General features: G+C 41.5%; 2 protein-coding genes and 1 long non-coding RNA gene across 13 annotated transcripts; all 3 read right to left on the reverse strand.

Annotated features, from left to right (window-relative positions):
• Nucleotides 1-3,638: 3,638 nt before the first annotated feature.
• igsf21b (immunoglobin superfamily, member 21b) lies at nucleotides 3,639-48,510 on the reverse strand. Of its 9 annotated transcripts, XM_076878235.1 has the most exons (12): nucleotides 48,354-48,449; nucleotides 38,012-38,101; nucleotides 31,216-32,215; nucleotides 11,786-11,910; nucleotides 8,463-8,584; nucleotides 8,245-8,363; nucleotides 7,769-7,884; nucleotides 5,849-6,362; nucleotides 5,641-5,741; nucleotides 5,305-5,497; nucleotides 5,188-5,226; nucleotides 3,639-4,534 (listed from the first exon to the last, which is right to left on the reverse strand). In XM_076878235.1, the coding sequence occupies exons 5-12, from the start codon at nucleotides 8,534-8,536 to the stop codon at nucleotides 4,455-4,457; spliced, it is 1,236 nt and encodes a 411-aa protein (XP_076734350.1). In that variant the 5' UTR covers nucleotides 8,537-8,584; nucleotides 11,786-11,910; nucleotides 31,216-32,215; nucleotides 38,012-38,101; nucleotides 48,354-48,449; the 3' UTR covers nucleotides 3,639-4,454. The 9 variants fall into 9 exon arrangements, with proteins under 9 accessions (XP_076734350.1, XP_076734349.1, XP_012780028.2 ...); XM_076878234.1 differs by lacking the exon at nucleotides 38,012-38,101 and having other exon boundaries at nucleotides 48,354-48,506; XM_012924574.2 differs by lacking the exon at nucleotides 31,216-32,215 and having other exon boundaries at nucleotides 48,354-48,450.
• Nucleotides 48,511-57,189: 8,679 nt separating this feature from the next.
• Nucleotides 57,190-96,526, reverse strand: arhgef10lb (Rho guanine nucleotide exchange factor (GEF) 10-like b). 2 transcript variants are annotated; one of them, XM_014410376.3, is made up of 22 exons: nucleotides 95,578-96,526; nucleotides 94,717-94,830; nucleotides 94,379-94,487; nucleotides 92,799-92,902; nucleotides 90,660-90,737; nucleotides 90,112-90,291; nucleotides 88,410-88,526; nucleotides 83,883-83,975; nucleotides 81,912-82,082; nucleotides 81,047-81,192; nucleotides 80,048-80,214; nucleotides 78,539-78,654; nucleotides 73,014-73,141; nucleotides 72,794-72,894; nucleotides 71,903-72,024; nucleotides 63,073-63,159; nucleotides 62,516-62,739; nucleotides 61,652-61,809; nucleotides 61,373-61,515; nucleotides 60,022-60,193; nucleotides 59,050-59,166; nucleotides 57,190-58,324 (listed from the first exon to the last, which is right to left on the reverse strand). In XM_014410376.3, the coding sequence occupies exons 3-22, from the start codon at nucleotides 94,473-94,475 to the stop codon at nucleotides 57,738-57,740; spliced, it is 3,108 nt and encodes a 1,035-aa protein (XP_014265862.2). In that variant the 5' UTR covers nucleotides 94,476-94,487; nucleotides 94,717-94,830; nucleotides 95,578-96,526; the 3' UTR covers nucleotides 57,190-57,737. The 2 variants fall into 2 exon arrangements, with proteins under 2 accessions (XP_014265862.2, XP_076734537.1); XM_076878422.1 differs by lacking the exons at nucleotides 94,379-94,487; nucleotides 94,717-94,830; nucleotides 95,578-96,526 and adding an exon at nucleotides 93,057-93,277.
• Nucleotides 96,527-104,925: 8,399 nt separating this feature from the next.
• LOC143414320 (uncharacterized) lies at nucleotides 104,926-107,749 on the reverse strand. 2 transcript variants are annotated; one of them, XR_013094849.1, is made up of 4 exons: nucleotides 107,726-107,749; nucleotides 107,406-107,528; nucleotides 106,163-106,255; nucleotides 104,926-106,031 (listed from the first exon to the last, which is right to left on the reverse strand). It is a non-coding gene; the product is annotated as an uncharacterized LOC143414320 (long non-coding RNA). The 2 variants fall into 2 exon arrangements; XR_013094848.1 differs by lacking the exon at nucleotides 107,726-107,749 and having other exon boundaries at nucleotides 107,406-107,612.
• Between the last annotated feature and the right edge of the window lie 15,342 nt (nucleotides 107,750-123,091).

Below are 123,091 nucleotides of genomic sequence, written 5' to 3' on the forward strand. Positions count from 1 at the left end.
GATTTCTATACGTTGTACATCAGATAAAAACTTTGGTTGTAAGATTCAGATAATTATTTAATAAAAGCGAGACATTTTAAATGAGAATAAGAAAGAAAAGTATTTCTTTGTGCCCCCCTCTCCCTGTTAATGCCCTTCCTGGCCCTCTGGCAAAGCTTTGCTAGACCCGCCCCTGCACAGTTACCAGCTGTCAGCTATTTATAAAAGGATCCTGGTGTTATTTGTCTCTCAAAAACAGTTCATAACTTCCCTTCAACTCATTCATATCACCTAAAAAGTAAACCTGTTTCTCCATCACCTGTTCAGCTCTGATGATTCAGTAAGGACATCTCCTGGTTTCATCTTCATGTTTTCCTCTCCCCAGATAACCAAACCGACATAATGACCAGCAGCTTTTACAGCTGTGGCTCCAGCAAACATCAGCTGATCAAGCTTAAACGTGCTGCTGTTTGTTGTTTAGCACGACAACCGCTGGTTTCCTCTTTCTGGCGCAAAGTGGGCGATAAACAAGCAAGAGAGAAAAGCCGATCAGCTGATCATTGATCAGTTTCATGACTGAATGAGAGAAGAAGAAACAGCTGACAGCGTAAAGACAGAGAAAAACTCCAGCTTTGTGTCTTTTTCCATTCTAGCTGAAGTATGGGACAAACTGTGTTCCTTTTCACCTCAATGCAAAACGCGTAACATTTTCTATGAATACGGGACAATTCCGTTTTTTACGGGACCGTTGGCAACTCTACTAACTAACCTTATGAATAAAATAAAGTTCACTATCAGTAACATAGCACCCACCCAGCTGTAGAAACTCCGTCATGCTAGCTAGTACGCAGTACAAGTTATTGTAACTGACGGTAAAAACTCAGCACAACGAAAATAAACTACACCTAAACTTGGTTTATATCTGACCCAGATAGATTGCTGGTCATAACTTCTTACCTGAAGTTCAGTTCACCTGACACATGGACCGGCGGCCGCCTCGGGTCTCTGCTCCTCCTGCCTCCCCTTTCCCTCATCCACCTGGCCTCTTGTGGCAGCTCTGCCATAGCCACCACCAAACAACTGAGTTATTTTTACACATCTGCCAGCATCTGGCCAATCCATCACCTTTCATTGTTTATACTGTTATAAAAAAAAAAAATCATCGGCCCATAAAAACGAAAATTCACCATCGGCCCACCGGGCGAATGCCCGGTATGCCCGATGGCCAGTCCAGCTATGGATGAAATGCAGGTTTGGTAGAGGCTATAAATACACACAGCCGCTCTATCACGTGAGCACACTGCTCCAATGTGCTACGGTTATGAGCCGAGTTACGCCGTGTCGCAAGTTTTGTGAGGTGCTTTTTTGATATATAATGGATCGATTACATTTTTTATTTCTCTCCAACATCAGATCCAGCAATTTACGTCAGTATCGGACCGATACGATACGTAATATCGGATCGGTCCATCTCTACTTATTAGTGGAGCTAATGTGGCTGTAATTAAGGAATTTAATTTAAGACAGCACTACGAGACAAAACGTCAGGATATGCAGAGCAGAAACTACAGAAAGTAGAAGAGCTAAAGAAAAATCTGACATTTCAGCAGATGTTTTTCACCAGAGCAAAATCACAAAGTGAAGCTGTTGTGAAAGCAAGTTTTATTGTAGCAGAGGAGCCAAATCAGCCCGGTACCACTCTGAAGAGCTGCATGATGAAGCTGTGCGACGTCTTGTGTCCAGACAAAATGCAGATTTTGGCAAATGTGAGCCTGAGGAGAAATACGATTGCTGATCGGGTTTGTGAGATGGCCACTGATTTAAGAACACAGTTGTGTGAAAGAAGCAAAAACTTTATTGCATACTCTCTTGCTGTGGATGAAAGTATAGACATGATGGACATTGCACAGCTGACCATCTTCATCCGTGGAGAGGAAATATTGAACATTAAATCGATGCATGGGACAACAACAGGAAAAGACATTTTTGAAAACATATGTCAAAGTGTAACCGACATGAAACTACCATGGGACAAACTTGTTGGACTTACAACAGATGGAGCGCCGGTGTTGTGCGATGAAAAAAGCGGACTAGTCAGCAGGATGCGAGTAAAGATGCAGGAGGAGAACTGTACCGTGAGTTAACAGCATACTGCATCACACACCAGGAAAGGCTGTGTGGTAAAGTCCTAAAAATGGAGCATGTAATGATCTCCGTAACGTAAACCGTAAATTTTATCTGAGCTAAAAGTTTAAATCACCGTCAATTTCAGTCTTTTATGTGGGAAATAGATTCAGAATTTGCCGACATTCCTTATCATACTGACGTCCGTTGGCTGAGTTGGGATAAAAATTCTCAATAGAGTTTTTAAGCTCAGCAAGGAAATCTGTCAGTTCATGGACATGTATGATGTGGTGAAGGCATTTCAAGTGAAGCTGTCACAAACGCACCAGTGCAACCTGCCTTACCTTCCCTGTTGCCAAGCAATGTTGAACCAAGTCAGCGGACTTTGCTGAACTGCACCTGTGCAGATTCAGATGGAGCTGCAGTGTAGTGATAGACTCAAGGGAAAGTATGACACTGAATGGCCCACACAGTTTATTAGTTCCATTCCTGAAGCAATGCCCCAGCTCCATCTACATGCGGCTCGAACCTTGTGTATTTTTTCTGGGGTTTTTGGCCATGTGTTCATATTTCTAACTTGCCTGATTTTGACAGAATATTTAAAGTTAAAGTTTTTTTTTTAAGTTTATTTAATCTGGAATAATATTCCTGTCCATTTTTATTCATATTTATGTTTAAAAAACATTGTTTTAGTTTGTTCAATAAATCTTTATCTTCTATATAATCTATTCATTCACTAGTTTGGTAAACTGCCGTCCAATTTAGAGACTCGAGGAAGTCTGAATCACTGTATCACAGCACAGTATCTTATTTTATTTTTAGTCATTTATTTCAGTTTTTGTTGCACTAACTGAAATAAATTTATGATGTTTTGAATATGAATCTTAACCAAGCAAGTATTGAAAAATAACAGAACCAGGACAATGAGGAACGCGAAAGGTGACCTTCCGCGTTGTTATGGCATGCGCCGGGTTATGGATTAAATCCAGTGGAATTACACTCCCGCAGTAATAGACGTTCCAGCCCTGTATTGCAGCCCTAAACCATAACCTTATCCCTAAGCCTAACCATAACCTTATTTCTAACTGTAACCAGCACTTTAATGACATGAAATAGTGTTTTCCCAAGCGATTTTAAGGAAAAGAGCAAACATGTGTAGATTGAGTCCAAACGGTTCTCACATGTCCTCAGTTTTCCGATGTCATCATGTAGGAATGTGTTGGGTGCCCGAAAACGTAATATGTTGACGATTTGTCACCTAGCGTAGAATGTTACGCTTTGGGAGTGAGAACGTGTTGTAGAAAGGTATAGTAATCATCCACAACTATTTTCAGTTGCGGATGATAAAGGATTCAGAAAGTTTATTCATGCAGGCCCATATGACAGAGAATATGCATGTTCTTTTTGTTTTCATATTTTAATTTATATTTAATTGTGTTGTGGTTTGTAGTGTTTTATGTTGTTTCATTTTAAATTTGTTTAAAAGGAAAAAGCTGAAAATGTAAATAGTTAAAAGTTGAAATGTGACTAGTTGGTTTTTGTATTATATGATTTATTTATTACATTTTATGTGGAGTGAATAAATAAAAGTATATTTACGGTGGCCCCTAGAGACAGAGCACATACAAACTTCAAAACACGTACAAACCCTGAAGCACGTAAATCTCCAAAACACGTACAAAACACAACAGAAGTGCTCCAGAATGCTAGGTGCAGTGTTGAGCTTTTGTTACCTAGTGGCTACACAAGCCAGCAAGTACCAACGACCGCATTTGGTGTGTGGTAGTAACAGGTAAATGAACATTTTTTGTTTAATTATTTGAATATATATGAGTGCTTGTGTATAAATACACAAACCATACACATATGCTTTCAATTGTGTAATTTAAGTGATCTAGGTAGCTCTGTTTTGGAAGTTCAGTTAACTCTAGGAATGTGTTTTGGAATTTGTATGTGCTTTTTGGAGTTTGTACGTGCTTTGTCTCTAGGGGCCACCACATATATTTATATATAAACATATATAAATAAAACCACATTTTTTTTACATTAGTACGGTAACTCCTTTTGTGCATAATTTTATATTATTGTTTAAAATAAATAAATTAAAGCAACAAAACAACAAAACAATCTATCTACTATTATCCCTATGGTAGTGGTAAATCTCAAGTATTCCCAAGATTACATGTAAATTGCCTCTGAAACTTCATTCTGTGTCTAATGCAGAATCAGAATGAGTCCTTCCTCCTAGGTGCTCAAGCAGAAGGACTGGTTGGAGGTTTAACTACTTGATGGTCACTGATGGTGCCTCAGGAAGTTGGGTAGTGTGTTTAGCAGCAGAGCAGAGCTTCGGGTCACGTCAGCTCACAGGTGAATCTCAGCAGTAGAATGGTGGATAATGTGAAGGAGTGCCGACCGACTGCTGTGTTGATGGCTGCACACAAACAAGACAAAATTCAAATGCTGATGTAACAACCTCCTATCCAAGCATGTGGTATTTGTACTGTCAACCAGCCAGTTTGTCCTGTTATCTATCAATCCAGTACGTGTGTGTGTGTGTGTGTGTGTGTGTGTGTGTGTGTGTGTGTGTGTGTGTGTGTGTGTGTGTGCGCGCAAAACTCCAAAGTTTGAAAATGATCACAAATACATCAAAGTGTCACACTGACAAACACACTGTCCTTTCTTCTAACTACACACCTGGTGCATAAATACTATATAAATAAATAAAAACTGCAAACAGTTTCAAAAATAAACCTTGTACTGTAAATACTTTTGACACATTGATTCATCACTTAATTCAATGCCTTTAACTGTTTTCTATCATGAATTTGCAATTTGGGATTCAGTATCTTCACTCAGGGCACTGTGGACTGGAAGAGCCAGCGACTGAGCCACCGACCTTTGAGTAGCAGATGACCTGCCCTACCTCCTGGAGGTAATCAGATTATGTGTAGTTATTAAAATGTGCTGGGAACTCCCAAAAAGCCCACACCTTGAGGTCACTCTCTTTTTATACTTCTTGTTTTTCTTTTAGACTCGTGCAAAGTTGCCACCGTCACAGTTGTAGCTGTACTGAAACTGACGTACCAATGTAATGTTCTTTTCCTCTCTTCAGTCTTGGGTTGTCTGTAAAAACACAAGATTCGCTTTGAAAAGACCGAAAGCATTGACTGATCAGAACTAATCCCTACACAAACAACTCACCAAACACGATCAGGCGGGTGTGGGTATCCGTGGAGCCCAGAGGATTCTGGGCTGTGCAGCGAAACATGGAGCCATTGAGCTCAGCAGGGACTCTCTCCAGGATGAGTTCCCTTCCGTTATGGACTGCTCTGCCATCGAGCAGATCCCCACCAACCTTGGTCCAAGTGAACATTGGCTCAGGGAAGACTTCACTCTGTGGACACACAGGTGTGTGAGCATGAGAAGCATTTTAAATTTTATGCCATTGAAACTGTCACAGCTATCCAACAGAAGTACTACAAGTTCAGATTTTTAAACTTCACAATGATTTTTAGAGTCTCTGTGTTGAATACTCACTGCAGAAGGTCCCAGCTGGAAGCCCTGGACAGTGATCCGCACTGTATCTCCCACTTTGGCTTTACTGGGACTCATGGACAGCTTAGGTCCTCTGGGAGCAGCTAAGAGGAAAAATGTAAAAATAACACACTGGACACTGAACACATGTGACTGGATTTAAAAACAACTCTGTTTGCATGTTAGCTCAGCCAGTTAGTGAATGACTCACCCAATGTGACCTCAGCTTGCATGGGCATGGATAGAGCTGGGTGGTTGACCTCACAGCTGAATAGAGCCTCATTGTCAAGCTGGGGGTTGAGGCTCCAGGTTAGCATGGCTCTAACCTCCATGGTGCCATCGCCTGCTGCCTGCTGCCGGTGATAGAAGTAATAGAGAGGGTCAGTAGTCTGAACCCAGCGGGGAAATTCCCTGCTCACTATTGTCTCAGGGATAATCTCAGTGGTTTCCTCAGGATTCAGTTCGGACTCTTCTTCTTGGCCCTGAGAGTCAACAGGTCCATTATGGTCTAGCCTGGCCTGCTTCTCCTCTTGCTCCAGCAGGGTCCTCTGGAGTTTGGTGTCATCAACATCTCGACTGGTCAACACCTGGGTACTCCAAAGCCCTGCCTGGTTCATAGTCCAGCTCTTTTTGTGACCTGGGCTCTTACTTTGAACTCCTACTGAAGAAAAAGACTGGGCTGTTGGCACAACATCAATAAGCTCACCATCTCTCTTGAAGTATACCTAAACAGCAGAGAGAGAAAAACTTAGCTCACTAGGCATTTTGAAGACATTTAATCATAAGTCAAGTTCAGCTGGAGAACTCCATTGTGTGTGTTAAAGTTAGTAGGATAGTGCAGAAATGTGAGTCTCATCCACAGCTGTAAAATTTTTAAAAATGCTGGCAGCCACCAGTGCTACCCCTCAGGCTCCTCCTCCATAGATCTATGGTTTAAATCTGAAATCTTCCAGGTGATTTTCAGAAAAGTTGACCTTTGACCTTGACCTTGAAGTTGAGGTCACTGAGATTTTTAGTATTTGCACCTGTGCTATTAATTCATTTGGAAGTCCATGCCGCCTGTTTTCCCACCCGCCCAGTAGATAATAATAACTCAGCCTTTTACGGCTAAGCAGCAACCAGGAAAATCAAATAATCGTCAGGTTGTAATTTTTACAAGTCTATGATATAGACACCAACTTGGACATTATCAAGGTTATTGGCAGTTGCACTTGCTCCTGTTGTCTTCACTGATAGCAGACACTTCTCAGGGGTTGGTAGTGCTAAGACAACTTTACATACAGGATTTGTTCCCCGTGTGGCAACATGTTTAGATTTATCTTTGTTTTTAGTCATTTAGGTTTAGGCATCCAAACAGGCTTACAGTGCAGAAGGGGGAAATGAAATAGGAACAGGGTGAATAACAAAATCTAACCATCCTTTCAGTGTACATAAGAGCTTTTGCATTTTGCTATAAGATGGGTCTGCATTGTTCTTGCTCTATTGCTTTTTTATTTTGTAGTGGCATTTTCAGCAAGAATTGTATCCATCTATTTAATTCTGCTTATCTAGTTCAGGGTCACTGCCTGGGATAGGGCTGAAACTATCTCTGCTGAGGGCAAGGGGGGGGGGAGGGAGGGTAGCCAGAATTATGTTTCTAAAATGACATTGCCTCTAATTCTGTTGGCTTCATAAGTGGAAAACACGAAAGCATACTGTAAATAAAGGAGCTGTCACTGCACTGCTGATTGTTGGAGTTTTCCTGCTTACAGCCACATAATATTCTCCAATATTAATTCCCAATGCAATAAATTCCCAATTCCAATGTTCAAAAGAGGTCATCCAGGGTACAGAACACAGTTTTAAATAGCTTTTTTGCTTCCAAATTTCCAACTGCTGTAGGGTGCATCAAGTAGGGGTTATTGCTCTTTTTATGTGAGCACCAACCAAATCCAGCAGTGCACACTAAATTAATTCTGCAGTGAAAGAAAGAACACAGTTTTCAACTCTATCAGGAAAATATTTGAGTTGTTTCCATATTCATAAATAGGCTGATGATCAACAATTAAGTTATCCTTCCTCACATACTTAGCAGTGATGTAAATACCAAATCTTTCAAGAGAGATAAAGACATAAAAATTCTCCATCTCACCATGGGAGCTGGTTTTGCTCCTGTAACAATGCAAACCAGAGTGAAGTTTTGAGCCTCGTAGCGGCTGAATGGAGCTGGGCTGTTGGCCACCACCACAGAGATAGACTTTGGAGGTACTGGAGAGAAAATACAATGACCAAGGCAGTCAAAGAGGAAGGTGCTTTCATTTCATTGAAGGTGTGTTTAATGAAGCTGAGCTGACACTGGAGTGCAAAGACCTTAAAGAGCAAAAATTTCAAAACATTACAATAATGTTTTTTTTTACTATTTTTACAACTTATTACCCCAGTGTAATGAATTCTTCCTGTAAAATATACACCAATGGCAAATTATAACCAAACTATAGCTATAATGAAATACTTTACAATACTTCCATAAATTACTACAGAATTTAGTAAAAGATATACATGGTGCCAAGAGAAAACCACTGATACAGCCAGAGATGTTCATGGGACAACATGAGTATGAATACATACCTATGACAGTGAGGGTGATACTGCTAGAGGCTAGAATAACTTTGTCTTTGGAATTTCTGTCATAAATCCCTACATGGCACTCATACAGGCCATCATCCTCCATGTGAACTTCTGGAAGTCTGTTCATGCAAAGAATGATTTTTATTAACAACTCAGATTTTCTGTGGAAAATTATCATAGAGCATAACAAAAACACTATTTCAGTGTACTAGTCTCACCGAACTGTTGACTGGTATACTAGGTCCTCCCGTTTGCGGTTGTCCTCCATGTTGGAGTAGCTAGTGTTGTACATGGCATTATAGCTGAAAATCTTTTGCTTGGCACTGGCTCCTTCAATAATCTGCCAGGGAGAAGTACATTAGAATTAGAATCAATTGAACTAGAGGAGGCGGACCATATAGATACAGTGGGGCAAAAAAGTATTTAGTCAGCCACCGATTGTGCAAGTTCCCCCACTTAAAATGATGACAGAGGTCAGTAATTTGCACCAGAGGTACACTTCAACTGTGAGAGACAGAATGTGAAAAAAAAAATCCATGAATTCACATGGTAGGATTTGTAAAGAATTTATTCATAAATTAGGGTGGAAAATAAGTATTTGGTCACCTCAAACATGGAAAATCTCTGGCTCTCACAGACCTGTAACGTCTTCTGTAAGAAGCTTTTCTGTCCCCCACTCGTTACCTGTATGAATGGCACCTGTTTGAACTCATCATCTGTATAAAAGACACCTGTCCACAGCCTCAAACAGTCAGACTCCAAACTCCGCCATGGCCAAGACCAAAGAGCTTTCGAAGGACACCAGGAAAAGTATTGTAGACCTGCACCAGACTGGGAAGAGTGAATCTACAATAGGCAAGCAGCTTGGTGTGAAAAAATCAACTGTGGGAGCAATCATCAGAAAATGGAAGACATACAAGACCACTGATAATCTCCCTCGATCTGGGGCTCCACGCAAGATCTCATCCCGTGGGGTCAAAATGATCATGAGAACGGTGAGCAAAGATCCCAGAACCACACGGGGGGACCTGGTGAATGACCTGCAGAGAGCTGGGACCAAAGTAACAAAGGTCACCATCAGTAACACACTACAACGGCAGGGAATCAAATCCCGCAGTGCCAGACGTGTTCCGCTGCTGAAGCCAGTGCATGTCCAGGCCCGTCTGAAGTTTGCCAGAGAGCACATGGATGATACAGCAGAGGATTGGGAGAATGTCATGTGGTCAGATGAAACCAAAGTAGAACTTTTTGGTATAAACTCAACTGGTCGTGTTTGGAGGAAGAAGAATACTGAGTTGCATCCCAAGAACACCATACCTACTGTGAAACATGGGGGTGGAAACATCATGCTATGGGGCTGTTTTTCTGCCAAGGGGACAGGACGACTGACCCGTGTTAAGGACAGAATGAATGGGGCCATGTATCGTGAGATTTTGAGCCAAAACCTCCTTCCATCAGTGAGAACTTTGAAGATGAAACGAGGCTGGGTCTTCCAACATGACAATGATCCAAAACACACCGCCCGGGCAACAAAGGAGTGTAGAAGCAAGAAGCATTTGAAAGTCCTGGAGTGGCCTAGCCAGTCTCCAGACCTCAACCCCATAGAAAATCTGTGGCGGGAGTTGAAAGTCCGTGTTGCTCGGCGACAGCCCCAAAACATCACTGCTCTCGAGAAGATCTGCATGGAGGAATGGGCCAAAATACCAGCTACTGTGTGTGCAAACCTGGTAAAGACCTATAGTAAACGTTTGACCTCTGTTATTGCCAACAAAGGTTATGTTACAAAGTATTGAGTTGTATTTTTGTTATTGACCAAATACTTATTTTCCACCCTGATTTACGAATAAATTCTTTACAAATCCTACCATGTGGATTCATGGATTTTTTTTTTTTCACATTCTGTCTCTCACAGTTGAAGTGTACCTCTGGTGCAAATTACTGACCTCTGTCATCATTTTAAGTGGGGGAACTTGCACAATCGGTGGCTGACTAAATACTTTTTTGCCCCACTGTATGAATTTATGCACGCCTCAGCTTCCAAGCAGATACACCTATGGTATCAGTTTCAAAATCTTATGTGATTTCCGTCTCGAGTTATCGCTTTACAACATTGTGTGAATGTGTGCGTGAATGGGTGGATAACTGGATATGTAAAGCGCTTTGGGGTCCTTAGGGACTAGTAAAGCACTATATAAATACAGGCCATTTACCATTTTACCATTTACCATTTCAGAAAGCTTGACCTCTGACCTCTAACCTTCAAGTTGAGGTCACTGAGATTCAAAATCGCCTGAGAGTTTTAGTAGACACGCCTATGGTATCAATTTGAAAGTCCTATATCAGCCTTGACATGTGCAATTTGCCAACCCCAACATAAAAAAGTAAAAAATGTATTTCCAGTTTTTGTGTTGAGATTAGTTGACTAACGCAGCGGTTGAAGAATATCCCATTTCTTTGCCATGAGAAACTCTTAGGTGTATTTTGCAGCTGGCTTTGGGTCATTGTCCATCAGTAGTTTGAAGTACTGTCCGATCAGTTTTGCATCATTTGACTGAATCTAAGCATTAAATATAGCCCTGTGCACTTCAGAAGTCAGACTGACATAGCAGCCACATCAATAAATCCATCTGTAAAATTAGATAAACACACTGGCACATGCTGGCACATCATGGGCTGTTGCTTTTCCATTATCATATTTTTCTCTTCCCATGATTCTGGTATAAATTTATCTTGTCTATTTCATATCTGCCCAAAAAAAAATTTTCCCCCTTAACTATGCAGGCTCTGTTTTTTGGAAAAGTGTAATCTGGCCCTTCTGCTGAGTGTAACCGGTGTTTGCACTTTGTTGTAAATCAGAATCAGAATCAGAATACTTTATTAATCCCGAAGGAAATTATAGGTTACATCAGGCAGCACGCTAATGGTGCATGCGCACTTACAAAGGAACCTTCTGACCAAACTTTACACAAACATCACATTGGGAAGACATGTCAGAGAGGTAGGCTGATAGGAAAAAACAACGGAAATACAATATACTCAGGCTATAAAGACTTTGCACATCATTTCCTATCTACATTTTGCACTCCCCTCACTCATAATCTTACATATTTGTTAATTTATCATTTGTATTCTATAACTGTAGGTACTAGGTATTATATATTTCTTTTATGTGTATTTATTGTTAATATTTATACAGTGATGTATATATTACATATACTGTAAATACTTTTCACCATAACACCACAGCAAGATCCACGCACAAACTTGGAAATAAAAGTCATTTTGACTCTGATTCAGTCTGAGAGCCAAGTGTTTGGTTGGGGTGATGCGGTACTATTAGGTCTTCAAGATAAGATGGGGCCTTATTATTTAAGACCTTGTAATGTGATGACAAGGATTTTGATTCTGGATTTAACAGGGAGCCAATGAAGAGAAGCCAGTACTGGAGAAATCTGCTCTCTCTTTCTAGTCCCTCTCAGTACTCTTGTTGCAGCATTACACACGCAAGATCATCATTCAGCTCAAAGCTAACTAACTTTACCTGTTCGCTTTCCCGAAACCACACAATCTCTTTCAGGCTGCCATCTGTTTGGAAGTTGCACTTGAGTGTGACTGTATCTCCAATGACGACAGGAGGAAGAGATTCACTAGTAACGGTTAAATAACCTGCCAAGAAGAAAACAGAGGAAGATAAGACTCCTGCAGTGAATAGAAAGGTTCTGCACAGTCAATAGTCCTGTAGTTTCTTATACTATTCACTGCTGCTCTGTTGTACAGGGAGTGCAGAATTATTAGGCAAATGAGTATTTTGTCCACATCATCCTCTTCATGCATGTTGTCGTGCTCCAAGCTGTATAGGCTCGAAAGCCTACTACCAATTAAGCATATTAGGTGATGTGCATCTCTGTAATGAGAAGGGGTGTGGTCTAATGACATCAACACCCTATATCAGGTGCGCATAATTATTAGGCAACGTCCTTTCCTTTGGCAAAATGGGTCAAAAGAAGGACTTGACAGGCTCAGAAAAGTCAAAAATAGTGAGATATCTTGCAGAGGGATGCAGCAGTCTCAAAATTGCAAAGCTTCTGAAGCGTGATCATCGAACAATCAAGCGTTTCATTCAAAATAGTCAACAGGGTCGCAAGAAGCGTGTGGAAAAACCAAGGTGCAAAATAACTGCCCGTGAACTGAGAAAAGTCAAGCGTGCAGCTGCCAAGATGCCACTTGCCACCAGTTTGGCCATATTTCAGAGCTGCAACATCACTGGAGTGCCCAAAAGCACAAGGTGTGCAATACTCAGAGACATGGCCAAGGTAAGAAAGGCTGAAAGACGACCACCACTGAACAAGACACACAAGCTGAAACGTCAAGACTGGGCCAAGAAATATCTCAAGACTGGTTTTTCTAAGGTTTTATGGACTGATGAAATGAGAGTGAGTCTTGATGGGCCAGATGGATGGGCCCGTGGCTGGATTGGTAAAGGGCAGAGAGCTCCAGTCCGACTCAGACGCCAGCAAGGTGGAGGTGGAGTACTGGTTCGGGCTGGTATCATCAAAGATGAGCTTGTGGGGCCTTTTCGGGTTGAGGATGGAGTCAAGCTCAACTCCCAGTCCTACTGCCAGTTTCTGGAAGACACCTTCTTCAAGCAGTGGTACAGGAAGAAGTCTGCATCCTTCAAGTAAAACATGATTTTCATGCAGGACAATGCTCCATCACACGCATCTAAGTACTCCACAGCGTGGCTGGCAAGAAAGGGTATAAAAGAAGAAAAACTAATGACATGGCCACCTTGTTCATCTGATCTGAACCCCATTGAGAACCTGTGGTCCATCATCAAATGTGAGATTTACAAGGAGGGAAAACAGTACACCTCTCTGAACAGTGTCTGGGAGGCTGTGGTTGCTGCTGCACGCAATGTTGATGGTGAACAGATCAAAACACTGACAGAATCCATGGATGGCAGGCTTTTGAGTGTCCTTGCAAAGAAAGGTGGCTATATTGGTCGCTGATTGGTTTTTGTTTTGTTTTTGAATGTCAGAAATGTATATTTGTGAATGTGCAGATGTTATATTGGTTTCACTGGTAAAAATAAATAATTGAAATGGGTATATATTTGTTTTTTGTTAAGTTGCCTAATAATTATGCACAGTAATAGTCACCTGCACACACAGATATCCCCCTAAAATAGCTAAAACTAAAAACTACTTCCAAAAACATTCAGCTTTGATATTAATGAGTTTTTTGGGTTCATTGAGAACATGGTTGTTGTTCAATAATGAAATCATTCCTCAAAAATACAACTTGCCTAATAATTCTGCACTCCCTGTATATACATCAAGGCTGAGGCATGTTGTTGCTGAGGACTTTATTTATTTGAAAGCTGTACTCCCCAAAGTGCTCTACCAGGGGCAACAGGACACTGGACCATGTGCACAGTAACATCAAGCGACACCCCTCCCCCACCTCTGACAATATGACCACTCGTCTCTGCTCTTCATCTGTTTTTAAACCATCCTCAGGAAACAAACCCCTCCAAGCACCCAGGTCACTAAAACATGGCCAGATGGTGCTCTCATCCAGCTACAGGTGTTGATCTGACAGACTGATTCATCTTTGAACAGCAGGACCTGGAGAGCTTCACCTAGTCTGTCCTTTTCTACATTAAGTGCTGTGTTGAGAATATAACAGTTTTTCCTAACTGGAAACCTTGGATCACGAGAGAAGTACAGGCTCTGATCAGAACTGGTAACTCTGCCTTCCAGCTGAGGGAAAGTTTTCTGTACAGCACTGCCAGAGCCAACTCTAGGAGGGGTGTCAAACAAGCTAAGGAGGCTCACAGGAGGAGGATGAGGCCTTCAGTTTCACACTTAGCAGAGCAGCTCAACAACTTCTTTGCTCAGCGTCACCTCACCTCCCCCTCCTTCTCACCCAGCACTCTCCCTTTAGGAGCATGAGGTAAGGAGGCAACTGAGAGTGGTGAACTCCAAGAGAGCTTTGTGGCCATGATGGCATGGGGCTGTGGTCAAAGCCTGTGCGGACCAACTGGGAGGGGATCTTCATCAGGTTGTTTAACCTCTGCCTGACTCATGCCACCATTACCACCTGTCTGAAGGCCTACATAATGATTCCCATTCCCTAAAAGCCTGTAATAGACTTCCTCAATGACTACAGACCTATACCCCCTAAATCTTCAGTCATGAAGTGTTTCGAGTGTCTCAGCATATCAGAGACTGCCTACTGCCCTCTCTGGACCCCTACCACTTTGCTTACAGAGCAAATCAGTCCACAGAGGATACCATCTGATCCTGTATCACTGATCTCCTCACCAACCAGCCCAAATCAGTCAGACTTATGTCACATTCTAAAGATCTGACATGTGGGGTACCGCAGGGTTCAGTTCTGGGTCCTATTCTTTTTCTTTTGTACATGTTACTTCTAGGACTTCTAATTAGGCAGTTCCCTGAGGTGTCTTATCACTTCTATGCTGATGATATTCAGCTCTATTGCTCTTTTAAGCCAATGGAAGTCCATAAACTGTCCTGTTTAATTAAATGTTTAGCTTCCATTGAATAGCGGCTTGGTCACAACTACTTACAGCTGAACTCTGAGAAGTCAGAAACATTAATTATTGCCCCCGACAACCAGATATCAAACAGCATCTTGGTTCTCTCGCTCATCTGTTCACCCTAGCCTCAGGTACCTTGGTGTGATCTTTGATTCTGCCATGTCCCTAGAACAACAGTCTCGTCAGTTAATTAGGAATTGCCTTTTTCAGCTAAGAAACATCTCCAAACTGTGAATTTTGCTGTCTAAATCTGAGTTAGAAATGGTTATTCATGCTTTTGTTTCATCTCGCTTAGATTATTGTAACAGTCTTTTTCTTTGTCTGAGCAAAATGAATCTTGACCATCTCCAGTTAGTCCAGAATGCTGCTGCAAAGCTTTTAACTAAGATACAAAAAAGAGAGCACATTACACCAGTGTTACGTTCATTACACTGGCTTCCAGCCTGAGATCATCTAATCAAAGGCTGTTGGTAGTCCCACAAACTTGTTTTAAGACCAGAGGAGATCGATCTTTTAGAGCGGTGGCCCCCAGGTTGTGGAATGCTCTCCCTCCATCATTGCGTTGCCTTGATTTTATTTATTCTTTTAAAAAGCAGCTTAAGACTCATTTATTTAAATTGGCTTTTAATTTGTGCTGTATGTTTGATCATTGATGTATTTTATGTATTTCTGTTTTATATTATTGTGAAGCACTTTGTGGTTTTTATCCTGTGAAAAGTGCTATATAAATAAATTGATTTGATTTATCTTTTCAATGATCTGTTGTCATGTAGCAGTGAAGGCTTGATATAGGACCCAAAATGCAGACTAATTGGGAAAATTAAACTTAAACACAGCTTTATTGCTGAATGACTATGTACATAAACCAAGAAACCTAAACTGAGATACCAGCCGGAACACACAGCCAGAGGATGAGGGAGATCACCACACTGGACGGAGGGAGACACAGACAGTAAATACATCAGAGGGGGTCAGAGCAGAGATGAAACACCTGGGGAACACAGGTGAACAAAATCAACTGACGAGACAGGGGAAGAACAACCGAGTATGGAACACACAGGACTCTTGTCTAGTTTCAAACAAAAACAGGAAGTACGTGAAACATACACACCAAGATGCAGACTGATGAAACCCAGGGAACAGAGGGAGGGGCGAGAGAGGGAGGGACGAGAAAGGGCATAAGAACAAGGAGAGCAAGGGACAGAAAGGCAAGAGAAACCAGACAGACACACAGACCATGACTGGGGAAACGGGGGACAAACAAAGGACCTGCTGTGGTGGACACTCATGAAAGCAACCAACTAAATGAACACGTTGTCATGGTCCCTGTGCCTGCCCGGCCAGCCCAGTGTGGCCACAAATGTTTTTGTTTTTGTTTGCTCTGCCTTTGCTCTCCCCTCTCTTGCTCGCCTTGCTCTCTCTCTCTCCTGTCTCTCTGCCTGGGCGGAGCTCAGATTGAGCTCCCACCCTTGGCCCACGCACCTGCAGCTGATCACCAGTGATTCTGCATTTGGTTACTGACACTTCTTAAGGCAGGGGCGCTGAGCTACTCGTCGCTGGAATATTGAATAACTCTAGTTCAGGCATGGGCGAACTACGGCCCGGGGGCCACGTGCGGCCCGTTAAACGTTTTGATCCGGCCCGCCAAACTTGAAAAAAATTTAATAAATTAACCTTGTTAATGTTTTATTTCCCCTGCAATTCTGATGTTTCCTCACTAGATGGCGCACTCTAGATATATTGGCTTTGTTGAGGTGAAGCGGCGTAGGCCTATTACTCCACGTTTGCACTTTACCCTGTGACCTACCGCCCCTCTATGAAGATGAGCGGACCCAAGAAAAGGAAAGTGGACAGAGAATGTCGAGTGTTCAAAAAGGAGTGGACAACTAAATATTTTTTCACTGAACACCGATCATCTGCTGTTTGCCTGATATGCCAAGAAACTGTGGCGGTTTTTAAAGAGTATAATATTAGCCGTCACTTTGCCACAAAGCACGCAAATTATGCTAGCAAGCTCTCAACAAAAGAACGGGAATCTGCTGCTGAGAAGTTGGCAGCTAATTTGAAGGCTCAGCAAAGTTTTTTTCACCGTCAAACTGCCATTCAAGAGTCAAGTACCAAGGCCAGTTTTATGCTTTCATTCAAAATAGCAAAGGCCAGCAAACCACTGTCAGAGGGCGAGTTTTTAAAAGAATGTATGGTAGAGACAGCAGGTATTTTGTGCCCGGAGACCAAAGACAAATTTGAGAAAATCAGTTTATCACGGCGGACAGTGACTCGCCGTGTAGAACTAATAGATGAAGATATCACCAGCATGATCCGTGTTAAGGACAGAATGAATGGGGCCATGTATCGTGAGATTTTGAGCCAAAACCTCCTTCCATCAGTGAGAACTTTGAAGATGAAACGAGGCTGGGTCTTCCAACATGACAATGATCCAAAACACACCGCCCGGGCAACAAAGGAGTGGCTCCGTAAGAAGCATTTGAAAGTCCTGGAGTGGCCTAGCCAGTCTCCAGACCTCAACCCCATAGAAAATCTGTGGCGGGAGTTGAAAGTCCGTGTTGCTCGGCGACAGCCCCAAAACATCACTGCTCTCGAGAAGATCTGCATGGAGGAATGGGCCAAAATACCAGCTACTGTGTGTGCAAACCTGGTAAAGACCTATAGTAAACGTTTGGCCTCTGTTATTGCCAACAAAGGTTATGTTACAAAGTATTGAGTTGTATTTTTGTTATTGACCAAATACTTATTTTCCACCCTGATTTACGAATAAATTCTTTACAAATCCTTCCATGTGAATTCATGGATTTTTTTTTTCACATTCTGTCTCTCACAGTTGAAGTGTACCTCTGGTGCAAATTACTGACCTCTGTCATCATTTTAGGTGGGGGAACTTGCACAATCGGTGGCTGACTAAATACTTTTTTGCCCCACTGTATAGTATAGGCCATCCCTATACACAAACCAATACCATTTCAAAGTCTAAAGCTCATCAAAGATCCATAGGGGGAGGTACATCACTGTTTAAGATATTATCATGGAACAAAAAATACATTTCGTAAATGTATATGGCCCCAACGACTCTATGAACAATTTTTCTTTACTTTTGTCACAATCTGAAAGCAGGGACTCAAGCGCAGAACAGGTTGACGTCTCAGAGCACCGTTTATTTACACACCAGTGCGATAATATATACAGTGACGGGGAAAAATCCAGGGTTCCAAGGGATTAGGGGAAGGCTCTCTCTCTCACGTTCGCTCACGTCCTCACATCCAACTCACACACGTTCGTACAGCTGGGAGGTCACAGGTCCGGGAAGGTAAAGTTAGTAGCACAATTATCCAGCGATGAGAAAATCTGTGGCCCAGCCTCAAATAGTAGTCGGGAAATCAGCTGATCGCCAACAGGTGTGTAAGCCAAGGGCAGGAGCCAGCAGTGAGCTCCGCCCAGGCAGAGAGGTAGGGGAGAGAGAGAGAGAAAGCAAAAACACAAGTGTAGCCTTATGAGGCCGGCTGGGCAGGCACGGGGACCGTGACAACTTTACCTAGAGCGTCAAAAATTCCCAGCATGCTTCACCATCAGAGCTTCTGTTGCGAGCACGTCACTACCTGACTGAGGTTCCTCTCATTCCCCTACCAAGGTCTCTCATTGTCCAGAATTTCTTCTGATGTCTTCTCCCACCATTTCTTCCAAATTTTGCCAGCACACTTGCTCCACTCAGTGGATTTCATGATCATGCAGTTGAGGTCACGGATCGCTTCTCATCGCTAGTCTGCCTACCACTTATATTTTTGCCTTATATTTTAGTATCCCCTCACCCTCATCAGTTGCACACCACAAAAGGAAGACAAGACAGGGAAGGAAAAGCCCAGGTATATTACCAGACAAGTTTTTGTGATAAATACTTCAGGTATGCCTCTTCCAGAACAATGCATTCCATTATTGTCACAAGATTTCAAGATTTTGCTTTTTCTCCAACAAACTAAGCAAAAAGTTTTCAAAGAAAAGTGATTTTATGTCAATTTTATAGGCATTTACATCTTAAAGCATGGTATCACCAACATTCTCAAATACCAATTTTGGTTTAAAAATAGATTGGATTATGACACATAGATCATGTGTCATGTTTCCTGTCCAGTCTGTCATGTGTTTCACGTCTGTGTTGTGTCCATGTTGTCAAGCTTGTGTGGCATGTCTATGGCTGTGTCCATTAAGAGACCGCATGCTTGAAGTACGCATTTTGAGACCTATTAGAGGATCATCATTTAGCCTGGAGAAATAGTTTGCTGCTTTATAAGAAAGCCCTCCGCAAAGCCAGAACATCTTACTATTCATCACTGATTGAAGAAAATAAGAACAACCCCAGGTTTCTCTTCAGCACTGTAGCCAGGCTGACAAAAAGTCAGAGCTCTTTTGAGCCAACAATCCCTTTAACGTTAACTAGTAATGACTTCATGAACTTCTTCACAAATAAAATTTTTATCATTAGAGAAAAAATTACCAATAATCATCCCACAGATGTAATATTATCTACAGCTACTCTTAGTACCATTGATGTTAAGTTAGACTCTTTTTCTCTAATTGATCTTTCTGAGTTAACTTCAATAATTACTTCCTCCAAACCATCAACGTGTCTTTTAGACCCCATTCCTACAAAACTGCTCAAAGAAGTCCTGCCATTAATTAATTCTTCGATCTTAAATATGATCAACCTATCTCTAATAATCAGCTATGTACCACAGGCCTTCAAGCTAGCTGTAGTTAAACCTTTACTCAAAAAGCATCTCTAGACCCAGCAGTCTTAGCTAATTATAGGCCAATCTCCAACCTTCCTTTCATATCAAAAATCCTTGAAAGAGTAGTTGTCAAACAGCTAACAGATCATCTGCAGAGGAATGACTTATTTGAAGAGTTTCAGTCAGGTTTCAGAGCTCATCACAGCACAGAAACAGCTTTAGTGAAGGTTACAAATGATCTTCTTATGGCCTCTGACAGTGGACTCATCTCTGTGCTTGTCCTGCTAGACCTTAGTGCAGCATTCGATACTGTCGACCATAATATCCTATTAGAGCGATTAGAACATGCTGTAGGTATTACAGGTACTGCACTGCAGTGGTTTGTATCATATCTATCTAATAGACTCCAATTTGTGCATGTAAATGGAGAGTCCTCTTCACACACTGAGGTTAATTATGGAGTTCCACAGGGTTCAGTGCTAGGACCAATTCTGTTTACATTATACATGCTTCCCTTAGGCAGTATCATTAGAAGACATAGCATACATTTTCACTGCTATGCAGATGACACCCAGCTCTATCTGTCCATGACGCCAGATAACACACACCAATTAGTTAAACTGCAGGAATGTCTTAAAGACATAAAGACCTGGATGGCCGCTAACTTTCTGCTTCTTAATTCAGATAAAACTGAGGTTATTGTACTCGGCCCTGAAAAGCCTAGAAATATGGTATCTAACCAGATTCAAATCAAATCAAATCAAATCACTTTTATTGTCACATCACATGTGCAGGTACACTGGTACAGTACATGTGAGTGAAATTCTTGTGTGCGAGCTTCACAAGCAACAGAGTTGTGCAAAATACAATAACGTAAACAAGCAAAATACAAGAATGGCTACATCTGAAACTAATATGTACAATATGTACAATATATAATAGTATATGCATTTCTGGATTTGTATACTAAATATTTTTCTACGTGTGTGTGTGTGTGTGTGTGTGTGTGTGTGTGTGTGTGTGTGTGTGTGTGTGTATGTGTGTGTGTGTGTGTGTGTGTGTGTGTGTGTGTACACATATTTTACAAATTAAATAGTGTAAACAATAAAATAAAATACATAAATATATAATATAATATATATATTCTTACTCTGGATGGCATTACCTTGGCCTCCAGTAACGCTGTGAGGAACCTTGGAGTCATTTTTGACCAGGACATGTCCTTCAATGCACATATTAAACAAATATGTAAGACTGCGTTCTTCCATTTGCGCAACATCTCTAAAATTAGAAATATCCTGTCTCAGAGTGACGCTGAAAAACTAGTTCATGCATTTATTACTTCCAGGCTGGACTACTGTAATTCATTATTATCAGGATGTCCTAAAAACTCACTGAAAAGCCTTCAGCTAATCCAAAATGCTGCAGCAAGAGTACTGACAGGGACTAGAAAGAGAGAGCATATTTCTCCTGTTTTGGCTTCCCTTCATTGGGTTCCTGTTGAATCCAGAATTGAATTCAAAATCCTGCTCCTCACATACAAGGTCTTAAATAATCAGGCCCCATCTTATCTTAATGACCTTGTAGTACCATATCACCCCATTAGAGCACTTCGCTCTCGCTCTGCAGGCCTACTTGTTGTTCCTAGAGTATTTAAAAGTAGAATGGGAGGGAGTGTCATGGTCCTGGGTCGGTGACCCAGCGCTTTTAGTTTGTTATCATTTTCTAGATGATGATTGTTTAAGTTCTGTGTTATATTCGGTCTGCCTCTGAGTCTGCGTCTGTATCTGTCTGTCTATGGTGTCACCCCATCTGTTTGTGAATCTGTCTGTTTAGTTCAATGTCTTGTCTGGTTCCATGTGTCTGAGTTTCCTGTTTTATTGTGAAGGTCCGTGTCGTATGTGAGTGTGATCAGTTTACGTTTCCCCTGTCCCGTCAGCCCAGATTCCTCCCAGCTGTGTTGCCCTCCTGTCTCTCATCCCCTGATTACTGGTGTGTGTATTTAAGCCCTGTGTGTTCTCCTGCCTGTTGCTGGTTCGTCTGTATTACTCAGTGTCAGTCTATGTATCCACTGCTCGTTTTCATTCAGGTTTGTGCTCTGTAGTTTAGTTGTTTCCCAGTTTAGTTTAGTTCGAGCCCCGTTTTGCTGTTTGTCCACATTCTTTTTGTGTTCAATGAATCACCTTCACTTCTCCACGACTGCCTGCGATTGGATCCTCATTTATTCCACACGGCTTGCCTCGGGAGCCGTGACAGTACGAACCGGCCACTATGGACCCAGCAGCAGTCAACCCGCCCGAGGAGCTCCGGGAGGATATTGTTTACTCTGTGGACAAATTAATTAACTTATGGCTCGAGCATGAGGGGAGAGAATTCCGCCAAGGCATAGCTGTTCGGCTACAGCGCTTAGTTTCTGGTCTCCCCTGGTTGCTCAGCTCACTTCACCCGCTCACACAGAATTTCGTTCTGAACGAGCTTCATCTTATCCCCCCTGCTACCACCCACCTTGCAACTCATGCTTCACTCCCTGACCCGACGGAGAGTGTCCTGCCCGGCCCGTCGGTCCAGCCTTCAAATGGGAAACGGCACTCACGCCGTCGACGCCCCTCGCCACAGTCAGACCCCAGGATATCAGAGCGGCCGACTGTGGTGAGTAAAAAGGATAACAGCTCCAATCTGAACTTTGAGACTTTTTCTTCTGGGGTTGTTCGGGGTGTGTCAGTGGGAGCTAATTCACAAAGCTTACCTACCTTCGTGATAACCGATCTCTCCCAGGTTGGCATTTTTAAGACTTCAGTGAAAGCAAAGGGCTGTTGTTCTTCTGAACCTGTTAAACCCATGTCAGCTAACCCAGGGTCTGCTGAAACTGTGGCATATATCCCAGAGACAATTAACACCAGCTCTGATAATACCAGGACTGTTTATTCTTTTGAACTGCAACCGGAAGCTCAGTTAGCCGCCCGGCCTCAAGCTCAGTTAGCCGCCCGGCCTCAAGCTCAGTTAGCCGCCCGGCCTCAAGCTCAGTTAGCCGCCCGGCCTCAAGCTCAGTTAGCCGCCCGGCCTCAAGCTCAGTTAGCCGCCCGGCCTCAAGCTCAGTCTCCAATTCCACCACCGTCGTCATCCCAACCATTGTTTCAGTCACCCTCAGTTCAGCCTCCTGTTCAGCAGCCACTAGCCCTGCACCCTGTGTCACTTGCTACTCCGGTACAACAAGCTCAGTCAAATCAATCTAAAAGGAACTGTGTTTCATCCGTTTGTTCTAAGCAGAACGTCAAACCTAATGATAATGTAATCATTCCTAAAAAGCTGGCCAGTTCGGAGACTGTGACGCGCTCCAGGGCCTCCCCAGAGGCTGAGTTTCAGCCCTCAGCCCACTCTGGACCCCTGGAGGCTAGGAACCCAGCTGAGGACTGCACCTGGCTGTCACTGCCTGAGCAGAGTCAATGCTCTGGGCGGCTGAAGTCTGCTATGTGTTTGCCAGAGGCCCGTGCGCCTGCTGGTTCTGATCTGTCCCTGCCAGAGGCCCGTGGGCCTGCTGGTTCTGATCTATTCCTGCCAGAGGTCCTCGCACCTGCTGGTTTTGTCCTGTGTGTTCCAGGGTGCCCCTGTGCCCACTGGTCCTGAGACTGTTCTCGCTGGAGGGCCCGAGGAGCCCGTCCAGCCTCCTTCCTCGTCAGCTGGGGGGCCCGAGGAGCCCGTCCAGCCTCCTTCCTCGTCAGCTGGGGGGCCCGAGGAGCCCGTCCAGCCACCAGCTGCTCCACCAGCAGCCTCATCCTCGCTTGCAGCAGCAGTTTCATCCATGCCGCCGCCTGCTGCAGCGCCTCCGTCTCCAGCTTCCACGCCAGCTGCAGCCTCCGTGTCTTCATCCACGCCAGCTGCAGCCTCCGTGTCTTCACCCATGCCGTCGCCTGGCTCCGGCTTCAGCATCACCCACGCCTGGTCCGGCTCCGGCTTCAGCATCACCCACGCCTGGTCCGGCTCCGGCTTCAGCATCACCCACGCCTGGTCCGGCTCCGGCTTCTGCTTCAGCCTCGCCTGGTCCAGCCTCCGCATCCTCATCATCCTCATCAGCATTGCCTGGTCCAACTTCAGCTTCAGCATCAGCATCGTCTGGTCCAGCCTCCGCTTCCGCCTCGTCTGGTCCAGCCTCCGCTTCCGCCTCGTCTGGTCCAGCCTCCGCTTCCGCCTCGTCTGGTCCAGCTTCCGCTTCGCCTGGGGCTGCAGGGGCCACGCAGCCTTCAGGTCCCCTACTACCACCTCCACATCGTCGGTCATCTGCCAGGCCGCTTGTTGGGCATCTCCGCCACCGTGGACGCCCTCCTGAACGCCGCCACTGCCTTCCGCGTGGCCGGCCTCCGGACTTGTTTCCACGCCGCTGTTGCCGTCCGCACGGTCGGCCCCCAGAACTGTTTCCGCGCCACTGCCTACTGCGTGGCCGGCATCCGGACCTGCCCCGCTGCCATTCGCATGGTCGGCCTCCTGAACTTGGCCATCTGGGCCTTTTTGGACTCTGTCCCTCCGTCCTGGGCCCCCTCCGCCCGCCCTGGTCGGGTCCTTTTCTGTTTTGTTTTGGTCGGTTTTTGTGTTTCTGCTGGGCTGTCTGGAGCCAGCCCTTGAGGGGGGGGGGGGTACTGTCATGGTCCTGGGTCGGTGACCCAGCGCTTTTAGTTTGTTATCATTTTCTAGATGATTGTTTAAGTTCTGTGTTATATTCGGTCTGCCTCTGAGTCTGCGTCTGAATCTGTCTGTCTATGGTGTCACCCCATCTGTTTGTGAATCTGTCTGTTTAGTTCAATGTCTTGTCTGGTTCCATGTGTCTGAGTTTCCTGTTTTATTGTGAAGGTCCGTGTCGTATGTGAGTGTGATCAGTTTACGTTTCCCCTGTCCCGTCAGCCCAGATTCCTCCCAGCTGTGTTGCCCTCCTGTCTCTCATCCCCTGATTACTGGTGTGTGTGTATTTAAGCCCTGTGTGTTCTCCTGCCTGTTGCCGGTTCGTCTGTATTACTCAGTGTCAGTCTGTGTATCCACCGTGTCTTCTCCCTGCTGTTCATCGTCATCCTCCTCTGCTCGTTTTCATTCAGGTTTGTGCTCTGTAGTTTAGTTGTTTCCCAGTTTAGTTTAGTTCGAGCCCCGTTTTGCTGTTTGTCCACATTCTTTTTGTGTTCAATAAATCACCTTCACTTCTCCACGACTGCCTGCGATTGGATCCTCATTTATTCCACACGGCTCGCCTCGGGAGCCGTGACAGGGAGAGCCTTCAGTTTTCAGGCCCCTCTTCTGTGGAACCAGCTTCCAGTTTGGATTCAGGAGACAGACACTATCTCTACTTTCAAGATTAGGCTTAAAACTTTCCTTTTTGCTAAAGCATATAGTTAGGGCTGGACCAGGTGACCCTGAATCCTCCCTTAGTTATGCTGCAATAGACATAGGCTGCCGGGGGATTCCCATGATGCATTGAGTTTTTCCTTTCCAGTCACCTTTCTCACTCACTATGTGTTAATAGACCTCTCTGCATTGAATCATATCTGTTATTAACCTCTGTCTCTCTTCCACAGCATGTCTTTTATCCTGTCTTCCTTCTCTCACCCCAACCGGTCACAGCAGATGGCCGCCCCTCCCTGAGCCTGGTTCTGCCGGAGGTTTCTTCCTGTTAAAAGGGAGTTTTTCCTTCCCACTGTTGCCAAAGTGCTTGCTCATAGGGGATCATATGATTGTTGGGTTTTTCTCTGTATCTATGAAGCGCCTTGAGGCGACTTATGTTGTGATTTGGCGCTATATAAATAAAATTGAATTGAATTATTACGTCACCGCGACGCAATGACGGCTGTCCCAATCCGAAGGGTACTTCAAATGCATACTCCAAATATGCTGTCGATTTCCCAAATGTCAAGCGTCGTCCGGTGCACGCTTCGTGGTCCCATATATCCCAGAATTCATAGCGCGGCGGTGGGTGTGGATAATTTTGCCGCAAAATATGGCAGAAGCAGAGCGGCCGAAGAGTGAACTGTCAAAAGTACTGAATATTATGTCACTTATGTGCGAATGTTTAATAATGAAGACATTCCTGTTGGCCACATGTCGGCAGAGTTATGTGACATTAGTGATGTTTGTACTAACTTGGTTTTAGAGCCTTTACTTTAAAATATACGCCGTTCAATAGTTGACCATAATCTTACAGAGAATGTGATGATTTTATGGATAATTAAAGTCAGTCATATATCCACAAACACAACAAGCTGAAACTCAGTGATGCTGCTCGGTTTGTAGTCCTGAATATCACGGCACAAGCAGGATTCACTGCACTGTTAATGTTAGCTATGTTATATTGCTGCCTCTGTTCGGTGGTGTCGAGCCAAACGGATTTTAACGTGTGTTTGAACGAGCTGACGGTTCACTCGTTAAGCTGAAAGAAAGATGCTTTGATCACAGGAGTCACACATGTGTCCACTGTACCATCTGGAAACTCTTCTTGTTTAGCACTCGTAATAACACAAACACTAAATCCTCCTTCTCTTGTGCTGTTTTGTAGCAGTGTATACACCTGAGACTGTCACCTGTCTGTCTGTCCTGCATTCTTTCTCTCTTTCTTTCTCTCTGATTGTGGAATAAAAGTATGAACATGTGTTTATAAGTTACACTTGTGTTTGAATCCTGCAGCTTATCACACATTTGATTTCCATGTGTGACAACTGCAAGTGTCCAGAGTGAGGACAGACTGAGGGACCCACTGCTGCACATCATCTGTGAGGCTTTGCACTTTGATACAGAGTCCGTCTGTATCTGGAAGTCCCACAGGATCTTAGCTCGGTCATTCTCCACCACCCTTGGGGGTGTCTCCCATTTTGACCTCGGAACTTCCAGGCCATATTCGGCACAGATGTTTCTGTATACTATGCCGGCCACTTGGTTATTGCATTCCATGTATGCCCTGCCTGCTAGCATCTTGTGCTGCCATGATTAGTGCCTCTGTGCTGTCTTTCAGTCCAGCTTTGTCCAGCCACTGGTAGGATTTCTGGATATCAGCCACCTCCTCTATCTGCCGGTGGTACATACCATGCAGGGGCCTGTCCTTCCATCATGGTTCCTTGTATCCCTCCTCTTTCTTGGGTTTCTGCTGCCTGAGGTATTCACCGAGCACTCGGTCAGTTGGGGCCATCTTCCAGGAAAGCCAGCTTTCCTAGCTGCCTCTTCATGGTTCCCATTCGCCTGCAGGAACCCCAAGTTCTTGTAACTGTCCTCTATGTCTGCAATGTTGCCTTCTGGTAGCTCGATCCCCTCAGTTCTGACTACCTTCCCTCTCTTTGTTATCATCCGACTACACTTCTCCAGCCCGAATGACATCCCGATGTCATTGCGTAGTGTGGATCAGTGAATCGATGTCTCGTTCACTCTTGGCATACAGCTTGATGTCATCCATGTACAGGAGGTGGCTGACAACTGCTCCGTTCCGTAGTCGGTATCTGTAGCCAGTCTTGTCAATGATCTCACTGAGGGGGTTCAGGCCTATGCAGAACAGCAGTGGGGACAGAGCATCTCCTTGGTAGATCCCACACTTGATGGTGACTTGTGCTATGGGCTTGGAGTTGGCCTCTAGTGTTGTACGTCACATCCCCATTGAATTCCTGATGAAGGCTCTTAGGGTCCTGTTGATCTTGTACAATTCTAGGCATTCCAGTATCCAGCTGTGGGGCATTGAGTCATAGGCCTTCTTGTAATCAATCCAGGCAGTGCACTGGTTGGTCAGCCTGGTCTTGCAGTCTCGGCTGACTGTTCTGTCTACCAGTAGCTGGTGTTTTGCACCTCTGGTATTCTTGCCAATCCCTTTCTGTGCCCCGCTTATGTATTGACCCATGTGCCTTTTCATCTTAGCCGATATGATGCCTGACAGGAGCTTCCATGTAGTACTGAGGCAGGTTACTGGTCGGTAGTTGGATGGGACCGGTCCCTTCTTGGGGTCCTTGGGGATCAGGACCGTCCGACCTTCGGTTAGCCATTCCAGGTGTCTCTCGTCCACTAGCAGCTGGTTCATTTGTGCTGCCAGACGCTCGTGGAGTGCAGTCAGCCAGTAGGCGTGAACCATGTCGGGGCCTGGTGCTGTCCAACTCTTCATACTAGAGACCCTTGCTTGGATGTCTGCCACCATGATGGTTACTGGACCCTGTTCATGGAGGTTGCTATGGTCTGCCCTCAGATCCACTAGTCACTGAGCATTGCCGTTATGGGTTGCGTCCTTCTCCCATATGCTCTTCCAGTATTGCTCCGTCTCCAGCCTTGGTGGTGCTGTTCTCTTATTGTTCCCTTGCCACTGAGAGTACACCTTTGCTGGTTCTGTGGAGAACAGCTGGTTATTTTTCTTTTCTGCTGAAAAGAAAATTGGAAGAAGTGAGAGTTCATTGAAAAGAGTACACAGATAGAAAATTAAGAAGAAGAGAAAGAGAAAGAAGAGAAAACCCCAAAAATCATATAATAATAATAAATTTTATTTATAAAGCGCCTTTCAAGACACCCAAGGACACTGTACAATAGGATAAAACACATAATAGAACAATGACACAATGAAGGACAATAAAACAAAAGCACAAGATAAAATTAATGACAGTGGGAAGAAAAAACTCGCTTTTAACAGGAAGAAATTCCAGGAGAACCAGGCCAAACAGGTGAAACAGGTAGTGGGCAGTATGCAAGGGGTTACCTGTGATGGCCCTGGTTTTCCTGAAACAGGAGGTGCTGGTGATGGCCTCCAGGGATGGCAGAGGGGAGCCAATGATTTTTTGGGCAGTGTTATTTACCCTTTGTGCAGCCTTCCTGTTGTCAGTCGTGGCCTCTGCATTTCAAATACCCAGGCAGTAGGAGAGCTGCTCCACTTCTACCACTCCTCACAGTAGAAGGCCAGCAGCAGCTTATGGTGGTGTCATCGGCATACTTGACATCTGAAGGTGGTCCACTTTGGTGGCAAGGATGTCTGGGATTGTAGTGTTGAATGCTGAGCTGTAGTCCACAAAGAGCATCCTCACATAACTCTTACTGTTCTCCAGATGGCTCAGTGCTCTCTGAAGTGTGATGGTGAAGGTCTCCTCCCAATTCATATCCCCAATACATAATTTCCCCTTGGGATCACAATAAAGTACTTTGATTCTGATTCTGATTCTGATTTGATTTGTAAGCAAAATGGTAGGAGTCAGGACAGGGCCGTATGCAGTCTCTAAGGTGCGAAAACACTATCTGTTCAAAACACTTCATGACTACAGATGTGAGGGTTATAGGTTTGTAGTCATTAAGGCTGTCTATTCCAGGTTTGTGGGGATGGGAATGACACCGTTCCCACCTGGCATAAGTCAGGGAGAGGTTGAACAGCCTGGTGATGATCCCCTACCAGTTGGTCCTCGCAGCCCCTGGGATGCTGTCTGGGCCAGCAGCTCTCCTGGGGTTCACCACTCTCAGTCTCCTCTTAACCTCATGTTCCTGGAGGGACAGGGGTGTGTGCCTGGTGCAGGAGAGAAGGAGGGCAGGGGTGTGGGAGAGGGGTCATCTCAAACTGGGCAAAGAAGGTGTTAAGCTCCTCTCCAAGTGTGAGGCTGCCGTCAGGGGCTGGGTGGCTCTGGCCTTTGATGTTGGAGAGGGCTTGGATGTCTCTCCACACCTGGTGGGGGTAGTCATCTGCCAAGAAGCACACTACCTTCCTTGACATGCTTCCTCATGTTGGCTTTGGCAGTGCTGTACAGAGAACTGTCCATCAGCCTTAAGGCTGAGTTTCAAGTTCTGTTCAGACCTTGATTGCGGTTTGAAAAAAACTCGGATGTTTTTTGTCATGGTCCTGGGTGTTTCCCAGTGTTTTATGTTTGATTTCTATTTCCTGATTATTGGTTATTCATTTGTTGTTTGTTGTCCGCGTATTTGTGAATTGTGTCTTGTTTCCTGTTTTATTTTGATTCTCCCAGTCCTACGTGCAGTGAGTCTAGTTTTGCTTCCCCTTGTCTCGTTATGTATAATTAACCCCAGCTGTGTCTCCCTCCTGTTTCTCATTCCCTGGTTGCTCCTGTGTGTATATAAGCCCTGTGTTTTCTCCTGATTGTTACTGGTCCGTCTGTGTTCCTCCGACAGTTCTCCCTGATTATCCTTCTTCATGTTCTCGCTGTCGCCTCGTGTTCAGGATTGTTGTTTAGTTCTTAGTTTTCCCCAGTTTAGAAACTACAAGAGTAGTTTCCGTATTTAACCTGTGAGTGGAATATTAAAGACTGGCCGTCCTGTGACTAAACAGTTTGAAAGACGGTGAGCCCACTCAACTTCCACTACAACCACCACTACTATTGTCAGCTGCCCGGCCGTCAGCTCAGTCATCTACTCCACTACCCGCTCCACTCCCACCACAACCATCACTTTGGTCACCAGCTCAGTTTCCAGTGTTGTCACCAGCAGTGTTGGTCAAGTTACTTGAAAAAAGTAATCAGTAACTAATTACTGATTACTTCCCCAAAAAAGTAATCCCGTTACTTTACTGATTACTTATTTTCAAAAGTAATTAATTACTTAGTTACTTAGTTACTTAGTTACTTTTTAAAAACACGATTTACAACCTGAAGAGGTGATAAAGCGATAGATCTTTCAGCCCAATTCTACTTTTTCTACATAATCCATCATACAAAATGTAATCAAATGGAAAGGTCCCTTTTTAAAACTTGTTTTATTAGTTTTAATCTTTTAACTTTATGCATCAAGCAAAAAATTTAATTATATGCACCATTCTCTGACTTGAAGAAATTAGTTTAACATTTAAACCTATTTTCTACACATTCCAGCACATAAAATAAAATATTTTTTGTGTTTACACTCACTCTTTCAAATAGATGCAAGTAAAACACAGCAGAAAATAAATAAAGTCAAAGACTCAGCGGTCCTGTTGCTCTATTTTTACCTGTAAAGCAGGACTGCAGTAGGCGGGGGTTTACCCTGGTGCAGGTGTGCCGCGGTCAGTTGAAGAATCCGCGAGTTTCTCTGTGAATTTCCCATTACGTGGTAGCGCACTCGGTGCTTGCTTGGAAGTTTAGGGGGTTTTTTTTGCTGTCAAAAGAAGTTTTCTTCCCACGCACAACGGACACTAATGTTTTTGTCACTTTTTATGGAATCAAACTCAAAGTAAGGTCAGTACTTCCACGCTTTAAACGCTGCACGCTCATACTCTCTCCCACAATCGATATGTGATCCATTGTTGATCTGCACACAGCTGTTGTCACTAACGGCGCACTCGCTTACGTCACTGTTGTGAGACATTCTCGCAAAAAAATCACGGTTTTAGTAACGCAGTAACGCAGCGTTCCTACGGGAAAGTAACGGTAATCTAATTACCGTTTTTGCAATAGTAATCCCTTACTTTACTCGTTACTTGAAAAAAGTAATCAGAACGCGTTACTGCCCATCTCTGGTCACCAGTTCTGTCGCCAGCTCAGGCTCCTCAGCTCTGAGCACAAGGTAAGCGGCGGGGCCAGACGGCATCACCGACCCTCTGCTGCGGTGCTGTGCTAACCAGCTAGCAGGTGTGTTCACTTCAATTTTCAACGTGTCCCTGGCTAAGTCTGTGGTCCCCACATGCTTCAAGAGATCTACCATCATCCCTGTCCCAAAGAACAAGCAGCCCTCATGCCTGAATGACTACCGTCCAGTTGCACTGACCCTATGGGTGTTGGACTTCCTCACTGGCGGTACTCAGGTGGTGAGGGTGGGTAGCTGCATCTCCAACAGCATCAACATCAGCACGTGAGCGCCACAGGAGTGTGTCCTCTCCTCTCTACTCCCTCTACACTTCAGTCTGTGTGGTCACCCAAGGCTGGTGTTGGACGCCATCTCCAACAACGATGAGGCGGCCTACATGGATGAAGTGAAGAATCTGGCATCGTAGTGCCGGGACAACCACCTCCAGCTGAGCGTCGGCAAGACCAAGGAGGGGGTGGTGGACTTCAGAAGGAGTCAGCAAAGAGACTACAAGCCCATTATCATTAATAGAGCTCCAGTGGAGAGTGTGCAGTCCTCAGTATCTCGGTGTCCACATCTCCTCAGACCTGACATGGTCTGCCCACATTCAGGTCCAGACCAAAAAGGCTAGGCAGCGCCTGTATTACCTCCGACAACTGAGGAAGTTCAGGGTCTCTCTTATATACAGACACTGTGGAGAGCATCCTCACACAGAACATCACATCATTGTATGGAAACAGCTGTGTCAAGGATAAAAAAGCTCTTCAGAGAGTGATCTGTATAGCAGAACACTGCTGCAGGACAGCTCTCCCTTCCCTTCAGGACATTTACGTCAGGAGATACTGGACTAGAGCAACTCAGATTTTGAAGGACCTGTCCCATCCCAGCAACGAACTGTTCCAGCTTCTGAAATCAGGCAGAAGGTTCCGCACCATCTGAACAAAAACAGAGAGGCTCAAGAGGAGTTTTTATCCTCAGGCCATTCGTGTGTTGAATCAGCTTACTCTGGACCCCTGGAGACAGCGCAACCTGTTTCACCTCGGAGCTCTACTGGGCCGTCTCAGCAATCACTCTCTGCTGAGAGCATGGGTGAGTTAACTCAGCTGCCTCAGTCCTCTGCTGGAAGCTCGAGTGAGCTCATTCGGCCAGCTGAGGACTGCACCCTGCTGTCACTGCCTGGGCAGAGCCAGTGCCCTGGACTCTGAAAAGAACAAATTACACTTCTGTAAAACCTTTTACTGGTGTATTTTTTAAAATCTAACATTTCATGTACAGTTTTCTCTCACCATGTTACCAGGCTGCTAATTTTTCTGTAGATGGATGTAAAACAGTTTTAATCAGTTTGTTTATATCATGCTTAGGTTTATGCTAAAAGTTTATGCTAAAATCTCAAATGCAACATTTAATTTCTAGATAATTCTGATATTTACAATAAATCTGGACCTCTCCAGATTGTGTGGTTGATCATGCATTGTCTAAAATGAGGAGAACAAAGACTGAGTAGTGAATTATTCAAACTCATGGACTATGAGAGGAACACAGCAACGCAAATAGGGAAAATTGCAGTAGTCCCATCAAGAGGTGATAATAAAATAAATACGAAAATTGAGTGTTAACCAGTCTTTGACAGCAAGAGGCTGCAGTGGGACAGAGACATCCAATTTCAATGGGAAGTAAACTGGGATGTCATCAATACAAAAGTGTAAGAAAATATTATATTTCTTGATAATGAATCCCAAAGGTAGCATGTATAATGAGAACAGAGCAGAACCCAAAACAGGCCCCTGTGGTATACCACACAGGGCAGAACAAGAAGAATATTCACTACTGGCAACAGAAAAAGACCTCTTTCACAAATATTATTTAAATTACCATAAAATGGTGTCTTTCCGACCAACATGTAGTGATGGACCGTGTCAAAGGCAGCGGCTAAATCTATAAGAGCTAAAACAGCAGAACATCCTGAGTCAACAGTTAAAAGATAATTAAAAACTCTCAGTACTGTCATGGGATTTAAAACCAGACCACTTCACAAACACAATCAACATCCAAAATGGTCTGAAGTTGCTTAAACTTTTTCTACATGATTTGACTTTAGTAATACAGTATTTGTCTAAAATGTGATTGTCGCAAAGTGGAACCCAGGTGGAGGAAAACTCACCTAAATGTTCATCTCCTCTACCTAAAGGACCTTTTAGCTTCTTTTAATAATGCTATCAGAGGTGCGAGGGCTGCCTATTTCTTACACTTGGTTGCAAATAGCAGAGGTAATCCTAAGGTGCTATTTAACACCATTAGTGGCTTTGTTACTCCTGCTCTTCCCGCGGCCCCGTTTTCTTTCTTTTATGCTTGCAAAGATGAAGAATGTAAGAATGAACTTTTCTCATTCAGCACCTGTTATGTCTATCTCCACCTCATCACACCCTGTCATTTTGGACACTTTCTCTCCTGTTTCACTACCTGAGCTAGCAAAACTAGTGAATTCAGTGAAAGCATCCTCTTGTCCACTTGGCATTGTACCTGCATCATTATGAAAAAATGTCTTCCAGGTTATTGGTCCATCTGTGCTCACTCTAATCAACCCTGAACTGGTGTCTGGTATAGTTCTGGTTTATTTTAAAAAATTCTACTATTCTCTCACTTTTAAAAAAACCTCAGTTAGACCCCCTCTCTTTGGAGCAGCTACAGACCTATCTCTAAATTACCGTTAATTGCTAAGCTTCTAGAAAAGGTTGTGGCTAAGCAACTTATAGCGGCTCTGGACAAACATAGCATTTGCAATAAGTTTCAGTCCGGCTTTCGCAGAGCTCACTCCACAGAATCAGCCCTTCTTAGGGTCTCAAGTGACATTTTGATGAGTAATGATGCAGGAAAATGTTTGGTCCTACTTATGTTGGACCTAACATCAGCTTTTGACACTGTTGACCACCACATCCTCCTTGAAAGGCTTAAACATTGGGTTGGTGTATCTGGTACTGCCTTGGAGTGGTTCTCCTCATATCTACATTAGAGATGGCACGATACCACTTTTTTATGTCCGATACCGATATCATAAATTTGGATAGCTGCCGATACCGATATGAATCCGATACAGTGTTTTTTTTAAATCAATAACACTGTTTTTTTTTTATATCTTGCTGCATTTTGTATAAGTTCATAGTCAAGTTTAAATAAACAACAACACTAAAGCTATTCTGTTATACCTGTATGTAAAAAATACACTGCACCCAAAATAGTTCATAGTTCAGCAATACTGATCAATCTAATAAACTTAAACCTGCACCATCCTCCCTATTCTGGTATTTTAAAGAGTACTTAGCAGAAATATTAAACAACCTAACTAATAGCAAGCAAAAAAAAAAAATAGGGAACCACCCACCCTCCACCTCATGATTCTTAATCGACGTAATCAACTTTAATTTGATGCAGGTTGGAAAAAAAATGCACAGAAATAAATTATTTTTCAAGAATAATTAAATACATTCAACATCTTTCTTCAACAGAACTGTAGACTGCACAGATGGTATCTTCCCAAAGGAAAAAGTACTATAGTTTACTAGGGTATATTAGACTTAATAGTTACTATATACAGTAATGGACTTCTATATATTTTATGTCAGATTAAAACTTTGGGTGTAAGATTCAGATAATTATTTATTAAAAGCTAGACATTTTAAATGAGAATAAGAAAGAAAAGTATGTCTTTGTGCCCCCCTTTTCCCTGTTAATGCCCTATCCTCCCCCCTGGCTAAACTTTGCTAGATCCGCCCCTGCACAGTTACCAGCCGTTAGCTGCGTAGAAAAGGATCCTGGTGTAGAAAGTAATATTAAATAAATTCTAACAACAGCTTATCGAGGTTAAACGTGCTGCTGTTATTCAGCCACTGGTTTCCTCTTTCTGGTGCAAAGTGGGCCAAAAACAAACAAGAGAGACGGACTCGCAACAGAAAAGCCGATCAGCTGATCATTGATCAGTTTCATGATTGAAGAAGCAGCAGGAAAGGGAGGGGGAGAGAAGAGGCAGTTGCTCCATATATCGGTTGTTAAACTTAACGATGGAATGCTTTACAAACATTCAGAGATGAACTTACACACTTGCTTTACTTCTCTCGGGGATCACTTCCTCGGAGATGAAATGCTGGTTTGGTAGCGAGGCTATAAATACACACAGCCGCTCTATCACATGATGCATACTGCTCCGACGTGCTACGGTTATGAGCCGAGTTACACCGTGTCGCAAGTTTTGTGAGGTGCTTTTTTGATATTTAATGGATCTGATTACATTTTTTATTTCTCTCCGATATCCGATCCAGTAATTTACGTCAGTATCAGACCGATACCGATACGTAATATCGGATCGGTCCATCTCTAATCTACATAACCAATCTTTTTCTGTGGTGGTCTCTGATTTTAGGTCATCCTCTACCTCCCTTACTTGTGGTGTCCCTCAGGGTTCGGTTTTGGGGCCTTTATTGTTCTTAATATATCTTCTCCCCCTCCAGCATATAATGGGCTCTTTTAGGACATTTCTTATCACTGTTATGCTGATGATATTCAGTTGTACATTTCTTTTAAGCTCCAGGATTTATCTAAGCTTCAGCTTCTAAATGACTGCTTAGATTCCATCAAACGTTGGATGGCTGCAAATTTCCTCCAACTCAACGATGGGAAAACTGAAGGCCTCATATATGCTCCGGACAGATTTGTATCCCAGATAGTGAAAACCCTTGGTCCTCTTTCTGTGTATGTTAAATCCTCTATCAGGTGTCACTTTTAGGTGTCACTTTTGACGTAACTCTCACATTGGATGGGCATGTGAAATCTCTGGTTCGGTCTTGTTTTTATCATTTAAGAAATGTGGCTAAGTTCAGCCCTATTTTATCTCGCCCTAAACTGGAGATTGTCAGGGTCCTGGGTCTGAGCGACCCAGGATCCCTGGGCAGTCATGGACTAATGATATTATATGTATTTTTGGTGTTGCTGCTGCTCTTTTCCATGCTTGTAGGTGTGTGTGTGTGTGTGTGTGTGTGTGTGTGTGTGTGTGTGTATGGGTGCAGGTGTGTATGTACACTGGTTTACAGGTGCCTTCAGGCCTGGTGGGTGTGGCCCTGCTAGGGGACTGGCCACACCCGAAGCTACACAGCTGCCGCTGATCAGGGCTCGTCAGGGGAGTTACTTAGGAGAGTCTTGGAGCTCCCACTGACGTGGGATCATTCCTTGAGATTTCATGTTAGTCTTCTGCTTAGTTAAGTCTGTGAGTGTATGCTTACTGGAATTAAGTGTCTTGATGGCTGCCTCTGTTATTTTCCCCTCAGGAGGAACATCGGAGGGCAGCAGGCACAGGGTGTGTGTGGACACACGAGAGTGGAGAACATGACACGGGAGAGCACGGGGATTTACTGTTATTGTTTCCACACACTGTAAATAAACGCACTGTTTATACACAGAGCACCGCGCCTGAGTCCTCCTTCCCCACATCCCCACAGTCTGCCATGCCAAACCGTGACAGAGATAGCTATACTTGCATTTATTTCCTCACGCTTGGACTATTGCAACTCTTTGTTTATGTGTCTAAGCAAAGGTTCTCTGGATTGTCTGCAGGTTGTGCTAAATGCTGCAGCTAGGCTGTTGACAAAATTCTCCAGGTATTCACATGTGACACCATTGCTATTTCAGCTACACTGGCTTCCTGTTGAATTTAGAGTACATTTTAAGATCCTGGTCTTGACATTTAGAGCCTTGCATAGGCTGGAACCATCCTACATCTCCGACCTGCTACAGCCCTATGTCCCCAGCAGGTCCCTGAGGTCATCTGATCGGGGCTTACTTGCTATAAAACAGACTAAGATGAGAACAAAGGGTGACAGAGCTTTTGCCACTGTGACTCCAAGATTGTGGAACTCTCTCCCTCATACATTAAAAATTGTGGACTCGGTAGTTGTTTTTAAAAAAACAACTCAAAACTCACCTTTTTAAAACTGTTTTTGGTTAATTTTTTGCCTGTTTTATTTTGTCTGTTTTACCCTTTTATTATTTGTTATCTTATGTGCAGCACTTTGTGATTCTGTCTAGAAAAGTGCTATATAAATAAAATTGTATTTATTTATTTATATACAAAAGTTCATTACATGACAGCACCAGATCAAGTGTGTGACCATTTCCATGAGTTGGATCACTCACCCACTGAGTGAAAATAAGAGTTGATAAGGTTCCTTTACTAGTGGTCCAGTCTCAGAAAAAACATATATGTTAAAATAATCAACAATTAAAACATGATCATAACCTAGCACAAGTAAGTCAAAAGAATTAACACAAAAATCCTTAACCCATTTCAGTGGACCATACACCACAGTGTAGACAATTGAAGGAGTTCAGTTCCAGAAGCTGCACTTTAAAGCTGGGGTAGAAAACGGGTAACAGTTGTCGACAGTGAATTTTGGATTTAAATACAGAAGCTAGCCCTCTACCTTTACCAGTGGTCCGGGGAGAGCTGAGAAATGAACATTGGGGGGGAAGAAATTCCAAGCAAGAACTCCTTTGTGGGTGGCTGTAGCTCAGGTGGCAGCGCAGGTCATCCACTAATCAGAAGGTCGGTGGTTCGATCCCTCCTGGCTGCATGCCAAATATCCCTGGGCAAGATACTAACCCCATGTTTGCCTACTGGTGGTGGTCAGAGGGCCTGGTGGCACCAGTGTCCAGCAGCCTCGCCTCTGTCAGTGTGCCCCAGGGCAGCTGTGGCTACAATGTAGCTTGCCATTGCCAGTGTGTGAATGGGTGAATGACTGAATGTAGTGTAAAGCGCTTTGGGGTCCTTAGGGACTAGAAAAGCGCTATACAAATGCAGGCCATTTACCATTTCACCAGGTTGAAGCCAAGTTTCTGTTGGCCCAAGTTGCGCCAACAGAAACTTTCTGCCAAGTTGGGCCAACAAATGCTTTCATAAATCACGGCCAGTGTATAACAGCGCTATCCAAAACATGATCAAACTGGTGCTAACCGAAGTGCATCTCAGAAGGCGAAGGTGTCTATAATTTGGGCCACTTCTGTAGGACGACAACCACTGCCACTGGAGGCTTCGCTGGCAGGTCTGAAGGAACAGGAAGACAAAAAGGATTTATCCAGCGATGACATCTGGATACTTACATGACTCATCTTTTTTAGTGCTTCCAAGGAGGAAAAGTGAATGGTAGGCAGCATAGTCAATCAAGTATGTCCGCCAGTAGTGGAGGAAGGCTTCCTGGCTGATTTCTCAGATCAAATGTTGGCAGTTTAACTGGCTAAAAGCTCAAAGTGTTTGGCTTTCATAGATGAGTGGAGCAGAGCCATCAGGGCAATATGAAAAAAGAAAAATAACAACATCCTGCAGATAGAACCCAGCTTGCTGTGCACACTGACGCCATCTTTATTGAAAAGACATTTCGGGGAGTGTTATTGCAGAATATTAATAATGAATTTAGCCAAAAATAATTAGCCACAAAGGATTTGCCTGTTTCCCTCGATGCTCACTTAAGTGTTTATTTAAATGAGCGCACCTTAAAGCAGATAACATGTAAGCTAGGGAGGAAATGGCTCATTAATTTGGAACATCATTCTTTACCCTGGCTGGAAAATAGTTTGCTGCCCACCGTAAAGCTAAAACAGAAGAAAACTGAAGAAAATAAGAACAACCCTAGGTTTCTCTTCAGCACTGTAGCCAGGCTGACAAAAAGTCAGAGCTCTGTTGACCCAACTATTCCTTTAACGTTAACTAGCAATCAGTTAATCAATTTCTTCACAAATGAAATTTTAACCATTACAGAAAAAATTACTCATAATCATCTCACAGACATAACATTATCTACAGATACTTTAAGTACCAGTGATATTCATTTAGAATCTTTCTCTGCAGCTGAGTTAACTTCAACAATTACTTCCTCCAAACTATCAACGTGTCTTTTAGACCCCATTCCTACAAAACTGCTCAAAGAAGTCCTGCCATTAATTAATGCTTGTTACAGCCCTAGCAGGGCCTCCTCTTGAAATTGCCCTTGTGTGGGTGTGGTGTTCTCTCTTTGCCTCCTCCTCTCTTGCTCCTCCCACCCCTCTCTCTTGCTTTCAATCTGCCCTCTCTCCAGGACGCACCTGCTGTTCATTGGCCTCGTTTGGCATCTGGACCCAGTCAGCAATCCCCTCTCTGAGGTTATATATGCTGGGGAAGAATTGTATGATGTGGGGTGGTGTTTCTGTGGCTCTACAATGTGTTTTGGGTGATAGAAAGGTCCCACTGCGAGATTGTCCGGGCTGTGATGTGGAAGCAGTGGGGAGAGTAGCTGCTTAAGTGAGTATTGTGGCTTGTGGGCCACAACAGCAGCAGCAGTAGAGCTTACTGCTGCTAGTGACAGGATGAGCCTTTGGGCCCTTGGAAGGGTCAAATGATCATCATATGACCCTAGAACTGAAGAAGCTTCTCGGATGAGACGTGAAACATCTTCAAGCAACTTAAAGAAGTCCAGATGTTTTTCTTTCCAGGCTCCTTAGACTTGAAATTGATTAGAAATCTCAGTCTACAGTTAATACAATGCAAAATACTACATAATGTACAGTATACAGGTCAATGGATGTTCAGTATGGGTTTTATGTCTTCTAAGGACTGCTCACACTGTCAAGGGAAAACACCTTGCAGTTTTGTCCAAGCTCTTGGGTTCTGTCCACCTGTTCAGAGGTTCTGGTGCTGGATATGTGAAGACTTATCAAAGTGTTTGAAATGTAACATTCCAGTCTCCACTTCAGTTTGCTTGTTGGTCGACTTAGATGATGTCACTACAGAGATGAATACAGCCCACAAGGCTCTCACTGCCCTATGCTTGCCAAGAAGACCGTCCTCATGAACTGGAAAAATTAAAATAATGATAATTCTAACCAATATAGAGACCGTCTGATAGATCATATTAATCTACCAGTAGCCATGCTGCTCCTAGGTGGGTCTGGGGCAGGCTTATGGACTTGGAGTTCTGGGGGTGCTCTGCCTCTAGGCTGGGGTTCTGGTTGGGCCTGGGTCCTGATTAGTGTGTCGACAGGATTGTGAGTGGGTGCATGCACGGGGGCCCTGCCTAGGGGCAGGAGGCCTCTAGTGCATCAGTGGAACTGGGGGGAGCTATTTAGCTGGCAAGAGGTTGTTACCATCCTTTGCATGTGGTCTCTGCTCGTAAAGATGTGGAGGGCAGGGGATCTGACAGACGTGGAGGATAAACTCAACCTGGGTGTCTATTGTCTTATGTAGTCTGGGAGTTGACTAATTGTTGGGCTGGCTGTTTCTCCTCTGCGGTGGGCTTGGATTGAGTGGCAGCGGAGCCTGCGGGCTTGTCGCAGCTGCCCTCTGTGGCTTCTGCACTGTGGCTACTGGGTAACCTCCCAGCTCTTTTCTAGGTGGGTGGTGCGATTCCTCCTTGTGCTCTCATGTTCTGGGGATCATATATATTTATATCGATCTATCTGCCATGCCTGCTTCATGTCCTGGGGGGAGGGCTTTGGCCCCCCACTGTTAGACACTTACATGGAGAAACCTAATGAATAAAAGCGCGCTCACAACACAGATGTGCACAAAGGTGTGCAAACAGGTACTCAGAGACACAGTATCTTGGTTGGCTGCTACATCTAAGCATATCATGCACTATTAATACTGTATGCTGCTCAGTAACACTGAATATTTATTATTTACTGTTGCTTATGCTTATGTTGGTTCTTGCTGTGGTTTCCTTACTGTGTTGTTTTCTTTTCAGCAGGTGATCAAGCAGATTTTCAGTCTATTGTTTCTCCTCTATTTTTTTTCCTCTCCTTCTGTTAACTCCCTTCCCAGCTTCTCTTTCCGTTTTCTTTCTCTTTCCCTGTTGCTGTGCCTCCCACAGGCTGCTTCTGCTGAAGGTTTGTTCCCTGTAAGAGTTCTCCCACTGTCCCTCGTCTGATTGATTTGTTCTTGTTTTCTCTGTTTTGTCTGTATTATTGTAGGGTTTTTAATTTACAATATAAAGCACATTGAGGAAATCACTGTAGTGATTTAGCACTGCATAATATAATAAATAATAATAGTATTTACTTGAATTTAACATTCAGTTCAATTCGAGGGCAGCTTGAATTGAACTGAAGACCACTCATCATGTCCTCTGCCATTACAGTGAGGCTCACCTTCATGAGGCTGATCTGTGCTGCATGATGTCATCCTGCCTCAGATTATTTTTCCCCATGTTTTCTCTTTTAATCCTCCCTGCAGCTTTTTATCCACAGAGCCAGCCATTTGCCAAACTCTGTCTCCCCCAACACACACACACACACACACACACACACACACACACACACACACACACACACACACACACACGCAATGTGGCAAAGAGATTAACACATAAAAGAATAATAATACTGAAATGTCAAAAAAAAAAAAACCCTAAACAAAACAGACAACAAAAAAGCCAGAGAGAACATATTTTGTAATGAGATTAATGTTAGTCAAATGAGATATAGAGAAGTGATATGATTCTTCCCTGTCAGGACAGTGTGTGTGAATTGTAAAACTAAGGCTACGTTCACACTGCAGGCGAAAGCGCATCAAATCCGATTTTTTTTTTTGACCCTATGCGACCCATATCTGATCATGCTATGACAGTGTGAACGGCGCAAATCCGATATTTTCAAATCCGATCTGGGTCACTTTCGTATGTGGTACTGAATCCGATACATATCCGATGTTTTAGAAAGCGACTGCTGTTTGAACGGTCAAGTTGCATTAAATCCGTCTTTTACGTCACCGACACAAGACTGAAGCCAATTATCAGCGCCGGAGAAGCACCCGATACGACATCGCGAACGCTTCCTGACCATCCAGCGTAGATGTCAGTGAAACTGTTGGGAAGACAACGTAAACATTTTATTTGTACTGTTTAATCTGCAGATTCTGACAGAAATCTACAGCTATCCTTTGAAGCACCGCTCCTCTCTTAAACAGCAATAAGGATCATTATTAGGTTATTTACATTATTATGTAAATAACAAAACAACTTAAAGCAAAAATTGGGAAACGTGAAGTCCGAAGTCTTTATATTAAGGGCCATCAGTCAAACAATACTGTTGCTCTGGGTCTAAACAGAGAGCGTTGTGTGTGACATCTTCTTTTGCGCATGCGGGCCGCTTTGAGCGTTCACACTAGAGCACGTTTGCTGTCGCATTTTATTTGTAGTGTGAACGAGCAGTAAAAAAAATCGGATTTGATCAAAAAATCGGAATTGAGCATTAAGACCTGCAGTGTGAACGTAGCCTTAGTTCATGACATAGACATAGACCATGTCTTGTGTTTGCTGGGGGATAAAGTTAGGACAAGCCCCTCTATTCTCCCATTATAGGATGCAAGACAGTCTGCCCTCCTGTCAGAAAATAGACTCCAACATCCAAACACATGAACACCAAACTGAAAAAACACAACTACAAATCTGCAATTCATGTTGCTTCTCTAGACATTAGGAATGGTGAACTTTAATGAGACAAAACAAAAGCTGCTTTAAAATGGAAAATAATGAGACTCACCTCACATTAATGCCCTTCTTTGCTCACAGAGCTCAGATCTTTATTTAAAACCACCACGTCTGTTATCTAGCTGCTTAACCTGAGCCCAAAATCCTCACAAAAAGAGAACTGGTGTATGAAATATCTTTCATCTTCTCGAATAGCTGTTCAGTTCCTTCCAGAGCAAATACCATGGCCATATCACTGTGATGGACACATTTAATTATTTCTGTGTTCCTTTATTTGGAAATGTACCTTGTAAGCCATTTTACCTCCATTAATAACCAATGAAATTTTACTGGTTGAAGATTTTAATTGGGACTGGTTGTCTTCTGTCTTGCAGTTTCATTCTAAGTATCATTCATTTAATATCATACAACACTGATTTACAAACCTCATTATCCAATCTTTTATTCACAATGGAACATAGAAAACCTGTCAAAGGTTTAAAGTGTGATAGTGTATCATTTTAAGAAAAATTGTTGTTGTTGTAGTAATAGTAATAGTTGTAGTTTGATTTGATGGCAATAACTCATCACAAAAAAGCTGGGAGAGGGCAAGAAAGGCTGGAAATGTAACACCTGGAGGAACATTTTGCAACTAATTGGGTTGACTGTCAAAAGATCAGTAACATGATTAGGTATAAAAAAGAGTGCATTGGAAAGGAAGCGCTTTTAAAAAGTAAAGATGAGCAGAGGTGCACCAATCTGCAAAGAACTATTTCTACAAATTGTGGAACAATTTCACAGTAATGTTTTAGAACACCCTGAATTGGATAAGCAGAAGAAAATAGATTGATATTCCTAAATATAAAATTGTGACGACTTTTATCAGAAAGTATCATCAAAAAATTCCAAGAATCTGGAAAAGGACAAGACTGAAAATGAATATCGGATACTGGTGAACCCGTGAGGGGTAGCCATCTGCTGCAACAGGTTGGTATCAGTCCTTGATTGATACTTGACTGATAGATTGTGACACGGTGGCCTTCTCTCTCACAATTTTGTCCATTCTTGTCCTCACAGTCAGAAATTTTGAAAAGTGCACCATGACTAAGTGAATATGTGTTGAATATGTATTTAATTTCTTTTACAGTTTTTCTCCATTGGTTTGGCTCATTTCTTGAAACAGAAATTACATTCTCAAAACTCTAAGATCATTTGGCAAAACACTCTTACAGTTTAGCACAACACTATAGCTCACCTGCAAAAGCTCATATCTCTTCCAAAACTGTTCACTCAGGCTTCAATCTAAATCCCTTTCGCATTTAAACAGTCAGTGTCTCCAAAATGGCAAAGATCCTTCTCAATAGCTTTGGCTCATTTCTCGACACAGATCGGACATTCTCATCATTCTTGGTGCTTTTGTCAAAAATAAACCTGGATGGTTGATCACAACAACATGGTCCACCTGCAAAAGCTCATATCTCTCCTAAAACAGTTCCCTCATGTGTCAAAACTACATTTCTTTCTAATCTGAATAGTCAGTGCCCCCAAAATATATCGTCCCTTTGGCATTGTGTGAGTGCTGCCATACAAAATGTTTAGATGTTTTGTCACTATGGCAGAGGACCAACAATATACAACAGAAAAGAGTAGCTTCCAAGGTTTGACATCACAGATTGCACTCACACTACCAAGGAAATTATAACCATTTTTTATTCACACGCAAAGAAAGTTTCATACATATGTAAAAAAACCTGGGACATCCACTGTGACCCGGTGGCCAATAATATTACGGCCACATCTTCGGCCCTTGGCCAGGTTGAAGCCAGCTTCATCCACGAACACCAGGATGTGAGGGATCTCATGTCCTTCCAATGACATTATTCTCTAAAATAGAGTAAAGAACATAAACTCAGTCATACAGAAGAGTCATATACTACAGTTAGACAATGACATGTTCTCCCCCACAGGTTCAATATACTACAGGCCACTACTCCAGTGGTTCTAAACTAGTGATAGGCCTATGTGGAAGTACTGCAGGGGTATTTGATAGAAAGGGGAGTGGGAAATACTGATGACTTACTGAGATGTTACAGTAAAACCTACAGTATTAGATAGATTTGATTGGGAGACAATAAAATAAGGATTATAATGAGAATCGTATCATACAGTAAACTGCAGTTTTCTGTTGAAATTGTTGAAGTCAGATGAAGCAAATACTGATTCTGAAATCAGGTAAAGGAGGTATTGAAACCAAATAAGTGAACTACTGCTTACTGTGATTACGGGTAAGGTTATAATGAGAGACAACCAGTAACTGACTTACATTTATATACTGGTAGCGCAGCTCCTTCACTCTGTCAGAGTTCCTCTCAAATGGTACCCTGTAGATTTGTTTCATTGTCATCTGATGCTTCTTCAAAACCCGGTCTATTGTGGAGATGCTTAATGTGTTTATATTCTGGAATATATGATTGTCCTGAAGGATGGCATCACGGATCTGTCTCAATGTGATGGCATTATTTGCGGCCTCTTCCCCTTATTCCTCCACCACGCATTCTCAGTCCTCCTCTTCTTCTTCTTCTTCCTCCTCTTCCTTGAGGAAGAACTTCCTCTTGTCCGTTTGCTTGGCCTTGTCTATCCTTGTTCAGAGATCAGACTGGCTCTGGTCAAGCTCTATATATCCGTGTTTGGCAGCACACAATCATGGAACACACCTGTGTGTGACACTACCCCTTCGTTAGTCTAGTTTCACCTGACTGTCAACGACTGTCATCAATTTATCAAATATTCAAAGAAATTCATATATGGTATTCATGGTATTATGTTCTTGACCAATTTTGACAATTGAACAGACAGTTGTGCATGCGAGTACTTATACAATGAAATCATGCTGACATGTTTTGGAGAGAATGATCATTAGACTGAGAATCAACTAATCAGTTTAGATCTACAAGATCTATTCATTTGGAAAATGTGCTAAATGTGGGCTAACTGTATAACTGTAGGCTACGTGTACTTAATCATTTGCAAAGATGCACTGAGACAATTGAGACATGTACTAAGGTATTTGCCATTTGATAAAATGAATGAGAAATGCCATTCTGTTATGAACATTTGCCAAGAGGTTTGGAGGTTTGTCCATGTTATTTTGAGAATGTAATTTCTGTTTCAAGAAATGAGCCAAACCAATGGAGAAAAACTGTAACACATCTCCATCTCTTATCAGGTTTTTACTTCTTGCTGTTGAAATAACAGGTAATAAGTGTAAGTAGTAGCTATTAAAATGGGCTCTCTCCTGGCCTCATTGAAGGGCATGAGGTCTACTTATATATTTTTTTATTCTTATAAATATAGCATATAATTTGGTTAAATGTAAGGGATTAATAGTGGTGGTGGACATGTAGTGTCCTGGAATACAGCTTGATGTCATTTATGCAGAGTAGGTGAATAAGGTTTACTCCAGTCCATATTAGGCATCTGTAGCCAGTCTTGTCAATGATCTCACTGAGGCGGTTCAAGCCTATGCAGAACAGCAGTGGGAACAGAGCATCTCCTTGGTAGATCCCACATTTGATGGTGACTTGTGCTGTGCTGTTGTATGCCACATCCGCACTGAATTCCTGATTAAGGAATCAGTTGTAGAGCCTTAATCAGGACCATCTTGTACAGTTCTACGCATTCTAGTATCCATGTGTGAGGCATTGAGTCATGAGGCTTTCTTGTAGTCAATCCAGGCAGTGCACAGGTTGGTCAGTCTGGTCTTACAGTATCAAGTGACTGCTCTGTCTGCAGGTAGTTGGTGATTTGCTCCTCCAGTGTTTCTGCCCATTCCTTTCTGGGTCCCGCTCAGATATTGAGCCATGTGCTAGTTCATGTTAGTTGCTATGATGGAGCTTCCATGTGGTGCTGAGGTAGGTTATTGGCTGGTAGTTTGATGGGGCTGATCCTTGCTGAGGATCTTTGGGGATCAGGACTGTCTGGCCTTACTTTTATCAAAAAATGTTTTGATAAAAGTAAAAAAAACATTTGGTGCCTAAGTCTCAAAATGGTAATGTCAGGGATGAAGTGATTGACTGATTTTGTGTGTTTTGACATGTGTGTTTTAGTATTTTTAGCAACTGTTTTGAGAACTGCGTTAGGAATAATTATAATTTCAATCTGCTGTAAGAATTATGCCAAATTGAAAAACTAATCACAAAAGTCTTTCACAGAAGAACATTTTAAACCCCTCCTGCATCGCACAGTTGCCCTAATAGTCCACTCAAAATCCTGAACTGAAAATTAACTGGAGCAAGTAAAGTGGGTTAATGTAGATTTATGAGTTAAACTGCAGTTTAAATGAGATAAAGCGATGAGCAGGACCCGTCCAAAGCCTATGATGTAATGACAGCATCTAAATTGTTTCTATTAAACTATGAATTAGAAATCAAATATTCCTTTGCATTTTATTTTATGTTATTCATGTTTCATAATTTCTTTAAATGTAAGTTTCAAATTGCATGAATGAATTCTTTCCTTTTTCTTCTCATATGGAATTGTCATGTGTAATTCCCATTGCACCTCCATGATGTTGTCTTTGGGCTCCACATCACGTTAGTGAAGGAGCTCGTTCTCCCGGAGAAAATAATTCATGAACCAAAATCTAGACGGACATTTTGAAGATCATAGATCGCAAATCTCTGACTTCTGCTTTGGGATTAGCATTCATGCACTCTGTGGTTTGAGCAGCCGCTAACATTTAATCATTTTAAAGTACAGATTACCTTGAGCAATATGGGTCATGGTTAGACAATGGGCTTTTTTATCCCTAAGGGCAAAAATCTCTGAGCAGGATTAAGTAACTTACTAAAGGACAGCTTTCCTACTCTGAAGCTTTAACAAAAGGCTTAATAAACATCCAAATTTCCTTTCATAAAAATGGATTTCAACAAGATCCATGAGAAAGACTGCAGCTGCTGAATTTGTAACATTAAATCTATGTTTACATAATCCTCACATAGCTGCAAATTTTAAAAAGCTGATAAAGTTTTTGAGGTTTTTAAACATTTAATAGCTTCCAGACAACCTCTGGTTTCCAGTCAATTCACCTCAGCCAAAATACAAAAAAATAGATATAACATATAACTTATGATATGCAAAGTCATCTGTGTACACAGTCCAAAGTAAGGCTGGGCTGACCATTGGCATGTTGTCCTAAAGTTCTCATGAAGATCATTTCACAATACAGAAAACATCATTATTTGCATGGAGATTTTTAGTAATTTGTTCAAGGAGTACTATGACGCTTGATGACTAAGGTCGATGTCAACAGTCTTGACATCGACCTTAGACAGCCATGCCCTGTGACCCAGCCCTGTCCGTGACTCTAAATAGGATAAGCAGAATAAAATAGATGGATTTCTAAGGATTTGGAAGAAAATAAATACTTTAATTAAGCAAATTATTAATTGCAGAGTTAACACAAAACAATTGTCATGTAGTGATGTGTCCTGTCAAACTACTGTTCCAAATGTGTAAAAATACTGGCATGATGGCATGATCCTTTCACTATGCGCGCACACACACACACACACACACACACACACACACACACACACACACACACACACACACACTCTTACTCTCTTGAGTATCAGTATAAAAAGTGCATTGTTCTCTCTCAGGTGATTAACTTCATCACAAGTAAGTTTATGTGAAACCATCATGTTCCCTGAAACAAATGATTTAAAAAACACATAACTGCTACTACTACCTATAACTACTCTTAGAAACTGACTTTTTTGACTACTGAAAAGACCACACAAAGGCAAAATCAATAATATCAACAAGGAATCACAAAGCACACCCCTATGTACTTACCTGTTGTAAGACTGAAAATGTGAAGCAGAAGGAGGAGGCAGAGGACAAGAGAAGCAGTCATCCTGCTGGGTGCTGCTGCTCACAGCTGAGGATGCTCCATCTGTTATAAGAGCGGAGGATGACAGCAGCATTTCATCTCCCATACTTCACTCTGAGGCAGCTTTGCTCAGCAGCTCGGGTTTAAACTCGGAGGATTACAGCATCTCTCTCTCTCTCTCTTGTTTTTGTTTCTACACCTCACTCTCAGTGCATCTCCATGTCTGCTTCCCTGTTTTGTCTGCCAGAATATTTAACATTCTGTCCTATTTTCTGTTTCCTTGTTCAAGTTGAACAAGCTCTCTCTCTGCTGTGGCTTAATGTATGCTGCTTATCACAATCCAGCATTTGTTTTTGTTTTTTTCTCTGGATAGGTTTATGTGAAAAAGCACAAAAATGTGCTAAAAGAAATCCCATGTAATTAAGCTTTCGTGTGTTTCATGTGATGCCAATTAAAACATTAAAACATGTATATATTTTATATTATTTCTCATGGAGGGTTTTTGGCGGGGCAAAAAATATACAAGCAGTATATTAATACTACGTGTGATTTATGCAGTATGTGTGTGGTTGGCTACTAAAAATAGTTCATGGTTGACTGTTCCAACAGCCTAAAGGTTTAGTATCATACAGGGATGCTCGGGAGAGAGAGCTACTCTGGCTGTGGGATGTATAAAATGTAGAAAGCATTTTCTGTGTTTTAGCATTATATGTTACTCAAATTTCTCTGATTATCATCCACTACCAGTCAAACATTTCAGAACATCCCAGTTTTTCCAGGTATTTATTGAAAATTATGCAGTTTAATGTCTCATAAAATTAACAGCAATGTTTTCATCCTAGATTGGGTGAACAAAAACAATGGCAACTGTGTAAAGTTTTTCTGTTATGCCTGTTTCATTCATTTTTAAAGCCAGATAACTTTGGGAGAGTTGCCGTCCCATCTCCATCATCATCAGCTTTCCTTGGGCTATTAACAATTTTTAAAAACTCTGTTTTTACATCACATTCAGTTCAATTGAATTCAGTTTTATTTATCTAGCGCTAAATAACAACAACAGTCACCTCAAGGCGCTTTATATTGTAAGGTAGACCCTACAATAATAATGTTGGTTGATGTGGTTAGCAAGATGAAACACATCTGTTACAATGACTAAAACTTGTTTACTTGCTAACGTTAGCTGTGTTGCCACACAAAGCGCAGTTCTTAGCTGAACTAAGACCAGTGATTTATCCACAATATATATATATGTGGAAATCACCTGAAGAAAAGCTGCCGGTCGCTTAGCTTCACCAGCTTCAGTCACTGTTAAAACCCTTGTTTTGTCCTTGGGTCATTTTTGTCTTCTAAAGAAATCTTTTTTTCTATCAAAAATGTGTTTATTTTCATCAAATGGTCTGAAAATAACAAAAGTTATTCAGTACTATGCTATGTATGATTGGAAGAAGTTTTAAGTAATCTGATTTATTTATGGGGTTTTTTATTGGATTTTATAACACCTGTTGTCCTCGGGGCCAAAAATGTCCCCAAAGTACAAAGTGTTGCAAAGGGACATATTTTCACACCATACTTCTTTCAAACATCTTTGATCTTGGATCACTGATGTGTGGGGTCAAGCAAAGGTCATAACCATAACAACAACAACAACAACAGGCAGCACAATGAGGAGGCAGGTGCTCTACATCCAGTTCAATTGTATTTATACAGCGCCAAATCACAACAACAGTTGCATCACGGTGCTTCATATTGCAAGGTAGACCCTACAATAATACATACACAGAAAGTATGCTCACAAGCCTCCATTGCACTGGAGGACTTTGCACTTGGAGAGGACTCTGTCCATTCCAACACAACATCCCAAGTAAACCGGGGAACTTTGAGATAAAAACGTGGGCAGTATGTGATGCCAGGTCCAGCTGTACATGGAACATGCTAGTGTATGATGGCAAACCATCTGGCCTGCAGTCAGGGCATGCAAGTTGTCCCTAACATTGCAGAAGGTTTCCAAAAGAAAACAATCACCAGTAACAATTTGTTTACTGTATATGACCCTTGGCCTGCAACTGCAGAAAAGAAGGCTGTCCATGATGGGACCAGGGCCCAATTTCAGGAAGCCGGTTTAGTGCAAACTCTGAGTAAGTATACCCTGAGTTAACGAAAACTCTGGGTTTTCGGTTTCACAAAGCGAGTTTAGATTAATTCTGAGTGAGTTACTATGACGACACACTCCGTGAAGCTAACCTGCCCCCTAGCAGGTTTACTTCAACTAACCCTGACCTTCTCCGCCTCTTTGTCAGAAACCTGACTGTAGGAAGTGTCAGACATGGCGTGCCCCTTCCTTGAAGAGCCAGTAGATGTTGAAGCCCAAATTCTCCGCAGAGCTCTCCGCCGGGAGAGAGTGATTAGAGCGCGTTTGGACATTTTATCATTTCCTGATGATTTTCTGTGTGAACGTTACCGTTTTTCAGCACAATCTATAATTTATTTGAATAACATCCTCAGGCCTAATATTGCTCATGTGACACGTCGCGGACATTCTCTCAGTTCTGTACATATTATTTGTATTGCACTTCGGTTTTTTGCAAACGGGAGCTTTCTGTATAATATTGGTGACGCTGAGCACGTTTCCAAGGCTACCGTCTGTCGGGCAGTCAGGAATGTTACAGTTGCACTGAAACGTCTCCTGCACTCGTTTGTGGTGTTCCCCGGTCATAGACCCACAAGATTTATCAAAGAGGGATGCCACAAAATTGCAGGTAGCAGGATGAACGAAACTTAATTCATGATGTGCTGATATTTGAACTACTACTTAAATTTTACATTTATTCTCACGGTTCCCAGGCGTGATTGGCTGTACAGATGGCACTCACATTCCAATCATTGCTCCTTCAGTAAATGAAGGAGACTATGTGAACAGGAAGTCTTTCCACAGCATTAATGTACAGGTACATAGTTCCCTGTAGCATTTCAAACTAACAAATTATTTCATTATAGTAATGGATGCTAATTTGTGTTCTCTGCACTGTGAAGATCATATGTGATGCTGCCAACATTATCACAAATGTGGAAGCCAAGTGGCCAGGCTCTGTGAGTGGTGGTGGTGGAGGACCCCACCTGTTTTTCGGGCCTCCGCTTTTTTTTCTGTTGGCTATAACGGGTCACATTTGAGCATACAGAGTAAGCAAATATGTACTTGTAATGTGCTCAGATAATTTCAATAAGTGCTTACAGAGGGGAAATTAATGTAGCCTCTAACTGCAATTGATTTACATCGCACAAACAGACCAAGCACTATGGCTCATAATACAATTACACCTTACCTGTTTGGACTATATTTTTATATTTCATTTTTACTTGCTGCCAGGAACGTTTGGGGCCTGTTGGGTTGCACCTGCGCTCACATCACATCACAAAATCAAATGTATAACATAACAAATAAAATAAAATATAATAAAAAAAACGTGTTAAATGGGTGGAAATCCCTAGATCAATGTTTAAATTAACACTCACGCATTGACTCTGTCGGCTATGTTTTGCCATTCATGCACCCTTTCTTTTGCAGCTGAGGCTGTGTTACTTTTTTTCCGCGGAATTTGCATGTTATCGGCATATGCTGCCATCAGAATTTCGGCCTCAAGTGCTGTAAAATACATTGACCGCGCCTTCTTTCCCTCCGTCTCCATGGTGACTCGCTTAATCTGTGCTCCACTAATCAGGGCTTTATGTATCCTCGTGCGCGTGTTTAACTTGGGGTTAAAGCAACTCCGCGTTGATTGAACTAATTGTTATCAGCCTTTCTGAAACCGAATATTCCGAGTTGGACAGTTCGGGGTTACTCAACCCTGAGTATCGTTTTTCACTCTGAGTTTTCTAAACCGGCTTCCTGAAATAGGGCCCAGTACAGAGGAATAAACCTGAGCTTCCTCCTGCACTTGTGTGAAATATGGACACGGCTTTGTCCTCATGAAAGTTTGCCTTCACTCAGACCCATGCCCTGGTGTCCTACCATGCCAAAATATAGAAAAATGTCAGGTAATGAGTTGGAATAAAGATGAATAAAACCTTGAAACACAGAGATGAATGATATTTTATACTTATTGCTTTATAAATATTCAAACCAGACGGGGTCATTTTTGAGCCCAAAGGACAACAGATGTGAGTATTTGCTGCCACTACTTGAAGTAGTTTAAAAACCGCTTCCTAAATTAACTTTGACATATACCCGTCTGTGATCATCTGTTAAAGCAACCAACTCTGGTTGTGAAACGATAATCACAAATCCCTCAGACTTCATTCAAAATGTGGGTGTTTGATGGAGAGTTGCGGTTAGTGAGAGTTTGGAGGTTTATGAGAGTGAGGAGAGAAAGACAGGAGAGAATGAAGCCAGCTACGAAGAGGAGGATGTCCTCCCCTGTGTGGGAACATTTGATCTTATTCCTCCCAACAAGGTATGTAAATTTCTACAGAAGATGTATTTTCATGATACTGATGGTGCAATACAATTTATGTTAAGCTGTCTTTACTTTTGTACAAGGTGAAGTGTTTGCTATGTGCCAGGGAGCTGGGATATAACAACAACACCTCATCCATGCTTAGGCACTACAGAGATTTGCATGAGAATAAGGGGGACACCGATTGTGGAGCAAGACCAGGTGAGCCATCAAATGCCATGATAATATAGCATGCCGTAATGTTACTAAATGATATAACAATATTATACAACTGTAATAAGTTACGTGTGTGATATTTATATTTGTGCTTTATCTTTATTGTCTTTCCTCAGGAGAACAATCTCAAATAGATGAAGACCTGGTCAGCATGGTGATTGAGGACTCCCAGCCATTTAGCATTGTGGAGGACAAAGGATTTAAAAGATTTGTTAAATCATTAAATCCTAGCTATGTTCTCCCCACTAAAAAGGCAATAAAAGCAGTGAAAATTTAGTTTTTACTGAATAAAATGTGAACAGGCTGGACTGAGGCCTCAGTCTGTAGCTGTCCATACCTCAACATTACAAAAGCACAACCACTGTCCACACCTCACCTCACAGTAAATGATCATTTCCATTTTAAGCATTTCCAAATAATCATTTTCCATACTGCCAATATAAATATACACAGTATACTGCCACCACTACAATATACATGTTTTACACACTCCTTTTGTTGTTGACATTTACAGGCTGTGTGCAAAATGCCACACTCTTCAAATTCATGCCAACTAATATTTTTACGTCCAGTAGGTGTCCTACTAGAGCAAATGAAGCTTCAAGACGCTTTGCGCTGGGGTGAACCAATTGGATGAAAAGCTTCAGTGCTTCATGAAGCTTCATCTGCCCATCACTACTGACCTGGCCCTCTCCCCTTGAACATCTGAGTTCTTCTGCTTAAATACTCCAAACGATATCCTCCTCTGGACTATTCCATTCAATAGGTAAGATAAACATTACCATTCTAATAAACGTATGATGCTACTCTTTATTAGCAATAAAACACTCAAAGGTGTAGTCAATACATGTTACATCAATACATATCTCTCTAACAAACACAATCCTAAAATCGGCTTTATTCAATTACACCAATTCTCCCCCTCTTCACCTGGTCTCTTCCTGTGACATCCAAACCAAAAAAGAAGCTATAAATACAGGAAGTGAGGCATCACTTCCTCCTTTTGCTCCTGGAACACAGGTAAGTCAGGTGAGTTCAAACCAAGTAAACTAGACAAATTAACAGTTGAATTAAATAAAATGTTAACTTAGCAAACTTGTCAATGTTGATTTAAGCCAAGATGCTATATTATATAATCTGTAAAAGTACAAAACATAAACAAAACCGGGATAGTAAATGTTTGCAAACTACAGAATTAAAATAAGGTATGGCTAAATCAAAACACAAACGTTAACTAAGAATAGCAAACTTCAACTCTGGACAAATGGTGTTCTCACCCACTTTGTCACAGCATCCACACAACCAAGGGTACAACTCCTCCAGCTAACTGGCAAAGTCCAATCAGAGGAGATGCTTGCAGATGTGAACATAGATCTAAGATAAGATAAGATAACCTTTATTAGTCCCACACGTGGGAAATTTGTTTTGTCACAGCAGGAAGTGGACAGTGCAAAAGTTATGAATCAAAAATTAGAATACAATAAGAATAAATATAGTACACAACTGTACAGAATAGAATAAAATAAAATACTATATACAGTAGAATAAAATAGAATAAAATATACAATAAGATAAAAATAGAATACAAATGCTATATACAACTGAGTAAAAATACAACGATGCCGGAAAAGATTATTGCACTTAGTGTTATTGCACATGTGTGGATGTGTGTGTTTGATCAGTTAAAGTCTTTATTGTGGAGTGTGACAGCAGTGGGGAGGAAAGACCTGCGAAATCTCTCCGTCCCACACCGTGGGTGCCGCAGTCTCCCACTGAAGGAGCTGCTCAGTGCTGTCACAGTCTGCTGCATGGGGTGGGATATGTTGTCCAACAGGGATGACAGCTTAGCCACCATTCTCCTGTCACTCACCACCTCCACTGGGTCCAGAGGGCATCCTAGAACAGAGCTGGCCCTTCGGATCAGCCTGTTCGGTCTCTTCCTGTCCCCGGCAGAGATGCTGCCGCCCCAGCAGACCACACCATAGAAGATAGCAGAAGCCACCACAGAGTCATAGAAGGTCTTCAGGAGTGGGCCCTCCACTCCAAACGACCTGAGTCTCCGCAGCAGGTACAGCCTGCTCTGCCCTTTCCTGTAGAGGGCGTCTGAGTTATGAGTCCAGTCCAGTCTGTTGTTCAGATGAACACCAAGGTACCTGTAGCTGTCCACAGCCTCAATGTCCATACCTTGGATGGTTGCAGTGGGGGATGCTTGTGCCTGCGGAAGTCTACCACCAGCTCCTTGGTTTTACTGGCGTTGATCTGGAGGTAGTTCAGCTGGCACCAGTCCACAAAGTCTTGAGTCAGTCTTCTGTACTCCTTGTCGTCCCCATCAGTGATGAGGCCGACTATTGCAGAGTCATCAGAGAACTTCTGCAGGAAGCACTGGGTGGAGTTGTGGGAGAAGTCTGCAGTGTAGATGGTGAAGAGGAACGGAGCCAGAACCGTTCCCTGTGGGGCCCCCGTACTGTAGACGACCCTGTCCGACACACAGCCCTGAGTTCTCACATACTGTGGTCGGTCGGTGAGGTAGTCCAAAATCCAGGTAGTGAGGTGATGGTCCACTCCAGAGTTCTCCAGCTTGTCCTTCAGAACCAAGGGAAGAATAGTGTTGAAGGCACTGGAGAAATCAAAGAACATGATTCTCACAGTGCTTCCAGCGGTCTCCAGGTGAGCGAGGGAACAATGTAGGAGGTGAATGACGGCATCATCCGCTCCAATGCCAGGCTGGTAGGCAAACTGAAGTGGGTCCAGTGATGAGCTTGTTAGGCGCCGAAGCTGAGCCAGGACCAACCGCTCCAGGGTCTTCATCAGGTGGGATGTCAGAGCCACCGGCCTGTAGCTGTTGAGGTCCTTGGGGCGTGAAGTCTTTGGCACTGGTACAACACAGGAGGTTTTCCAGAGCTGTGGGACTCTTCCCAGCCTCAGGCTCAGGTTGAAGAGGCGCTCTACTCTTCATTTGGCTGAAGAAGCTAATTGAAGGCCTGGTAGCATAAATAAGTGGGCTGCTAACAGCAGGTACCTGTCTGGACTTGCCAATACAGGGCAGAAAATCCACAATCATGAAATATCCCCACAACATGGAAGCTCCACTAAAGTTGGATTTATAGTCCCGCAAATGTGTGCATGTACAGACCAGGAGGGGAAAGGGATTTTCAATCACACAAGACGCACTGTCCAAGTGGGCTGGAATAGAGCAGTGAGTAATAGTGAGTTCCCTGGGGACGGGAGCTCAAAAAATACAGCATGTAAAGCACAGATATTGTTTTTAACACCTGGTTTTACTTCAACTCTTTGTATGTTACAACTTTGTTCTTCTTTGCAGCTGGCTGACAACAGAGTTCAGTGCAATCAGACACACAATCCCTGGACAGATGATGCGGTCTCTCTGCACGACCATAAATAACGCATCACAGCAACCAAGCTAGTTACAAGTAGACACGTGAGTCAACCATTGAGCACAGCACAGAAGGACATTAGAAATAACAGTTTACAAAGCACCAGCTCCTGGTTGAGCAGTTCATGAAGATTCGAGGAACAGGCAGACCAAACTCAGCACCACCTGGATTCACTACATGAAAGCCTCTGACTCTTGTAGAACATCTTTGCTGCATATGGATTAGACATCACCAAGTTCCCATTGCGTCTAAAGGTGGTTGAAACAACAGTGGATTAAGGTCCTGTGGGACTTTCAAGTTCCGGATAGAAAAGCAGCCTCTGGCCAACCAAACAGATATAGTTGACAAGGAGCAGAAGACCACAGCTGTGAAAGACGTGGCTATGCCAGCTGACAGTAACATCAGACAGATGGAGCATTAGACATCTGAGAAGTGGCGAGACTGAAGGAACAGCTGTGGCAGATGTAGGAAGTCGTCATCCTAGTGGTAATAGAAGTATTAGGAGGTGGAACATTTCCAGCAGTGAATCTTAACAGCTCACAGTAAAGACATCACTTGATTCCATTAACTGTCTGGGTCTGTGTATTTATGTTGTATTTATGGTGTAGCTGCACACACGCGCTCTCTCTCACACACACACACACACACACACACACACACACACACACACACACACACACACACACACACACACACACACACACACACACACCATTGAAACTTTCATTGTGATGCAATTTTCTTACATTTTTTTCCTTTATTATGTAAAGATTTAGGTTTTCATTAAGTTCTTTTCATAATATGCCACTATTTTGTTTAGCCTAACACTGAGATATGTGTCCAAATCAAAACGTTTAAGGTCCAAATGCAGACACTGAGGCTTGACACTCATCTGACATACACATACAACCTGTTTCCATACAGAAATGTTCCACCAAGTATCACATTGTACAGCTTCATTTGAAACACATTGCTGATTTTAAAATTAGTATACTATATAAGCCAGGTTCTTTGGGGGATTGCTTCCTGCTGATGCCAGGTGCTGCTATCTTTGTGATATGCAACATTACTACTGCTCACTGTAGTAAATAAAGCTGTCACCTAGTATCCACTGTGATGACGGTCGTCATCTGTAGGCTTAAGTAATGTTACTTTTATTTTAACTGTCAACTGTCAAAGGTGATATGTCCTTGACTTTAGAATCAACCTTAAATGTTTAAACGTGCCTGGTCTAAGAGTAATCACACGTGACTAGAACTAGAGTAACTGAGGACAAAGAAAGCTGTCACTGGCTAAGCGTGAGAGGGAGCTGCCACACGAGCAGCGTGTTTTCACTGGAGTCTGAGCAGGTTTCTTCTGATGCTGACAGTCCTATCCTGCGGTATCCTCTTCCACCAGAGAAGATGGCTGTTGAAGTGACTTTGTTACGTTTGGCCTCTCCCTCCTTCCCCAACTCCAGTGGCCGCCCTCTCAACCAAACATCGGGGTCCTCATTTACTTCATAGATGGAACCGTCCTCCATCTGGAGATCTGGGGAGGCCCTTGGGTTCGCTTGTTCTGGCTGAGCTGTCAGCAGCTTCCCAGGAAGCTGGGAGGTGGAATGGAGGTGGTACTGCAATAGGAGATGCTTAGGTTTGTCCTGCTTCCATGGAGAAGTTTCTAAGTTCTCCCTATGGTGGCTATTTTCCAGCTTCTGCTCTCCTCTTTCTCCTTCAACATTACCTCCACCTCCTCCTCCCTCTCCATTAGCACTCTCTTTGCTAATGTTGAAGATGGAATCCCGTCGAAGCAAATCAGAGGCCAGGGTGCTGGAGGCTGACACCAGGAAATCTACAGCACCACAGTGAGCATTCAGAGATGTCATCGCTTTACCTGAGGATATAAAAGTTGTGCATCTGCTCACTTTGTCTCATTTTACCAGAGTAACACATGAAAGAAGTAAATGTGTTCCAAAAGACAAAAAAAAACTAAAACTGAACAAACATTAAGTATACAATAGAACTAAAAAGAGTGTTTTTAAATGCAACCCTGCAGAGAATCATCAACATTTCAGGACCACAGTTTTAGTGGAGTTTGAGTTAAAAGGGGAAGAAGTTTTAAAAAACTTGCACTGAGACCCACAGAGGTAGAGTGTTTCCAAAGCAAAGCATATGCACAGGACTATTTGATATATATCGCACATCAATAAACTAAAATAGAAAACTAAATAATAAAGTAAATTAATAGGGGAACAAATAGTATAAATTAGGAAGCAAATAGAATTGAAATAGTCGTTTTTTCATAGATTTATATATAAAAAAAATAATGGCTACACTTCTTTTGAGGGAATTAATGTCATTTTTTGTTAAATAGAGCATATCTCCTGTTTCTTTGTTGCTTTCAAGGTTCAGTTTCCAGTTTATTGAGTTAACTTTGTTTTGGTGAGTGCCAGAGCCTTCATGAGTACGTGTGCATTATCAGGCCATCATGCTACATGGATATATTGTATATCACAAGAGATCTTGAGATGTTCAACCAGTAATGAGCACATGCTGTGTGTACATTCAACTTCAGTCACAAAAACATCAGAGAGCAGGAGCGCTGATGCATGTTCTGACCTGTGATCTTCGGGATACCCTCAAGAGTCGGTACAGAGAAAGTGATGATGACGCCCTGGCTAGTCCCCACCCACAACATACCCTGAGAGATCAGTAAGCTGGATACACAAACGTGACCTGGAAAACAAACATTTAACCATTACATTGGTCATAGTCTAACTGTACATGTTTTATTCCTGCCCAGCCCTGACAACACTGTGTGTGTGTGTAGTCTGCCAAAATTTGAACTCGGGCTGAGCTCTGTCACTGAGCAGCTCAGTTCAATTTACAGCGTGGAGATCTTAAGGAAAAAGTGAACAGGAAGGGAAAGTTTCCAGTAAACTGTAAACGTATTGTAGTATGGGATATCACACCCCTGTGTGTCTTGGCTGAAGACATCTCTATTCATGCCTTTAAGGCAGATAACCTGTGATGTCACTATGTAACTGAATGTCTGAATGTTAGATAGACAGCATTACATATTGTTCGTAAGAATGGGAGCAAGTTGTATAGAACAGAAATGCATCATTTAATAACAACTTCTGCTAACTTCTGTTCCCTGAAGGAACAAGGTTGCCCTGCCATGCAGTTGGGTTCAATAATAATAATAACTTAGATTTGTATAGTGTCTTTCAAGAAACCCAACTTTGCTTTACACAACAGTAACTAGAGCTTAAAATAGCTATGGGTTGTGGGATTTGTTGAAGAGGCGAGTTTTGAGAAGTTTCCTGAAGGACTCCAGTGTCGTGCCATCGTGAGTCTCATATGGGAGAGAGTTCCAGAGGGTGGGGGCTGCCACACTGAAGGCTCTGTCCCCAAAGGTATTAATAAGGTTGGTGCAAGGGACAGAAAGGAGACCCATTCAACATGACATCTGAACATTCAGGCAGTGACAACAATATTCTAGAAATGCTAAACACAGGTCTAAAAGCAGCTATGCTGTATTCTTGGTATGCCCGTCTGTCTCGGTGACAGTATCGTTTTTGGCCTTGCCTGGTGACAGATAGTTGGTACGGGTGGAGATGTTGATTTCCTGCAGTTGTTGCAAGGTCTCTGTGTGGAACAGATGAATGGAGGATCCTTTGGTGAAGGCCATCCAAACACCTCCACCTGAATGGACCATATGGCTAACATGGAAGTCTGGATCTGAGTGGGCTTCGAAGCTCTGAAACACAGAGAGAAAGGGTTAATCTGTGGCTTATCTGTCAAAAAAAATATGTCAGTTGGTTTCACAAAATGTGTCATATGACTCATTTTGTGGAAAATATTTTTTTAGGAAAACACGGTACATGAATGTTCTGAAGAATATTTTAATTCATGTAAACAATAATCTGCTGGTTGTTCAGTAAATAAAGCTCTTGCCTAGTTGTGACTGTCATCTGTAGTCATCTGTAGTATTCGGGTAAGTGTGTATGCTGAGAATACATATTTACTAGGGGTGGGACTCGATTAAAAAATAATCTAATTAATTAGAGGCTTTGTAATTAATTAATTACGATTAATTGCATTTAATCACACAAGAAACCTCGCCCCAAAGTGCAAATTTTTTTTTCATTTAAAAGGGTTTTAGCGGGCGACAGAATCAAATAATACACATGGATGTGAGTATTGTAAACTCGAGCTCTTTTCATTTTTTGGGAAAAAAATGAAGCATTTAAACTGCATTTCAATTCAAAACAGAGAAACAAAAATAATATCCCTGGTCAAAATTGGGCAGACCTTTGACAACCATTTGATATTTGATGCTCTACTGTGAATAAAATACGGATTTATGAGAACAAATCATTTCATTCTGTTTTATATACATTTCACAGAGTATCACAGCTTTTTGGGAATCAGAGTTGGAATCCAATCCAGGCAGTATTTTCCTAAATGTGGTTTACTGTTGATGCTGACCCATCAAACACATTTAACACTTACAGTTTTATTCTTCTCTTGTAGAACTGGTAATACTTATTGAGCTTACTTTGGGCCTTGACATAGCCTGTCAGTTCACTGTCTCTCTGAAACAAGCCCTTTTGTCTTATTTGCCTTAAAAAGCAGCTTTGAACAGCAGGTAGGTGGGACTGTTGAGCTGGTCTGATAATTTAGTTTTGCATTTGTGGTGGATTATACATCCAAGAATATAAAAAATGTCTGAAATGCAATAGTTAGAGGACTCTGAAGCTTGAGCCGTTGGTTCACAGGAATCACTTGTAAAAATGCCAGCCTCATTATTGGGTCATTTTGACATGGATCCACCACTGTAACAGTATACACATCCATTGCAGAGCACAAGGGAAAGTGTAAAGTAAAGTGTAAGTGTAAAAGTGTTCTCAGTGTGCATACTGAACAGTCAATATACCTGCATGCAGAGGCTGTCTCCTTGTATGACAGTGACTTGGTTTTCACAGCTGGCCCACATAGTGTCTTCAAGTGTCAGCAGACAGTAGACCGGCTTGGAGCCAAGAGACACTAGCTTGCATGAATCCACATCCCACAGTCGCTCTGACAGGAAGAATTAGTTGGTGGTTTAGAACCTAATTTGAGCTCTGTGATTTAGCTCCTACTACGCTAGTGCATGACCTCATTAGTCTGACATGCAAACTCGCATCATGTGAGAGTGGTATCTGTGACAGCTCACCTCCAGTTTTTCTGTGGTATATAGCTACTTTGCCATTAGCCAGTCCAGCAAAAAGGAACGACAGTAAATGTTTGAGGCAGAGCACTGGACAGTTGTCAGGGTTTACCAAGGTCAGCAGGCACTGAACAGCTGTGTCCACACTGCTCTGAACATGGATACTGGAAAGACAAGCAGACAGAAAAGTCACATATTACACATGGGGCCAGATTGTTGCTGTTGCTGCTGTAACAAAATAACATAGCTCTACATTAGTCTTTCAAAATCTCATAGTACAATCTGCTCAAAGAGATACATAAGAAAATTGAATGTCATTACCTGATTTCATGCTTTTCATGTAAGTTTTAAGGTTGTCTTTGATTATTTATTTATATATATATATTTTAGAATAATGTATTTTGCAATCAACTTGTTTTCTTAAGCCTTTTTTGTGCAATCCAAATCAAATAACAGCAGAGTACCACATTCTTTCAGTTTATAGCAACATAAAATTACAAAATGGGTTTAGACATCCTTTTTCTGGGGAAAAAAATAATAATGGCATAATCAGCGTAAAAACTGCCTGGTGCAAACCTCGGCATGAATGAGCAACTGTAAACTCCCACAAAAACATAATGTCAGCAGCAAAAATAATTGTTTTTAGCAGCAGTGACAAAAGAGGGTTCATCCTGGCCTTAAAACTGGTCGATGAAGTGAAAGAAAATTGATGATATTAAAAAAAATGGTTCAATATTTTGAGGAATTGTCTTCTTCTTTTTTTTTTCTAAACTTATCGTTAGTCAAATATAACAAAACTGTGGTCCAAACAATACTTAATGTTCCGACAGCTATAAAACTAAATAATGTCCTGTGTTGGAAAAGACTGACCTGCCGTCCTGCAGGCCAACACAGATTATGTTTCCTGTCTTGGCTGCCCTTGGGCCTTTCTCAGTCCCCTCCTGGAGCACTGTACTGGGGCACGGCTCCTTCACATACTCCAGGCAAAGGACTGGGGCTCTCAGTGGGAGGGTTTTGACCAAGCGGGCACTGGCTCGGTTCAGAGAGAAAATCTCTACTTGCCCATGGTTGGAGTTGCCACCTCCACCAGCAACCTGAAGACCATGACAGGAGAAAAGTAGCTTTGCTTATCACAAAACAAAACAAAAAAAAAACCAACAGTCAAAGCAATTATGCCATGGATCCGTAATGTACCAATAACAGTGTGTCTCGAAAGCACAGATTTGAACAGCCAAGGTTTTATACATAAGTTCTTACAGCAGGGGGACAAGCTTACCCCAGCAGCAGAGCTAACACCGTGGTAGTGGTTATACAGACATAAAACAGAAACCGCACTGAATAATGCATTCAAACATACAGATCCACATAGGATCAGGTGAATACTGAATAAAAAAGATGTTTTCTGAACAGTGGAAGCTTAAACTCACCCAAAGGTAACCCTGTGGCAAGGATGTGCTGGCAGTGCAGAAACCAAGCAGTCTGGACTGAGATGGGCTGTGAAGAGCTGCCTCCAGCTGGCCAAACATAGCAGACATGTTTGAAACATTAATAACGTTATAAATCATCTCTAAACAAATAATTAATTAATGAAACAGAACAGATAAACAAATTATTCAAAGGTCAGTTCAGTTATTAAAACAATAATGTGTTAATAAATTAACATATTTAATTAGTGAAATGCTTTCTCATCTCATACAGCTAAAACTACTCAGTATCACTCATATATATATATATATATATATATATATATATATATATATATATATATACCTTAGCAATCCTTATTCGATTCCTGCCTGGGGCGTCTGTATCCAGTAAGGGTCCTAAGGCTAGACCCCCTATGCTAAGTGAGCCTACCGCAGACATGAGTGAGACAGATAAATACGAAGGCATGCCGGCTCGGATGTTGCCCGGATCAACAAGGTCCGCGTCAGGTGTTGAGGAACCAGGGCACCATGACGACAAGTGGGCTACTGGAACAAGAAGGCATTGGTGGGCAAGAGACGAAAACAGGGCGTTGTTGGAATGCTACTACGCAAGTAACCCTGGCGGAAGGGGCTACATGAATAGGATGAGGGATGTGTTCCAACATTCGAAAGAAGGGACTGCTATCACAACTAGAGATTGACGAGGTACAACATAAATGCTATGGCAAGGAGGAGTCAGGACTCCAGGTCAGGGGGGAGATATCATCACCCCCACCCGAGATTGGGTACATAGCCCCAAGTGCGATAGGAGAAGGATCGTTGAGTGCGAGAGGAACTGACCTGAAAAATAGGATCATGGCCAAGCTTGAAACCTGGATCCCCCGTAGCCGGTTACCAAGATTACGTGAAGTACCCTCAGAAGGTCTGCTAGATGATGTTAATGCAGCACTACGGACGATACCTACAACCACGATTACTGACACTAACAAGCTGATCTACAATACGGCAGCAGTGATCAGTGAGATGCTTGGCTACAAGTTGAACAGCCACAAGGGGCAGTACCCTCCATGGAGAAGGAGGCTAGAGGGCAAGATCAAAGTAGCACGGAGGGAGGTTAGCCAACTAACGGAGTTGCAGAAAGGTGCGGCAAAGAAGGTGCATAAGAAATACATCAAACTGTCCTTACCTGAGGCCTTGGAAACTGCCAAGCAAAGACTCACAGCCTTGGCCAGCCACTTGAGGAGGTACACCAGAGAGATAGAAGGCAGGAGAATAAACCAGCTGTTCTCCACGGAACCAGCAAAGGTGTACTCTCAGTGGCAAGGGAACAATAAGAGAACAACACCACCAAGGCTGGAGACAGAGCAATACTGGAAGAGCATATGGGAGAAGGAAGCAACCCATAACGGCAATGCTCAGTGGCTAGTGGATGTGAGGGCAGACCATAGCAACCTCCCTGAACAGGGTCCAGTAACCATCACAGTGGCAGATATCCAAGAAAGGGTCTCCAGTATGAAGAACTGGACAGCACCAGGGCCCGACATGGTTCACGCCTACTGGCTGAAGAAGCTGACTGCACTCCACGAGCGTCTGGCAGCACAAATGAACCAGCTGCTAGTTAACGAGAGACACCTGGAATGGCTAACCGAAGGTCGAACGGTCCTGATCCCCAAGAAGGGACCGGTCCCATCCAACTATCGACCAATAACCTGCCTCAGTACTACATGGAAGCTCCTGTCAGGCATCATATCGGCTAAGATGAACAGGCACATGGGTCAATACATGAGTGGGGCACAGAAAGGGATTGGCAAGAATACCAGAGGCGCAAAATACCAGCTACTGGTAGACAGAACAATCAGCCGAGACTGCAAGGGGGATGTGGCGTACAACACTAGAGGCCAACTCCAAGCCCATAGCACAAGTCACCATCAAGTGTGGGATCTACCAAGGAGATGCTCTGTCCCCACTGCTGTTCTGCATAGGCCTGAACCCCCTCAGTGAGATCATTAACAAGACTGGCTACGGATACCGACTACGGAATGGAGCAGTTGTCAGCCACCTCCTGTACATGGATGACATCAAGCTGTATGCCAAGAGTGAACGAGACATCGATTCACTGATCCACACTACCAGGCTATACAGCAATGACATTGGAATGTCGTTCAGACTGGAGAAGTGTAGTCGAATGGTAACAAAGAGAGGGAAGGTAGTCAGAACTGAGGGGACTGAACTACCAGAAGGCAACATTGCAGACATAGAGGACAGGTACAAGTACCTGGGGATCCCGCTGGCAAATGGGAACCATGAAGAGGCCGCTAGAAAGGCTGCAACCACCAAGTACCTGCAGAGGGTCAGGCAAGTCCTGAGGAGTCAGCTGAATGGTAAGAACAAGATCCGGGCCATCAACACCTACGCCCTGCCCGTGATCAGGTACCCTGCTGGGGTAATAGGCTGGCCAACGGAGGAGATAGAAGCCACTGACATAAAGACAAGAAAGCTCCTTACCATGCATGGAGGGTTTCACCCCAAGTCCAGCACCCTGAGGCTGTACGCTAAGTGGAAGGAAGGGGGCCGGGGACTGGTGAGTGTCAGCACCACAGTCCAGGATGAGACAACGAACATCCAAGAATACATTAGGAAGATGGCCCCAACTGACCGAGTGCTCAGTGAATACCTCAGGCAGCAGAAACCCAAGAAAGAGGAGGGAGACGAGGAACCATCATGGAAGGACAGGCCCCTGCACGGTATGTACCACCGGCAGATAGAGGAGGTGGCTGATATCCAGAAATCCTACCAGTGGCTGGACAAAGCTGGACTGAAAGACAGCACAGAGGCGCTAATCATGGCAGCACAAGAACAAGCTCTGAGTACAAGATCCATAGAGGCTGGGGTCTATCACACCAGGCAAGACCCCAGGTGCAGGCTGTGTAAAGATGCCCCAGAGACAATCCAGCACATAACAGCAGGGTGCAAGATGCTAGCAGGCAAGGCATACATGGAACGCCATAACCAAGTGGTTGGCATAGTGTACAGAAACATCTATGCTGAGTATAACCTGGAAGTCCCAAGGTCAAAATGAGAGATGCCCCCAAGGGTGGTGGAGAATGACCGAGCTAAGATCCTGTGGGACTTCCAGATACTGACGGACAAAATGGTGGTGGCTAACCAACCGTGGTGGTGGTAGACAAACATAAGAAGACGGCCGTAGTGATCGATGTAGCGGTTCCGAATGACAGCAATATCAGGAAGAAAGAACACGAGAAGCTGGAGAAACACCAAGGGCTCAGAGAAGCGCTCGAGAGGATGTGGAGGGTGAAGGTGACGGTGGTCCCCGTGGTAATCGGAGCACTAGGTGCGGTGACTCCCAAGCTAGGCGAGTGGCCATAGTATATACAGTATTCTGGAGAAGGTGTCAAATGTTACTGTGTGTGTGTGTGTGTGTGTGTGTGTGTGTGTGTGTGTGTGTGTGTGTGTGTGTGTGTGTGTGTGTGTGTGTGTGTGTGTAGATTTTTTAAAATTATTACTCAAGTATAAAAACAATAATAAACACAGCTTCAATGTTTTGGTTCTGTAACCTTTATTCTATCATTACTTTATTAGAGATTAGGTGTAAGAGTTGTTTAGTGTGAATAATTAAATAATAGTTTAATACAACATCATATTGTGCCTTGTACTTAGATAGACAGCAAGTAGAGAGTGATAGATGAGATGAGGAGATGGAAGGAGGAAGAGAGGCAAAGAGTGAGTGTGACAAAGTGGGTGAGAAGACCATTTGTCTATATTCTTAGTTAACATTCTTGTTTTGATTTAACCATATTTCACATGTAATCTGCAATAGGCAAACATCTACTATCCCGGGTTTGTTTATGTTTTGCACTTTTACAGATTATATAATATAACATCTTGGTTTAAATCAATTCCTACAAATTTGTTAAGTTAACATGTTCTATATTTCAACTGTTAATTTGTATTGTTTAGAACTTTCCTTACGTACCTGTCTTCTAGAAACAAAAGGAGGAAATGTAGTTTTACTTCCTGCTTTATACCTTCTGAGTTCATCTGAGGTCACAGGAAGAGACCAAGTGCAGAAGGGGAAGAACTCTTATAATTTAATAAAGTTGATTTTAGAGGGTTTATAAAGAAATAGATTTATTGTTGTGATATGTATTGATTACACCACAGAGTTTGTTGCCAGTAAGGAGGAGTAGTAGAGGTTTGAATATAATAATGTTCATCTTACCTACTTACTGAATGGAATAGTCCAGAGGAGAAATTGTTTGGTTAAGTGGACTATTTAAGCAGAAGAACTCAGGTGTTTCGGGAAGAAAGGTTCAGGTCAGTGTAGCTGTGTGCAGTTTGACCTTAATTTCCGTTGATTTAAGTTCAGTTATGTTTATTTGAACTGAGTTAATTTGGAGTTGAGTTTATTTGTTTCTTTGTAAATATTTTTTGGGTCACAAAATACCATACCATACCATACCATACCACCTTTATTTATGAAGCACTTTAACATAAAAACCAGAGTTCACAAAGTGCTGTACATGCTAATAGCATAAGTAAAGAAAATTAAAATGAGATAAGATAAAATAAATAACTAAAAAACTAAAATAAATTGAAACATGTTAAAACAAATTGAGTCAACCCCTCTAATCAATGCCAAAGGCTTCAGCGAATAAATATGTTTTAAGAAGACTTTTAAATTCAGAGAGAGAAGAGGCCTGCCTAAGATGCAAGGGTAGATCATTCCACAACTTTGGAGCAACTACAGCAAAAGCACGATCACCTTTAAATTTATACTTAGTTTTCGCTACCTTAAGGAGCTGCTGATTGGCGGACCTAAGGGAACGGGCAGGTGTATATGGTTGTAGTAGCTCCGAGAGGTAGGGTGGGGGGGGGCAGGCCATTAAGAGATTTAAAAGCAAATAAGAGAATTTTAAAAACAATCCTAGAATGTACATGTAGCCAGTGGAGTGAAATTAAAATTGGGGTAATGTGCTCAAACTTTTTTGTTCCAGTTAAAAGACGTGCTGCAGCATTTTGCACAACCTGCAGGCGCCTAATGGACGCATCACTAACCCCAAAATAAAGTGCGTTACAATAATCCAGCCTAGAAGTAACAAAGGCATGGATTACTGTCTGAAAATGCTGTTTCGATAAGATAGGCTTTATTTTGGCTAATTCCCTCAAATGAAAAAAGCTACATCTTACAACAGCTCTGACCTGGCTTTCAAGTTTAAGATTTGCCTCTATTTTAACTCCCAGATTAGTGATGACTGGTTTAACATACTGTGCCAGTGAACCAAGATCTATAATAGTGGCCTCAGAAGCGCCACCAAAAACCATCACTTCTGTTTTCTGTTCATTAAAATGTAAAAAGTTCAAAGCCATCCAGGCCCTTATTTCATCAAGGCATCTGAGCAGCAGGTCTACTGAGAAGCCATTTATCTTTTTAAGTGGGAAATAAATCTGGGAGTCATCGGCGTAGCAGTGGAAAGAAATCCCATGTTTCCTGAAAATAGACCCAAGGGGTAGGAGATATAGAGAGAAAAGAAGCGGGCCTAAAACTGAACCCTGTGGGACCCCACATTGAAGAGAAGCAGCAGAGGATACAAACTCCCCTAGTTTCACAGAGAAAGTTCGCTCTGCCAAATAGGATCTGAGCTACTGCAGTGCGGTACTCCGCATACCCACCAACTGCTCTAAACGGGAAATTAAAATATTATCATCCACTGTATCAAAAGCAGCAGTTAAATCTAACAGCACAATGATAACACAGTCACCTGAGTCATTTGCCAAAAACACATTAAAAACTCTTAAAAGGGCAGATTCGGTACTATGTAAAGCTTTAAAACCAGATTGGAAAACTTCTAAAATACCCTGTTCTAGGAAGGACATTAATTGCTTGTAAACTACCTTTTCAAAATGGTGAATAAATCACTTGCTACACTGGACAGCATCAGTCTCCTGCACTTCTTTGACCGCTTAAGTCAAGTTCTACCACAGTGAGTCTATTAGGGTACCTGGGTCATTGACCCAGTGTTTTCAGTTCTTATTTTGTTTTATTACTGTGAAGGTTTTGGTTTCTGTTTTGCATTTTGCATTTCTCTTTTCCCCAGTTCTTCTGTGTGTGATTTTGTAGTTCCTAAGTTTAATCCCATACTCCCTCTGTTCTGTGTCCAGTCGGTCTGCCCTCATCTCACGTCTCTGCTCACTCTGTTGAAGTGTCTGCTTGTGAGTCTGTGTCTGTGAGTTCAGTCTGTGTTCCCCGTTTTACTTTGAAGGTCCATGTCTTATGTTAATGTGTCTAGTTTTGCTTCCTTTGTCTCGTTAGCCCTGATTTGTCCCAGCTGTGTTTCTCTGCTGTTTCCCTTTCTCTGATTGCGTCCTCTGTATATTTAAGTCCTGTGTCTTCCCTTGTCTGTGTCGTGATCTTCATCATCCCGTGCTGTGTGATCCATCCATCCATCTTTCTCATTTAGTAATAATTGTTTGTTTCGAGTCCATCATTTCTCCTAGCCTGCCTGCACACAGCCTTCACTTGACAGAGTCGTAGGCAGAGCCTGCTTTATTTCCTACAGTTTTTTTTTATCTGTTGCCCTACGGTTCCAAGTGCTATCACCAATCTGTGCATTTTATTATCTCATAACACTTGTTTAATCAGCTACAATCTCTCCTATGGACTCTTTAATGTCTACAGTCTCAGATCAACACAGCCGTGCCCTCCAGCACTATCAGCAGCAGGAGCAGCAGCAACCCCTCAACAGCAACATTGCACCTATCAGGTAAAACATAAACTATGTTTGCTTTGCATTGCCCCCACCTAATGACAGTGATAGTGTATGATGCGCTTCCACATTAGATTCTAGATGAATGTGTGTTGTTTTTATTCAGCCTGGTTCTACAGGGAGTGCAGAATTATTAGGCAAATGAGTATTTTGTCCACATCATCCTCTTCATGCATGTTGTCTTACTCCAAGCTGTATAGGCTCGAAAGCCTACTACCAATTAAGCATATTAGGTGATGTGCATCTCTGTAATGAGAAGGGGTGTGGTCTAATGACATCAACACCCTATATCAGGTGTGCATAATTATTAGGCAACTTCCTTTCCTTTGGCAAAATGGGTCAAAAGAAGGACTTGACAGGCTCAGAAAAGTCAAAAATAGTGAGATATCTTGCAGAGGGATGCAGCAGTCTCAAAATTGCAAAGCTTCTGAAGCGTGATCATCGAACAATCAAGCGTTTCATTCAAAATAGTCAACAGGGTCGCAAGAAGCGTGTGGAAAAACCAAGGCGCAAAATAACTGCCCATGAACTGAGAAAAGTCAAGCGTGCAGCTGCCAAGATGCCACTTGCCACCAGTTTGGCCATATTTCAGAGCTGCAACATCACTGGAGTGCCCAAAAGCACAAGGTGTGCAATACTCAGAGACATGGCCAAGGTAAGAAAGGCTGAAAGACGACCACCACTGAACAAGACACACAAGCTGAAACGTCAAGACTGGGCCAAGAAATATCTCAAGACTGATTTTTCTAAGGTTTTATGGACTGATGAAATGAGAGTGAGCCTTAATGGGCCAGATGGATGGGCCCGTGGCTGGATTGGTAAAGGGCAGAGAGCTCCAGTCCGACTCAGACGCCAGCAAGGTGGAGGTGGAGTACTGGTTTGGGCTGGTATCATCAAAGATGAGCTTGTGGGGCCTTTTCGGGTTGAGGATGGAGTCAAGCTCAACTCCCAGTCCTACTACCAGTTTCTGGAAGACACCTTCTTCAAGCAGTGGTACAGGAAGAAGTCTGCATCCTTCAAGAAAAACATGATTTTCATGCAGGACAATGCTCCATCACACGCGTCCAAGTACTCCACAGTGTGGCTGGCAAGAAAGGGTATAAAAGAAGAAAAACTAATGACATGGCCACCTTGTTCACCTGATCTGAACCCCATTGAGAACCTGTGGTCCATCATCAAATGTGAGATTTACAAGGAAGGAAAACAGTACACCTCTCTGAACAGTGTCTGGGAGGCTGTGGTTGCTGCTGCACGCAATGTTGATGGTGAACAGATCAAAACACTGACAGAATCCATGGATGGCAGGCTTTTGAGTATCCTTGCAAAGAAAGGTGGCTATATTGGTCGCTGATTTGTTTTTGTTTTGTTTTTGAATCTCAGAAATGTATATTGGTGAATGTGGAGATGTTATATTGGTGTCACTGGTAAAAATAAATAATTGAAATGGGTATATATTTGTTTTTTGTTAAGTTGCCTAATAATTATGCACAGTAATAGTCACCTGCACACACAGATATCCCCCTAAAATAGCTAAAACTAAAAACAAACTAAAAACTACTTCCAAAAACATTCAGCTTTGATATTAATGAGTTTTTTGGGTTCATTGAGAACATGGTTGTTGTTCAATAATAAAATTATTCCTCAAAAATACAACTTGCCTAATAATTCTGCACTCCCTGCATGTGCCCCTTTTTAACTTTGAGCACCCACCCCTTCAAACATCTCTGCACGGCCCTGGTCCACACATAGCAACAAACCATTGATGAGTAGTTTGTTGCTATGTGTCTTTTGGACTGCGGTTACCCACTTGTAAGAAGGCCAGTGAAAATACTACATGGGAGGAAACTGTTCAGGCTATGAGGAATGTGTGGACATGCAGCAACGCAGGGGAAGAGCTGGTGAAGCTGAAAGCAGGAGGTCAGGATAGTCCAGCTGAGATTGAGTCACCACAAATTTCCTTCATTTAATTAAAGACTAATCAAACACAGACTCTAAGTGAAACATTTTTGGACAACTGTATTTGTCATCAGCAACAGCTCTCTCACCTTCAGAGTGTGTGTTCTGGAGGAGAAAACCGAAAGTTTACAGGTAAGCAGTGGGCAGCTTAACAGAGCTTTCGTCTTCCCATCTTCTTCAGCACATTCCCAACCTGATGTGTTTTCCTTTCCTGACCAAACAACAGACACGCACGCACACACAAACATTAAAGACAAAAACTAACAACTTTCTTAAACTGTCAAAATGCAGACTTTGCTGTATGATGATGATGATGATGATGATAATGATGATAATAATAATAATAATAATAATAATAATGATAATAATAATGATGGATTGCATTTATATAGCGCTCATAGATCCTCAAAGCACTTTACAATTCCACTATTCATTCACTCTCACATTCACACACTGGTGGAGGCAGCTACAGTTGTAGCCACAGCTTCCCTGGGGCAGACTGACAGAAGTGAGGCTGCCATATCGCACCATCAGCCCCTCTGGCCAACACCAGTAGGCGGTAGATGAAGTGTCTTGCCCAAGGACCCAATGACCGAGACAGACAACGCTGGGGATCGAATCGGCAACCTTATGGTTACAAGATGAGCTTCCCAACCCCCTGAACCACGGTTGCATGTATGTAGTAACTTTAAAGTTGAAGACAAATACAACTTATGATTAAAATTAAATGTAAAATTAATTTGATGATTTATTGGTGAATTAATGTCAAACTCATGTCTCAGCATGAATAGGCTGCAAATTTCAGTTTAACCTAAAATTGGCTTTTATTGTTTTACAGCATTTATCAGCACTGCTAACTGGTTGGTAGTTTTTAGGTGAAGCACAAATCTAAAAAGATTGTGAATCTGAGTGCTCAGAGTATCAAAATGCTATGCACGCAGCAGTCCATTTCCACACTCCACACACACAATTAAACTTACTCTGGGCTATCTTGGCGAGGTGAAGACGGTTCACCCAGGAGATCTTACTGAAGGGGTTGGGAGTGTTGAAGACCACCATGATGCTCACTGGACGACCAGACCTGTCAGGCATAGAAGATATGACCACATAATATTCAAACACTTTCACACACCTCTGCCTGGTAAAACCTCACTGCCCCTTCTCTAAGTCTGCTTTGGATATGGACCTCTTGACACTTACTTGTCAGGTTTGCCTGGAACAGATAGGCGTAGGCAACACTTGTTGGCGTTCTGGATCTCCTCCTCCTTTAGACGGATGAGCCTCTGCAGAGCCAGACACCAGTCCTGAGACACTGTGGTATTCAGATTCTGGCAGGGAGATTAAAAAAAGGGGGGAAATAAAGGATGGACCTCACTTGCTTGGGGTGGGGTTGTGTTTTGTTTTGTTTTTATTTATAAACAAATACAGCAGAGGTGTGGTCGCTTGCTCAACTGCAGGTGCTGCAGTGAACTCAAGGGTCGGTCCCAGGGAGGTTGGAGAGACGGGTGGAGATAATTTATCTAACAAGGTTTTTCCCTTTTTATAATAAGATCAGAGACGAGAGGAGAGGAAGAGTGTACTGAACTGGGAAGAGTTATATAAATGCAAAATCAATAAGAACCCCTAACACAACCGCAACAACAGTGTGTTGGGTTGCAGTCTTTTACATACACATTCAGAGTTTTAATCAATAATGTGCTTAGACATACTGCTGCTCACTGATGATCACCTTTTCTTAACCTACAATTCTTTCATATAATTTTATGGTCATTAAAAGCTGTTGAGCCATACCATTTTCTCAATACTACTGTAGGGTCCTACAGTATATAGCACCTTGATGTGAATTTTGTAAAACGTGAATTGAATTGAAAGTGAGAGCTTTAATCATCTACCTACTACTCTGCACATCACCCATGTTCTTAAAAATCTGTCCTGTACTATTCTTCTTCATATGTATGCCTGGTTTGAGATAGTAGGCATTAATGCAGTTATAGCTGTCTGTCCAAAACAGCTTGCTATTATGATATATTTATATTTAACTGGTTAAACAAAACAATTATTATTAATCAAGAGGACAATGAAGTATTACAGTTTTTCTTGATTGCTTAATCACTATAACCAATCTTGTGAACCCAAATTTCAAAACCATAATGCCACTTTCCAAAAAGCACACCCATTACCCTGAGCTATAAACACTATGCCCCTGCTTTACCACATGAGTCAGATGTGGTGAACTGTTACTGCAAAACTCTACACACAAATCCCTACATTTGTCAGTGCTGACACCATGTGGTCACTTAGAAAGCACTAGCAGTCAATAATGCTAACTCACATCAGCACAGTTTTAGCTCAATTAGCACACAATTAACGAAGTGGAAACACTAAAAGTCAAAATGTATCACACACCAATCAGAAACTTTGATAGATAGACAAAAGCGGCAAAGTCAGCTCATTCAGGTTTGAAACAATGGATCCAAAGACATTTCAAGGAGGAGGAGGAGAAGGAGGTCTAGGACACCAGGGAGGAGGAGGTGGAGGAACATAATTGGCCATTGGGCTATTGTAAATGCCCCCTGGTCAGCGTGGAGGGAATGTTGCTCCCTGTGCCGGCATCAGCCAACGAGGGGTACACCACTGCCATGCCATTCTAGGACCCTATAAATAAGGGGACCATATTTTGATTTCCAAAAGGAGGACACTTGGCCCAGTCATGAAAAACTTTATTTACAGTTTTTCTGAATTGCTAAAACACTAAACCCCATTGTAAAAACTAAATTGTCAACTATGAAAACTCTTTCATCAAATCAATCTCACAGTTGCCAAAATCTTAAACACTATTTATGTGGTTAGGAGACCGTTGGCAAATCTGAATCTCCCGTTTACCAAAACTCTCTAAACACATTCTCAAACACAAAACACATTTAGCAGTGTGGTGCACTTGTATCCAGAATGGTGCACACAGGCAACAGAAGTTAAACACAACTAACACACTGTTTTCATCATTAACTCTCTACCACTCAAAATGGAAAACACATGTTGCAACCTCTTCTTTTGTTTTTTGCTAGATTGAATACAGCTTCATCCACGAAGATGTATTCATGAGGCCTAACCATTGAGTCAAGTACACAACAAACTAATTTTAGTTCTGTAAATGAATAGTATGATGTATACATGTGCTGTGTATACAAGTATACTTATAACTAAATTGTTTTTTGTTTAGAATTGAAGGATGGCCACATGAGGGTGGAAGGACATGAATGCGCTCACAACACCAGGAGACACTTATTGTGGATATGGTAAATCAGAATAATGGAATTCGACTGCATGGAACACAGCAGTGGATTATAGAAAACAACATACATGTTGAATCTAGCAAAAAGGAGAAGAAAAGGTCGCAATGTCATAGGTCAACGTACCATTATTGAACTGCCTGGCCAGCGTGGTGGAAATGTAACTGTGCTGCCATCAGCAGCTATGGGGTTCTCCGCTGTCATGTTACTGTTGGGCCATACAACACCGAACTTCTAGCAACATTCCTGGATGGTACAGGATGCTTTGCTTGAGCAGAGACATCGCGAGCAGGCAGAGCATCCCATATCATTTGGGACAATGTGAGCTTTCACCGAGGTCCAAAAATATGCAACTGGTTTCACAATGAGCAGCATTTTATCAATGTGTTTCTTCCACCATACTCTCCCTTTTGAACCCTGTCAAGGAGTTTTTCTTAGCATGGAGATGGAAAGTATACGACCGAAATTCTTAAACACAGGAAAATCTACTTCAAGCAGATTAAATTATCTGAATATGCTGTAAAATATTTTTTTTTTATGTATATGTAACTTTTTTTATTGCAGTTCTTTTTTCTTTTTTTTTGTTAAAATGTGAGTACAAGTATAAATGAATGAATAAATACACATTCTTTTCCCGCTTTCTCACAGTGTTTTGTATTTATTTCTGTAGTGTGTAATAGTTGCTAAGTTGTGTTTGCACGTTGGCTGGTTTTGTGTGGTTTTTGACAGTAGTGCTTGATTTTGAGAAAAGTTTAAATAGTTTGGGGTCAAATGTTTGGTTTTGCAAGACAAATCAAAGGTTTTGTGTGTGTAGTTTGAATTTTACAGTTTGTGTTTAGTGTTTTGAGACAAAGAGATGAGATTTTAGGAAATGTGTTTTAGCAATTCAGAAAAACTGTATTCTGGTTGCTTAAAGAAAACGTTAACATATTTAAATGATGCCTTCTATGTGCGGTTAATGAATGGTGAAATAAAAAATATCACATAGGCTTTTACAAGTCAAGTGCAAAAAAAGAGGATGGTTGGTCACCCTACTATAACACTATGCTTCTCCTTGCTTTTCTTGGTGGTCTGAGACAACATATGTTCCAGTGGGACTGAGGGGAACCAGCAGCCAGAGCAGCCTCACTACGTTCTTGTTGTCAGCTTCCATCACGCTGCTCTGGTTCGAGACTGGTTTACCAATAACCCAAGGTTTTCTAACATCTTTCTGCCTGCATACTCTCCCTTTCTAATCCCGAGGAGTTATTTTCGGCATGGCAGTGGAAAGTGTATGACAGAGAACCGTATGCCCGTGTATATACATTGGTTGCGTCTTTTGTGTTCATCATGTGAAAAGGTTTTTGAGGGTAAGAACCAAAAGCAACGTAACTTGTTTTACATTTATTGCACCAGTGTGTACAACTATGTTGTCGTGTGTGTGTTTTTGAGGTCTTGTGTGTGATGTCTGTGGGCAAAGTTTGGTTTTTCAGCAAGAGTGAATGATTTTGAGTGTAGAGCTTCATTTTGACCTGACAATACGATGTTTGGGAAATTGGGTGAGACATTATGGATTTGTGCTTACTGTTTTGGGGATACAAGGCATAGTTTCAAGAAATGTGTTTAAGCAATCGAGAAAATCTGTAAGCAATCGAGGAAAACTGTAAAATGAAATCAGAACAAATCTCTTTTACAAAGTGCTAACACTTGCCAAATATGACACCAAAACTAAAAGGTGTGATTTTACATAGTGTGACAGTGTTTCCATAAAATTTAAGAGTGAAATTTCAGAAGGAACACATCAATATATCTGTCGATTTATCGATGGAACAGCAGAAAAGCTGTGATCAACCAATCTCTATATCTCACATGCTTTCAGAACACTTTTAGGAAGACATACCTGCTGCATAAAGCAGCAGGTTTCAGGCCCCTCTTCTGTGGAACCAGCTTCCAGTTTGGATTCGGGAGACAGACACTATCTCTACTTTCAAGATTAGGCTTAAAACTTTCCTTTTTCCTAAAGCATATAGTTAGGGCTGGACCAGGTGACCCTGAATCCTCCCTTAGTTATGCTGCAATAGACGTAGGCTGCTGGGGGACTACCCTGATTCATTGAGTTTTTCCTTTTCAGTCACCTTTCTCACTCTCTATGTGTTAATAGACCTCTCTGCATTGAATCACACTTGTTATTAACCCTTTAAGACCTACCATAGAACCAAGTCCGCCAGAGCTTATATTATATTTTTACATGCTGTGGAGCCATTTTTGGGAGCATTTCAAGTTGCTATACATCAATACAAACATTATAGCCCAGATTTTAATAATATGTATTCATTAAGTGCATAGTAATTACATAAATTGCAAAAAAGTGCAATAAACTACAAAAAAATTTAAAATCGTTTTTGATTTTTTAACATATATTTGTAGTTAGAGAAATTTAAGAGGCTTATCCCTCAAAACTGTAAATACAAAAAAGTTGCACAAAATAGTTTCCCACCACAGGAAATGTATTTTGAGTGTCTTCATAGTTTTATTTTTGAAATACACCAATTTTTATACACTGCAGGAAAAACGAAAATAAATATTATACTGCAAATTTGCAAAAAAGCAGCATATGCATCAAAATAAACTATTTCCAGCAGTGCAATATGAGTCCTAAGCATCCCAGAAAAGACACAGAAAGTCATAAAGTCAAAGATAACTTTTAAAAAGAGCAGTATAGGCCCTGAGGCCCTGATCGCAAAAAAGACTACATTTCCGCGAAAATGACGTCACTTCCGGTTTCGGGCAGGTAATGGCGGAAATGCAAAAGTTCGCGCTGACGTCTATTCCAACGTAGGAAGTGTTATGGACAGCTGATCGGATCGGTAAAGCGTGTTTCTGGAATATTATGTTTTTGTTCCTGCAAGCGCTTTTTATGCAGTTTTTGCAAAGCTTTATGTGGAAGGAAACCGTGACCTAGGACAAGCTGATGGCATAAGATGTAAGTACAACTCCTCCGGTTTCATATGCAAAAAAAATTTTTGCGCTAGCTTACGTGGTTGCAGTGCTACTGGGATTTAAAAATAGTTACGCATAACAGAGCGTTCCCGCTCCAATCGGCTCTAAAGGGTTAATCTCTGTCTCTCTTCCACACCATGTCTTTATCCTGTCTTCCTTCTCTCACCCCAACCGGTCGCAGCAGATGGCCCCGCCCCACCCTCAGCCTGGTTCTGCCGGAGGTTTCTTACTGTTAAAAGGGAGTTTTTCTTTCCCACTGTTGCCAAAGTGCTTGCTCATAGGGGGTCATTTGATTGTTGGGTTTTTTCTGTATGTATTATTGTAGGGTCTACCTTATAATATAAAGCGCCTTGAGGTGACTGTTGTTGTGATTTGGCGCTATATAAATAAAACTGAATTGAACTGAATTGAATTGAATTCATAAAGCAAAGTGAAAATAATAATAAATATTGTTACCTGGTAGATTCCGTGGAGCGTGCCAACCAACAGTGAGACCTCCTCCACTACAGCCAGGTCATGCTGCAGCTCTTCCAATTCCTGATACAATCTTGGAGGGCCAAGCAATACTTTACCTGAAACACATACGTGGTCACATTTAGCATCTATGACAGCTTTGTACCAGGCATCTTCAGTATCAGAGGGGACCTCTGGTGGGTGCTTGGGGAAGTCCCCCTCCAATGCCAAAGATTCCCAAGCCACTGCAGAGCACCACCCCGAGGGAGGCCAGAACATCTAGCCACACGCCCCAGAACCAACAAGCACATGCATCGTAGTCTAAGGAGCTTGGAAAGAAAAGCATCTGGACTTCTTTAGGCTGCTTGAAGACGTTTCACCTCTCATCCGAGAAGCTTCTTCAGTTCTAGGGTCAAATGGTGGAGAGTCCCAGATTTAAACCCCATGGGGGTATCCCCCAAGGAGGGACAAAGGACCCCCTGATGATCCTCTACCTAATCACATGAGCCAAGGTGTGAAAATGGGTGTGGCTCGTGAAAGTTATGCAGTTTAATGTCTCATTGCACTCTGAAATGAAAGCATAGTACAAATACGCAATTGGAGTAAAAGAAATCATGGAATCAATTTATAGACCAAAATGTATTCTAAACTTTTGACTCATCAAAGTAGCACCTGATATAACAGCTGAACACAGCCGTGGCTTCTTTCTACAATAGAAATCAAATATTCTCCCATATCTGTAGCAGAAGTTCCCATAAATGTGGACCTTGTAGGTTGCTTTGCTTCATTCTTCTGTCCAGTTCATCCCAAACCAGCTTGATGGGGTTTAAGTCTGGACACTCCGTGTTTTCAAGCTCACCACCTTGTTCTTTGTTCCTGAGGTAGTTCTGGCACAGCTTGGATCTATGTTTTGGGTCATTATCTTGCTGTAGGATGAACCCCTGACCAACTAAGCTCATACCAGAGGGTACTGCATGGTGCTGCAGAATGCTGTGGTAGTTGTTTGGGTTCAGGGTGCCTCTCACTCTGGTAGTGTATATATTGCTTTGCACTCAGAGCGCATATAAATTTCGATTTTCCATTTTATATAAGAACATTAGCAGTGCAGTGAAATAATTGTTTTATGCGTTCATGTTCAGAAATAAAAGTCAGCAATAATCATAGAACACAAGCATCACTTTCTGTGTGATTGTTCAGTGTGCACAGCCTGTGTTTATATTTTCTGCAAACATATATTCAATTAGTGCTGTCAGCGTTAATCTTGTTAAAATGACATTAACACCATAGCACCATAACACGGACAGCACTAATATATTCATATCAGTATTCTATAGAAAGGCACACTGTTGTGATTCTGTCATAATTATGACTCCTGGCTCAAGACCTTTACACAGTACTTTAAAACAGATAGCTTGGAATAATTCCCAATCAAATTCTTAATATTTGCTTGCTTTTAGTATACTGCACAGCAATCTGTGTGGTAGCTCAGATAATGAGATGTGGATATGATACCAGTGATGCTGGCAGTAGAGCTGTGACATCTGGCTGTGATGACACCGTCTTTGCCCTGCAGACTATCTTGCCCCACCTCCACCACCTGAGTCTGCAGCAGAGAAGCACTCCACTTCACTGTGTACTTAGGACCAACAGGAACCAGGGTGTTGATGTCAGGGGGACCCCTGGTGGACAAATACATTGCAAACATTTACAACAAGGGACTGGGGGTCTCAGCAGGACACAACAGCTATGGCGTAACTGCAGCTTGTCTAGGAAATGTTTTTCTTATCTAGATTCACTGACACTTAGTAACATATGTAAAGATGGTTATTAACTCAATAAGTCAACCGAGGGGTTGTGTTGGAAGTATATCTACGTATGCAGGTAAACAGACTGATACCAATACATACATTATTTCCACTCAACCCTGCACTAAAACCACTTTCTACTGCAAATCTCATTCACCCAGTCACAAGCATTCTCATAAAGAGCGTTTATCGATGCCTAAGGACTATTGCACACACAGTCCTACACCAATTGATGTATCAGGGCAAATTCCATATTTAGTATCTTAAATACACTTTGGCCAAAAAGTATTTGTCCCTGTGGCAGCAGAGCCAAAGCAGAATACAAGTCCAGTTTCCCCTGGTAAATAATAAATTAATTAATTAATAATAATAATAATAATATTAATAATAATAATAATAATGGGGAGATAAAACCAATAATAACACCAATATTTGTAGTTGACATGGCTTTCTTTTAGTACCTGTTCAAGCTCTGAGAACCCTACGAGACGAACTTGTATAATATCCCAAATAATAACAGCTGGGTAATTGCAAATTCACTCCAACCATTCAGTTAATTTTAATTGAATTCTATTTTATTCATATAGTGCCAATTCACAACAACAATCACCACAAGATGACTCTGGTCACTATACGTATCGCACCAGTCAGGATATTCAGAAACACCTAGGAGTAAAGTTTGGGATTAAAGAGGTTTGGTACTTACTTCAGGTTCACATTGGCACAAATGAGGGTGTCGTTGATGAGAAAGACCTTCCGCTCCTTTGACTTGATAACTTGACCTTTATCCCCAAAAACTATCTCAGTAAGAAGTTCACAATGAATCAGCTGCCTCTGTTCTGAGTTCAGCAGCTAAAAACAATGCAGGTCACTGATTACAAAGTATTCTTACATAATGTTTGAAACTACAGAAATCAAGAAATGTCTTCACTGAAATCAAGTTTCAGAGTAGTTTTATCCCAGGTAAGATTCATGTCACAAGCTAAGAGCTGACAAAGTACACCTTCATATCTGCAGACAGTTTGGCATGGTGCTGATTAGCTGAAGATATCAAATTCCTTGAGAAACAAATTTTCTCATTTATTTTATCCCATATTAAGGTAACCCATTGGTTACTAGACTAGTGTTAAATTCAGCTTGAATAGAGAACTTTGGTGATCTTCCGTCAGCTGCCCAGAGGTACCATGAGCAATACAAATTAATTTAGCTGAACACATGCTGGAGGATGAACCCACCCAACCATGTACTTTCAACGTCCAGCTAGAAAAATGAAAGAGGACTCAAAAATCAAACATCTATGCAAATTCATGCTGGGTAATGCAAATAAAGTCTATCAGATGAGATTCTCCCACAGATTGTGGAATCTCCTTACACCATTTTCAAAAATGTAAGAGAAGCTTGTTCTTTGCATCCATACAACTGGAGCTTTGCTTTTAAAGATTGATTGGACAAAGGAAAGTGAATGGACTTTCTGGTGACTTCTGAATATATGTGGTCATGCCATTATCTCAAATTTACCCGCAAGTTTCATGAACAGCTTATGTTTGCATAAATAAATGCATAGTTGTCACCTTGTTGAGATTGCGTTCCCCAGTGCTGTGAGCTAAGTGCTGGATCTCAGCCTCCTGATCAGCCAGACGTTTCTGCTCATTGAGTTTCTCGGCCAGGGTCTCAAGCTCAGTCAGAGCCAGCTGCAGGGGCAGCCGGTCACTGTGGGACCTTGGAGTGTTCTTCAACATGTCCTGATGCAACACAGCAGAGACTGTTCATATAACATATCTTATGGTGACAGAGAATTTAATAGTCCATAGAGAGAACTCATTATAAAGACAGAAAATATAGAAAACCTTTCACTTGACAATAGTATTTTACCAAATACAACCTTACATTTAAGTGAGTGGGTTAAAAAAGGAAAGATTAAATATTATTTAATCATTTAAAGTCTGCCCATTCTCTTGAGTCCTTATTTTATTTTTGGACTAGAGCAGAATGACTGACAGACAAATAGTCTTTGTTCGTCTTATATCACGTTTAGTGCAGCCCCTCAGTTCATCCTCTCTCTGAACCAAGGGTTTGTAACACTTCCTCCTTGAAGCCATTGTTTTTTAAAGTTACCCTGATTTTAATTAAAAGTACTCAAGAAACTGAATTGCCATTGCCAAAGACCTGAATTAAATTGTAAAAATTAATAAAAGTCTTATTTTGGGTAAAGTGACAAAGATGTGTAATTCCTCTGATTTTCGAAGAGGTGAAGTTTAATGGGGTTTTTTTTTTTTGGTTGATTATCTGGGTTATTCCAAATAGGAGAGTAAGGAGATGGTGAGGCTGTGGAGTTGGTAATATTTCCCACCAGGCTGACAGAGATGACTCTATGGATATGCTGTGAAAAGTTTGTCTGATGAATGGGAGATTCAATAAAAGTATGTCTCGGCATAATGCTCGATCAGTTTGTAACCAGAACAATTTGGATTGAGGATTAAACCATTTAATAAGATATTTTAGCTGATTAGCTAAATAATATAATTCTATATTTGCTGCTTCTAGACCTCCTGGAGATTTTTGTTTTTGCACAATTTGATATGGGGAGTTTTATTTTTCCAACAAAATTTTGACAGAGATGACTTAATAGACTTGAACAAGGAGGTTTTAGGAGATACAGGGATCACTGACAATACATAATAGAATTTTGGAAGGACTGAGATTTTAACTGTTGCTATCCTTCCACTAAGTGATATAGGTAGGTTGATCCAGGGGTTTAAATCCTCTGGGATAAATTTAAACAAGGGAGTGAAATTCATCATTCATTCTGTCAGCTTGGAGGAAACTTTAATACCTAAATATCTTATATTGTCTGTTTGAAGGTGATGGGGCGAAACAAGATCTGCCACATCCTCCTCATCCATACAGAGTGGTAAAATAGTGGATTTCGACCAGTTTATAGGGGAGCTGGAGACTATTTAGAACAACAATTGTTGCATTGTTACCTATTTAGCTGTTACTGTCACTTATATTCACAAACAATAGGCTAACTTTTTTATGTCATGCAGATTAACTATGTACTGACGTGTACTCTAACTGAGTGTAATATTAAATATTCATGCAATTCGTTTCACTTTTTTGAATGGGGTTTTGAAAAACCAGCTTTCTGGTACAGTACTACTTGCTGAATGCACAGTGCACTGGAGTAGACAGTGGCGAGAACTGCCTTTCACTTCCTTTCATCAGAAAGTTTCAGTGTAACTTTTTCAGCCTTACAGTATTCCAGAAGAGTCGGTAAGTTTCAGTATGAATTGACATGTACACTTGACCACACACCTTTTCTAAAAGTCAGCATTTCCTATTTAGCATGCAAGTCATCTGTTTAAACTGCATTTCATCAACTGGTTGCTTCGCTTGCCTTGTAAGATTTGGATAAATAAGTAATAACTGTAACCTGAACCTTCAGCTTGCGTTCCATGGTCATGACCCACGAGTGCAGAGGTTGAGACATGCTAACAAGGGATCAGAGTGATGCAGTCACTGGTGTGTCATCAGTCACTCACCTGTAGCAGCAGAATGAATTGTGGGAAGCGCTGAATAGGTTTAACCATCAAGCCATATAGGGTGATTCTGTCTGGGCTTGATGCCTGCTTCCTCTAAAGGTCGAAAGAAAAGAGTTTTTTTTTCCACTGAGCTTAAAATAGGAAGTGCTTCATGTTTCAAAACAAAGTATTGTATTTTCCAAGATCACTTGATCACTTGAGGTAAATGGTTGTAACTAACAGTTAGAGATCCACATGGAATATTGCCCTATGCCTGTATGTAGCATGCTGGGAAGAATGGGCAGGATTTCCTCGTCTTCCACGGTTGCTGTACAACACTACAGAGCTGAGTCATTTTCAAATATGTATTAACTCTTGATATTGAAAGTCTGCTGCTGATCTCAGTGGCTGATTCACAGTTTCCCCCTTCCTTATTCTGAGATTTCCAGGTGTGGGTAAAAGAACCACAGATGATGTTCCTCAGGAAAGCAGAAAAAGTTGATCATCAAAGCAGACTGTTTCTTAGGCATATAGAGGATTCTCTTCTCTCAAATTGACTGCATTTTGTGCTGCTGCATTTTAAAATGATTTCATATTAAATATTAAAGTTAAATAGCACAGGTGGCCAAACAGTGGCTGTGGCACATTATACTGTTTGTATTGTTTGTCTGAAAAGACGGAGAATAATGTGCATATGTGTTTCAATAAAGATGTCATGGTATTCATGCAGATGCTGTAGTTGAATGTTTCAGTTGAAGTTCATAAGTGTTCTATAGTCTGTAACACTGACAACACTATTAAATAACTACAGATTATATGTTCGGGAATTTTACTTCTATGTATTTTTCTTTCTTTCAGTGTGGCATAGTGGTGAAGTGTCTAGCACTGTTACTTCGCAGTAAGGTCCTGAGTTGGGATGGGTACCGGTATCCGGTGCCATGATGGCACCGGTTCTGACATAAACGGCACCGGTTCTGACATAAACGGCACCGGTTCTGAGCGGCGAACAGGTGGATGATGTCTCTCTTTTAAACCCGGCCCAATAAGGCTAAACACGTTATTAAATTAACGCCTGTAAGGTGAACTAGCAAACACCGTCGTAGTTACATGCGGCTGTCTTCTTGTTTGATGGCAGATACTCCCTTCACCCTGGCCAAAAAGGCTTAAATGACAAAAAAAAAGTGTAAAACAGTCAAACATGAGAGGTTTTTGGACAAAGTTTGTGTTTTTTCCATTGTTTAAGCACTGCTTCCAGCCAAGAGTGATACCATATATGCCCTATAGCTGCAGAAAAGGCTAACATTGTTATCTTTTTACAAAAAAACAGCTGAACGTGAGGTTTTTGGACCAATTTTGTGTTCTCCATTCTTTAAGCACCGGTTTGAGCACCGTTTAAGCACCGGCACCGTTTCAAAAGTACCAGTTTGGTACTGGTATCGGATAAAACCTAAACGATACCCATCCCTAGTCCTGAGTATATATATTATACACACACAGGTATATATATGCAAATATATCTGTGAAGGTTCTCAGTCATCCAGGTCATTGTAGTCAAAGGAGCTTGCAAAGAAAACCGTCTGGACTTCTTTAAGTTGCTTGAAGACATTTCACCTCTCAAATGGTCAGGAGTCCCAGATATAAACCTAGTGGGAGTATCCCCCCACAGAGGGACAAAAGGACCCCCTGATGATCCTCTAATCGCCTGAGCCAAGGTGTGAAACTGGGTGTGGGTCCCAATCAGCCAGGGTTTCGGGTGAGCTCATTGTGAAACCTGGCCCCACCTTATCATGCGAATTCCTGAGGTCAGATGGCCCAGCCGGTGTATCAGAAAAACTCAGGAGAGTTTTCTCCAAGCATGACATCCCGGTGCATTTCAGACCCAGCAACATGCTCAGACAAAGACTGGTTCACCCGAAAGACAAAACTCCAAAACACAGACTTAACAATGTGGGGTATGCTGTGCAGTGCAGCGAGGAATGCCCAGACCTCTACATTGGAGAGACCAAACAGCCACTTCACAAGCGCATGGCACAACACAGAAGAGCCACTTCCACAGGACAAGACTCAGCTGTCCATCTGCATCTTAAGGATAAAGGACACTCTTTTGAGGATGTCAATGTTCACATTTTGGACAGAGAGGACAGATGGTTTGAAAGAGGAGTGAAAGAAGCCACCTATGTGAGCGACTGTGAGCGACCATCTTTGAACAGAGGCGGGGGTTTACGACACCAACTCTCTGCCATCTATAATCCAGTTTTGAGTTCCCTCCCCAGACGCCTTAATGCCCACTCACATCCTGGGCCATCTGACCTCGCATGATAAGGTGGGGCCAGGTTTCACAATGAGCTCACCCGAAACCCTGGCTGATTGGGACCCACACCCAGTTTCACACCTTGGCTCAGGCGATTAGAGGATCATCAGGGGGTCCTTTTGTCCCTCTGTGGGGGGATACTCCCACTAGGTTTAAATCTGGGACTCTCCACCATTTGACCTTAGAACTGAAGAAGCTTCTCGGATGAGAGGTGAAACGTCTTCAAGCAACTTAAAGAAGTCCAGACGCTTTTCTTTGCAAGCTCCATATGCAAATATATGCAAAACAAGAGAAAGGCATTCAATAGAAAAGGCAAACATTAGAGGACAGGTTCCAAAGTGTTTGGAAGTAGTGCAAGAGGACTTGGTCTGAGTAAAGTCTGTGTGTGAGTGTGGCCTGAGTGATGAGGGTTACTCCAACCATGGCTCAGATTGGTGGGTCAGTGGGCAGGATTGGGGTCACCTGTGAGTGCCCTGGATTGGGGTCACCTGTGAGTGCCCTAGATTTCCTGAGACAGAAGGAGCTGGTGATGGCCTCGGCAGAGGGCAGCCACTGATTCTTTTGTTACCCCTCCTGTTCTCAGTAGTGGCCTTTGCATATCAAACACCCAAGCAGTAAGGGAGCATGCTCCCCACTAAGGAGCAGTCAAAGGTAAGCTGCAGCTTCTGGTCCAGTTTGTTTTTCATGTTTTTCATGTCCGTGTGCGCAGCCATCTTGGAATGAGTAGTTCCTTTCCCATTTATTATTTATCTGCACATTTTCCTTTTTTCACTTCCTTTATTATTTTTGCCATTTGGCCATTCTTCTTTCCAGAGTTTTGTCATATCTCATATGCCCTGCCATGGGGTTATAATGAGCTGTCTTGAAAATCATTTCCCGGTGGCAAACATCTTAAGGATAAACCACCAGAAATCACTGGTATTTCTGGTTCTCTTAGTTTTCGCCTTGAGTCACTAACAACTAGGTGTGTTCCTCCTCTGTACAAGTGTCACGACTCACTCGATAAAGCCTATCATTTAACAATACAAAGTGCGGTCCGCGCATCATCAGGGCGCGCCGAGTGACCATCAATTTCTATCACTTGGTCAAAGGTTGAGTGTAGGGTGTCATCACAAGATTAGTCCAGTGGAAAATCTTCCGTGGGGTGAATCGCAGCCAATCGGTTCCCAGAATTAGGGGATGCGACAGGTGCGAGCAAACTGCTGCCTTTACTCTATGCATGTTGCCCTTGTATTCCAATAGCAGCAGCACAAGTGGGGTAATTGTGAATATCCCCATGAACACATCTAACCTCCACCCACTCTGCCTCCAACAATGCCACGGGGAGAACCAGGGTCTGCATGACACCTTACCAGAATGTGGTATGTTCCTCCAGGACCGTGGCAGGGTGCTGGAGCCCCGGCGACGGTTCAAATATTAAAACTATGCAAGTACTTTTTAGAATGTCAATGGATAAAATGAATATTGGGTTACACTTCTGGATGTGGGCGGTCATGGTCTTCAGCTACTTGCTTTCAACATAGAAAGAAGGGGAAATTGCTGCTGGCTTGTAAGGGAGCCCATCTTCTTGCCAAAAGGCTGGAACAGTGCTGAGAGTAAGAGGCTTCAGGTGCTCACAGCTCAAACTTTACACTTCTAAGTTCATAAAAAATCTCATAACCTTATAAACCATGTATTCTCAGGATATGGGAACTTAACAAAACATTAGAATTTCCATAATTCCTCATATCAGCACAGCCTGTTCTGATATTATACTCACTCATAGCTGATTCCACTCCAAGTCACATTTTAGCTATTCCTGTAAGACTTTATTCATCTGTCTCACTCTCATGGCCAATTCATGATCACCAGTTAACCTTAAGTCTATGTCTTTGCACTGCGGAAGGAAATGGGAATACCTGGCAAAAACCCACACAAGCACATGGATAACCTTCAAACTCCTCACAGAAAGGCCTCATCTCGAATTCAAACCAGGAAACATTTAGCTGCAAGGTGACAAATGCACCAACCATCCACCACCATGCCACCCTTTTCACTTTACAGCTTTTCACATTATTTTCATTTAAACTGCACTTTTAAAAAGGTCACACTTGTTTATCATTTGGTATAATTTGATTTTAAATCCAGTTAACAATCCTACTCTTCTTAGTTCTCCCCTGAAGGGAGGGAACATGTAATTGGTTCCGTTTGTCATTTGTCACATTTGACAATGTGGTGTAAATGTGCAGTGTGAGCACCTTAAGAAAGTCCAAGAAAGCAGGTTTTGACAAGCAGGCCTTCTTGATAAGAGCCATGGCGCTGGTGAAGTTATTGATGTAGTCACTATACACGTTCAGAACCATGGACTTTGAAAACTGTGAAGGAAACATTGTGACATAAGGACTCTGCTTCGCCACAATATTTGTATGATAAGATTCACAGTAATTCAACATGTGGAACTACAAAGTAAATAAATGGTTGACGAGTCAATATTTTTGTCAAACCATTAGCCATCATAGGTTATTCTGACTGCCCTCTGAAACACGGAGCTCCCACTCTAACAGACTGACTCACTATGGAGCTAAGTCAGGGTCAAAAGTTTTATTCATTTGAAAAAGTTATTTGAAAATGACTGTTCTTATTTATAAAGTGCTTTACAAAACAGAACATTACGGCTAACGGGTGGATTTTCCCCATTTGAGTGCAGTTAGGCAAACAGCCACTTACTGCTAAAGAGTCAGACAGTAAAAGTGGACAGCATAGCCTCAGTTTCTTAACATAAAACTCACTGCTGCATCCAGGGACAGCATAAAAGTGATCCCCTTAAACTGACTTTTAGTTTTAGTGTCACAGCTGTCATGGTCCTGGTCTGTGACCCAGTGTTTCTATGTTCCTTAGGCTTTATCTGGCATTGTTTAGGTTACTAGTTTAATCACTGGTATTTCTGGTTCTCTTAGTTTTCGCCTTGTGTTATATTTATTTTTTTGTGTGTAGTTGTATGTTACTGTGCTTCCCCTGTGTTCCATGTTTCTCATTTAGTCACCCTTGTCTTCATGTTCGTTTATCTGCTATGTCCGTGTTAGGTCTTCCTTTTCTGTCTCCCTAGTCGACTATTTTCTCATGTCTGTTTCTCCCCTGGTCGCCAGTGTCAAGCCTGTGTGTCTTAGTCTGTGTCTCAGAGTGTTTCCTGTTTTATTTTGACAGTCTATCATCTTGTGTTCATTATGTTCAATTTTTCTAACTTTACAGCAGTAAAGCTGCCTCCTTTCATTCATCACTTTGTGTTACACGTCCTGCATTTGGGTCCGACCTCTGCCTGTCACACAGTGCTAACCATGACAACAGGAGATGTCAGTCATTAGTCTACATTCTGCTTCTCCCTTTTGATACACGCTCACAACACAAAATTAGGGAAACTGAAAAAAGGGTTTGAAACTGGATGAGATCAAATGAGATTTGAAACAAAGAAAAGTGAATTTAAAGCTAAAAATAAATTGGAAAAAAATACTTTCATTAAAACGAATAGTTTATTTAAAATAAAACAGTTTATGTTTTTTTCACTTTCTTTTAAAACATGAAAACGTAGAATTTCACTTTCAAATAACTTTTTCAAATTAATTAAACTTTTGACCACAATCTTGCTCCATAAATGCTTTCACCTTCTATATTTCAGTATGCCTGTCAGGCAGAGAGGCATCTATCAGATAATAATATTATGTCACTAAAATCAGGAAATAGCACAGCCATGATGGTCTGACAACCCCTATGCCTAATACATCACTGAGATTACCTCGGCTTAGAATCAGAGACTTCAGCTTTACAAAAACGATGTTATGAGCAGGTTGTGTGGAGTTTAAATGACTTGAAAGAGACTTTAGTAGTGTGATGATGGACACTTCACTTAAAGGTGAAGGATGACAGAAATTAAAAAGAGAAATTAGGAAGAAAATGTCAACTGACCGAAGCCACAAACAAGTCTCCTATCTTTTCACTTTGATCCCACTCGGCCACGCGGGATGCAAGGGCAATCTGGAACATGCAGTGACACTGATAGATCTCGTGCAGGCGGTGAAAGATCTGACGCACCTTCTTTGGGTTTAAAATCACAGACTGTGTCTCCAGCAAAGGCTTCTGGTACTCCTGAAGGACAAAGACAGACCAGTCTGGTATACTGCATATCTGTGGTTATGGTTCTGTTAGGTTACCCAAACAGTGCTTAAACTGTATACTTTGCATTTTGATATCCATGATGAATTCATCTGCTAAATAATGACCCACAATGTTAAATATTAGAAATTGGGATGTCATATTTCTGATGGCTGAAGTTTTTTCTGCTTAAGTATAAAGTAATTAAAGTTTTAGAGTGAGTTCCCCAAAGTGCTCAGATGAACACTGAACATTTATAATTAACCTTTATATTAAAATGCAAAATTTGGATATAATATAAAAAATATAAAATTCGTGACTGAGTTCCACACTGACAACACCTGAAGAGAAACGTGTCTCACCTGAAGGATTCGTTTGAGAGAGTCCAAGTAGCTGCTCTCACTTTGCACAATGGATCTGAGGATGAGACGTCTGACAACCTGAACGAAGCACCAATAAGTGAAATGGATCCAGCAAACCAATGACCGTAAATATTAACAATAAAAACATGCGCAAACAGTTTCAGTTTTAGAAAAGTTGTAGATGATGAGTCAAGACGAATGCAGAAATATGGAACAACAGGGAGGACAAAATTTCTTAAACTTCAGCCACAGTTGTTTGATATTTATTTGAAGTAGTTCATGTTAAATTATTTGTTTTAAACATCCTAGAAAACATGATCATGTTAAGAATGCTTAAATAACTTTGACCTTGCAGTAAGTGTAGGTGGCTGTGGCTCAGTAGCATAGAGTAGTTGGTAACTATATGCCAAGCTGCCTCAATACACTATTGCAATGTCCTTGGGCAAGTGACAGTTACTGATGCATCAATCAGTAACTGTGCAACTGTGTGTGTGTGTGTGTGTGTGAAAACTAGAAAACTATGAATGTGACCTGTAGTAAAAAAAAAACACTTTAAGTGCTCAGTTAGAGCAGAAAAGTGCCATACATTTACCAGTCCATACACAAATCTCCATTAGGTTAGGGTCACAGTTGTGAAATCAGGTCTTTTTCAAAGTCTTTTTGAGGATAATCATCTGTTGTTGATAGAATAATAACGTTTTACTGTAAGTAGCTACCACAAGTTCACTACTTGGCATGAATTCCTTTTATGTGTTGAATATGTCATGGAATAACACAGAAGCACCTGGCACTGAAACTCAGCCTCCAACTAAACACATGTATGACACATCTATGATATCTACCATGCCTTATTATTTCATTCATACGATTAGCAGAAAACTTATTGTGACCTTAAGATCGAGGTCATTGACATTCAAACTCGCCTGAGATTTTTAATAGATACACCTATGGTATTAATTTGGAGCTCCTACGTCGTCTTGATCCCACCTGGCAGGGTGACGACTAAAGGATGAGGACTAAATTACTAGACCCCTATGTGTTTAAAGAGAGCAAGGGATTTTCAACATAGCATTTCTAAATCTACTAGGTTTTTTTTAAAGCAAAAAATGTTTTTTTGCACTCAATAACAATTATTTTAGAAAAAAAAATCAGCAGGGTTTGAGCTGTCACCTGAGAAAGCCTCATGGCAAAAACAAAAGAACTCTGCTTAGACTTGAGAAAAACAATTGTTGATGCTCACAAAGCAGGAGATGGATATGCAAAATCATCTCAGCGTCTCCAAGTGTGAAGTATCAAAAATGTCAAAGATAGCCCTACAGTACAGAACCAGCCTGGTAGAGGTAGGAAGCGAAAGACTTGAAAGACTCTGGGAAGAAAACTAGTGAGAGATGTGTCCAAAGAAGAAAAGAAGGTAAACACTAAATTCTGCATAAACATGGGCTGCATGATTTCAGGCCAAGAAAAACTCTACTTCTGCAGAAGAGACACTGTCAAGCCAGACTCAAGTATGCCAAGGACAACCTGGAGAAAGATTATGCATACTGGAAGTGCATCCTTTAGTCAGATAAGACAGAACTAGAGCTCTTTGGCCACAAAGATGCTGCTTATGTTTGGGGAAAGATGAAGCACAGTGATGGGTATTTGTGGAAATGTTTTGGTGCATCTGGACATGAATCTCATCAAGGTGAAAGGAATCGTGAAGAAAGAAGGGTACGTGAAGATTTTGAGAGAAAACATCAACCAGTCAGCAGCAAAACTGTTTCATCGCTTTGTCTTCCAAGTTGTTTTAGGTTGGTGTCATGGACAGCAGCCTAAAACATACATCACTCCTGGTGAAGAAATGCCCCTACACAATACATAGGAATTTTCCCCAAAAAATCCTTGTTGTGTTTTAATTCTGTCCTCAGCTGTAGACAATAGTCAGCCACCATAAGATCAAATACAGACTTCATGTGAAAGACAGAAAACAGTAACAATGTTCCTATGTGGGTGATTTTAGGTTGTGTTCATTCAACTAATAAAGTGATCAATATATGGAGAACTGACATCAGAGCATCACAGGAAAATCCAATTTCATCAGTGCAGCCTTTAATAAGTCAGCAGAAATACAGATTAGTGAACATATGCTGACATGCACACCTGCTGACTGCTGAGTCCCTCTGGCATGGGGCAGAGTTGTGGTGGAGGGTGTTTTACCTCACACAAAAACACATCTATGTAACCGGCATCATCTTTTCCATCACCTGCAAAATCAAACAACCAGAGAGTGTTTGCATCACAAGTCATTTACTGCCTTTCCTGGCTCATTTATTAACTACTGTCTTCTTTTCCATCACTGTAACTGAATATGTTATTCATATAAAGAGCATTTTATTATTATAAATCTCACACACTTACATACACACATGTGTAGTCACTTTTCTAAATTCCCCCCTCGCCCCTGCAGGCGGTCTTTATCCTTCAAACTCGGATCTTTAACGAGAGGCCTGGAAGCTGGAGGGTCCTGCTCAGTATCTTAGCTGTTCCTAGGACTGCGCTCTGGACAGAGATCTCAGATGCTGTTCCTGGGATCTGCTGGAGCCACTTGCACTTGGTCACTGCACAAAGTGCTCCAATTACCACTGGGATCACTGTTGCCTTCATCCTTCAAATCTTAAGTTCTTCTCTGAGTCCTTGGTACCTCCCCAGCTTTTCATGTTCCTCCGTTCTGATGTTGCTAGCACTTGGTATGCCGGCCACTAGCCCTGCCTGCTTGTATCTTGCACCCTGCTGTTATGTGCTGGATTGTGTCAGGCGCATCTTTACACAGCCTGCACCTGGGGTCTTGCCTGGTGTGATAGACCCCAACCTCTATGGATCTTGTGCTCAGAGCTTGTTCCTGCGCTGCCATGATTAGTGCCTCTGTGCTGTCTTTCAGTCCAGCTTTGTTCAGCCACTGGTAGGATTTCTGGATGTCAGCCACCTCCTGCCAGGGGTACATACCGTGCAGTGGCCTGTTCTTCCACAATGGTTCCATGTGGTATTGAGGCAGGTTTTCTGCCGGTAATTTGATGGGAGCTGTTCCTTCTGGGGATCAGGACTGTCCAACCTTCAGTAAGCCAATCCGGGTGTCTCTCACCTTTCAGCACCTGGTTCGTTGGTGCTGTCAGAGGCTCATGGAGTGCAGTCAGCTTCTTGTCTGGCTTCAGCTATCTCTTTCCCACTCATATCTGAGATAGGGTACATTAGCATGAGGGGTCTAGCCTAGGAATCCTTACCGGATGCAGAAGCCCTGGTTGGGAATTGAACCCCGGACATGAATTTCCAAAGGCATGTAATTATAATTTTTATTATTTTATATGCTAAATGTTAAAAAGAATGTTGACAGGTTTCTGCCGTACCCTGTACAAAAGTAAAAATAGTAATGGTGACATCAGCTGTTTTTTTAACTATTGTTTGCACCCTCGGTTTGGCACCCTTGGTGTTGGATCCAAAAGTGACTGGTAATGGGCTGGCTGTGACAGAGGACGTTTGTACATAAGGTAGCAAGTTATCAGTTACAAGGTAGCAACACTCTAAATCATGACTCAAATAGGCCCATTATTTACAAAATGAACATCATAGACTTGAATCTTGGAAAACTTGCAACTCAGGCCATAAACTTTTTAAAGAACGTTATAATTTTCATTTTTAATTATTAATGAATTATTTAAGGATTAATCCCAGCTCCAATTCTATACCTGTAGAGTCTTTTCTCTGTAGGAATGACACTTTGCGAATCATTGCTAACTTTCTCCTTCCTAAACCCTCCTTGGTACCGTTTCTTGCTGCTTTCATCAATTACTGAACCTGGAATACAAGAACAGATGTGTAACCATGGTTACTTCAAATTCAAATCTGAAAAAATTAAACCACTTGTATTGTATCAAAATACTATTGGGGTTTATTTCATTTCTGGCAAAAGCAAAATAAAACCATATCTATCTGAAGTCATTTAAGATTATCTGATTAACAGTCAGAGTAAAAAGTAGTTTGTTCAAAGATGGAAGAGACAAACAGCTGAAGTGACTAGCACTACCTTAGTGTCACAGGTCTGTCTGATGTGGGCAAAAAGAGGCATACTGATACACAAAGCCAGCTCTCTCCTGGTGACAGCACAAAGGTCTTTGAGCCCCGGCACATCTGCAGGCAGCTGACAGTTGAACATCAGGAGGCAGAGACACAGCATTAGTTTAACTTTGACACGCCTGACAACTCATATCAATAAACACAACACAATACGACAAGAAGTTCAGTTAAAGACACATGTTAGTAGGTTTCCCACATACCCAGAAAATGAACCGCTGCCTAGGTCTTTGTTAAATAAACTTAACAATATTGATGTTTTTGCAAAGTTTTATACACATCTGATCAATACTTCTGCACATACAGTAGTTGTCAGAAGTTTACATACATTCATCCTGAGCGAATGTACAAGTTTGAATTTATTTGGGATTTTCTTTAATATTAGAAGCCACATTCAGACAGTCGATGGATCACACACACAGTGATGATGCATTATTTTGTATGTTTTCAACACTTTGTTTTAGGGATCAAATCACAAACCTTTCATTTGGCAGATAAATGACTGTGGTTCATGTGGGAAACTGTTATATCTAACTAAATGAAAGTGACTTTAATGTGAGGGTAGAGGGCCATCACTCTAAAGAAACACATTTACAATGAAGGAAATGTATGTGAAACTGAGATCTAAACTTGGCTTGGCAAGAAACTACAGACACACATGAACTTTAACATCTTAAAACATGGACTGACAAATCTAATAAAAAAGCATAACATTAAGATTTATTGTTGCATATATTCTAAGAGAAAGTTAATCATAATATCTGTCTCTAGCAATTGTTCATATTTCCTTTGTATATAGTTTTAAGACACCTACCTTCTGTTCACACAAACCACTTTATTTATCCAAAGTAAAGAGATTCCGTGTTGTGTTGACCCAGCTGATGAACTCCTTATTCAATATTCCGAACTTTACAAATTCTCCCCACTAACCAAGTCAAATTACTCAAGTTACATTTTACCCTTTTCAAAACACTGAGCGGCGAAAGTCCAACAGCAAGTTACAGCACATGGTGACAAAAGCAGAAGACAGAAGTGCTGACATGGTGAGGGACTGCCAGAAATAAATCACTTCCTCTTTTCATCATTCTCGGGTTGATTCACACAGAAGTTTAAAACAGATGTAGTTATTCCTTAGCAAAGTGATTTTTGGGCTGAAAAACTATGAATCGTTTAAAGCTAATCCTGACACTGCTGGACTTTTTCCACAAAGGTTGAATCTGCCTATAATGAAAAAAATAAAGAGAATTATGACCAACTCTGCAGTTTCTCTCTTTCAGTTCATCATTTTGCACTTGTAAAATATTCTTAACTCCAACCACAATAAAACATGAATGCTGTTTTTACAGCGCCTTCTGTGATCCAAAATATATTAAATCTACTTTATTTCTTTAGTGAAGACTTTTTAAATGACTTCACATGCGGTTTTCAGAGTAAGCATATTGATAGTTTTTTTGTAATGACTTATCTTGCTGCTGCTGTGGGTTGGAGGAGCAGCCTCACAGTCACACGGGTCATCATAACGCTCAAACTCACTGCAGCTCCAGCTTTTGGAGCCGAGATGATCGGGTCTCTGAATGGTAAATGGCCTGTATTTGTATAGCGCTTTACTAGTCCCTAAGGACCCCAAAGCACTTTACACATCCAGTCATCTACCCATTCACACACTGGTGATGGTAAGCTACATTGTAGCCACAGCCAACCTGGGGCGCACTGACAGAGGCGAGGCTGCTGGACACTGGCGCCACCGGGCCCTCTGACCACCACCAGTAGGCAATGGGTGAAGTGTCTTGCCCAAGGACACAACGACCGAGACTGTCCAAGCCGGGGCTCGAACCGGCAACCTTCCAATTACAAGGCGAACTCCCAACTCTTGAGCCACGATCGCCCCGCCCCGATCGCCATGATGTCCTCAAAAGTCATCCACACCTGGACACAACATACTGTCAAGGTTAAAAAAGAGAGCAAACAACTGACGTGTTTGTCGCTCTCTATTCTTCTTCTTAAATTCATATCGTTAACTTTGTTTTGGACTTGACCGATCAACCGTTAAACCTGTTATGTGGGGTCTATCACCAAAATACATTTTGCTCACATCTGAACCTGTTTGGCTCTAGCACAAATCTGCTCCACATTCCAACATAAAGAAGAAAAAGCCTTAGAGGCAGCTTTAAGCTTTTATCCTGAGCTTCTAGAACTGTCTGCTGGAGGCCCTGAGAGCAGCCAGAAGTGCTGAAATGTTTAAACAAACTTAAAACTTACTGCCTCAGCTTGGCTTTTGACTGATTATGTGCATATACTAAAAATCAATTCAATTCAATTCAATTTTACTTATACAGTGCCAAATTACAACAACAGTCGCCTCAAGGCGCTTTATATTGTAAGGAAGATCCTACTATAATACATTCTGAGAAAAAACCCAACAACCATATGACCCCCTATCAGCAAGCACTTTGGCGACAGTGGGAAGGAAAAACTCCCTTTTAACAGGAAGAAACCTCCGGCAGAACCAGGTTCAGGGAGGGGCGGGGCCATCTGCTGTGACCGGTTGGGGTGAGAGAAGGAAAACAGGATAAAGACATGCTGTGGAAGAGAGACAGAGGTTAATAACAAGTACGATTCAATGCAGAGAGGTCTATTAACACATGTTAATGTTTTACTACAATCTGTGAAATATTAACTGATTTTTTTTTTCTACATACAAAAACAAATATTAAATAACTTTCCTTAAATGGACTGGTTCTTATTTAGTGCATTTGTACTCTGAGCACTCTACACAACTTGCCTAATTCACACATTTAAAGCACTTTTCTCTAGGTTGTTACTAAGTGCTTTCTGTCTAACACTCACACACATTCATTCTGTTACCCAAGGATATTTGACATGCAGACTGGGATCAAACCACCAACCTTCTGGTTAGTAGGTGACCTGCTCCACCACCTGAGCTACAGCCACCCACTAACATTTGTTGGATGTAGTTGTGCGCTCATCAGCTGCTTGTTATGTCTGTGGCGTCCCAAAAACCTGTTGTAGAGTTGGAAAGTATGGATGTCTGCTGGGAGGTTGCAGAGAGCCATCTGGTGGACAAACTGCTGAACAACACACCATGGTTGGAGTTCTCCTTCATTTTGGTTCAATTCTATATTATCCATATAGCTCCAAATCACAACAACTGCCACCTCAAGACCCTTTATGTTATAAGGTAAAGACTCCACTATAATACAGAGAAAACACCAACAATCAGATGAAGGAGAAAAAGGAAAAACTCTGTTTTATCAGGAAGAAATCTCTGGCAGAACTAGTCTCAGGGAGGTACTGGTTGGAAGTGATGGGAGGAAGACAGGACAAAAGACACAGTGGAAGAGAGACAGAGACTAATAATAACTAATGATTAAATGCAGCATGGTATCTAAACACATAGCGAGTAAAATGGGTTAGTGAAAAAAAAAAAACACTCAGTGCATCATGGAAGCCCCAAGCAGCCTAATGCAACATAAGTAAAGGAGGATTCCCAGAAAGCTGATCCAGCCCTAACTATTTTAAGACCAATTGTAAAAGTAGAGGGGTGTCTGAAAGCTGAAGGCTCTGCCTCCCATTCTACTTCTAAATACCCTATCACCACAAGTAATCCAGCAGTGTGAGAGCAAAGTTCTCTGTTGGGCTGATGCAGTACTAGAGATGGCACGATACCACTTTTTTATGTCCGATACCGATATCATAAATTTGGATATCTGCCGATACCGATATGAATCCGATATAGTGTTTTTTAATCAACAAAACTGTTTTTTTTTAATATCTTGCTGCATTTTGTATAAGTTCATACTCAAGTTTAAAACAACAACTACACTAAAGCTATTCTGTTATACCTATATGCAAAAAAAAAATATTTCATAGTTCAGCAATACTGATCAATCTAATAAACTTAAACCTACACCATCCTCCCTATTCTGGTATTTTAAAGAGTACTTAGCGTAAATATTAAGCAACCTAACTAATAGGGTTCCAACTCCCAGCAACAACAAAAATAAATAAATAAAAAATAGGGAACCACCCCTCACACTCCACCTCATAATGCTTAATCAACGTAATCAACCTTAATTTGATGCAGTGTGGAAAAAAAAATGCACAGAAATCAATTATTTTTCAAGAAATATTAAATAGATTCAACATCTTTCTTCAACAAAATTGCAGACTGCACAGATGGTACCTTCCCAAAGGAAAAAGTACTATAGCTTACTAGGGTATATATATTAGACTTAATAGTTACTATATACAGTAATTGACTTCTATTCATTTTACATCAAATTAAAACTTTGGGTGTAAGATTCGGATAATTATTTATTAAAAGCTAGACATTTTAAATGAGAATAAGAAAGAAAAGTATGTCTTTGTGCCCCCTTTTCCCTGTTAATGCCCTATCGGCCCCCCTGGCTCAACTTTGCTAGATCCGCCCCTGCACAGTTACCAGCCGTCAGCTACGTAGAAAAAGATCCTTGAGTAGAAAGTAATAATAAATAAATTCTAACAACAGCTGATCAAGCTTAAACGTGCTGCTGTTGTTCAGCCGCTGGTTTCCTCTTTCTGGTGCAAAGTGGGCCAAAAACAAACCAGAGACACGGACTGGCGACAGAAAAGCCGATCAGCTGATCATTAAGCAGTTTCATGATTGAAGTAGCAGCCAGAAGAGGCAGTCGCTCCATATATCGTTTGGTAAGCTTAACGCAGGAATGCTTTACAAACATTCAGAGATGGACTTACACACTTGCTTTACTTCTCTCGGGGATAACTTTGTCGGAGATGAAATGCCGGGTTGCTAGCGAAGCTCCACATGCTATCCAGACCACCGACAGGTCCCGCATGCCACAGCCGCTCTGTCACGTGATGCATACTGCTCCGACGTGCTAACGTTCTGAGGTGAGTTACGGCGTGTTGCAAGTTTTGTGAGGTGCTTTCGTGATATTTAATGGATCGGATTACATTTTTTATTTTTCTCCGATATCCGATCCAGTAATTTAGGTCAGTATCGGACCGATACCGATACGTAATATCGGATCGGTCCATCTCTATGCAGTACTAATAGGTCTTTATTATAAAATGGGGCCTGATCATTTGAGCACTCACATGTAATAAGTAGGATTTTCTTGATTCAAATTAACAGGGAGCCAATGAAGACAAGAAAAATATGCTCTCTCTTTCTAGTCCCTGTCAGTACTCTTGCTGCAGCATTTTGGATTAACTGAAGGCTTTTCAGGGAGTTTTCAGGACATCCTGATAATAATGAATTGCAGTAGTCCAACCTGGAAGTAATAAATGCATGAACTAGTTTTTCAGCGTCACTCTGAGACAGGATATTTCTAACTTTAGAGATGTTGCGCATATGGAAGAACGCAGTCTTACATATTTGTTTAATATGTGCGTTGAAGGACATGTCCTGGTCAAAAATGACTCCAAGGTTCCTCACAGCATTACTGGAGGCCAAGGTAATGCCATCCAGAGTAAGAATCTGGTTAGATACCATATTTCATGGCCGAGTACAATAACCTCAGTTTTATCTGAATTAAGAAGCAGAAAGTTAGCAGCCATCCAGGTCTTTATGTCTTTAAGACATTCCTGCAGTTTAACTAATTGGTGTGTGTTATCTGGCTTAATAGATAGAGCTGGGTGTCATCTGCATAGCAGTGAAAATTCATGCTGTGTCTTCTAATGATGCTGCATAGGGGAGGCATGTATAGTGTAAACAGAATTGGTCCTAGCACTGAACCCTGTGGAACTCCATAATTAACCTCAGTTCACTGTGTGTTATGCTTGTATAACTATGCATGTGACAAATAAAGAACCTTGAACCTTGAAATTGGAGTCTATTAGATAGATATGATACAAACCACTGCAGCACGGTACCTGTAATACCTACAGCATGTTTGGCTCTCGTCGAAGGCGGTCGCACTTTTTCTCCTCTCCTCCTTCCGCTTATCTTCCCTGCTTAGCCTCTTGTGTCCTTGTCCTGTCTCGTGTGTATTACTTTCCCTCGAACAGTCTCTCACTGTCGTTCTCTAAAACCTAAAAGAGAATTGTGGATTTGATCAACTGGTCTCTGAATGCTATTGACACCCTTTTCTCAACGAGAAGTCTGGGCTCGGGAGAGCCCGAGTGCCCTGGAGGGACTTTCCCTGCCGGATACACGATGGACGGGTGGCAGAAATGGAGGGTCATGTGCCTGGTGGGACTGTCGATCAAGGACGCTGAAGATATCTACCTATTCGGAACCATGATAACAGGGTTCTTGCTGATCGGAGCTGTCTTGGCCCTGGCTTATCGGAGAATTAAGAGAGCGGAACCGGCTGTTCAAACCCCCCCAAGGCTGCCCGCTGGGATTGAAACGATGGGACGAGGCGCGACTTCTCACAACGAAAGCAGCATGGCTAACACCTTGGAGACGCTTACAGCTGCCATGAAGACTCAAAATAACACCATTGAGAGTATATTGGGATACATCAAAGAGAGGCCTGCTCAAAATGACACCCTTGAGCGAAAGTTGGATCACATCGCAGAACGGCTCACTGCAGTTGTGGGGTCTCAGAATTAAAAGAATGACAACACCACGGAACGGAAGTTTGATACCATCATGGGGAGGCTCGCGGTTCTCCAACGGGAGATATAGAGACCAGTGTCGGAGTGTTAAAGAACAGCTTTGAAATTCTCCTGAGCTGCTCGCATAAAAGAAAAATCAACAACATCAACACGCGGATACCTAGGCGCCAGCTGCGGGCCCAAGGCTGGAGCCGAACAAAAACTCCCAGATAACGACTGTGTGTTGACTATTCTTCCCACCCCATGCAAGGCCACCTGGGTTGGCTGGCAGACTGTTTACTTAGCCTGATAGGGGGGAGGACACTGTCTCAGCTGAACTCTGGACACGCACACACAAATGCCTTCGATGCTTGTTTCCTGCGGGGGAACATGGTGGGTCTGTGTGCCGCGCTGTGCAGGGCGGCTGCTGTGTTCGCTTTGTATTACTCCTCACCCCCCTACCCAATCCTGTGGCTTGTCATGTCTTTCACAAAGTTGTGCTGTGGACATTTATGTGCTTTTTGTGCAGGGGAGTTTTTTTGTTTCCTGTTCTCATGCTGTCCTACCATGGAAGCACAGCATGAGTAGAGGTCTCTTTTTTTCCTCTTGTACTTTCCCATTGTTGTGTATATTTCAGTGTTTTTCTGTAACGCTACCGATCTCCGACTTGTATCCCCATGTAATGTCTGTGTTGTGTCTGTAAGGTCGGGGGGGGGGGGGGGGGGGGGTAGGGGTTCCCATTTCACTGCAGGGCAACCTGCATGTGGCGAATAAAGCTTTGATTAATTGATTGATTGATTGATTAATTGATTGATTGATTGATTGATTGATTGATTGATTGATTGATTGATTGATTGATTGATTGATTGATTGATTGATTGATTGATTGAGCATGTTCTAATCGCTCTAATAGGATATTATGGTCAACAGTATCGAATGCTGCACTAAGGTCTAGCAGGACCAGCACAGAGATGAGTCCACTGTCAGAGGCCATAAGAAGATCATTTGTAACCTTCACTAATGTGATTGTTGTACTATGATGAGTTTGGAAATTTGACTGAAAGTCTTCAAATAAACCATTCCTCTGCAGATGAGAGCTGTTTGACAACTACTCTTTCAAGGATTTTTGATATGAAAGGAAGGTTGGAGATTGGCATATAATTAGCTAACACTGCTGGGTCTAGAGATGCTTTTTGAGTAAAGGTTTGACTACAACCACCTTGAAGGCCTGTGGTACGTAGCCGATTATTAGAGATAGGTTGATCATATTTAAGATCGAAGAATTAATTAATGGCAGGACTTCTTCGAGCAGTTTTGTAGGAATGGGGTCTAAAAGACATGTTGATGGTTTGGAGGAAGTAATTATTGAAGTTAACTCAGAAAGATCAATTGGAGAAAAAGAGTCTAACTTAACATCAATGGTACTAACAGTAGCTGTAGATAATATTACATCTGTGGGATGATTATTGGTAATTTTTTCTCTAATGATAAGATTTTTATTTGCGAAGAAGTTCATGAAGTCATTACTAGTTAACGTTAAAGGGATGGTTGGCTCAATAGAGCTCTGACTTTTTGTCAGCCTGGCTACAGTGCTGAAGAGAAACCTAGGGTTGTTATTTTCTTCAATCAGTGACGAATAGTAAGATGTTTTGGCTTTACGGAGGGCTTTCTTATAAAGCAACAAACTATTTCTCCAGGCTAAATGATGATCTTCTAAATTTGTGACACGCCATTTCCTCTCCAGCTTAAGAGTCCTCTGCTTTAGGCTACGTGTTTGAGAATTATACCACAGAGTCAGGTACTTCTGATTTGAGACCTTAGTTTTCATCGGAGCTACAGTATCCAGAGTCGTACGTAGTGAGGGGGTAAAATTATTAACAAGATAATCGACCTCTGTTGGAGTATGTCTGTGAAGGTTCTCAGTCATCCAGAAAAACCTAGTGGGAGGTCACTCCCACTAGGTTTATATCTGGGACTCTCCACCATTTGACCTTAGAACTGAAGAAGCTTCTCGGATGAGAGGTGAAACGTCTTCAAGCAACTTAAAGAAGTCCAGACGCTTTTCTTTGCAAGCTCCTTTGACTCTGTTGGAGTAGTATTCAGATAGCTGCTCTGCTGTATGTTGGTACAGGGCATTGAAGATGATAACAGTGGGTGGATTATGTTCTTAAACTTAGTTACAGCACTTTCAGAAAGACATCTACTTTGATAAAGTCTACTCTCCACTGCTGTGTAAACAATTATTGTAAATGTAAATGTTATCAGGAATGTTATAAATGGAAAATCTTATATTGCATTCTGAGCACAACAAATGTGAAATGGCAGGAAAGATCAGTGCTCTGTTGCAGTATGCAGAGTACATGTGTAAATTTTTCAGAGTACCAAAAAACACATTGCCTTTGCAGACTGATGATCAAACACAGAGATAGAGGTCACAGAAACATTACAAATACCTGAATGTTGCTGTCTTATGTCATTCAGTCACCTAAAGGTAGTAAGTTTGACCTTTGGAGGGTCATCATGATTAGGTCTGCATGCCTACTGTAAATGCATCGATTTCCAGTCATGTGACTGGCTGATTAGCTATTTGTCTTAATGAGCAGTTGAGCAAATGTACCTAAGTTACCTGATTTTAGTCAATAGGGCTTTTAAAAAGTATTACTGCCATTTTTGTCTTAATATTTCTAGTAACACTACTTTAACTGCAGTGAGCACAGGAGACATCCCTTTTTATGGAAAAGGAAGGAAAAGTCATATTTAGTATTATTCACATATTACACAGACTGTTTGTGCTGACTGAACAGGCTCAGACTGAAGCAGTGCAGTTCCTGGCCTATTTTCAATTATCATTAAAATTATTGTCAGGTGGGATAGGCTCCAGCGCCCCCCGCGACCCTGAAAAGGATAAGCAGAAGCGAATGGATGGATGGATTATTGTCAGGATTATATTGTTGATTGTCATTTATGCTTAGAAATATTTACTCATATATGCTTAGAGTTTATAATCAATGGCATATTGATAGGGGTTTGATCCTTAGTAGTCTGCAAAGAATTTGTGTGCATTCCAGAGTGTTCTGGCATGCACACACACAGCTTAATGTCATGAGAGAGGTTATATCTTCTCTTACTGATATATGGTATAGCAAACACATCTATATCTGTTTTAGTATAAGTGCCTTTTGTTTAGATGAACTGCTGGACTTCCAGACCAGCAGGTTTAGGGAAGTCGTTTATGGGTTCACATTCTGACCCCACACACACACACACACACACACACACACACACACACACACACACACACACACACACACACACACACACACACACTTATACAACGCACAGACAAGGTACACTCTAAGAAATAAAATGTTGTATTTACTCCACCCGGTTATGTCAACCGGTTCCACACAACTGGGTTAGTGAAATATAAAATGTATGATACATTTAATTTGAACAAGAAATTTTAAGTACATCTGATAAGATTTGGATAATTAAATGCAAATCAAAAGAATCATGTTGTATTAGCTGAATATCATAATGTTGATATAACTAACCTTGTTGATTTAAATTGAGAAGACTAAATAAAACCTACTCAACCAAAACAAGCTGTACTTACTTTGAGAAATAACATGTTGTATTTACTCCACCCAGTTATGTCAACCGGTTCCACACAACTGGGTTAGTGAAATATAAAATGTATGATATATTTAATTTGAACAACAAATTTTAAGTAAATCTGATAAATCTACTCACCCAAAACACGCTCTACTGAAACTATAGGATTAAATCACTTTAACAGAATTGCAACTTAGTCTATTTAAGTTTGTAAATTAAATAAATCGAACACAAGTTTATTCAGTTAACCTAACTTTAATAACACTTTGTGTAAAACTTGTTGAAGCACACTTTGAGCAATTCAAATGCTTCTAGATCTTTTCCCCCAAACAATCTTTACATATATTCAAGTGCATTTTAGGTGCAGGAAGACAAGATACAGAATGTCATGTTAAACTGAAATGATTAAAACTGGAAAGTGTTGTGATTCCAACATTTTTAACATTAACATGACTTAATTTAAACTTGATTGGGCTACAATGAAAATCCCACAATACAGCCCTGCAAACAGCAGGTAGAAATTACTTTTGTGTCATTTTTGTCCATATTTAGAAAAATAACCTTTGCTTCAAAACTTAAACTGAAGTCCAAAGTTAGGAGCAGTCTTTTTCAGTGTAGTTGGATGTTGGTAAAGGTTCAAGAACAAAGAACGCAGAAAAGTGAAAGGCCTTGCAGAAGTTCTTGTGGCAATTCAAACTGAACAGTTTATGAAGTGCAAGGAGAAGGGTTCGAGAACCTTAAAGTTCAGTGTCCTCTATAGTTCACTGCAGGCTGTTTCACTCAAGCAGTTTGTTTTTCAGAACCTGCACCTTCATGGATAGGTTGTTCCCATCCAACTCCATCAGCACCTTCTGAAGAAATTCAAATGTGTATTTCAGGTGCTTTGGGTAGCTCAGATTTAGACTATAGATTAGTCAAAGCCGGAGGGCACAACCCTTTGCCACATCACTAAGAGCTTGCAGCACAGTGCATCCTTCTATGATGACAGCAATGTCCTCAGGTGTATCTGCAGAGTTTGCTCTCATGTCTGACAACATAGACTCCCAAAGTCAGCTGCTCTGTTTCTCTGCTTGCACCAAGATCCACATCCTTTAAATAAAAATTTAAAAAAAGATAAGTTAATTGCGTACATATACATATGGACAAGTAAGTCCACCTTCCATTTCCAATCCCAAATTTAAAAAAGGAAAATAACTGATCGTTTTCCTTTTTTAACTTACCAAGAATTCCTTGAACAGGTCATCTGGCTTTTCATTTAAGTAGACACAGACAGCTTTCAGAATGCATTCCTGTCAAACATCAACGCTGGGATTCTGGTGGAGATAAGAACTCAATATGAGAGAAGTTTCCTATTTTGGTTCCTTTCAACCTCTTTACAAAAGAAAGTCAAAAATATTAACACATAGCAGATATGTGATTAAGCAATGTTTCATAACTCACATCAGTGATGTGCAGTGAGGTTCATGATTGGTAAGGCACTGACTCCTCTGTGTCAGATTAACAAATATATGAACCCAAAAATCGAAGCTTTTCAATTTTGACATTACGTGAAAGCTTTCATTTTTGCTTTAATCAATTCTAGATTGTTCAACAATATATTTAATAATTGTGCCCCTAAAAATATTAAAATTAAATAGAAGATTAGAACTGGGCAATATGGACTTAAAATCCTATCATGACATTTTGTGGATAACAATAAGTCTGTGAAGGTTCACAGTCATCCAGGTCATCGCAGTCTGAGGAGCTTGGAAAGAAAAGTGAAGCTTCTTCAGTGAAGATTTCTGACACTAAACCAGAAATCAACATGGAGTCGAATTCTTTCAAACAATGTAGCAACTTAATTGATGCACATTTCTAAAATACACTACACATTCATTTCATTCTTCAAACTACAGGATCGCTGGCGCTCCCAGTGGTCATTACTGATGTCAGGGAGCAGGTGCGGTAGATGTTGGGAGTAATTTTAAAACTGTCGGTCTTAGTAGGCAAGTCTCATCTTAACAAGAATCGCAAAAGATTTTGGAAAATTACACCGAAGCAGGTTCAACAATATTTGTTAAATGTTTTCATACTTCTAACATGTGTGAGAGGTATACAAGCTAGAGCAGGGGTGCCCAGTCCCGGTCCTCGAGAGCTACCGTCCTGCAGCTTTTAGATGCATCCTTGTTCCCACACACCTGAATCAAATGAATGGCTTGTTATCAGGCCTTTGCCAAACATGATGGCATGCTGAAGAGGTAATCAAACCATTTGATTCAGCTGTGTTGGAGTAGGGATGCATCTAAAAGCTGCAGGATAGTAGCTCTCGAGGACTGGGATTGGGCAGCCCTGAGCTAGAGTGTTAAAAAATTTGCCAGGCATCATTTGTTTAAAAAAAAATGCAAAAGTATTCCCGAAAGTGTCAGATGTGTATCAGTTAGTATACATTAATCAAATTTGTCATCCTTAAATTGTTGTACTTACCAAATAATCCTCAGATGGCGATGGATTCTATCCAGGATGCTAAGCATATGCAAGTCTCAGTTGAAAATGGCGGATGATCAAACTTCCACACTGCACATGTGCAAACTCAGAAGTACGGAGAGCCTATTAGGACAATCCTCTTTAAATTAAAGTGCTCTTCATTTTAAATGAACTTTTTACATTGGATTTAATTTACTGCATTTTGTTGTATTGAAATATTATCTTGTTAATTAAATTCAAAACAACATACTTGTATTTAAAGTTAAAAATCAATTGGTGGCATTAGTTTTAACATGAAGCATTTACATAATGCTACCAACATCAGTGTGTCATTTCTTAGAGTGTACTCTTTGTTTGTATGTATACGTCATATGTTAATGAACCTATGCATACTCATGTAACCTCAATAAAGAGTAGTGTTGCGGGGGGAGCGGACGAGAGCAACTGGGGTCAAGCGAAGGAACAGCGTTTGTCCAGTTCTCTCCCGTGCATGAGAAACATAAAGAACTTTGCCTACTCGTGTCTTGCTTTGCTGTGTGGTTAAATTGTCTTGAACATTCCAACGAATAGGTTCATTTGTACACGTGATAACCTATCAGTTATCACGTGTATAAATCTCACCATTAGATGTCAGTAGATTGCAGATTGCAGTCAATTCAGTCACTTTTCTTATCCCTCCTAATTCAAGTGCATAAACCGATCTACTTTAGCTCTGGTAATTCTGATGATCGTTCAATAAATCTTAATCTTTTTGTTTGCTTTTTGGAGGAGTGAAGTTACAAAAACCTCTTCAATCAAATTTGCTTTGGTGGACAGAAAACAACCGTTGTAGACTGTTTGGGGTTACCTTTTATAATGTGGGACTAGTATTGAATTTTCAAAACTGAAGTCAGTTCTTCTGACCAGTTTCAGACCAGGATGAACATAAGTACAATATTGAACCTGAAGTATGATCATCCCACCCACTAGGGAACCGCTCCCAGCTGTGGGTTCACCTCCTCCTGCTGAACTCATAGAGCAGCAAACAACCAGCCCAGGGACAGACTTTAATGTAGCATCACTTTCATCGGTCACTCCCGAACTCCTGTGAAACATGACGAATGTGGCCTTTGCAAATATGAGTAACTAAGAAAACATGTCCACTGTTTTGTAAGCCATTGTTTTACTGCATAAGTTCCCATCTACAGTAATGGAGATAAGCAGGCACATAATATGAAAAGGTTGTAGGTTGACTTTGTCTTTTCTGATTCATCAGTTTGTGTGGCTCTTTTCACAGGAGTGACCTAACCCACACTTTATTTACTTATATGATAAATTAAGTTTAGTGCAATGTAGTGCAAAATACACTTTTAATTTAATAACATGAAGCTGCATCAAGTTTCCATGGTGACTGTTCAAGAAATTCTGCATTCATAAATAAATATCAGACTGTCAAAAGAGCTCATCTGTGCGAGACCACCGAGCTGAGAGCATTTTCAGGTCGAGATCTCCCCGTACGCCATCGTTGGAGAGCATTTAAAAGTTTTTCTTCCTGACTGTGATTTGAAAACGTCTAAATGGAATCAAGTCAAGGAATCTATAAACCAATCAGGGTATGTGACCATTTTTGTTTTTACTGCATTCAATAATTTGAAGAATTTGTTGTAGTTTTAAAAGTTGACAAACTGAGAATCATTTTAAGTAACAATGACTAAATTGCTATTTCTTTGACAGGTGTTGTTCAACACACCGATTTATGAAACAGCTTCAAAGATCTGCTGGCATCTTCCAGGCTACAGGACTCATGCAAACCAAAGCTGACAGAAAATATCAGGTAATTTCTGAGGACCTGAGAGTGGTGGTGATTAGATGTCTCCTTTTATTTTTAGATTGCGATTATGACGGAGTTTCTCAGACTTCAGCAGGAAGATCGAATTCCACCTAACCTCACTGCTGAAGATCTGAGAGATCTTTTGGTGGAGAAAAACAGGGAGACACTCAGAGAGCAGTGCGTTGCTGTCACACCTGAAAGTCTGTTTGTGATGATAGAGCTCCCAGAAACTCATGTATGATACAAAGGCGGTTATAGGGTTAACAGTCCAGCTACAGTGTTTCAATATTTAAATGATGCTTTGAATATGTTTAAAAGATAACTCTTATAATGTTTTTCTACAGAGCACAAATGAAGAACGCTCCTCTGACGGTCTTTCAATGGCAAATGTTCCACCAGCCGAAGGAGCTCTTTCAGAAAGTGTGCCAGTGGCTGACATTCCCTGTGAGGAACCCTATGCTGAGTCCAAATCCAGTATTGAAGGCGAAGATCATAAGATCAAAGGATCTCGTTCGGAAATTGGGCCAGTTCCTGATGTTCCCTGTGAAGAACCTTTTCCTGAACCTGAATCCAGTATGAAGTCCAAAGACCTTCAGATCAAGAAGAAGAAGAAGAAGAAGAAGGGCTTCTTCAAAAGACTTAAAAGTCTGTTCTGCTGTTGTTGCAGACCAAAAGACACTGACTGACATTGAAACTGAAATTGTCACCGTACTGAGTCTGCGGCCCAGTATTGGTGTTCCAGTAACTGTAAATATGTAAATAGTATGTTCCTTGATGATTGTTGTTCATGTTTTGGGGGTTTCTTTAGTTTTCAGTGGGCTGGGTGTTTTTTTCCCCTTCGTGTTCTTTACTTAATTTTTGTTCATAGTTCCTGATTTGTTTTCCTAGTTCTTGTTTCTTAGTTCTTGATTCCAGTTGAGTTTCTATATGAGTTTTGAGTTTTTGGTTTGTTTTTTGTGACATTTATCCCTTTTTTTTTTTTTTTTTTAATGTCCCGTTTGGATCTTTAGCCATCAGAATTGTTGTCTTAAGGCCAAGAAAGATGCCAAGCAGATTTATTTTACCAAGTGGATCATCATGGCCTTGCCATATTGGTCCATTTGATTGACCTTTATTATAATTATGAATTTATTTTATTTACAGTTGCTACAAACGGGACAGACATGACTGGGGGATAGGACAGGGAGAAAGAATGAAAGAAAGAGAGGGAGAGAAAGAAAACCAAAGGGGAGAAGAGACGGTGAGAAGGGGGGGAAGAAAGAAAAAAACAAACAAACACCTGGGTCACCTGTATGGAGAAAAAAAACAGAAGAGAAAGCAAACAACAAAGAGCAACATAATAAAAAAAAAACGGCACCATCACAATAAACTAGCTAGCAGTAGATATCAGTAGATACTAAATAATAAACGATATTGTGCAGCACGCAAGATAGACAGTGCAGAATGTGCTTTGAGGCAGCAGCCAAGAAAGCTGTAGTCCGCGTCTGTGAATACCCGTGTGTACACCTGTGTGCATACCTGTGTGGATCAGCATGCTTGCATTCCAAAGGTTTCTCCATGTAACGATCTGCTAGGGAGTGTGGGGAGCCACAGCCCCGTCCTCCAGGGTATGAAGCAGGTATGGAGGAGATCAAAACTCCAGACATCCAGAGGCCCCCAGAACACAAGAGACCAAGGAAGACCAACAGAGGGGCAGCCGCGCCACTGTCCCAGTAAGAGCTGAGGAGAGTCCCAGATGAGGGCTCACTCAGCAGCCGCGGAGCAGAAGCCAGGGGGAGTTGCAGTGACGCGCCCGTGAGCTCCGCCGGCAGCCAGCTGCGCCTGAGTGACCGAGCCCCAGGCCGAGAGGCCGGGGGCACCCCACCCCCGAAGTGGCCCGAGCGAGCCCCAGGCTCCAGGCCCCGATAAGCGGCCGCCAAGGAGTGAGCCGGTGTGTACCCGGACGCCCACCCCCAGACACAAAGAACCACCAACGCACCGACACCTGAGGGAGTCCGCCACTGGCAGGGGAAGTGGTGGTGGGTGGAGATAGGCCTCCAAACCTTGGAGGGCCTGAGATGTCCCCAGAGAGGTGGCGTCTGATACCCAACCTGACATATAGACACAGACATACAGGCACACACAGACACAAACATCCATTCCCACCCTCATGCTCTCATATGCACTTACTCCACACTCAACCAACGTGGAGACAGACATAAAGAGACGCTGTACACACGATCACACTCCCCAAGCGTACTCTACGAACCGGGTCTAGGTACCCTTGCCCCTGGAGGGGGGAACTGCACCCAGACCCAGGTGGTGTTACTCTTTCCCTGCGGTGGGGAGAGGCAGACCGCCCCGACTCCGCAGCAGCAGGGAGGCCCCACACTCCAGAACGCAGTCGGACGGCCAACTCCTCCTCCTAGCCCCCCCGCTCCAGCAGGCCGCAGAGAACGGGGGTGAGAGAATGGGCCGCAGAGAATGGGTGTGTGTGTGTGTGTGTGTGACATTTATCCCTAATGAAAATATTTTTCCGCAATAAAAGCTGCCAATTTAAGTTTCATTCCACATAAGAGTCCTATGTTTGGGTCCGACTATACCTGTCACAACACACCATGACAGAAATCAAACTTTATAAACTCATTCTTATTTCTACATGAGTCTTCATCTATATTAAAGATTTTTTTCTTTCAAACTTTTGTAAGAGTCTCTTATGGTTCTCAAAATATTTATAGTCCAGTAGGTGTAGTCGGGTAAACATAACATATTGATGGTATTATTTTTAATACAATTTGAACTTATTCTGTTAACATATGAACAACAGTAACTGAAACTGGTATATAAAATGCATTTCCTGTAGAAAATGCAGTGTGAATGCTAATAGCTGAATAGTTTGAGTTGAATTTTGATAATTGCTGATATCTTTGGTAAAAAACATGTTCAATGGGCTGAAATACAGCGAAACATTCACCTGACAGCCAAAGCACAGAACTGAAATTCACACAGAAGAACTTGGAAACTAGCTGAACAGCTTGAAAATGTACATAAGAAAAACTGTCTAATGGCAAAAGAAAATCTAGAACTAGAATACATCTGAATGAATATTAATAGCTCATATTCTTTAAATCACTGGAAGAGTGGAATTATGTATTTTAAATGTCTAAACTCAACAATCTCAAATGAAAAAAACAGAATATTTTCAGAATATCTGCTGTGTGTGTGTGTGTGTGTGTGTGTGTGTGTGTGTGTGTGTGTGTACTACGCCTAATCTCTAAGGCTAAACCCTACATACCACACAAAGATATGGAGAAACTCATTCATGCTTTCATTATGTCAAGACTGGACTATTGTAATTCTCTCTACTTGGGTCTACAATCTTCCCTTCTGCAGCGTCTGCAGCTGGTCCAGAATGCCGCAGCACGTCTCTTGACCGGCACTAGAAAGTTTGACTCTATCACCCCTGTTCTGAAAAATTTACACTGGCTTCCTATCAGATATCGAATTGATTTTAAAATTCTATTGTTTACTTATAAAATTTTGAACAATATGGCACCTGACTACTTAGCTGATCTCCTCTGTCTGTACAGCCCTCAGAGAGCACTAAGATCATCGGGCCAACTGCTCTTGGTGCAACCTAGGTCTCGGCTGAAGACCAGAGGAGACCGTGCCTTTGCCGTTGCTGCACCCAGGCTATGGAATACTCTCCCTCTTCATATTCGCGCGTCAGATTCCATTCAGTCTTTTAAATCACGTTTAAAAACGTATTTGTTTGATCTAGCATTTAAGGCAAATTAGGGTAATTTACATCTGGCTCTGTATTTAGATTATGTAATTATCTTATATTTTATATATTTGTAATTTATATTTTATTGTGATTTTATTTGTACTGCGATTTTAATGGAAAGCACTTTGGTGTACTTCGGTCTTAAAAATGTGCTATATAAATAAATTTTGATTTGATTTGATTTGTGTGTGTGTGTGTGAGAGAGAGAGATCCAATTTTTATTCTTCGGGGGCAGCATTTCATTGGTGGATTCAAATTGAGCATTTTCAGACTGGTTGACTGGCATAGACACACGCAGGACACTCCATGCTCTGTGTGTGTCTCTTTGTGCCCCTGTCTGTGTATGTTTGTACGTCTGTGTTTATGTTTGCATCCATGTTTGTAAACATTGCATTCTGGATGTAGGTTATGTGTCACTGCATTTCTGTGTGGGTGTGTCCATATTTGTAAACATTGTTAGGCATGTCATTTTTGCCTTACCCTTGTGTATCTGCCATTTGTTCGAGGGGAATCCTCTGCAGAAATACACTGCAGAAAGCTTGTGTCTCTCTTTGTCTGAGTGTGTAAGGGCTGCAGCAGGTGCAGCTGTTTGGGCAGGAAAAAGTACACAGCCTCTCTGTTTGGTGGATTCAGAGTTCAGACTCATTGACTGGTAGGGATGGGTACCGGTTCTGACATAAACATAAACGGTAGTAACCAGACCAAAAAGTAGCGCACATTTCGGTGCTTTATTTCGGTGCGTTTTTTCCTGAGCTGTGATACACTTTAGATTCTAGCCAATCATTTTACGTTTCCGAGGATAGTAGGCGGGGCCAGGTACGTACGTTCTTTTAGAGCAGAGCTACAGATTAAAAATGCCCAAGGCAAAGCGGTCAAAGTCTGGCTGTACTTCACAGCAAAATATGCAAACTCAGCAGCCTGCAACAAGTGCTTTAAGCTGATACTGTGATACAGTCAAAGGAAGTAACACCTCAAATCCAATAAAAGCGTTTTTTTTAAAAGCCGAAAAATGCGCCGTATTTGATAGCTTGCTGCGAGACCTCACACCGAGCGCATCTACTGCGGGTGTGTTGCCTGTTATCGGACCGGAGTTAGCAACATCCCCCAAAAACACGAAGAGTAGAGTCCTGGCCCCTAGCCCTGCCAGTGTAGCAGAAATGATGACAGATGATGATGCAGCAGCTGCTGTTCTTCTCTGCGTGAGTAGCTTAATGTTGTTTGTATGTAATTTACATTGATAAGGCTAAACACGTTATTAAATTAACGCCTGTAAGGTGAACTAGCAAACACCGTCGTAGTTACATGCGGCTGTCTTCTTGTTTGATGGCAGATACTCCCTTCACCCTGGCCAAAAAGGCTAAAATGACCAAAGAAAAGTGGAAAACAGCTAAACATGAGAGGTTTTTGGACAAAGTTTGTGTTTTTTCCACTGTTTAAGCACTGCTTCCAGCCAAGAGTTTATTTGTTTATTTGTTTATTTATAAGGAACCCCATTAGCTTCCACAACAGTGGTTGCTAGTCTTCCTGGGGCCCAAACCATCAAATACCACCAAATAAAATGATACACAATGAGTTGGATGCAAATTGTCCACATAATTTGGCTCTTACATCCACAATAAGGTTTTACAATTCTGAAAATGTAAACACGTGAATATTAAAAATTATATTAAAACAAACCAAAAAAAAAACCCAAAACAAAACACTCGAACAAAATACACAATTTCCATTACAAGTGACATTACCCTCTACAATTTTTACAAATAAATTAAAAACTGCCTAAATAGGCTTTTAGGTGATTTTTAAAATTATGAATAGAAGCCAATTCTCTAATTGCATAAGGCAACTTATTCCATTGAAAAGGTGCTCTAAATATAACAGTGTTTTTCAAAAAGTTACTTTTAACTCGAGGAGTTACTAAATTGTGGTTAGTTGAAAATCGTGTGGCATGATTATGTATTTCATCTGGATACTGCAACTGAGCATAAAAAAAGTGTGGTGTGTTTACCAGTATTGCTTTCTTTAAAAATACAAGTAAGCCATAGTATAATTTAGCTTGTACAGAAAGCCAAGAAAGTTTATCATGCATTTTATCAATACTTGTATAATATGAACACCTTAAGAGTGATACCATATATGCCCTATAGCTGCAGAAAAGGCTAACATTGTTATTATTTTACAAAAAAAAACCAGCTGAACGTGAGAGGTTTTTGGACCAATTTTGTGTTCTCCATTCTTTAAGCACCGGTTTGAGCACCGTTTAAGCACCGGCACCGTTTCAAAAGTACCAGTTTGGTACTGGTATCGGATAAAACCTTAACGATACCCATCCCTATTGACTGACATTTCTACTACGTTATACTATTATACTACTGTATATTAAGTTATACTGTTACACCACTTCTTCCAAGTTGTTATATGTGTGCTAAATATTAACATTTCTGCTTGATTACAATACTTCTGCTATGTTGTACTATTTCTGCCAAGTGATTACATTTTTGCTAAGTTGTTATGCTTAAGCAAAATGATTACAAGTTCAACTACTTTTCAAATACTGACTTCAGCTTCTTCAGCTATTTTCAGCTGTTTTCAGCAGACAGCTTCAGCTTTACAGCATTCACACAGCATTTTCGCAGGAAATGCAAATTTTTCTAGTTGAGAATAATGTTTCTTTTTACCTGAACTCAGTACAGAAAATGTATTAGTAACAAACTGAGAAACTGACTTGAACCTGAAACTGAAACAGTCTGCGAGTGAAGAATCCAGTGGCGGACTCCCTCAGACATCGGTGCGTTGGTGGTTCTTTGTGTCCGGGGATGGGCGTCCAGGTACACACCGGCTCACTCCTTGGGGGCCGCTTATTGGGGCCTGGAGCCTGGGGCTCGCTCGGGCCACTTCGGAGGTGGGGTGCCCCCCGGCCTCTCGGCCTGGGGCTCGGTCACTCGGGCACGGCTGGCTGCCGGCGGAGCTCACGGGCGCGTCACTGCAACTCCCCCTGGCTTCTGCTCCGCGGCTGCTGAGTGAGCCCTCATCTGGGACTCTCCTCAGCTCTTTCTGGGACAGTGGCGCGGCTGCCCCTCTGTTGGTCTTCCTTGGTCTCTTGTGTTCTGGGGGCCTCTGGATGTCTGGAGTTTTGATCTCCTCCATACCCGTTTCATGCCCTGGAGGACGGGGCTGTGGCCCCCCCACACCCTCTAGCAGATCATTACATGGAGGAACCTTTTAAAAAAAAACAAGCGCGTCCATGCTCACACGTGTACACACGGGTGATCACACCCACAAACTACACCCTTTTTGGCTCCTACCTCAAAGCACACTGTGCTCTGTTGATCTTATGTGCTGCACAATAATGTTTAATATTTAGTATTTACTGTCATATTCCCATATATCATTGTGATGCTGTTTATTCTATTACTCTTGTTCTCTTCTGCTTGTTTTCTTTTTTCTTTCTCAGCAGGTGATCCAGGTGATTGATATATGCATTTTTTTCTCTTTTTTTTCTGCTCATTCTGTTGGTTTTTGTCTTTTGCCCTTCTCCCCCATCCCTCTTCTCAGCTGTTTCTCTTTCCCTCTTTCTTTCTCCCCTTCTTTCCCCCAGTCAAGTCTGTCCCGTATTCAGTAAGTGAAAATAAAATAAACAATAAAAGGTGAATCAAATGGACCATTACGGCAAGGCTGGGATGGTCAATTTGGTAAAGTAAATCCAATGGGCATCTTTCTTTGCCTTTAGACAACAATTCTGATGGCAAAAGAGCCAAACGGGACAGGCAAAAGAAAAAAAAAAAAAAAAGAATCCTGTGAGAACATTTTCACCTTCAATTAAAACTCCATTAAATCTGCTGTTAATGATTAACGAGGGGTTACTGAAGTGTTTCTGTCCTTACAGATGTGGAGACAGAAACATGCTGCTGTTTGTACATATTTAATAATTAGCTCTGCACAGGAGCTGAAGATAAGTCCAGCCTGTTATTCTTGCAGTATTATAATAAAAGCACAGTAATGATTGGTAGTGAGTGAGTAAGCAGCCTGGGGATTTTCTCCATTGTTCATGTTAACCGTTTCACTGCCTCATCTTCAGCTGTGAGTCTGAACATCCTTCAGTTCAGTCAGAGCAGCAGAGTTCATGTCTGAACTACAGCACTGACTTTAATGAACATTCAAGCACAGAGTGATTGCTTCAGTCAGGGTATATTCACTCATGTGCACTGATTAGCTACCTATCACACCTTGCACAGACAGCTAACTGCTCATCTTAGTAAGGTGGCCAAGGAGTTACTAATCAGCTTACAAGCACACATTTCACTTACCGAGAAAATGCGGTGCCTCAGGTCCTTCTGTCAGTTATTGAGTTATTGAGTTATTGAGTTCCTGTTTCTCTTTATTCTTTATTATTCCGGGTGTTTCCGTACACTTTTTGCCGTGGATCTACTTCCACAATTTTTGTGCTATTTTCACCGTTCAAACTCTAAACTGTTCTGCTCTTTCTGCTAATGCCGGCTATGACTTTTGGTGTTTATTACTATTATACTTTTTAAAATATTACACTTTTTTCCTTTAATTTGTCCCATTGAAATGAATGGGAAACTTCCACAATTCTGCTAAAACTTTCTTGTCTTTGAAACTTAACTACTGCCTCATACTTTCACCTAGAAACTTCATTCAAACTTTAAAACGTTCTCAAATGATTTGGCTATTCCTGTATGATTCAGCTTTTTCAGATCTTCTACCGTTTTAATCTTATCCCTCTTTGAGTTTTCAGTTGCAAAATTGTGATTTTTCAGAAAATACATGCGTTGCTATGGTTGCTATGCAATTAACTCAGAGGGGACAGTGAAACTGTTTGAATTTTCTCTTCATGTCCAAACAACTTCTTGCTACTCGCTCAATTTCCACTCAAGCCCCACAAATTATACACCAAAACGTAGGTATTTTTGCTGGCTTTCAGAAAATGTCACTATCATTGTTTTGGGACTCATAGATATTTTGCAAATCTCCTCAGAGTAACACAAAGTCAGAAAACTCTCCATATAAACTCAATGGAGAGTTTGTTCAAAATCACCGCTGGATTTCTCTAATGAGAGGCATTTTCAAATTGTCATATCTCCTTAACGAAGCGAAGTTAAGACATGAGGCTTGTCCCCGTATATGTTCAGACACTCCTGACGCTCACAATTCAAGAATTTCTTTCTCACCTATTACCGTTCTGAAATGAGTTGGACTTGTTTGAGGGTAGGAAATTTGTCCCTCGCTCAGATTTAATCAGATTTCAATCTCTGGAAATGAACCACTTTTTTCTCTCGTCATATCTTTTTGATGGATTTCCACAGAGCCCTGAAAATTTCCATGACTGTTCACCAAAGCCTGCTGTTTCTTACGGTGAAAGAATGATTTTGATGCTCCATATAGATTTAGAGTTACCAAAGGTTGTTTGAGCGCAAGTCAAGGCAGTTTTTGCTTCGCCTCTACTCAGTTACAGTGTATTACAAGTCATATATCTTTAAGAATTTATGTTTTATCTCTGAATTATGAAGACCTGAAGATTCCCCCATCTCTTCTGAATAAAACGATGCCTGAATGACCGTTCTAGCCTCTACGGTTAGGAAATTATGGCCATTTGTTCGAGGGGAATCCTGAATGTCAGAAATACACTGAAGAAAACTCACACCTCTCTCTGTGTCTGTGTGTGTAAGGGCTGACTACAGCAGGTGCAGCTAATTTAACTGACCTACATATACCAAGCCCAGACTCTCCACAGCTCCTGTTCCCTTTACTGTCTGTGTATGTGTGTCTGTGTATCAATATTTCTCCTATGTTTAGGTATTACTCCTCAATCATAGTATTTCTGCTAAAGCAAAGTACTTCTACTACATCTAAGTACTTTTGCCAAATCATAGTATTTCTGCTAAATCATAGTATTTCTGCCAATTCATAGTATTTTTGCAAAATCATGGTATTTGTGCAAAATCATGGTTTTGGGGCCAAATATTTCTGTTATTTTATAATATATGTGCTGAATATATTATATGTGCCAAATCATAGTATTTATCCCAAATTATAGTATTTATGCCAAATTACAGTATTTCTGCTAAAACGCAGAAATAGTACCTTTTAGCAGGAATTTCTACCAAAAGATAGTACTTCTGCTAAATCAGAGTATTTCTGCTAAACCAGAGTATTCCTGCCAAATCATAGTATTTGTACTGAAACATGGTACTTCTGCCCAATCATAGTATTTATACCCAATCATAGTATTTCTGCTAAATCATAGCATTTGTGCCAAATCATGGTATTTGTGCAAAAACATAGTATGTCTGCAAAACCATAGTATATCTCTTATGTTATAGTATTACTACTAAGGCATAATATTTCTGCCAAATCATAGTATGTGTGCCAAATCGCAGTATTTATACCAAATCACAGTATTTGTGGTAAAACATAGTATTTCTGCCATATTGTGGTATTTGTGCAAGAACATTGAACTGTTATGTTATAGTATTACTACTAAGTCATAGTATTTCTGCATTGTTATAGTATTTGTACTAAAACGTAGTATCTCTGCCAAGTCATAGAATTACTGCAATTTCATAGTTTTTTTTAGGAAATCTGTTATGTTATAGTATTACTACTAAGTCATAGTATTTCTGCCAAATCACAGTATTTGTGCCAAAGCATCGTATTTGTATGGAGTCATAGTATTTCTTCTAAATCATAGTATTTCAATCAAATCTCAGTAGTTGTTGTTAAAACGCAGTATTATTGCCAAATCATAGTATTTGTACCCAATCATAGTATTTCTGCTAAATCATAGCATTTGTGCCAAATCATGGTATTTGTGCAAAATCATAGTATGTCTGCAAAACCATAGTATATCTTTTATGTCATAGTATTACTACTAAGGCATAGTATTTCTGCCAAATCATAGTATTTGTACTAAATCATAGTACTTGTGCCAAATCATAGTATTTGTTGAACATCATAGTATTGGAACCAAAACATAGTATTTGTCCCAAAGCATCGTATTTGTATGGAGTAATAGTATTTCTTCTAAATCATAGTATTTCAATTAAATCTCAGTAGTTGTGTTAAAATGCAGTATTATTGCCAAATCATAGTATTTGTACCCAATCATAGTATTTTTGCCAAATCGTGGTATTTGTGCCCAATTAATAATTCTGTTATGTTATAGTATTACTACTAAGTCGTAGAATATCTGTTATGTTATAGTGTATCTGCGGAATATAGTATGTGTGCCAAATCGTAGTATTTACACCAAATCACAGTATTTTTGCTAAAACATAGTATTTCTGCCATATTGTGGTATTTGTGCAAGAACATTGAACTGTTATGTTATAGTATTACTACTAAGTCATAGTATTTCTGCGTTGTTATAGTATTTGTGCTAAAACGTAGTATCTCTGCCAAGTCATAGAATTAATGCAATTTCATAGTTTTTTTTTAGGAAATCTGTTATGTTATAGTATTACTACTAAGTCATAGTATTTCTGCCAAATCATAGTATTTGTACTAAATCATAGTACTTGTGCCAAATCATAGTATTTGTTGCACATCATAGTATTAGAACCAAAACATAGTATTTGTCCCAAAGTATCGTATTTGTATGGAGTAATAGTATTTCTTCTAAATCATAGTATTTCAATTAAATCTCAGTAGTTGTGTTAAAATGCAGTATTATTGCCAAATCATAGTATTTGTACCCAATCATAGTATTTTTGCCAAATCGTGGTATTTGTGCCCAAATAATAATTCTGTTATGTTATAGTATTACTACTAAGTTGTAGCATATCTGTTATGTTATAGTGTATCTGCGGAATATAGTATGTGTGCCAAATCATAGTATTTATACCAAATCACAGTATTTGTGCTAAAACATAGTATTTCTGCCATATTGTGGTATTTGTGCAAGAACATTGAACTGTTATGTTATAGTATTACTACTAAGTCATAGTATTTCTGCGTTGTTATAGTATTTGTGCTAAAACGTAGTATCTCTGCCAAGTCATAGAATTACTGCAATTTAATAGTTTTTTTAGGAAATCTGTTATGTTATAGTATTACTACTCAGTCATAGTATTTCTGCCAAATCATAGTATTCGTGTGAATTTGTATACTGTAATATCACTGTATTATGTAGTGGCTAAGTAGGGGCTGTTTACTAAGTGCATCAGTGTAAATAGGTCATCTCTTGTGTTGGAGTGCCCTCTTGTGGCGCCTTTTGGGTAGTGCCTTAGTAAACGGGAACCCTGTAAAAAGTGGCATCAGACTGATTTGTAGTGGAGGAATTTGTTACCAGTTTTCTTAATCTTTAATCTGTATGCATGTTGTAATGCATACCCTGTTCTTAATCATAGAAACCACACCATATCACCTCTCCACATCCTCCTACTGTATGCCATACCTCCCTGTACCATCCATCTGACCGCAATAAACTCCACCTGTGGTAATCTAATCCCTGGATGTCAGCCTCTCCTTCTGACCGAGGATAGTTATAGTATTTGAGCCAAATCATAGTATTTGTGCTAAAACATAGTATTTCTTCCAAATCATAGTATTTGTGCCAAAGTATAGTATTTCTTCCAAATCATAGTATAACTGCACAATAAAGGTTCTTGAGCCACATCAGTGTTTGTGCCAAATCTTAGTATTTCTTCTAAATCCTAGTAATTCTGCTCAATGATAGAATTTCTGCTATGCTTTAGTACTTTTTTCCTAGATTGTAGTACTTCTGCTAAGTCAAAGTATTTCATGTAAATCATAGTATTTCTACCAAGTCCCAATGTTTCTGCTAAATCATAAATAATGTTTTAGTACAAATTGTATGATTTGGTGGAACTTTCTGTGTTCCAGCACAAATGCTATGATTTGGCAGGAAAAAAATATTATTTAGTATAAATACTAAGTTTTAGCAGAAATGCTATGTTTAAACTTTAAAAAATTCTGCTATTTCTGCTGATGTGTGTTATGACTTTTGACCATTGAAATGAATGGAACACATTATCAATGTGGTCACTGATTTTGCATGATGGGTTGAGCTGTGCTTTACCTCAGTGAGATAAGCATCCGTTCTCAGACTGGGAGGCCTGGGTTCAAATCCAGCTTATGGCAACATTTCTTTCACTTAACAGTTAAACTTTTTTAAAACTCTTTTCAACACAAATTTCATTTTATTCACCCCTTTTCAGCAAAATTTTCAGTTTTTTTAACCCCTTTTCAGCACAAATCCAAACTTTATCAGCTCTTTTTCAGCAAAAACCTCTTTTCAGCAGAATTCTGCTCATTCAACTCTTTTCAGCAAAATTTTCAGTTTTTTCTGCTGTTTTCAGAAAAAAACTCTTTTCAGCAGAATTCTGCTCATTCACCTCTTTTCAGCAGAAATTCTGCTGATGGAACTCTTTTCAGCAGAATTTTCACCCCTTTTTTTTTGCCCAAATTCTGCTAGCACAATTGTCAATCTCTCCACCTTTTCTTTGTGAGAAAGTGTTTGGCTCAGTGAGCTAAATAGCTGCCCTTTGATCAGGAGGGCCAGGTTCGAATCCTGCTCAGGGCATCTTTTTTTTTTTTTTTTGTTTCAACTTTTTCAGCTTTTTTCAGCAGATATCTTCAGCCGTTAAGGCATCCACACTGCATTTTCGCAGGAAATGCAAATTTTTCTAGTTTCAGTTACTGCAGAGTACCTCACATTGTTAGTTTGAAACATATAGTCCTGGTCTCTCAGCGTCCCTGCTTTTCTAGAACAGATCTCTCTCTCTCTCGGGTTATGGACTGAAAGTATCAGTGACTAAAAATTGTGTTTTACCCTATTTTAGACCATTTAGCAATTTTATTTTATTTAATTCCTAAATCTCCATCTTCTGAGAGGGGAAAATCGCCCCTCGGGTTCTCTCGTCATATTAGCCCTGAAGCATTGCTTTAAATCATGTGTTGGATCACATTTTTACCCATGAATTGTGTGTGGAAACTTTGACTGTGAACTTTAATAACGTACTTCTTGAATTATTGGACTCTGTTGCTCCTGTAAAGAAGTTAAGACTTGTCCAAAGTAGAAGCTTGTCTATCTGCATTCCCTGCTTCTTAATGCTGATAAGACAGATTTGA

Source organism: Maylandia zebra, linkage group LG20 (genome assembly GCF_041146795.1).
Source record: "Maylandia zebra isolate NMK-2024a linkage group LG20, Mzebra_GT3a, whole genome shotgun sequence".
In the NCBI taxonomy this organism is placed as follows: domain Eukaryota; kingdom Metazoa; phylum Chordata; class Actinopteri; order Cichliformes; family Cichlidae; genus Maylandia; species Maylandia zebra.

What these genes read in the sequence shown, in the direction of transcription:
- igsf21b (XM_004570931.3), bottom strand. Translation starts at nt 48,414, where the DNA reads ATGACTGCTTCTCTTGTCCTCTGCCTCCTCCTTCTGCTTCACATTTTC. An exon ending in CACCCGCCTGATCGTGTTTG is followed by an intron (nt 5,227 to 5,304) that starts GTGAGTTGTTTG and finishes GTGTTTTTACAG; the next exon opens with ACAACCCAAGACTGAAGAGA. An exon ending in AGGAAAAGAACATTACATTG is followed by an intron (nt 4,535 to 5,187) that starts GTACGTCAGTTT and finishes GTTTGTGTGCAG; the next exon opens with CCATCAACACAGCAGTCGGT.
- arhgef10lb (XM_014410376.3), bottom strand. Translation starts at nt 94,475, where the DNA reads ATGAAAGCAGCAAGAAACGGTACCAAGGAGGGTTTAGGAAGGAGAAAG. An exon ending in TGTGCCAATGTGAACCTGAA is followed by an intron (nt 80,215 to 81,046) that starts GTAAGTACCAAA and finishes TTTGTCCACCAG; the next exon opens with GGGTCCCCCTGACATCAACA. An exon ending in CCTCGCCAAGATAGCCCAGA is followed by an intron (nt 72,025 to 72,793) that starts GTAAGTTTAATT and finishes TTGTTTGGTCAG; the next exon opens with GAAAGGAAAACACATCAGGT.